Source organism: Triticum aestivum, chromosome 7A (assembly GCF_018294505.1).
Source record: "Triticum aestivum cultivar Chinese Spring chromosome 7A, IWGSC CS RefSeq v2.1, whole genome shotgun sequence".
NCBI lineage: Eukaryota > Viridiplantae > Streptophyta > Magnoliopsida > Poales > Poaceae > Triticum > Triticum aestivum.
The window spans coordinates 21,882,175-22,026,353 of record NC_057812.1 but is presented as its reverse complement, the minus strand read 5'-3'; the positions used below and the strand labels follow the sequence as shown (position 1 = coordinate 22,026,353).

Sequence of the window (144,179 nt, the reverse complement as noted above, 5' to 3'; positions counted from 1 at the left end):
TCCTGCCAGTTGCCGATAACTCGGTTACGAAACATGATCATCTCATACAATAAAATTCAACATCATGTCTTGACCATATCACATCACAACATGCCCTACAAAAACAAGTTAGACATCCTCTACTTTGTTGTTGCAAGTTTTACGTGGCTGCTACGGGCTTTAAGAAAGAACCAATCTCACCTACGCATCAAAACCACAACGATAGTTTGTCAAATAGACTCCGTTTAAACCTTCGCAAGGACCGGGCGTAGCCATACTTGGTTCAACTAAAGTTAGAGAGACAGTCGCCCGCAAGCCACCTATGTGCGAAGCACGTCGGGGGAACCGGTCTCGCGTAAGTGTACGCGTAATGTTGGTCCGGGTCGTCTCGTCCAACAATGCCGCCAAACCAAAGTATGACATGCTGGTAGGCAGTATGACTTATATCTCCCACAACTCATTTGTGTTCTACTCGTGCATATAAGATCAACATAAATAACCTAGGCTCGGATGCCACTGTTGGGTTTCGTAGTAATTTCAAAATTTTCCTGCGCACACGCAAGATCATGATGATGCATAGCAACGAGAGGGGAGAGTGATGTCTACATACCCACGCAGACCGACTGCGGAAGCATTGACACAACATAGAGGAAGTGGTCGTACGTCTTCGCGATCCAACCGATCAAGCACCGAAACTACGGCACCTCCGAGTTCGAGCACACGTTCAGCTCGATGACGATCCCCGGACTCCGATCCAGCAAAGTGTCGGGGAAGAATTCCGTCAGCATGACGGTGTGGTGACGATCTTGATGCACTATAGCAGCAGGGCTTCGCCTAAACTCCGCTACAGTATTATCGAGGAATATGGTGGCTGGGGGCACCGCACACGGCTAAGGAATAGATCACGTGGATCAACTTGTGTGTTTCTGGGGTGCATCTACCTCAGTATATAAAGGAGCCAAGGGGGAGGGGGGCGCCGGCCAGGAGGAGGGCGCAGGAGGAGTCCTTCTCCTTCCGGGAGTAGGACTCCCCCCCAATCCTAGTTGGACTAGGATTCCCCGAGGGGGAAAGAGAGAGAAGGGGGGCCGGCCACCTCTCCTAGTCCTAATAGGACTAGGGGGAGGGGGGAGGCGCGCGGCCACCTTGGGCTGCCCCTTTCTCCTTTCCACTAAAGCCCATCTAGGCCCATATGGCTCCCGAGGGGGTCCGGTAACCTCCCGGTAGTCCGGTAAAATCCCGATTTCACCCGGAACACTTCCGATGTCCAAATATAGGATTCCAATATATCAATCTTTATGTCTCGACCATTTCGAGACTCCTCGTCATGTCTGTGATCTCATCCGGGACTCCGAACAACCTTCGTCACATCAAAATGCATAAACTCATAATATATCTGTCATCGTAACTTTAAGCGTGCGGACCCTACGGGTTTGAGAACAATGTAGACATGACCGAGACACGTCTCCGTTCAATAACCAATAGCGGGACCTGGATGCCCATATTGGCTCCTACATATTCTACGAAGATCTTTATCGGTCAGACCGCATAACAACATACGTTGTTCCCTTTGTCATCGGTATGTTACTTGCCCGAGATTCGATCGTCGGTATCCAATACCTAGTTCAATCTCGTTACCGGCAAGTCTCTTTACTCGTTCTGTAATACATCATCTCGCAACTAACTCATTAGTTGCAATGCTTGCAAGGCTTATGTGATGTGCATTACCGAGAGGGCCCAGAGATACCTCTCCGACAATCGGAGTGACAAATCCTAATCTCGAAATACGCCAACCCAACATCTACCTTTGGAGACACCTGTAATGCTCCTTTATAATCACCCAGTTACGTTGTGACGTTTGGTAGCACCCAAAGTGTTCCTCCGGCAAACGGGAGTTGCATAATCTCATAGTTATAGGAACATGTATAAGTCATGAAGAAAGCAATAACAACATACTAAACGATCGGGTGCTAAGCTAATGGAATGGGTCATGTCAATTAGATCATTCAACTAATGATGTGACCTCGTTAATCAAATAACAACTCTTTGTTCATGGTTAGGAAACATAACCATCTTTGATTAACGAGCTAGTCAAGTAGAGGCATACTAGTGACACTTTGTTTGTCTATGTATTCACACATGTATTATGTTTCCGGTTAATACAATTCTAGCATGAATAATAAACATTTATCATGAAATAAGGAAATAAATAATAACTTTATTATTGCCTCTAGGGCATATTTCCTTCACTACTCTCCCTTGCTTGCAATAGAAACCTCCACTAGCACGCACTAGCGCTTCTCTTGTTTCCATTGTGTTGCAATGCAATGCAACAGAAACTTGCGAGATCTCGGAGGGTTGGTTGGTTGCTTGCTTACTTGCACCGTGCAGTTAACACTTGTCCCAGGTAGCAGCAAGGCCGGTACGGTGGATCCACTGAAACTCTTGCATACGCATGCGCTCTACGCTATATATATGCACTATCGGTAGTCTATCTCATACATCCTTCTTCGAACTAGCTAAGCTAGCTAGGAGACGATCCATCGAGATTGATCATGCACTACTACTTTACTTTATGCTACTCTACTCCCTCCTGTTGCTACAAGATGATGGTTTCCAGAAGATGCTAGTCTTCGATAGGCTAGGCTTTCCCCTTCTTTTCTGGCATTCTCGCAGTCCAGTCCACAGATACAACCCTTTTCATTGATACTGATGCATATGTAGTGTAGATCCTTGCTTGCGAGTACTTTGGATGAGTACTCACGGTTGCTTTGCTCCCCCTTTTCCCCCTTCTTTCTTCTTTCTGGTTGATGCAACCAGATGGTGGAGCCCAGGATCCAGACGACCCCACCGACGACTGCTACCACCCCGAGGGTGCCTACTACCACGTGGAGACCGCCGACGACCAGGAGTAGTTAGGAGGCTCCCAGGCAGGAGGCCTTGCCTTTTCGATCGATGTTGCTTTTGTGCTAGCCTTCTTAAGGCAAACTTGTCTAACCTATGTCTGTACTCAGATATTGTTGCTTCCGCTGACTCTTGTGTATTCGATCTTATATATTCGAGCCCTCGAGCCCCATGGCTTGTAATATAAAGCTTCTATTATTTTAATTTGTGTCTAGAGTTGTGTTGTGATATCTTCCCGTGAGTCCTTGATCTTGATCGTACACATTTGCGTGTATGATTAGTGTATGATTGAATCAAGGGCGTCACACTCTTCTCCTTCTATTTGGCTAGAGGAGCCTCCTTCATTTCTTGTTTCTATAATAGCAAATGATGCAAGTGTTTTACCATATGAATAAAATCTGCCATTAAGTCTTTGTTGGATTATAGATGGGCATTGGCCTATATAAGACAATAATACTTGGTTAATCTTCAAGGCCCATTTAAGTGCATGAAAGTGGTGGAAAATTTAGTACCATATTGTTTCAGTAGTAAGAGTGAGACCCCTTTATAAGGGGTACTCCACCACATGCCATTGGGAGCTTGGAAAGTGCAGTTGTACACGTGCTCTTCCTCCTCCGCCGCTGCCCATCTCGCCACGCCGAGCGGAGTCTTATTTTTATCGGTCAGGAATGGTTAATGGAAGTGCCACTGTCCGAGACGTTGCACCGTGGGCTTTGCTGACGCTGGCCTATGGATTTTCTACTGTTTCTCTGTCTGTGCTGCTTCCGGGGATCCCATCCAGACGACCGCGTGGACGGTTGGTCGGAAGAGCAGTTGCCTGCGAAACCTTGTCATTCGAGATCAATGCCCGGGAGAACGGTAATAAGGTTTTCGGGGAGCGTCTCGACGCGATTGCTCCCGGTCCGTTCCCATATCCGTCTTTCTCTGCTTTCACTACTTCCACAGCATTGACACCATGGCCGACACCGCCGCCATGAACAAGGCCACGGAAGATGCCGAGGCTGCTGCTGCCGCTGCCGTGTTGGCCTGGCCGACCGAAGGGTATGATTTGTTCATCCCTCATTTACTCGTTCATGTGCTAGCTGTATATCCTATGTTCAAAGATGTTTCGATTCAATGTATTGCACGTGCTAACATGCTTATGTATCGGTATGAGTTGCATACTGCAATTGTCATGGTTACTATTTACATGTCGATTAGTCCAATAAAAAAAGTACTGATATTTAACTCCCATACTACCTTTATTTTTTTATCTACAAACACGAGATCATTTCACCATATAGTATCTCTTCCTCCCCCATCGCCTTGCCAAAAGAAGCGGCCTCTATGTTTGTCCAACTTTACGATGAAAGTCTTAGGAGCAAGAACATAGACATGTAGTAATACACAATACTAGCCAATGGTGGACGGGTATCTTACCCTCTTCTCCTCTTAATATAAGCGTATTCTAGAAAAATCGAACACATGTACTCGTAAGTACGTGCATATGTCGTTGTGTATTTTTCTGTATTTTCGTCACGTTGGACCAGATGGGATGAAGGTTCCTGGGTGGTTTTGGTTGAATAATCAAATAAAGAGACGATGGGAGTTGGGCCACGCACGCTACAGATATATATATATATATATATATATATATATATATATATATATATATATATATATATATATATATATATATATATATATATATATATATATATATATATATATACGGTCACGCTAAACTAAGCCTGAGCGCAGATGCTAATTCTACGCTCCGGCCAAATCGCGTGGGTCGCTGGGCCGCCAAACCAGCAATTTTCTTTCCTCCTCTTCGTAAACCTTTTTGATAGATATGGTAATAGAGTTAAGACGGTTACCATGTGCACAAACCAGTCCCCGCTTCGCGAAATCAAGTCACTTTTTCCCACTTGTTAGTAAAACCTTTACTATGTGCATGCAGGAGTTCATCGATCCACCAAACCAGACCATCTTTTTGCTTATATAGAGGATGACCACTTCTAGTAATGGTGTTATGAGCGAATTGCATGTAGTTTTGTTTTTACGGGTGAATTGCATGTTGCTACTCTACGGCGCTTATATAGAGGATGACCACTTCTAGTAATGGTGTTATGAGCGAATTGCATGTAGTTTTGTTTTTTACGGGTGAATTGCATGTTGCTACTCTACGGCAACTGTATTACGAGTAAATAGATCAACTTCAGTTACCATCGGAAAAAAATCCACTTCAATTACCATGTGTAAATGGTTGTACTTAGAGAGGATGGTAAATTCCTAGTGAGAATGTAGTAATGTGTAGGTAGTTTTTACCACAATTAACAGCAATAGCAGAAACATGGTCGTGTGTCGTAATTTCCTAGAAGATTTTACTAGTCCATGATACATGTGGTTAGGATCACACTAATTAGTGTTTTTCATTACCATCATTACTATGGAATCGAAGTTGTTTTACGTCCAGTCCAGCATGCCCTGGTCAGCTACCAAATTACTAGAGCAAAGGCACGAATAGTAATCCATTTTTGTCTGTTATGGTGGTTCAATTTTTCCTTGTGATTAGACGAAACCCACCCACGCTGGTTTCTTGGGTGTTACGCGCGTACCTGACCGGCTAGTAGAATAAAAGTAATACGCTCAGGCTCACTTTAGCAAAGCTATATATATTCCTTATTCTGCGCTTCGGCCAGAACACGCGCTCGATGCTCCTCTAAACAACTCAACGCGCGCACGCTCGGTGCAGTTGCTTCCCAGTTGATCGTAAAGCATGAGTAACATGCAGTAAAACACACTAACCACGTTACAACGGTCACACTTCTATTTGTTTCTAATTTGGTGGTAACCGATGGTAACCTGCTTACTATGTCCACCTTTATGAGGGAATGAAATGTGGTAATCCAAAGTAGTAGTTCCAGTAATTTATTCATTTCTCTGGAATGGAGGGTGGCCACGTTGTGTTCACTTTTGCATGTATGGTAACTACAAGTGGTACATCTAGTAATTCATGGTAACGCCAAGTTGGGCTCAATTATAAATCTATGGTAACGCCACGTTGTACTTCTAGTAATGGGGAAAACTAAAATTTAATACTATTAGTAATGACGATGTGGTAATTAAACTACCACATACCCAAATCTAACAACAATTGGCATGTACAGAAGTCACTGACCCGGCTAGTTAGCGAGGCAAATCTAATGGGGTAATCATTTTACTGTATTTTGCAAATCGTTACGAGGGTCTAAAGCAAAAGAGAAAAGAGACGTGGTCAGCTAATTTGGCTGGCGTGCTGGTCTATGCAGCCAGGTAATCAATTATTGATTTTACGATGGTTTCCATCCTTTTTACGATCAAGCGGAGGGAGGTTTGTTGGTTGGCTAATTTGGTGCGCGCGGACATCGAGTCCGCCCACCTAGCCGGAGCGCACGATTAGCGATTCTACGCTCGGGTGTACTTTAGCGCTACCGTATATATATATATATATATATATATATATATATATATATATATATATATATATATATATATATATATATATATATGCATGATGCTGAATTATAGCGACGGTGGCCCCATGAAAAATGAATCATTTGAAAAAAAAAGGAAATGTATGTATGTATGTATGTGTGTGTTGACTTTTTTGGGGAGTAAGAAAATGGAAGGATACCAGGGGAAGGGGTAGATCGATCGAGATGCTCTTACGTAGTGGTGCATAATTAGAATGGGATACAAGCAAGTAGTACAACACAAGGAAGACCTACCCACTCTCTCCCTTGTTTGCAATATATAGATAGATACCTCCCCTAGCTAGTACTACGTTTCTTTCTTTGAAAGAGTATATATATTTTTCAAGGAGTATATTAATTAGTAGGATGGCTATACATACACATACTTAAGGAAATGCTTAGCTAGTAACGTAGAATGAAGCTGGGCGTAGGCAGATGCACCAGCACAAATGAAGAGGGAAAACTGTCCACCCACCTACTCTCCCTTGCTTGCAATAGAAACCTCCACTAGCACGCACTAGCGCTTCTCTTGTTTCCATTGTGTTGCAATGCAATGCAACAGAAACTTGCGAGATCTCGGAGGGTTGGTTGGTTGCTTTCTTACTTGCACCGTGCAGTTAACATTTGTCCCAGGTAGCAGCAAGGCCGGTACGGTGGATCCACTGAAACTCTTGCATACGCATGCGCTCTACGCTATATATATGCACTACACGATGGAGTAGCCTATCGCTAGCCTATCCCATACATCCTTCTTCGAACTAGCTAAGCTAGCTAGGAGACGATCCATCGAGATCGATCATGCACTACTACGCCGAGATGGCGTTGCTTTTCCTGCTGCTGGCCGTGCCCACCAGTCCCGGTGCAGCCTTCGACGTTGACCCGTTGAAGCCCGGGCAGTAAGTAGTAGCTCCTCCTCCTCCTACTCCTTGCTATTGATTGGGTTCTGTTCGCTTCTTCTAGTCTAGTACGTACGTGTTTTTCTTCTTCCTTGTCCGATCCATGTTGCTGATGGGTGCATATTTTTGTTGATTGGCAGGGCTTGGCAGTACCCGAAAGACCACAAGGTGGTCAACGTCAGAGAGGCCAACTCCATCTCAAGCTACAAGGCCATGATTTCGGAGGTGCACAGCTTCGGCGTCCGGACCAGCAAGTACAAGGAGAAGGGCTTGCCGATCCTCGCCAGGCAAACCAGCACCCCGAAGCCTGACCGGTGGCTGATGCTGGAGCTCCGCGGAGACGGCCAGGACGAGATCATGCTCGCCATACGAAATGACAACCTCTACATCGAGGCCTTCGCCAACAGCTCCGGGAAGTGGCACACCTTCGCCAACATCCGCAACCTCATCCCAGGGGCCACCATCCTCCCCTTCAAGGACAGCTACAGGGGGCTGGTGAACGGGCACGCCAACCTCGGCACGTTGGTGCTCGGCAAGGAGACCACGCTCCGGGCGCTCCACGAGTTGGCCGTGTACAAGCAGTCGGTTGGCGCCGACACCGGCTGCGTCTCCCGTGCCCTTGCCATAATGGCTGTCACCTTCTGCGAAGCAACGCGCCTCAAGCCAATCCAAGCCTCCATCCAGCCCAAATGGCTCTCCGGTGGCGCCACGATCGAGAAACCCTTGTATGTGGTGAGATGGTCCGACATGTCCTGCGCCGTGCTTGTTGCGCGCCAGAAAAAGGGACGCTACGACGGGCCTGAGGCTGACAAGCTCAAGAACGAGTTGGGCATGTCAAGCCTGAATGAGGTCGTCGGTGCCCTCTCTCTCATCCTCTGGCCCAAGGACAGCTCCTGCGACTCAGGCCCCATCACCTGGCCTAGGGCATGACACATCACAGTGCATGCAAGAACAATTAATAATTAAACTAGCTACTCATATGCATGCATGCATGCCCTGTCAATGCCTCCATGGTTATAGTATCAATTTATGTAAGAATAAATTGTTGAGTTGCCACTCAAACTCGCTCCATGTAATGTACGTACGTACGTGCGTGTTCCTCCATGATATGTATGCAGCACCTCATCATGTACTACATCTATCCCTGGATATATATGTATTATATTTCCAGTCTTGAATCTTTAGCTGCCCCCCTACCTCGCGTGTTTGTTTCTTTACTCTCACCATCCTTCCTACTTATGCATGCATGCATGTCCTGAAATGCATGCTACAGAGAAGTACACTAGCTAGCTAATCACGTCGTCAGTCCACATATCCATCCGCAGCACAACCACCCACTTCAAAGGTTCTTTTCCTTTTCCTTCTTTTGAAACTGAATCCAGCTGCATGCACACAAATTAATGAGAAGGCACCATAAGATTACTTGACAACCAGAAGGGATGCAGATGGTGAAACAGCAACGGAATTAGTGCAACTTCAGCCGCGCCCCCAACAGCCCCTCCCCCTGCAGGCCATTTTTTAGCGCCGGCGCCGAAAAATCGGCCCAGTCACACCCCAGGAGCCTGTTTTTCGCCAGTTTGGGCCGAAACTGGTGCCGGCGGACTCAGGCCAAACCCGGCGCGCCGAGGGGCGCCGGGGCAATCGATTTTGGCGCGAACGAACAGCGGGCCTGCCGAGTCAGCGACCCCGCCTCGTCGTCCTCACAACGCCACGGTTTTCCATGGGGATGGGCGAGAGGTTCCCCGGCAATGGGGCGGCGGCCAATGGCTTCGGCCGCCGCTCGCTACACGAGTGGGAAGCCCACCTCCTGCATGAAGCGAACATCCCGGTGCCTCCCGACATGCACACGCCAGGGCGGTGGAGGCTCAGCGCGGGGAGCGTCCCCGTCCCCCCACTGCCTGACATCATGCGCCCCGACTACTTCAACGGCGAGGTCGAGCGCATACGGGCGTCGCTGACGGAGGAGCAGCGGGCCCGCCCGGAGTACGCCGCCGGCAACCACCAGGCGTGTGCGGTGTACTTCAAACGCCGGCAGGCGGAGCGGCTGGCCTCCACCAACAACACGCAGGTCGTGCGGGGGACGAAGAACAGCGACGCCCGCCGCCTGTGGTGGGGTGCCCCTGGCCGCACGCTCCACGCCGTCCTCCAGTACCTCAAGGGCGGCAACAAGCCGCCGTTAGCATACCCTGTCGCCCCGGTCCCGCGCTGGAGCGGCGGCCAATGGATGCCGAGGTGGACCGGCTCCTCTTCTTCTTCCTCCCGCTCCTCCTCCCACTCCACCGGGTCGCCGGCGTTGTTCAACATCAAAGCCGAGCCCGCGGAGACACCGCTCGGCCGGCGCACCTGCAGCGCCGGCATCGTCATCAACGAGGGCGGGCGCGCCTCCTCCTCCTCGGCTTCTCTCCGCATCGTCAAGCCGAAGACGGAGCCGAGGCTCGCCGCCGTGAAGACGGAGCCAGGGCTCGCCGGCGTGAAGACGGAGTCGGGGCTCGAGGACGCGGCGGCCTTGAAGTGGGCGCGTGAACACTGGGCGCGGATGGAGCTGGAGCGCCAGTGCCGCGCCCTATAGCAGATCGCTGCTCGGCGCCGTGGACGCGACGAGGGAGGTGTCGTCGTTATCGACGACGACAGCAATGACAACGCACCGCCACCGAGGTCCGCCAGGGCGACCCCGGGCAGGGTTCCAGCAGGGGCGGCCGCGTGAAGGAGGAGAAGACGACGACAACGGCGGCGACGGCGGCGACTTCGCCACGCTCAGCGCGTTCTTCGGCCTGTAGTCACGGCCTTTATTTTTTTCCTAAGTATTTTAAGTGTTCTGTGTAAAAAACTATTTAAGTCGCCGAAGTTAATGTCCTGTTTTGCCGAATATTTGTCCCATTCACCGAATTTTAGCAGAATTTTATGTTCAATTTTTTTTAAGAAAAGCGTCTGGGGCGACCCTAGGGGCGGCGGCTGGGAACCCGATCGCCCCCTCACCGATTTTTTACGCCGGTTCACCCCCAACAGCGTTTTTCGAGCCCCCTGAGGGGCCAACGGCTGGAGATGCTCTAAGGAGTCCGGACTAGTGCAGAATCATGCTATTAAGTCCTCCTATCCACACATTCCGCAAAAACTTTGTGCGATGTATGGATCGCACACGGTTCAGAAAAGAGCTTGTGTGATATCAAATATCACACACGGTTAGAAAAAGCAACCGTGTGTGATGACTTACACATGACTTTTGCAAAAGAGAAAAGCTTGAGATGCGCATCGCACACAGTTATAAAAATACAACAGTGTGTGATGCCTTACACACAGGTTTATTTAAAAAAAGCGCAATGCAGCCTGCCAATGCACACATATTTTTAAAACATAATCCTACGCAATGCCTCTCACACCATCCAAACTATCCATCTCTTGACACCACGACGACAATGAGAAAGATTCTCCAGCAGCGAACTCTTCAGGAAGGGTATGACACTCAAGTGTCGCCATTGTTGGATCCAACCACCAAAATCCACATGAAATCCAAGCAACACCTTCATCGCTTGTGCGATGATGATTTGACGATGGAGAAAGTTCATCGGTACTGGCAAAATCCCAGTTTAGGACACTTCGCCAGTCCCATATTGTCTTCTTTCACCATCGTCTTTGCATGTTGTGGAAGAATCGAACGACAAAACATACGCATCATTTCCATCTAAACTGAAGACCTCCGGCCAATTATCGCCACTGCCTACAGCGCAAGACCACGGGGTCACCCGCTCGCGTTAGCGATGGACCGCCACATTCATTCATAGAAATCCATTGTTGCTGCCCATGTATCTTTGAACGGGGTTGTGGCTATCGTCACCTTGCCACCAGAGACTGTTGGACCGTCCACAAATGCCATCACCGTTGCTGCAAGGCCATACCATTTCTCTCAAGCCGCCCATAGATCATATCTCACCATTGAAGGCTACATGAGCATAAAAGAACTATCGCCGCCCCGGGTAGACCGATGATGGTGGCAAGGGAGTAGAGTGAGTGGAGGAGGCCCAAGACCAAGCGCCGCAATAGGGATCATCACCGGTCGTGTCATCGGACGAGCTGTGGGACGAGCACCATTCAGCGCCACCTGTCCAAGCTCCACCCCGTCACCCAAGATGAGGTCCACATGCACATCACCTCAAGGATGCGAGTGGAAGGCTGAGAGGCCGCATTGCTGGCAGCCGAGGAGAGAAACCATCGAATGACCATCTCCATGGCCTCATGCGTGTGAACCCACCCTCTGCCGCCGCAATGATCTGACGCCAACCATTTCACTGTCATCCACCATGCGGACTTCGCCCGACGACTTCCTCCAGTAACGACGAGGGGGGAGTGGCGAGGGAGAGGTGCTGACAGTTAGGGTTTGGGGATGCCTCCGGAATGTCCCAATGTGGACCACGCATGGCCTGCCTAATTATTTTCTTCTTAGTGCTAAAATTTTAATAAATGCGGGCATTTATTTCCTTCTTTGTTTATTTGTTGACAATGATGGGTTGCTCTTGTTTTTATTTTATGTCTTCATTTTACTGTCTGGTTTTTGTTTCCCTTTTAGATTTTCTTTGTTTGTTCAATTTGTTTTTTTTTCTTTTTCTTCCTTTTCGCTAGTGTTCTGTTTCTCTTCTAGTTTCGTCCCGTAGAAGCAGGACTCGAACTCATAATAATGCAACAAATCATTCTAAACACGGTGACCGGCTAAGCTAGCAAAGTCTTGATGAAAATACTGCAGTTTTGTTCTATTTATATAGACATTATCGTTCATTATACTTTTTTGTCGTACGGATGTGGGCTGAGCAAACTCGAACTAGCGCCCTTGAGGCAAAACTGGATCCAAAAAAAAAGCTAAGTGCAATACGTGAAAAACTACAAGTGCATTTTATTTATACGCTATTTTTTGCAGTTGGCACGTGAGGGCACCTCACCCCTGCCTGTGCGTTGCAACGGGAGAGATATTTTGTTTACGACAAGCAACAGAAAAGATAATCGATTGTGTCCAAAAGAACGGTCTCCGCAATGATAGGTGACAGAGTAAGGAGTTGCGATCTTCTCACTGGACATGTTTGAACCATGAAAATCTTGATAGTGGTGGGGTTGGTAGGCGTGGTGGCGAGCACCCAACTCATGCCTTTTTTTTTCGCGTCCGCCTCCATCTCGGGGTTGTGCATGCCTCCTCATTTGGTGGATATGTGACGACCATCGGAACACGGTTGCTTCGACCACTCTCCTACGACGGTGTAACTGGATGGATTACTAATTACAATGCATAAATCGTCTTTCACGAGCATAATCAGGCATGAATGTCCCTTAATTATAACAGGTTATTCCCTCTGATTATTTTAGTGCTCACGTTAATTTTTTTTGAAAGCCCGGACAGTTTTAGAAAATGTGGACATTTATTTTTCGAAAATTCTATAAAACTTTTGAGAAAACACAAACAAAATTGGAAACTGGAATAGTTATTGAAATTCAAAAACAATATGATGAAACCATCAACCTTCTATAAAAACACAACATTATTGATCTTTTCAAAAGGAGAACATTCAGAACAATTTTTAAAAATGTTTTCTTAGACACAAACATTATTTTGTTTTTGAGAACTTTTCACTAAAAAAGGAATATTTTCTCAATATGGAACTATTATTTTTATAAATAAATCTCGAAAAATTCTGAAATAGAATCTTTTTTAAACGGCAACATTTTTAAAATTTTGAAGAAATTCCGAAACCAGTTTTTTTAAGTTTCTATTTTTTCAAAAACAGGAATAAAATATTGTAATGCTAATTTTTTGAATATTCGAAAAAAATTAAATTCTGAATATATATATATATATAGTATATTTTTATTTCAAGTTAAATAAAAAATGGAAAAAGGAAAACGAAACACAGGCACACAAATTTAGTTGAAACGGGCCAGCCCAATCTTCGACGACCTGTGCGTTTTTTTAGAAAAGGAGGACGACCCCCGGTCTCTGCATCTGGACGATGCATACGGCCATTTTATTAATTATTGTCACAAGACCTTACAAAGTCATACAACAATAAGACTAAAGCCACCAACTAAGCAACATCTGTCGCTATCCCTATCCAGTTGATGAAGGGGCGCTGAAAGTCTGGGCCTAATACCAAATAGACCTCACAGCCAAACCTAACATCTAAAACTTGAGGTCCCAACCAGGACGCCTGCCGGATATGGGCACCCACCAGTCCGGCATGCTCCTCAACCAGGACGCCTGCCGGGTATGAGGCTGCCGCAGCCACCTGCCAACAATCCATCTTCAGAGCTGTACTGCTGCATCAACCTTGCCCGGTCTAGCTGCCGCCGACGCCACCACGACGCCAGGCAGCGCCACCCTCCTGCATGAGTCCATCTCCGCTCATCAGGCGCCGAGTCTCCACTTCGCCACGCCGCCGAGATCCGCTGTCATCAATGGACCAGATGAATCACCGCTCCTCCTCTTGTCCCCTCCAACCAGCACTTGCTCCAAAACGATGCCCCCAGGAGGGAGAACGATACCGAAGGCACCGTCATCGTCCGATCCGGTAGACCCAGATCTAGGGTTTCCCCCGGAGATTCCCGATCAGGTTGACATGACCTGCAACGACGATGCCTCCAGAAGGGAACGACGTCTGAGATGCCGCCATCGTCCGCCAGACCGCAGTCAGGCGCGATTTTCACCGGAAGCCACATCTTCCCGAACTCGCGGCTAGCTGGAACCGAGCGGAACCTTGCCACAAAGACGTATGTAGCCGTCGGTACTCCGGCATCTCCTCACCGGCCCCTCCACGCGCCGCCGATCAGCGGAAGGCCTCCCTGCGACGGATCCAAATGGGGCGTTGGATCCGTAGTGGCCGTCGTCACCATCACGACCAGAACAGCTAGGCCCGCTGGATGGGGCGCTGCCACCGCCGCCATCCATTCAGGGCCGCCGCTCCGCCGGCTATGGTGCTCCGGCCCCAGCCGCACAGCCTGGAGTCGCCGTCCCAGCCGCTGCCGTTAGATCGCAAGAGAGGAGCCGCCCCTGCCGCCTCAGATGGGATCCACTGCATCCGCCCGCCCAGATGCCTTCGGCACCGGGCCTGCCGCCACTGCGGCCCACGCCGGCAGTAGCGGCGGCAGGAGGCGGCGGCTAGAAGGTGCTGGCGGCGCTAGGGTTTCGGGGCCCCTAGCGCCGCCCAGGGGGAGGCGACGCGAGGGGGAGGGGGAGGGGGACGACATGTGCGTACCTTCAACTATTTGTCGCCGCGTGCGGCAAATAAGGTCTTTTTAACGCATGGGCAGGATAATTACTGGGTTGGCTTTGTTGGGCTGGAGTGCGCCCGACTCAATTGCGGAATTCTGGAGAGACTGTTTCTCTTTTCTAGTAGATGCACAAAAATTTAGTACCACCTTGGATACACAAAAAATATTTTCAACGGTGAACGGATCAAAATATTAGAGTAACACACCTTGCTTTATTAGTACGTATAGATTTTTTGAAGTTGGCACGTGAGGGCGCCTCACCCCTGCCTGGGCCTCAGCCCATCAAAGGCAAAATAAAAGAGGAGTTGACATCTTTCCCATGTGGGCAATGAGTGTTGGTGAACGTTGCAGAAAATAAAAAATTTCTAGTCTTCACCAAGATCAATCTATGGAGTCATCTAGCAACGAGAGAGAGGAGTGCATCTACATACCCTTGTAGATCGCGAGCGGAAGCGTTCAAGAGAACGGGGTTGATGGAGTCGTACTCGCCGTGATCCAAATCACCGATGACCAAGTGCCGAACGGACGACACCTCCGCGTTCAACACACGTACGGTTGGGGAAGACGTCTCCTCCTTCTTGATCCAGCAAGGGGGAAGGAGAGGTTGATGGAGATCCAGCAGCACTACGGCGTGTTGGTGGAAGTAGCGGGATCCCGGCAGGGCTTCGCCAAGCGCAAGCAGGGAGGAGAGGTGTTACGGAGGGAGAGGGAGGAGCCAGGAGAAAGGGTGCAGCTGCCCTCCCCCCTCTTTATATAGGGGCACTGGGGGGGGGGGGGCGCCGGCCCTAGGAGATCCAATCTCCAAGGGGGGCGGCGGCCAAGGGGTGGCTTCCCCCCTCCCCCCAAGCCAAGTGGGGCGCCCCCCACCCCTAGGGTTTCCAACCCTAGGCGCAGGGGGAGGCCCAAGCGGGGCGCACCAGCCCACCAGGGGCTGGTTCCCCTCCCACTTCAGCCCATGGGGCCCTTCAGGATAGGTGGCCCCACCCGGTGGACCCCCGGGACCCTTTCGGTGGTCCCGGTACAATACCGATTACCCCCGAAACTTTCCCGATGGCCGAAACTCGACTTCCTATATATAAATCTTTACCTCCGGACCATTCTGGAACTCCTCGTGACATCCGGGATCTCATCTGGGACTCCGAACAACTTTCGGGTTACCACATACTAATATCTCTACAACCCTAGCGTCATCGAACCTTAAGAGTGTAGACCCTATGGGTTCGGGAGACACGCAGACATGACCGAGACGACTCTCCGGTCAATAACCAACAGCGGGATCTGGATACCCATGTTGGCTCCCACATGCTCCTCGATGATCTCATCGGATGAACCACGATGTCGAGGATTCAATCAATCCCGTATACAATTCCCTTTGTCAATCGGTACGTTACTTGCCCGAGATTCGATCGTCGGTATCCCAATACCTTGTTCAATCTCATTTCCGGCAAGTCACTTTACTCGTTCCGTAATGCATGATCCCGTGACCAAACACTTGGTCACATTGAGCTCATTATGATGATGCATTACCGAGTGGGCCAAGAGATACCTCTCCGTCATACGGAGTGACAAATCCCAGTCTCGATTCGTGCCAACCCAACAGACACTTTCAGAGATACCCGTAGTGCACCTTTATAGCCACCCAGTTACGTTGTGACGTTTGGCACACCCAAAGCACTCCTATGGTAGCTGGGAGTTGCACAATCTCATGGTCTAAGGAAATGATACTTGACATTGGAAAAGCTCTAGCAAACGAACTACACGATCTTGTGCTATGCTTAGGATTGGGTCTTGTCCATCACATCATTCTCCTAATGATGTGATCCCGTTATCAATGACATCTAATGTCCATAGTCAGGAAACCATGAATATCTGTTGACCAACGAGCTAGTCAACTAGAGGCTCACTAGGGACATGTTGTGGTCTATGTATTCACACATGTATTACGATTTCCGGATAACACAATTATAGCATGAACAATAGACAATTATCATGAACAAGGAAATATAATAACAACCATTTTATTATTGCCTCTAGGGCATATTTCCAACAGTCTCCCACTTGCACTAGAGTCAATAATCTAGTTACATTGTGATGAATTGAACACCCATAGAGTTCTGGTGTTGATCATGTTTTGCTCGCGGAAGAGGTTTGGTCAACGGATCTGCGACATTCAGATCCGTATGTACTTTACAAATATCTATGTCTCCATCTTGTACATTTTCACGAATGGAGTTGAAGCGACGCTAGATGTGCCTGGTCTTCTTGTGAAACCTGGGCTCCTTGGCAAGGGCACTGGCTCTAGTGTTGTCACAGAAGAGAGTCATCGGCCCCGACGCATTGGGTATGACTCCTAGGTCGGCGATGAACTCCTTCATCCAGATCGCTTCATGCGCTGCCTCCGAGGCTGCCATGTACTCCGCTTCACATGTAGATCCCACCACGACTCTTTGATTGCAACTGCACCACCTTACTGCCCCACCATTCAAAATATACAAGTATCCGGTTTGTGACTTAGAGTCATCCAGATCTGTGTCGAAGCTAGCGTTGACGTAACCCCTTACGACGAGCTCCTCATCACCTCCATATACGAGAAACATATCGTTAGTCCTTTTTAGGTAATTCAGGATGTTCTTGACCGCTGTCCAGTGTTCCATGCCGGGATTACTTTGGTACCTTCCTACCAAACTTACGGCAAGGTTTACATCAGGTTTGGTACACAACATGGCATACATGATAGACCCTATGGCTGAGGCATAGGGGATGACACTCATCTTTTCTCTATCTTCTGCCGTGGTCGGACATTGAGCTGAGCTCAATTTCACACCTTGCAATACAGGCAAGAACCCCTTCTTGGACTGATCCATATTGAACTTCTTCAATATCTTATCAAGGTATGTGCTTTGTGAAAGACCTATGAGGCGTCTCGATCTATCTCTATAGATATTGATGCCTAATATGTAAGCAGCTTCTCCATGGTCCTTCATTGAAAAACACTTATTCAAGTAGGCCTTAATACTGTCCAAAAGTTCTATATCATTTCCCATTAAAAGTATGTCATCCACATATAATATGAGAAATGCTACAGAGCTCCCACTCACTTTCTTGTAAACGCAGGCTTCTCCATAAGTCTGCATAAACCCAAACGCTTTGATCATTTCATTAAAGCGAATGTTCCAACTCCGAGATGCTTGGACCAGCCCATAGATAGAGCGCTGGAGCTTGCATACCTTGTTAGCATTCTTAGGATCGACAAAACCTTCCGGCTGCATCATATACAATTCTTCCTTAAGAAAGCCGTTGAGGAATGCTGTTTTGACGTCCATTTGCCATATCTCATAATCATAGTATGCGGCAATTGCTAACATGATTCGGACGGACTTCAGCTTCTCTACGGGTGAGAAGGTCTCATCGTAGTCAACCCCTTGAACTTGTTGATAACCCTTAGCGACAAGTCGAGCCTTATAGATGGTAACATTACCATCCGCGTCCGTCTTCTTCTTAAAGATCCATTTATTCTCTATCGCTCGCCGATCATCGGGCAAGTCTGTCAAAGTCCATACTTTGTTTTCATACATGGATCCTATCTCGGATTGCATGGCTTCAAGCCATTTGTTGGAATCTGGGCCCGCCATTGCTTCTTCATAGTTCGAAGGTTCACCGTTGTCTAACAACATGATTTCCAGGATAGGGTTGCCGTACCACTCTGGTGCGGAACGTGTCCTTGTGGACCTATGAAGTTCAGTAGCAACTTGATCTGAAGTTTCATGATCATCATCATTAACCTCCTCTCTAGTCGGTGGAGGCACCACAGAAACATTTTCTTGGGCTGCGCTACTCTCCGGTTCAAGAGGCAATACTTCATCAAGTTCCACTTTCCTCCCACTTACTTCTTTCGAGAGAAACTCTTTTTCTAGAAAGGACCCGTTCTTGGCAACAAAGATCTTGCCTTAGGATCTGAGGTAGAAGGTATACCCAATGGTTTCCTTAGGGTATCCTATGAAGACACATTTTTACGACTTGGGTTCGAGCTTTTCAGGTTGAAGTTTCTTGACATAAGCATCGCATCCCCAAACTTTTAGAAACGACAGCTTAGGTTTCTTCCCAAACCATAATTCATACGGTGTCGTCTCAACGGATTTAGACGGTGCCCTATTTAAAGTGAATGTAGCTATGTCTAGAGCGTATCCCCAAAATGATAGCGGTAAATCAGTGAGTGACATCATAGATCGCACCATATCCAATAAAGTGCGATTATGACATTCGGACACACCGTTACGCTGAGGTGTTCCAGGCGGCATGAGTTGTGAAACGATTCCACATTTCCTTAAGTGCGTACCAAATTCGTGACTTAAATATTCTCCCCCACGATATGATCGTAAGAATTTTATCTTTCGGTCACGTTGATTCTCTACCTCATTCTGAAATTCCTTGAACTTTTCAAAGGTCTCAGACTTGTGTTTCATCAAATAGACATACCCATATCTAATTAAGTCATCAGTGAGAGTGAGAACATAACGATAGCCACCGCGAGCCTCAACGCTCATTGGACCGCACGCATCAGTATGTATAATTTCCAATAAGTTGGTTGCTCGCTCCATTGTTCCGGAGAACGGAGTCTTGGTCATTTTACCCATGAGGCATGGTTCGCACGTGTCAAATGATTCGAAATCAAGAGACTCCAAAAGTCCATCTGTACGGAGCTTTTTCATGCGTTTGACACCTATGTGACCAAGGCGGCAGTGCCACAAGTATGTGGGACTATCATTATCAACCTTACATCTTTTGGTATTCACACTATGAATATGTGTAACATCACATTCGAGATTCATTAAGAATAAACCATTCACCACCGGGGCATGACCATAAAACACATCTCTCATATAAATAGAACAACAATTATTCTTGGATTCAAATGAGTAGCCATCTCGCATTAAACGAGATCCAGATACAATGTTCATGCTCAAAGCTGTCACTAAATAACAATTATTGAGGTTTAAAACTAATCCCGTAGGTAAATATAGAGGTAGCGTGCCGACGGCGATCACATCGACCATGGAACCATTCCCAACGCGCATCGTCACCTCGTCCTTCGCCAGTCTTCGTTTATTCCGCAGCTCCTGTTTTGAGTTACAAATATGAGCAACCGCACCGGTATCAAATACCCAGGAGCTACTATGAGTACTGGTAATGTACACATCAATTACATGTATATCACATATACCTTTAGTGTTGCCGGCCTTCTTGTCCGCTAAGTATTTGGGGCAGTTCCGCTTCCAGTGTCCCTTTCCCTTGCAATAAAAGCACTCAGTCTCAGGCTTGGGTCCATTCTTTGGCTTCTTCCCGGCAACTGGCTTACCGGGCGCGGCAACTCCCTTGCCGTCCTTCTTCTTACCCTTGCCCTTTTTGAACTTAGTGGTTTTATTCACCATCAACGCTTGATGTTCCTTTTTTATCTCCACCTCCGCTGATTTCAGCATTGAATATACCTCAGGGATGGTCTTTTCCATCCCCTGCATATTGAAGTTCATCACAAAGCTCTTGTAGCTCGGTGGGAGCGACTGAAGGATTCTGTCAATGACCGCGTCATCTGGGAGATTAACTCCCAGCTGAGTCAAGCGGTTGTGCAACCCAGACATTTTGAGTATGTGATCACTGACAGAACTATTTTCCTCCATCTTACAAGTGTAACTTGTCGGAGACTTCATATCTCTCGACTCGGGCATGAGCTTGGAAAACCATTTTCAGCTCTTCGAACATCTCATATGCTCCGTGTTTCTCAAAACTCTTTTGGAGCCCCGGTTCTAAGGTGTAAAGCATGCCGCACTGAACGAGGGAGTAATCATCAGCACGTTGCTGCTAAGCGTTCATAACGTCTTGGTTCTCTGGGATGGGTGCTTCACCTAGCGGTGGTTCTAGGACATATTGTTTCCTGGCAGCTATGAGGATGATCCTCAGGTTCCGGACCCAGTCCCTATAGTTGCTGCCATCATCTTTCAGCTTGGTTTTGTCTAGGAACGCGTTGAAGTTGAGGTTGACATTAGCGTGGGCCATTTGATCTACAAGACATATTGCAAAGTTTTTTAGACTAAGTTCATGATAATTAAGTTCATCTAATCAAATTATTTAATGAACTCCCACTCAGATTAGACCTCCCTCTAGTCATCTAAGTGATACATGATCCGACTCAACTAGACCGTGTCCGATCATCACGTGAGACGGACTAGGTCATCATCGGTGAACATCTCCGTGTTAATCGTATCTTCCATACGACTCATGTTCAACCTTTCGGTCTCTTGTGTTTCGAGGCCATGTCTCTACATGCTAGGCTCGTCAAGTCAACCTAAGTGTTTTGCATGTGTAAATCTGGCTTACACCCGTTGTATGTGAACGTTAGAATCTATCACACCCGATCATCACATGGTGCTTCGAGACAACGATCTTTCGCAACGGTGCACAGTTAGGGGGAACATTTTCTTGAAATTATTATGAGGGATCATCTTATTTACTACCGTCGTACTAAGCAAATAAGAAGCAAAACACGATAAACATCACATGCAATCAAATAGTGACATGATATGGCCAATATCATATTGCTCCTTTGATCTCCATCTTCGGGGCGCCATGATCATCTTCGTCACCGGCATGACACCATGATCTCCATCATCGTGTCTTCATGAAGTTGTCTCATCATCTATTACTTCTACTACTATGGCTAACGGTTTAGCAATAAAGTAAAGTAATTACATGAAGTTTATGTTGACACGCAGGTCATAAATAAATTAAGACAACTCCTATGGCTCCTACCGGTTGTCATACTCATCGACATGCAAGTCGTGATTCCTATTACAAGAACATGATCAATCTCATACATCATATATATCATTCATCACATCTTTTGGCCATATCACATCACACGGCACATGCTGCAAAAACAAGTTAGATGTCCTCTAATTGTTGTTGCATGTTTTTACGTGGCTGTATTAGGGTTCTAGCAAGAACGTTTCTTACCTACGTCAAAACCACAACATGATATGCCAATTTCTATTTACCCTTCAAGGACCCTTTTCATCGAATCCGATCTGACTAAAGTGGGAGAGACAGACACCCGCTAGCCACCTTATGCAACTAGTGCATGTCAGTCGGTGGAACCTGTCTCACGTAAGCGTATGTTTAAGGTCGGTCTGGGCCGCTTCATCCCACAATGCCAACGAATCAAGAAAAGACTAGTAACGGCAAGTAAATTGGCAAAATCGACGCCCACAACATCTTGTGTTCTACTCGTGCATAGAAACTACACATAGACCTAGCTCATGATGCCACTGTTGGTGAACGTTGCAGAAAATAAAAAATTTCTACGCTTCACCAAGATCAATCTATGGAGTCATCTAGCAACGAGAGAGAGGAGTGCATCTACATACCCTTGTAGATAGCGAGCGGAAGCGTTCAAGAGAACGGGGTTGATGGAGTCGTACTCGCCATGATCCAAATCACCGATGACCAAGTGCCGAACGGACGGCACCTCCGCGTTCAACACACGTACGGTCGGGGAAGACGTCTCCTCCTTCTTGATCCATCAAGGGGGAAGGAGAGGTTGATGGAGATCCAACAGCTCGACAGCGTGGTGGTGGAAGTAGCAGGATCCCGGCAGGGCTTCCCCGAGCGCAAGCGGGGAGGAGAGGTGTTACGGAGGGAGAGGGAGGCGCCGGGAGCAAGGGTGGGGCTGCCCTCCTTCCCCCCTCTTTATATAGGGGCCCTGGGGGGGCGCCGGCCCTAGGAGATCCAATCTCCAAGGGGGGCGGCGGCCAAGGGGTGGCTTCCCCCCCAAGCCAAGTGGGGCGCCCCCCATCCCTAGGGTTTCCAACCCTAGGCGCAGGGGGAGGCCCAAGGGGGGCGCACCAGCCCACCAGGGGCTGGTTCCCCTCCCACTTCAGCCCATGTGGCCCTTCGGGATTGGTGGCCCCACCCAGTGGACCCCCGAGACCCTTCCGGTGGTCCCGGTACAATACCGATTACCCTCGAAACTTTCCCGATGGCCGAAACTCGACTTCCTATATATAAATCTTTACCTCCGGACCATTCCGGAACTCCTCGTGACGTCCAGGATCTCATCCGGGACTCCGAAGAACTTTCGGGTTACCGCATACTAATATCTCTACAACCCTAGCGTCATCGAACCTTAAGTGTCACTACTAGGGAAAACCTTATACACAGAATCTTAGCAGCAGCGCGGTCTAAAAACAGACACTACTTCTAATTAGCAGCAATGAGCTTTAGAAAAGAGCGCTGCTAATGACTGAGTAGCAGTAGCGCTCTAGGTGAAAAGAGCGCTACTACTATAATTGCCACGGTGTTGCCTCCAGGAAAGATATTGTAGTAGCGCCCTTCCCGTGGACGCACTACTGCTAAAGAACTTAGTAGCAGCAGTTTTGCTCAAAACTCGCTGCTGCTAAGTATGACCGCAACTAATTAAGTTTAGTCCTATACTGCTAAGCGAACAAGGTGTTTACCACCTTAAATATGTTGCTTCTCAACCTATCTCGAGCACTTGGTCTTCATTGAACTATATGTGTATGATTTGTGGTTGCAATATGAATCCTCGCCTGTACCTATACAGGTACAATGAGGATTCATGTTGACTATTTAGATTATACACAAAAATATCAATGATGACCAATGTATATTTTTGATGTTTTTACTAAACAAAAGAAATAACTGCTTCCATTAGCAGTAGCGGTTTTCCCCAAAACGCGCTGTAGATAAGTTAGCTATAGCGCGTCTTCTGTACGTGCGCTACTGCTAGTTCGAGTTAACCACCCCCGCATCAAAATTTCGCTAAGTCCTCCTTTCCCCCCCACCGGCCTGTTCCCCTACTCCCTATCGCCGCCGCCCGAGCCCGAGCGCGCCTGCGCCCTCACCGCCGCCGCCCGCCCTCAACCTCACCGCCGCCGCTCTCGACCACACTGTCACCGCCCTCGACCGAGCCTGCCGAGCCCGCCGCCCAGGAACGCCGCCCTCCCGATCCCGAGCCCGCCCTCGCCGCCCCTCTGTCGCCGAGCACCTCCCCGCCACCGTCTCTCCCTCTGTAAGCCCCCCACCCCTCCCCAACCCCCTCTCTCTTTGCTTAGTTAGTAGATGATTTTAGTAGTAGTAGATGTTAATTTAGGGTTCATAGATAATGATTTTTAGAAGTAGTGGATATTAATTACTAGTAGTGATGGTAAACTAGTTGTATAATTAGCAGTAGTACATGTTAATTAGTAGTAGATGTAGTAGTTAGATGTTAATTAGTAGTAGTAGATGTGCTAGTTTCTTTTTATTTATAGTAAGTTTATATTTAGTAAGAACTAGTTGAATTAATAGAACTAGTTTAGTTTTAGTTGAACTAGTTAAGTTTTGGTTGAACTAGTTAAGTTTTAGTTGAACTAGTATAGTAAGTAAATTAATAACTAGTTGAACTACTTCATTTTTAGAAAGAACTAGTATTTTTCTTTTTATACTAAGTTTATATTTAGTAAGAACTAGTTGAACATGCCATATTTGGTGTTATTTTTTAGTTTAAGAAATTATTTTATGTTTTGGTTACACCTCCGAGTGGCCTATGTTTTGCCGGAGTGTTGATTAATTTCCATTCCGGCAAATTTCAGGCGCTCGATGTGTCCTTTTTTAGCAAAGGTCATGCCGGATTTTTCCGTGAATTCTGGCATGACTTGTGCTAGAATATGTACAAGTTTAATCTTTGAATTATTAACGTAGGAAATGTCGTACTCGGACGACGACAGTCTCCCGTGGGAGTGCAATTGGTGCCACGATGATCGAGGTATGTGCGACAGGTTCGTTCAGCTGGATGAAGATCGGCGCTTCAACATTAAGCTCGAGGAGACCTTCGATGTTGAAACGGTACGCAACAACGACAAGTGTTTTTTTCGTAATTAAGCATGACTTCAACTATTTCAACGTCTAATTTTCATCTTTTACAATTCGACTAGCTTATCCCATGCCATGCAAGACACTATGTCTTGGAGAGGATGGGTTTTGAAGACCATGAAAATTTTCAAACAAAGAAAATACACCTAAGGACCCATCATGATATCGATTTTGAAGTAAATCTGTACAATTCTCAGAGCATAACACATTTTGGTTGCCAAAATTGGGAAGCACTTTGCAAAATGTATGGTTTTTATGAGGGTATGATTGTCAGCATGGATCTTGGTGATCCTGACATCGAGCAAGACAATATGGACATTTGGGTCCTTGTTGATACGCTTCCGATTCTACCGCAATGTGAGTTTCTCAAACATAGTTATTAACTAATTTATATTGTTTATTTCAAAATAGTTGACAGCTTTTTTCCATTGACAGCTTATTTTGAATCTTCAAAGAATGTGCAGAAGATGGTAGACAAAACCCACTACACTGATGGCTCCGAATTAACTTATAAGGAGAAAAATCATCTGATTGCTTATTATACTTTTTTTGAGAATTACAATACCTATTATCGAACTCCTCCAAATTATGGTGAATACGTGCCACTAGTGCACGTGTTGAACCACGATAACTTCTATGGAGATACCCTGGTAAGATATTTTACTATTACGACATCCGTGCATCTTTTGCATACTTCTAAAACTAGTACATCATTGCTAACTACGAAGTTATTACTATGTTTTTCAACAGAAAATCCCGATGGATTGTGTGCCTCATCTGATGTATTACAATGGTCCCCTTGAAGTTCTGAACCTACAGTCAGGTCATCCTACGGATCTCACCTGTGCATATCGAATTTCTGAAACCGGTGAACACATGCTAATCAAAGAGTGGAAAAAATGTTTGGACATTCGTAAGGAGGTTCTTGGAAGCAACATTAAGCGAAAGGCAAGAATTGGAGATAGGATAATCTGCATTCTCCATAATGGAGAGCGAGGGGCTATCTTGTTTTTTGCTATTTTACCTTAGAGAATATAGTAGGTCCTAAGAGAATGTAGTAGGTCCTATGAGGTACAATATGTTTATTATGTGATACAATGTGTTAGAGTTGAAGATGTGAGGAGTACTTGTGATTACGACTAGTGACCAATGATATGATGATGATGATGATAAGTTGTTAATGATATGATGATGATGATGATGATATTTATTATATCATTGGGTGAAAGAACCGCGGATTAGTTTCAAGTGGATGTCCGTCCACTTGAAACTAGTCCACACGGTTCTTTCACCCCGTTATGTAATAACTCATTATGATGTAAAAACAATTTGTAAATTCCTATTGTATGAAAATTTGTGTAAAGGTGTACGAATACAGCATGAAATAAAAAAGAAATAAAATACGAAATAATAGTAGCAGCGCGGGCAGAGAGAAGTGCTACTACTAATTACCAGCAGCGCTCCTCCTGGAACTCGCTGCTACTAAGTCGATTTAGCCGTAGCGTGGGTGGAGGCACACTACTACTATTCATTAGCTGTAGCGCCTTATCAGTAGCGCACCACCCCGCGCTACTGATAGGTCTAAAACCCGCGCTGCTGCTAGCCTATTCCCTAGTAGTGTGTGTAGACCCTACGGGTTCGGGAGACACGCAGACATGACCGAGATGACTCTCCGGCCAATAACCAACAGCGGGATCTGGATACCCATGTTGGCTCCCACATGCTCCTCGATGATCTCATCGGATGAACCACGATGTCGAGGATTCAATCAATCCCGTATACAATTCCCTTTGTCAATCGGTACGTTACTTGCCCGAGATTCGATCGTCGGTATCCCAATACCTTGTTCAGTCTCATTTCCGGCAAGTCACTTTACTCGTTCCGTAATGCATGATCCCGTGACCAAACACTTGGTCACATTGAGCTCATTATGATGATGCATTACCGAGTGGGCCAAGAGATGCCTCTCCGTCATATGGAGTGACAAATCCCAGACTCGATTCGTGCCAACCCAACAGACACTTTCAGAGATACCCGTCGTGCACCTTTATAGCCACCCAGTTACGTTGGGACATTTGGCACACCCAAAGCACTCCTATGGTATCCGGGAGTTGCACAATCTCATGGTCTAAGGAAATGATACTTGACATTGGAAAAGCTCTAGCAAACGAACTACACGATCTTGTGCTATGCTTAGGATTGGGTCTTGTCCATCACATCATTCTCCTAATGATGTGATCCCGTTATCAATGACATCTAATGTCCATAGTTAGGAAACCATGACTATCTGTTGACCAACGAGCTAGTCAACTAGAGGCTCACTAGGGACATGTTGTGGTCTATGTATTCACACATGTATTACGATTTCCGGATAACACAATTATAGCATGAACAATAGACAATTATCATAAACAAGGAAATATAATAACAACCATTTTATTATTGCCTTTAGGGCATATTTCCAACAATGAGTTCCATTTAACTAGGATAGTATTTCATTTATTCCCTCCGTGCATGACGTTTGCTCGCCGGGCATTGAAATTACTCCCTCCTTTCATCTATATAGGGCCTAATGCATTTTTTAAGACTGCCTTTTACTATTGACAAGATTAATAGTACATGACATGCACAATGTGAAAATTATATCATTGAAAGCTCCTTTCACACAGGAATTTAACGGTGTGATCTGTGTATGTTGCATGTCATATATTATTGCTCTAATATTTGGTTGAAGTTAGCCTGGAAAAATGCATTTGGCCCTATATAGATGGAAGGAGGGAGTATTACTACTTGAGCTGTGAAACATGCAAGGCTCCTATGAAAATAATTCTTGACCATTGCATCTAAGAAAGTTGTATCCATTGACAAATCATGACGCGTGGATGCATGCATGTGCCAAGGTACACCGCCCACTAGCTCTTATTCCCCATCTGATCTAGGTACAACATCTCTTAGAAAGAAGAAATCATCTAGGTACATCGAGGGCACGAGGACATTCTCGATCTGCTGCAAGAGTTCCCCGGCCTTCATCGCATGGGGCCTGAAAAGGCGGGGTCTCTTGATCACGAGACCTCTCTTGTTGGGCGGCGGGAATGTCGGATTTGAATTTTCCTGGAGGTTGTGGTTTGTAAGGGCGGAGAGGGGAACACTAGTAGAAAAGGGGCCATTTGTCCCGGTTCGTACGGGCCTTTTCTCGCGGTTGTTGAACCGGGACTAAAGGGTTGTTACTAATGCCCTGGTCCTTTATTCCCGGTTCTTACACGAACCAGGACAGATGGGCCTCAACCTGGCCGGTGCGGCGAGCCTAGGCAGGAGGGCCTTTGGTCCCGGTTGGTGGCACCAACTGGGACCAATAGGCGTCCACGCGTCAGCATTACAGGGGCTGAGGTTTTTGTTTTTTTGAAAGGGGGGGGGGTGTTGGGGGTTAATTTAGGTGTTTCATATATTGTATTAGCTAGCTAATTAATAGAGAGAAGTGTCCTCTCTTATGTCCGTGCTTGGTCGATGCTACGTACTATATACATATAGACACTACAAGAAATATGTCAACTTATGACCTTCTGTCAGTGACCCTCGAAGAATTGGTCATAAATTTATGACCATTTTAGACCAATTGGTCAAAAGCTGTTCAGGGGGCTCCAAACCCTAAACCATTGCGACCATTTTGGTTAGAAAGGTCGTAATTTCCTTACACGAAATGGTCACAAAGCAAACAGTGCTAGTCCGCTGCCTTATTTCTAGTTGTTAATGACCAATATAGATGGTCATAGCCTTGTAGATTGTGGTGGGTTGTGATGACTAGGCGCCATCTCATCAGTTTTGCCTATGTGTCATGTCCATGTGGCAGTTTTTGCCCTAGGTTGTGAAGCAACCTATATTTCTATCATTCCGAAAGTTCCCAAAAAAATCTCATAAATTCTTTGGGGCATATATTCATCAAATATGTAAAAATCCTTCCTTGCCTAGTTCAAAACTAATTCAAAAATATTCATTTTCCTATTATGTTCACAACAACACTTTATGAAGGAAGTGCTATTTATATATTCTTGATTGCCCTCGGAATTTTTGGGCACTCTTTCCTATCCAAATCATTACCGCATGACAAAATTCAGCTCCATTTTCCTAGCAAATCTTCCTCGGCAAATTTCCAAAGTTTTTTTCCACCTAGAAGCATTGTGAAGGAAGTACCTTTTTTATATCTCTAAATGACATGAAATTTATACAGTTCCTTCATATGCCCAAATTATCACCCTCCTCCAAATTGCAGCTCAGTCAAATCATCTATGTGAGCCCAGGTTCAATTTATATTTTATGGCCAAATTGGCACGTTGCAAAGCCAGTGTTATATAGACCCCTCCTATTACCCTCAAACTTTTCGGGCACTCTTCCATACCCAAATCATTGCCACATGATAATATTTAGCTCAATTTTCCTAGTAAATCTTTCTCAGGAAATTTCCAAAGTTTCTACCTCGAGAGAAGCTTTGTGAAGTAAGTACTAGCTAGGCTTACCCAAATGATAGGAAAATTTACCAGCGCATGACCATACCTATGGAACTTACCTACACCAATTTTTAGCTCATTTCATTCAACCAATCTCTCTCACTAGTTTTCCCAAGTTTTTGTCCATAGAAGAGCATTGTGAAGGAAGTACTACTTTGGCATGTCAAAATGATATCAATTTTCTACAATGCTTTCCTATGCCCAAATAACCATCCTCCACCAAATTTCAGCTCAATCCATTCATTATTTTGAGCCCAGCTTCAACATTCATATTTTTGTCCAGTGTGGTACTTTGCAAAGCAAGTACCACCTAGGATCCTCCTTTTGAGCTGAAAATTTGTGAATACATTCTCCTTAGTATATTATCATCCTCGGGCAAAACTCACGCCCATTGGCCATGTGCATTTCCCGTACCGCTAATCAAACACTTGGCTGCTTATTCATGTTTGAGCATCGATCGGTCTCCTCGTGAGAATCTTATGTTGTGTTTTTCTTCCTAGCACATACCTGCGGAGTGCCCAACCCACTAGACATGCCTAGGACGCCCAGAACACATGGCAACACCACGGCCACGCGGTGACCACGCGGCGGGCATGCGAGTTTACGCGCTCTAGAGTTGGGGGCCTCGGCCACCGCCCAAACCTCGACGTATCGCCACCAAACCATATATTTATGATTAAATAGGTACTTATGTAACTAGAAATGATTTTTGGAAAAAATAAATAGCAAACTATGAGACAGCTGCAGTTCAAATTTGACCCGCTTCCTGCTGAATCGGCGGGAATTTGTCTTTTTCACCAGAGGTGGATCAAAATTTTTGACACCCAACCATTTTGTCAATTGTGCATTAAATATGGCCTAGTATTTTATAAAATTGATTAGGTCTAGTTTTGCAACAAATATATGGTAGGTCCTTCACAAAAAAAACTCATTTCAGGCACTCGAAAAATGGAAAATGGTTTTTTCGTCCAAAGAAAATGAAAACTTCCTTAGTCAACATTGTTTGCCATTTCAATATGCACCCATGTGCACAATATGAGATCATTTGAACAAACTATGCCATGAATGTGGCCATAAGATTGATCATTTGGCTTGAAAGCCATGAATCTTCACACTTGATAGCTCATTTCTGAGAACACTTTTTTAAAATAATTACTGTATTACAATTTTATTATTTTTTCTGGAAACTTGTTCACATATAATGACACAAATGCGAAGGTTTTCCAATTTTTTGAATTTTTTTTTGAATTTTTTATGCCCGTTTCAAAATGCGGTCAAAACGGCGGGCTTGACCGTTCCTAACTAGTGGTTGAATATTGGAATTTTTTTGGTGTTTCTCTGATTAAATAGATACTTATGTACCTAGAAATGATTTTTTGTAAAAATAAATAGCAAACTATGAGGTAGCTGCAGTTCAAATTTGACCCGCTTCCAATTGAATCGGCAGGAATTTGTCTTTTTTACCAGAGGTGGATCAAAACTTTTGACACCCAACCATTTTGTCAATTGTGCATTAAATATGTCCTAGTATTTTATAAAAATGATTTGGTACAATTTTGCAACAAATATATGGTAGGTCCTTCACAAAAAAACCTCATTTCGGGCACTCGAAAAATGGAAAATGAATTTTCCGTGCAAAGAAAATGAAAACTCCCTTTGGCAACATTGTTTGGAATTCCAAGATGCACCCTTGTGCACAATATGAGATCATTTGAACAAACTATGCCATGTATGTGGCCATAAGATTGATCGTTTGGGTTGAAATACATGAATCTTCACACATGATAGCTCATTTGTGAGAACACTTTTTTAAAATAATTACCGCATTACAAGTTTATTATTTTTCCTGAAAACTTGGTCACATATAATGACACAATGCGAAGGTTTTCCAATTTTTTGATTTTTTTTGAATTTTTTATGCCCGTTTCAAAATGCGATCAAAATGGCAGGCTTGACCGTTCCTAGCTAGTGGTTGAATCTTGGAATTTTTTTGGTGTTTCTCTGATTAAATAGATACTTATGTACCTAGAAATGATTTTTGGAAAAAATAAATAGCAAACTATGAGGCAGCTCCAGTTCAAATCTGACCCGCTTCCAACTGAATCGGCAGGAATTTGTCTTTTTCACCAGAGGTGGATCAAAACTTTTGACACCCAATCATTTGGTCAATTGTGCATTAAATATGGCCTAGTATTTTAGAAAATTGATTTGGTATAATTTTGCAACAAATATATAGTTTGTCCTTCACAAAAAACTCATTTTAGACAATTTAAAAATGGAAAATGATTGAAAAAAACTAATTTCTCCTAACTCTTTTAAAAGATATTTGTCTTATTTTGATTTGTCATTATTCCTGAAAACTAAGGTCAAATTTGATGAAACATGAGAAGATATTTTATTTTTATTTTTATTTTTCAGATCATAAAATATCCAATATGATTTAGCACCTTACTTTTAGTCGATTACGAGCAATTTAGATGGTCAAAAAATGTAGTACTGGTATACTGCGTTCTGATTGGTCCAGGAGCATCTCACGCGGATCGTGCCTAATCACTGTCGGATGCTCCTGGATCCAACGGCCCGCCTGTCTCACCCACGTCGCCCAACCCACAACCCGCACTCCCTCCCATGCACCCAACCGCACCCAACCCCTCGTGCCCACTCGCCTCTCTATCTCTCTCGAACCCTAGCGCTCCACTCCTCCTTGGCCGCCGCCACCTCTGGTGCCCTCTGTCCGGCGAGATCCATATGGATCGATCCCCTCCAATCCGCACCACCTCCGGCGCCCTCTGTTGAAGGAAATATTCCCTAGAGGCAATAATAAAGTTATTATTTATTTCCTTATAATCATGATAAATGTTTATTATTCATGCTAGAATTGTATTAACCGGAAACATAATACATGTGTGAATACATAGACAAACAAAGTGTCACTAGTATGCCTCTACTTGACTAGCTCGTTAATCAAAGATGGTTATGTTTCCTAACCATGAACAATGAGTTGTTATTTGATTAACGGGATCACAACATTAAGAGAATGATCTGATTGACATGACCCATTCCATTAGCTTAGCACCCGATCGTTTAGTATGTTGCTATTGCTTTCTTCATGACTTATACATGTTCCTATAACTATGAGATTATGCAACTCCCGTTTACCAGAGGAACACTTTGGGTACTACCAAACGTCACAACATAACTGGGTGATTATAAAGGAGTACTACAGGTGTCTCCAATGGTACATGTTGGGTTGGCGTATTTCGAGATTAGGTTTTGTCACTCCGATTGTCGGAGAGGTATCTCTGGGCCCTCTCGGTAATGCGCATCACTTAAGCCTTGCAAGCATTGCAACTAAATGAGTTAGTTGCGGGATGATGTATTATAGAACGAGTAAAGAGACTTGCCGGCAACGAGATTGAACTAGGTATTGGAATATCGACGATCGAATCTCGGGCAAGTAACATACCGATGACAAAGGGAACGACGTATGTTGTTATGCGATCTGACCAATAAAGATCTTCGTAGAATATGTAGGAGCCAATATGGGCATCCAGGTCCCGCTATTGGTTATTGACTGGAGACATGTCTCAGTCATGTCTACATTGTTCTCGAACCCGTAGGGTCCGCACGCTTAAGGTTACGATGACAGTTATATTATGAGTTTATGCATTTTGATGTACCGAAGGTTGTTCGGAGTCCCAGATGTGATCAGGGACATGACGAGGAGTCTCGAAATGGTCGATACATAAAGATTGATATATTGGAAGCCTATGTTTGGATATCGAAAGTGTTCCGGGTGAAATCGGGATTTTACCGGAGTACCGGGAGGTTACCGGAACCCCCCGGGAGCTAAATGGGCCATGATGGGCCTTAGTGGAAAAGAGAAGAGGCAGCCCTACATGGGCCGCGCGCCCCTCCCCTCCCTTGGTCTGAATTGGACAAGGAGAGGGGGCCATCCCCTTTCTCTCTTTTCCCCCCTCCACAAATCCTATTCCAACTAGGATTGGGGGGGGGGAATCCTACTCCCAGAGGGAGTAGGACTCTCCTGGCGCGCCCTATGTGGCCGGCCAGCCACCCCCCCTTTGGTCCTTTATATACTGAGGCAGAGGCACCCTAGAACACACAAGTTGATGCACGTGATCTATTCCTTAGCCGTGTGCGGCGCCCCCAGCCACCATAGTCCTTGATAATACTGTAGCGGAGTTTAGGCGAAGCCCTGCTGCTGTAGTGCATCAAGATCGTCACCACGCCATCGTGCTGACGGAACTCTTCCCCGACACTTTGCTGGATCGGAGTCCGGGGATCGTCATCGAGCTGAACGTGTGCTAGAACTCGGAGGTGCCATAGTTTCGATGCTTGATCGGTCGGATCGTGAAGATGTACGACTACATCAACCAAACGCTTCCGTTGTTGATCTACTAGGTATGTAGATCACACTCCCCCCCCCTCGTTGCTATGCATCACATGATCTTGCGTGTGCGTAGGAATTTTTTTGAAATTACTACGAAACCCATCAGTGGCATCTGAGCCTAGGTTTTATATGTTGATGTTATATGCACGAGTAGAACACAAGTGAGTTGTGGGCGATATAAGTCATACTGCCTACCAGCATGTCATACTTTGGTTCGGCGGTATTGTTGGATGAAGCAGCCCAGACCGACATTATGCGTACGCTTACGCGAGACCGGTTCTCCCGACATGCTTTGCACAGAGGTGGCTTGTGGGTGACAGTTTCTCCAACTTTAGTTGAACCAAGTATGGCTACGCCCGGTCCTTGCGAAGGTTAAAACGGAGTCAAATTGACAAACTATCGTTGTGGTTTTGATGCGTAGGTGAGATTGGTTCTTACTTAAGGCCGTAGCAGCCACGTAAAACTTGCAACAACATAGTAGAGGACGTCTAACTTGTTTTTGCAGGGCATGTTGTGATGTGATATGGTCAAGACATGATGCTGAATTTTATTGTATGAGATGATCATGTTTTGTAACCAAGTTATCGGCAACCGGCAGGAGCCATATGGTTGTCGCTTTATTGTATGCAATGCAATCGCGATGTAATGCTTTACTTTATCACTAAGCGGTAGCGATAGTCGTAGAAGCACAAGTTTGGCGAGACGACAACGATGCTACGATGGAGATCAAGGTGTCACGCCGGTGACGACAGTGATCACGACGGTGCTTCGGAGATGGAGATCACAAGCACAAGATGATGATGGCCATATCATATCACTTATATTGATTGCATGTGATGTTTATCTTTTATGCATCTTATCTTGCTTTTATTGACGGTAGCATTATAATATGATCTCTCACTAAATTATCAAGAAGTGTTCTCCCTAAGTATGCACCGTTGCGAAACTTCTTCGTGCTGAGACACCACGTGATGATCGGGTGTGATAGGTTGTACGTTCAAATACAACGGGTGCAAAACAGTTGCACACGCGGAATACTCAGGTTATACTTGACGAGCCAAGCATATACAGATATGGCCTCGGAACACGGAGACCGAAAGGTCGAGCGTGAATCATATAGTAGATATGATCAACATAATGATGTTCACCAATGAAACTACTCCATCTCACGTGATGATCGGACATGGTTTAGTTGACTTGGATCACGTAATCACTTATAGGATTAGAGGGATGTCATCTAAGTGGGAGTTCTTTAAGTAAATTAACTGAACTTAAATTTATCATGGAACTTAGTACCTGATTAGTATCTTGCTTATGTTTGACTGTAGATAGATGGCTCGTGCTGTTGTTCCGTTGAATTTTAATGCGTTCCTTGAGAAAGCAAAGTTGAAAGATGATGGTAGCAATTACACGGACTGGGTCCGTAACTTGAGGATTATCCTCATTGCTGCATAGAAGAATTACGTCCTGGAAGCACCGCTAGGTGCCAGGCCTGCTGCAGGAGCAACGCCGGATGTTATGAACGTCTGGCAGAGCAAAGCTGATGACTACTCGATAGTTCAGTGTGCCATGTTTTACGGCTTAGAATCGGGACTTCAACGACATTTTGAATGTCATGGAGCATATGAGATGTTCCAAGAGTTGAAGTTAATATTTCAAGCAAATGCCCGGATTGAGAGATATGAAGTCTCCAATAAGTTCTATAGCTGCAAGATGGAGGAGAACAGTTATGTCAGTGAGCATATACTCAAAATGTCTGGGTATAATAACCACTTGATTCAATTGGGAGTTAATCTTCCAGATGGTTGCGTCATTGACAGAATTCTCCAATCACTGCCACCAAGCTACAAGAGCTTCGTGATGAACTATAATATGCAAGGGATGAACAAGACTATTCCCGAGCTCTTCGCGATGCTAAAAGCTGCGGAGGTAGAAATCAAGAAGGAGCATCAAGTGTTGATGGTCAACAAGACCACTAGTTTCAAGAAAAAGGGCAAAGGGAAGAAGAAGGGGAACTTCAAAAAGAACGGCAAGCAAGTTGCTACTCAAGAGAAGAAACCCAAACCTGGACCTAAGCCTGAAACTGAGTGCTTCTATTGCAAGCAGACTGGTCACTGGAAGCGGAACTGCCCCAAGTATTTGGCGGATAAGAAGGATGGCAAGGTGAACAAAGGTATATGTGATATACATGTTATTGATGTGTACCTTACCAATGCTCGCAGTAGCACCTGGGTATTTGATACTGGTTCTGTTGCTAATATTTGCAACTCGAAACAGGAACTACGGATTAAGCGAAGATTGGCTAAGGACGAGGTGACGATGCGCGTGGGAAACGGTTCCAAAGTCGATGTGATCGCGGTCGGCACGCTACCTCTACATCTACCTTCGGGATTAGTATTAGACCTAAATAATTGTTATTTGGTGCCAGCGTTAAGCATAAACATTATATCTGGATCTTGTTTAATGCGAGATGGTTATTCATTTAAATCTGAGAATAATGGTTGTTCTATTTATATGAGTAATATCTTTTATGGTCATGCACCCTTGAAGAGTGGTCTATTCTTATTGAATCTCGAGAGTAGTGATACACATATTCATAATGTTGAAGCCAAAAGATGCAGAGTTGATAATGATAGTGCAACTTATTTGTGGCACTACCGTTTAGGTCATATCGGTGTAAAGCGCATGAAGAAACTCCATACTGATGGGCTTTTGGAACCACTTGATTATGAATCGCTTGATACTTGCGAACCGTGCCTCATGGGCAAGATGACTAAAACGCCGTTCTCCGGTACTATGGAGAGAGCAACAGATTTGTTGGAAATCATACATACAGATGTATGTAGTCCGATGAATATTGAGGCTCGTGGCGGATATCGTTATTTTCTCACCTTCACAGATGATTTAAGCAGATATGGGTATATCTACTTAATGAAACATAAGTCTGGAACATTTGAAAAGTTCAAGGAATTTCAGAGTGAAGTTGAAAATCATCGTAACAAGAAAATAAAGTTTCTACGATCTCATCGTGGAGGAGAATATTTGAGTTACGAGTTTGGTGTACATTTGAAAAATTGTGGAATAGTTTCGCAACTCACGCCTCCCGGAACACCACAGCGTAATGGTGTGTCCGAACGTCGTAATCGTACTTTACTAGATATGGTGCGACCTATGATGTCTCTTACTGATTTACCACTATCGTTTTGGGGATACGCTCTAGAGACAGCTGCATTCACGTTAAATAGGGCACCATCAAAATCCGTTGAGACGACGCCTTATGAACTGTGGTTTGGCAAGAAACCAAAGTTGTCGTTTCTAAAAGTTTGGGGCTGCGATGCTTATGTGAAAAAGCTTCAACCAGATAAGCTCGAACCCAAATCGGAGAAATGTGTCTTCATAGGATATCCAAAGGAAACTATTGGATACACCTTCTATCACAGATCCGAAGGCAAGATTTTTGTTGCTAAATTCGGAAACTTTTTGGAGAAGGAGTTTCTCTCGGAAGAAGTGAGTGGGAGGAAAGTAGAACTTGACGAGGTAACTGTACCTACTCCCCTATTGGAAAGTAGTACAACACAGAAAACTGTTTCTGCGACACCTACACTAGTTAGCGAGGAAGCTAATGATGATGATCATGAAACTTCAGAACAAGATACTACTGAACCTCGTAGATTAACCAGAGTAAGATCCGCGCCAGAGTGGTATGGTAATCCTGTTCTGGAAGTCATGCTACTAGATCATGATGAACCTACGAACTATGAAGAAGCGATGGTGAGCCCAGATTCCGCAAAGTGGCTTGAAGCCATGAAATCTGAGATGGGATCCATGTATGAGAACAAAGTATGGACTTTGGTTGACTTGCCCGATGATCGGCAAGCAATTGAGAATAAATGGATCTTCAGGAAGAAGACTGACGCTGACGGTAATATTACTGTCTACAAAGCTCGACTTGTCGCAAAAGGTTTTCGGCAAGTTCAAGGGATTGACTACAATGAGACCTTCTCACCCGTAGCGATGCTTAAGTCTGTCCGAATCATGTTAGCAATTGCCGCATTTTATGATTATGAAATTTGGCAGATGGATGTCAAAACTGCATTCCTGAATGGATTTCTAGAAGAAGAGTTGTATATGATGCAACCAGAAGGTTTTGTCGATCCAAAGGGAGCTAACAAAGTGTGCAAGCTCCAGCGATCCATTTATGGACTGGTGCAAGCCTCTCGGAGTTGGAATAAACATTTTGATAGTGTGATCAAAGCATTTGGTTTTATACAGACTTTTGGAGAAGCCTGTATTTACAAGAAAGTGAGTGGGAGCTCTGTAGCATTTCTGATATTATATGTGGATGACATATTACTAATTGGAAATGATGTAAAATTTCTGGATAGCATAAAGGGATACTTGAATAAAAGTTTTTTTATGAAAGACCTCGGTGAAGCTGCTTACATATTAGTGTTGGGTTTCGTAGTAATTTCAAAAAAATTCCTACGCACACGCAAGATCATGTGATGCATAGCAACGAGGGGGAGAGTGTTGTCTACGTACCCCCGCAGACCGACTGCGGAAGTGATGACACAATGTAGAGGAAGTAGTCCTACGTCTTCACGATCCAACCGATCAAACACCGAAACTACGGCACCTCCGAGCTCGAGCACACGTTCAGCTCGATGACGATCCCCGGACTCCGATCCAGCAAAGTGTCGGGGAAGAGTTCCGTCAGCACGACGGCGTGGTGACGATCTTGATGCACTACAACAGCAGGGCTTCGCCTAAACTCCGCTACAGTATTATCGAGGAATATCGTGGCTAGGGGCACCGCACACGGTCAAGGAATAGATCACATGGATCAACTTTGTGTTCTAGGGTGCCTCTACCTCAGTATATAAAGGACCAAAAGGGGGGGAGGCTGGCCGGCCACAAGGTGTGCGCCAGGAGAGTCCTACTCCCTCTCGGAGTAGGATCCCCCCCCCCCCAATCCTAGTTGGAATAGGATTCGCGGAGGGGGAAGAGAGAGAGAGGGGGCCGGCCACCTCTCCTAGTCCTAATAGGACTAGGGGAAGGGGAAGGCGCACAGCCCATGTAGGGTTGCCTCTTCTCTTTTCCACTAAGGCCCATCATGGCCCATTTAGCTCCCGGGGGGTTCCGGTAACCTTCCTGGTACTCCGATAAAATCCCGATTTCACCCGGAACACTTCCGATATCCAAACATAGGCTTCCAATATATCAATCTTTACGTCTCGACCATTTCGAGACTCCTCGTCATGTCCGTGATCACATCCGGGACTCCGAACAACCTTCGGTACATCAAAATGCATAAACTCATAATATAACTGTCATCGTAACCTTAAGCGTGCGGACCCTACGGGTTCGAGAACAATGTAGACATGACCGAGACACGTCTCTGGTCAATAACCAATAGCGGGACCTGGATGCCCATATTGGATCCTACATATTCTACGAAGATCTTTATCGGTTAGACCGCATAACAACATATGTTGTTCCCTTTATCATCGGTATGTTACTTGCCCGAGATTCGATCGTCGGTATCCAATACCTAGTTCATTCTCATTACCGGCAAGTCTCTTTACTCGTTCCGTAATACATCATCTCACAACTGACATATTAGTTGTAATGCTTGCAAGGCTTATGTGATGTGCATTACCGAGAGGGCCCAGAGATACCTCTCCGACAATCGGAGTGACAAAACCTAATCTTGAAATACGCCAACCCAACATGTACCATTGGAGACACCTATAGTACTCCTTTATAATCACCCAGTTACATTGTGATGTTTGGTAGTACCCAAAGTGTTCCTCCGGTAAATGGGAGTTGTATAATCTCATAGTTATAGGAACATGTATAAGTCATGAAGAAAGCAATAGCAACATACTAAACGATCGGGTGCTAAGCTAATGGAATGGGTCATGTCAATCAGATCATTCAACTAATGATGTGACCTCGTTAATCAAATAACAACTCATTGTTCATGGTTAAGAAACATAACCATCTTTGATTAACGAGCTAGTTAAGTAGAGGCATACTAGTGAAACTTTGTTTGTCTATGTATTCACACATGTATTATGTTTCCGGTTAATACAATTCTAGCATGAATAATAATCATTTATCATGATTATAAGGAAATAAATAATAACTTTATTATTGCCTATAGGGCATATTTCCTTCAGTCTCCCACTTGCACTAGAGTCAATAATCTAGATTACACTGTAATGATTCTAATACCCATGGAGCCTTGGTTCTGATCATGTTTTGCTCGTGGAAGAGGCTTAGTCAACGGGTCTGCAACATTCAGATCCGTATGTATCTTGCAAATCTCTATGTCTCCCACCTGGACTAGTTCCCGGATGGAGTTGAAGCGTCTCTTGATGTGCTTGGTCCTTTTGTGAAATCTGGATTCCTTTGCCAAGGCAATTGCAGCAGTATTGTCACAAAAGATTTTCATTGGACCCGATGCACTAGGTATGACACCTAGATCGGATATGAACTCCTTCATCCAGACTCCTTCGTTCACTGCTTCCGAAGCAGCTATGTACTCCGCTTCACATGTAGATCCTGCTACGACGCTTTATTTAGAACTGCACCAACTGACAGCTCCACCGTTTAATGTAAACACGTATCCGGTTTGCGATTTACAATCGTCCGGATCAGTGTCAAAGCTTGCATCAACGTAACCTGTTACGGTGAGCTCTTTGTCACCTCCATATACGAGAAACATATCCTTAGTCCTTTTCAGGTATTTCAGGATGTTCTTGACCGCTGTCCAGTGATCCACTCCTGGATTACTTTGGTACCTCCCTGCTAAGCTTATAGCAAGGCACACATCAGGTCTGGTACACAGCATTGCATACATGATAGAGCCTATGGCTGAAGCATAGGGAACATCTTTCATTTTCTCTCTATCTTCTGCAGTGGTCGGGTATTGAGTCTTACTCAACTTCACACCTTGTAACACAGGCAAGAACCCTTTCTTTGCTTGATCCATTTTGAACTTTTTCAAAATTTTGTCAAGGTATGTGCTTTGTGAAAGTCCAATTAAACGTCTTGATCTATCTCTATAGATCTTAATGCCTAATATGTAAGTAGCTTCACCGAGGTCTTTTATTGAAAAACTCTTATTCAAGTATCCCTTTATGCTATCCAAAAATTCTATATCATTTCCAATTAGCAATATGTCATCCACATATAATATCAGAAATGCTACAGAGCTCCCACTCACTTTCTTGTAAATACAGGCTTCTCCGAAAGTCTGTATAAAACCAAATGCTTTGATCACACTATCAAAGCGTTTATTCCAACTCCGAGAGGCTTGCACCAGTCCATAAATGGATCGCTGGAGCTTGCACACTTTGTTAGCTCCCTTTGGATCGACAAAACCTTCTGGTTGCATCATATACAACTCTTCTTCCAGAAATCCATTCAGGAATTCAGTTTTGACATCCATTTGCCAAATTTCATAATCATAAAATGCGGCAATTGCTAACATGATTCAGACGGACTTAAGCATCGCTACGGGTGAGAAGGTCTCATCGTAGTCAATCCCTTGAACTTGCCGAAAACCTTTCGCGACAAGTCGAGCTTTGTAGACAGTAATATTACCATCAGCGTCAGTCTTCTTCTTAAAGATCCATTTATTCTCAATTGCTTGTCGATCATCGGGCAAGTCAACCAAAGTCCATACTTTGTTCTCATACATGGATCCCATCTCAGATTTCATGGCTTCAAGCCACTTTGCGGAATCTGGGCTCACCATCGCTTCTTCATAGTTCGTAGGTTCATCATGATCTAGTAGCATGATTTCCAGAACAGGATTACCGTACCACTCTGGCGCGGATCTTACTCTGGTTGATCTACAAGGTTCAGTAGTATCTTGATCTGAAGTTTCATGATCATTATCATTAGCTTCCTCACTAACTGGTGTAGGTGTCACTGAAACAGTTTTCTATGATGTACTACTTTCCAGTAAGGGAGCAGGTACAGTTACCTCGTCAAGTTCTACTTTCCTCCCACTCACTTCTTTCGAGAGAAACTCCTTCTCTAGAAAGGATCCATTCTTAGCAACGAATGTCTTGCCTTCGGATCTGTGATAGAAGGTGTACCCAATAGTGTCCTTTGGGTATCCTATGAAGACACATTTCTACGATTTGCGTTCGAGCTTATCAGGTTGAAGCTTTTTCACATAAGCATCGCAGCCCCAAACTTTAAGAAATGACAACTTTGGTTTCTTGCCAAACCATAGTTCATAAGGTGCCATCTCAACGGATTTTGATGGTGCCCTATTTAACGTGAATGCGGCCGTCTCTAAAGCATAACCCCAAAACGATAGCGGTAAATCTGTAAGAGACATTATAGATCGCACCATATCTAGTAAAGTACGATTACGACGTTCGGACACACCATTACGCTGTGGTGTTCCGGGTGGCGTGAGTTGCGAAACTATTCCACAATTTTTCAAATGTACACCAAACTCGTAACTCAAATATTCTCCTCGACGATCAGATCGTAGAAACTTCATTTTCTTGTTACGATGATTTTCAACTTCACTCTGAAATTCTTTGAACTTTTCAAATGTTTCAGACTTATGTTTCATTAAATAGATATACCCATATCTGCTTAAGTCATCTGTGAAGGTGAGAAAATAACGATATCCGCCACGAGCCTCAATTTTCATCGGACCACATACATCGGTATGTATGATTTCCAACAAATCTGTTGCTCTCTCCATAGTACCGGAGAACGGTGTTTTAGTCATCTTGCCCATGAGGCACGGTTCGCAAGTACCAAGTGATTCATAATCAAGTGGTTCCAAAAGTCCATCAGTATGGAGTTTCTTCATGCGCGTTACACCGATATGACCTAAACGACAGTGCCACAAATAAGTTGCACTTTCATTATCAACTCTGCATCTTTTGGCTTCAACATTATGAATATGTGTATTACTACTATCGAGATTCAATAAGAATAGACCACTCTTCAAGGGTGCATGACCATAAAAGATATTACTCATATAAATAGAACAACCATTATTCTCTGATTTAAATGAATAACCGTCTCGCATTAAACAAGATCCAGATATAATGTTCATGCTCAACGCTGGCACCAAATAACAATTATTTAGGTCTAATATTAATCCCGAAGGTAGATGTAGAGGTAGCGGGCCGACCGCGATCACATCGACTTTGGAACCGTTTCCCACGCGCATCGTCACCTCGTCCTTTGCCAGTGCCCGCTTATTCCGTAGTCCTTGTTTCGAGTTGCAAATATTAGCAACAGAACCAGTATCAAATACCCAGGTGCTAATGCGAGCTCTAGTAAGGTACACATCAATAACATGTATATCACATATACCTTTGTTCACCTTGCCATCCTTCTTATCCGCCAAATACTTGGGGCAGTTCCGCTTCCAGTGACCGGTCTGCTTGCTGTAGAAGAACTCAGTTTCAGGCTTAGGTCCAGACTTGGGTTTCTTCTCTTGAGCAGCAACTTATTTGTTGTTCTTCTTGAAGTTCCCCTTCTTCTTCCCTTTGCCCCTTTTCTTGAAACTAGTGGTCTTGTTAACCATCAACACTTGATGCTCCTTCTTGATTTCTACCTCCGCAGCTTTCAGCATCGCGAAGAGCTTGGGAATAGTCTTGTTCATCCCTTGCATATTATAGTTCATCACAAAGCTCTTGTAGCTTGGTGGCAGTGATTGGAGAATTCTGTCAATGACGCAATCATCCGAAAGATTAACTCCCAATTGAATCAAGTGATTATTATACCCAGACATTTTGAGTATATGCTCACTGACAGAACTATTCTCCTCCATCTTGCAGCTATAGAACTTATTGGAGACTTCATATCTCTCAATCCGGGCATTTGCTTGAAATATTAACTTCAACTCCTGGAACATCTCATATGCTCCATGACGTTCAAAACGTCGTTGAAGTCCCGATTCTAAGCCGTAAAGCATGGCACACTGAACTATCGAGTAGTCATCAGCTTTGCTCTGCCAGACGTTCATAACATCTGGTGTTGCTCCAGCAGCAGGCCTGGCACCTAGCGGTGCTTCCAGGACATAATTTTTCTGTGCAGCAATGAGGATAATCCTCAAGTTACGGACCCAGTCCGTGTAATTGCTACCATCATCTTTCAACTTTGCTTTCTCAAGGAACGCATTAAAATTCAACGGAACAACAGCACGAGCCATCTATCTACAATCAACATAAACAAGCAAGATACTATCAGGTACTAAGTTCATGATAAGTTTAAGTTCAATTAATCAAATTACTTAAGAACTCCCACTTAGATAGACATCCCTCTAATCTTCTAAGTGATTACGTGATCCAAATCAACTAAACCATGTCCGATCATCACGTGAGATGGAGTAGTTTTCAATGGTGAACATCGTTATGTTGATCATATCTACTATATGATTCACGCTCGACCTTTCGGTCTCCGTGTTCCGAGGCCATATCTGCATATGCTAGGCTCGTCAAGTTTAACCTGAGTATTCTGCGTGTGCAAAACTGGCTTGCACCCATTGTAGATGGACGTAGAGCTTATCACACCCGATCATCACGTGGTGTCTGGGCACGACGAACTTTGGCAACGGTGCATACTCAGGGAGAACACTTCTTGATAATTTAGTGAGAGATCATCTTATAATGCTACCGTCAATCAAAGCAAGATAAGATGCATAAAAAGATAAACATCACATGCAATCAATATAAGTGATATGATATGGCCATCATCATCTTGTGCTTGTGATCTCCATCTCCAAAGCACTGTCATGATCACCATCGTCACCGGCGCGACACCTTGATCTCCATCGTAGCATCGTTGTCGTCTCGCCAATCTTATGCTTCCATGACTATCACTACCGCTTAGTAATAAAGTAAAGCATTACATCGCTATTGCATTGCATACAATAAAGCGACAACCATATGGCTCCTACCAGTTGCTGATAACTTGGTTACAAAACATGATCATCTCATACAATAAAATTCAGCATCATGCCTTGACCATATCACATCACAACATGCCCTGCAAAAACAAGTTAGACGTCCTCTACTTTGTTGTTGCAAGTTTTACGTGGCTGCTACGGGCTTAAGCAAGAACCAATCTCACCTACGCATCAAAACTACAACGATAGTTTGTCAAATAGACTCCGTTTTAACCTTCGCAAGGACCGGGCGTAGCCACACTTGGTTCAACTAAAGTTGGAGAGACAGTCGCCCGCAAGCCACCTGTGTGCAAAGCACGTCGGGGGAACCGGTCTCGCGTAAGCGTACGCCTAATGTTGGTCCGGGTCGTCTCGTCCAACAATACCGCCGAACCAAAGTATGACATGCTGGTAGGCGGTATTACTATTATCGCCCACAACTCACTTGTGTTCTACTCGTGCATATAACATCAACATAAATAACCTGGCTCGGATGCCACTGTTGGGTTTCGTAGTAATTTCAAAAAAATTCCTACGCACACGCAAGATCATGTGATGCATAGCAACGAGGGGGAGAGTGTTGTCTATGTACCCACGCAGACCGACTGCGGAAGCGATGATACAACGTAGAGGAAGTAGTCGTACGTCTTCATGATCCAACCGATCAAGCACCAAAACTACGGCACCTCCGAGCTCGAGCACACGTTCAGCTCGATGACGATCCCCGGACTCCGATCCAGCAAAGTGTCGGGGAAGAGTTCCGTCAGCACGACGGCGTGGTGACGATCTTGACGCACTACAGCAGCAGGGCTTCGCCCAAACTCAGCTACAGTATTATCGAGGAATATGGTGGCTGGGGGCACCGCACACGGCTAAGGAATAGATCGCGTGGATCAACTTTGTGTTCTAGGGTGCCTCTACCTCAGTATATAAAGGACCAAAAGGGGGGAGGCTGGCCGGCCACAAGGGGTGCGCCAGGAGAGTCCTACTCCCTCTGGGAGTAGGATTCCCCCCCAATCCTAGTTGGAATAGGATTCGTGGAGGGGGAAGAGAGAGAGAGAGAGGGGGCCGGCCACCTCTCCTAGTCCTAATAATTAGGCATTAAGATCTATAGAGATAGATCAAGACGCTTAATTGGACTTTCACAAACCACATACCTTGACAAAATTTTGAAGAAGTTCAAAATGGATCAAGCAAAGAAAGGGTTCTTGCTTGTGTTACAAGGTGTGAAGTTGAGTAAGACTCAATGCCCGACCACTACAGAAGATAGAGAGAATATGAAAGATGTTCCCTATGCATCAGCCATAGGATCTATCATGTATGCAATGCTGTGTACCAGACCTGATGTGTGCCTTGCTATAAGTCTAGCAGGGAGGTACCAACGTAATCCAGGAGTGGATCACTGGACAGCGGTCAAGAACATCCTGAAATACCTGAAAAGGACTAAGGATATGTTTCTCATATATGGAGGTGACAAAGAACTCATCGTAAAAGGCTACGTTGATGCAAGCTTTGACACTGATCTGGACGATTCTAAATCGCAAACTGGATACGTGTTTACATTAAACGATGGGGCTGTAAGTTGGTGCAGTTCTAAACAAAGCGTTGTAGTGGGATCTACATGTTAAGCGGAGTACATAGCTGCTTCGGAAGCAGCAAATGAAGGAGTCTGGATGAAGGAGTTCATATCCGATCTAGGTGTCATACGTAGTGCATCGGGTCCAATGAAAATCTTTTGTGACAATACTGGTGCAATTGCCTTGGCAAATGAATCCAGATTTCACAAGAGAACCAAGCACATCAAGAGACGCTTCAATTCCATCTGGGATCTAGTCCAGGTGGGAGACATAGAGATTTGCAAAATGCATACGGATCTGAATATTGCAGACCCGTTGACTAAGCCTCTTCCACGAGCAAAACATGATCAGCACCAAGGCTCCATGGGTGTTAGAATCATTACTTTGTAATCTAGATTATCGACTCTAGTGCAAGTGGGAGACTGAAGGAAATATGCCCTAGAGGCAATAATAAAGTTATTATTTATTTCCTTATAATCATGATAAATGTTTATTATTCATGCTAGAATTGTATTAACCGGAAACATAATACATGTGTGAATACATAGACAAACAAAGTTTCACTAGTATGCCTCTACTTGACTAGCTCGTTAATCAAAGATGGTTATGTTTCCTAACCATGAACAATGAGTTGTTATTTGATTAACAGGATCACATCATTAAGAGAATGATTTGATTGACATGACCCATTCCATTAGCTTAGCAGCCGATCGTTTAGTATGTTGCTATTGCTTTCTTCATGACTTATACATGTTCCTATAACTATGAGATTATGCAACTCCCATTTACCGGAGGAACACTTTGGGTACTACCAAACATCACAACGTAACTGGGTGATTATAAAGGAGTACTACAGGTGTCTCCAATGGTACATGTTGGGTTGGCGTATTTCGAGATTAGGTTTTGTCACTCCGATTGTCGGAGAGGTATCTCTGGGCCCTCTCGGTAATGCACATCACTTAAGCCTTGCAAGCATTGCAACTAAATGAGTTAGTTGCGGGATGATGTATTACAGAACAAGTAAAGAGACTTGCGGCAACGAGATTGAACTAGGTATTGGAATATCGACGATCGAATCTCGGGCAAGTAACATACCGATGACAAAGGGAACAACGTATGTTGTTATGCGGTCTGACCAATAAAGATCTTCATAGAATATGTAGGAGCCAATATGGGCATCCAGGTCCCGCTATTGGTTATTGACTGGAGACATGTCTCGGTCATGTCTACATTGTTCTCGAACCCGTAGGGTCCGCACGCTTAAGGTTACGATGACAGTTATATTATGAGTTTATGCATTTTGATGTACCGAAGGTTGTTCGGAGTCCCAGATGTGATCACGGACATGACAAGGAGTCTCGAAAGGGTCGAGACATAAAGATTGATATATTGGAAGCCTATGTTTGGATATCGGAAGTGTTCCGGGTGAAATCGGGATTTTACCGGAGTACCGGGAGGTTACCGGAACCCCCCGGGAGCTAAATGGGCCATGCTGGGCCTTAGTGGAAAAGAGAAGAGGCAGCCCTACATGGGCCGCGCGCCCCTCCCCTCCCTTGGTCCGAATTGGACAAGGAGAGGGGGCCGACCCCTCTCTCTCTTTTCCCCCTCCACAAATCCTATTCCAACTAGGATTGGGGGGGGGGGGATCCTACCCCGAGAGGGAGTAGGACTCTCCTGGCGCGCCCTATGTGGCCGGCCAGCCTCCCCCCTTTGGTCCTTTATATACTGAGGCAGAGGCACCCTAGAACACACAAGTTGATCCACGTGATCTATTCCTTAGCCGTGTGCGGCGCCCCCAGCCACCATAGTCCTCGATAATACTGTAGCGGAGTTTAGGCGAAGCACTGCTGCTGTAGTGCATCAAGATCGTCACCACGCCGTCGTGCTGACGGAACTCTTCCCCGACACTTTGCTGGATCGGAGTCCGGGGATCATCATCGTGCTGAACGTGTGCTAGAACTCGGAGGTGTCGTAGTTTCGGTGCTTGATCGGTCGGATCGTGAAGATGTACGACTACATCAACCAAACGCTTCCGTTGTCGATCTACTAGGTATGTAGATCACACTCCCCCACCCCCCTCGTTGCTATGCATCACATGATCTTGTGTGTGCGTAGGAATTTTTTTGAAATTACTACGAAACCCATCATCTGTCCGGCGAGACTCATATGTATCGATCCCCTCCAACCCTCCAACCCATGACTCCTCCTCCTCTCTGGATCTCTGGATTGACCCAACCGCTTCTCCCCCAATCCCGGCCTCCTCCATGCCGAGCCGAGAGACACTCCCCACTTCCAGCCGAAACCCTAGCCTGAGACCCCTTCCTCCTCGATGGCCAACCCCTCCATGGCGGTCGGCGGCAGGGTGCCCTTGGCGGTGGGGGTCCATGCCGTCGGAGCCCAGATCCGCAACCGCATCCGCGTGGCGCTCGTCGACCGTGTGGCTGCGGCCCTGGCGACACGATGGTAGCGTCGACCCTGGCGGCATTGGAGGCAGCGAGCCAGTCCCTGAGAAACCGCGAGATCCTCAGCGCCGTGGGCACCACCGCGGCGGCGCTAAGCACCACCGATGCCGATGGGGTCCAACGAGGCGGACAAGCCGTTGCGGCGGATCGGTGCGTCGTTCGAGCAACTCGCGACCGTCGCCAAGCCACAGCAGCAGCCCGCGATGGCGGCGGGGGACATCTCGTGTGCCTGCTCCAACGTCTCCGTCCTCTTTGGCTGCCTCGGCATCGCCTTCAAATTTGCCTTCATGGACTACGTCGCCAAGGCAAGCGGCCGCTCCTCAGCCCCCCTCTCCTCCCCCGCTACCTGCTCTGCTGTTCGGTATGCTACTTCATTGTGCTTGTACTGTATGTGGTAAAATTTCTGGTGATTCCTTCCCGGGACATTGATTTAGTTGTGTGAAGCTGAGAGGTTTGGGATGAAATGACCATTGCTTGTTCAATCAGTAAATTCTTCAGTGTTCTTGGCTTCTTAGTACATGCACATTGAGTACATGCACATTCACATTTGTTGTATCTGAATTGTATCAACTTGCCAGTTAGCTAATTACTAAAATCATGTGCACATAACTATGTGAAGTTGATGTTCAACGATTACATGTGATAACTAGGAAGCATATTTTTATCAGTGGACTGCTATTTCTTTTCTTGCTTCTGTTTGCAAAATTAGGTGATCATGGTAGCCTTGTTTTCTTTAGTGTTAAAAAAAGTACTAGGCTGCAGTTTTTTAGTGTGTCATCTTTATATGTGTCTTTCGAGTGAACAAACTATGCTAAAGGTAGATCAGGACTTTCATCTGAAGTGGAATTCTATCTTGGGTCTGATCTTTTGAATGAAAAGTTTTAGTTAGAAATACACTGCTTTCTATCTGAAGGGGTGTATAGCTGTGTTGTATGACGTTGTTAGTTTTTAATGTACAAAAATTTGGTAGGTATTCTAGGCTGATGGTTGTTGGGACTCTATAGTTATTGAATGGATTTGCTAGCAACAAGGTGCCAGGCACAATTTACTGGTTATGAGAAGACTATAGTTGTGTTATTGTGATATTCAATTTATAGAATTGACTATGTTCTGTTTTTGCTTCAGGTAAACCAAGGTTTTGCTCATGGCTCGTACTAAGCAGACTGCTCGTAAGTCCACTGGAGGAAAGGCTCCTAGGAAGCAGCTAGCCACCAAGGTTTGTGACTGCAATATTGATAGTTTACCTATGCCATGTCTTTATTTATGGTTTAGGTAAATTGAACTGGGTATAATTTGAACCTCAACCTTCATTGCCAGCTTATGACCAGATATCCTACTGATGTATATGGACTATCATGGTATTATTGTTAATTTGACCATGTGCTCTACTTTGCTTTTTGACAGGCTGCCCGTAAGTCTGCTCCCACAACTGGAGGAGTGAAGAAGCCTCACCGTTACCGCCCTGGAACTGTTGCTCTTCGGTGTGTAAAATCTTCCAACCTATTCTAGCATGTGTTATAGTTTTGTTTTGAAGTATTCTTAAATGAGTAAATTTTGTGCTTGACTTTGCAGTGAGATCCGCAAGTACTAGAAGAGCATGGAGCTGCTCATCAGGAAGCTTCCATTCCAGAGGCTTGTTAGGGAGATTGCCCAGGACTTCAAGGCGATCAATCAACTTGTGCACTACATTGTGATGCTCCCGTTGTGTCAACTCTTATAGTATGATGAATCAAGTAAACTAAAATCACCATCCTGTTCTGTCTGTGCAGACTGACCTCCGCTTCCAGAGCCATGCGGTGCTGGCCCTTCAGGAGGCTGCAGAGGCCTACCTGGTGGGTCTCTTCGAGGATCCGTGGCGAGAGGGCTTAAGGTGCTTGCTTTGCCTGTGGGAATGTCTCTGGCGGGCATCTGTGTCTGCTTTTGCTGCTGTTTTTAGTGATTGTTTGGAACTGCTAGCTCTAATTTAACTTACTTCTCGTTCCCCTGTTTCTGCTGTCAGTATTCCTATGGAAATTTAGGTAACTATAGTAATACTGTACAAGAAACATCATTGCATTACAAGTTGGGTTTAAATCTACTTGTGAGCAACTGGGTGCGCCCATTCTAGAAATATGATATGTAGATTTGCTTCACAGAACTGATGATGATGCACGTATTTGGAACAGTCCAGTCCATTCTCACAACCAATTAAGTCCAGAGCTCACACCTCTCTATTGATGATGCACGTACATTCCAGTTAAAGAATAACACACGATTAATTAATTCTTGGGCTCTTCTAGCCATGCTTCTTACTCTAGGTTCCAAGTAGAGATTCCTATATACGTATACTTGCTTTGCTGCCGATTCCTGACTCTGTCTGTCTGTTTTGGAACTGTAAAATGCAGTGATGCCAAACATCGCCTCTGCTTCAACTGATTAATTTTTTGCGTGCCAAACAGAGCCTGTGATGTTATCAAAATATTTGCTACTCTTAATGGGTTTATCCCACTTGATGATCTTAACCACCAAGATCTTTGAGGCTCTTATTTCTAGTCTAATGTTATCAGTATAGTACATCCGCTGTTTGCATGATAGATACATATATGTGACATCAATTTGTCGTTGGATATTGCTGGAAACTAGCTATGTCACATCAATTTCTTGGTTGTCTAGTTTGTTATGTCACATCAATTATATGCTTTTTCTGAGATTGTGTTTTAGCTACTGCCACTTTGAGCTGTTGTAGATTTTAGTTATCAATTACAACAAATCATTCTTACATTCCAGACTTGATCTTACTACTAAATAGCACCCCCTGTTGTTGTTGTTGTTGTTGTTGTTGTTGTTATTCACCCTATCCTTCCTGTTCTGTTTTCTTGTTGGCAGATATTTTGAGTAAATTCAAGACGAAAGATGTTCAAAGAAGCTCCAAGACATTCTTATATAGCAAGTTATGTAATAATAGATGGGCTATCTGGGAATTTAATGTATCTTCTCTCTGTTTGTGAATGAAATAGTAATTATGTATGTGATTTAATGTATCTTCTCTCTGTGAATTTCATGTATGTTTCAGAATTACAATTCCTGTTTCATATGAAATAGTAATTATGTATGTGATTTGAAAATGTGTGCAATGAAAACATGACTCATGCGACCCACTTATCAAAATAATTTGAGCACATTTGAAATTTCTGACGTGTGGGACCAGTGTATGATATTATGATATTTGGGACAAATGTAAAACAGTGGAAAATAAAATAGCAAAAAGTAAAAGATCATAGGATGTAAAAGGCCGCATCTAGAAATAAAAAGGCCAAATTGTTGGGCCAGGCCCATGTAGATAGAGAAAATTAATAAAGAAAATATACAGCAAAAAGGCCGAATTGTTGGGCTAGGCCCATGTAGAAAACGGAATTGGACCGGGCTGAATCTTGTGCCACATCAGCTTGCCACGCTGGATGCCTACGTGGCCTGGGGAGGTTGCTAGTGACCAAAACGCCACAGTAGACGTATTTTGGTCATAAACGTCTTCGACCATTCCATAAGAAAGGTCGCTAATGTCAGTTTATGACGGCCAACTTTTGACCTTATGTTTTTGGTCACAAAAAGGTCACAAATGAAAATTTGTGACCATTCAGTGACCAATAGTGGTGGTCACAAGTTGACATATTTCTTGTAGGGAGAGAGGACTAGACACGCTAGCTAGCTAGTAAGCAAACGAAGGAAACAAAAGATCGTCATGAACATATGTATACAGAGAGAAGTGATATCGACCACCTCTCCTTCTCCGAGAGATTGGTCGAACAACAAGTTTTCATATATCTATCCGACACTACCGGCTACATATATAAAATAATTATCTCTTATAATATAATCTCCTAATTATATATGAACACAGGATCCACATAGTATTCTCCGTCTTCAGCGATCACGTGGTCAAGGAAGAATGCCGCCAATTCCTCTTGAATTGCTCGCATACGATCTGGTGGTAGGAGTTCATCCCGCATATGAAAGATCTAATTTTAAGAAGGGGGTCAATACATATATCTATGAATAAATGAAACTCAACACAAATGATGGTAATAAAATAAAATTGTGAATATTATTGCTTACGCACTTCATATTGTTCGTCAGAGTACCCCCGTTCACAGGTAGTGTGGCGGATGGACTCGCAAACATAGTATCCACATAAATCATTCCCTTGATCCCGCCACAACCACTTTACAAGAAATAGAGGTCAATCAAACTGATAAGCAAGCATGCCAAATGGTATTGACGAAACTAGCGCTTGAATCACTAGGAGACGCGCGGAACATGCTACTATAGTACTTACTTTCGGATGTCTAAATTGCAGCTTCTTCGGCAGTCCCGGAGCTTTTTTGGTGAATTTTCTCCCAACCCTGCCAGACAAAGAAAACAATTACTTGATATCATTAAATGAACAAAGTTGCTGATATGGTGGATAATGATCGATTTAACTTACTTCTCGAGCATTTGAGTCATGTCCGCATACTCCTAGGGATCTTTTCGTCTCGAGTCTAATACGGTTACTAGTCCCTGCTCAAGCTTAATCTCTAGGAGAATATAGTGGAAACTGGGCACGCATGCATAACTCATCAATTACATTACTATAACCTGGACTAATATATAAGGGAAACCGAATATGCACAAGACAGTAACACTCACTTGAAGTTGTAAGGAAAGAGTATTATATATTTGTTTTCATTTATTACCAACGATCGTAGCAAGTTGGCCTCGGTATCTTCGGCATGATATTCAACCTCAGTTGCATCTATGAGATTTGTGTTAATGAACCCAATATCACCGACTTGTCTTTTCTTCAATTCGGCGATCTTCAATCTGCATAATATAGTGAGGATAATTATAAATACATGCAATGAAAGAGCTGGCCTATATAGAGAGACTTAATGACAGAAGTAGTAGTACTTACAGACAGTAGCAAGTGACCGTTGTTTTATCGAGGGCCCTTTGATTGAAAAAAATGGAAGAACTCCTCAAATGGAACATTCAACAGTTCAATTCCAACGAGGTCATGCTCCTCTCTAACTCAGCGTCAAAGTATTCCTCCCCCCAGACTCTCTGCAGGTTTTCATGTACCAATCATGCAATCTTTGCATCATCTTTGTTAGAGATCTTTCATCTTTGACGAGAGGCTTCCCGTACTCGTATCTGTGTACCACCTCCAAGATATCATAATGTACATCGTCGGGCAGGTAATCTCCAAGATTGCTATAACCGGGCACCATTCTCGGATCATTAGCGACGATGTCGCTAGTCACCTTGAGCGGGGGGCGCGATTGGTTCGCTTGTTCGCCGAGTTGGGCAATTTTTTTCCCAGCTCTTCGTTCTTTTATCCTTTGATCACTGACAGTACTTCCCGACCGCTCCGCTTCGACAAATGTCTTTCCAATAATGCGCTCATAGTTGCCTTTTGGCGGAGACTTTGGTGGTTTTGTCAAGGCAGCAAGAGTGCGCTTCGCTTTCAGCGGATCTACCTTCTCCTCCGGAGGTGGATGTTTCTTTGCTTTCACCCCTTGAAAGAAGTTCGTCACTTCGTCTCGTGCGATCTTCGCGTTCTCCTCCGGGGTCATCTCGTATGGTAACTTCTCTGGAGTCTTCAGAGAAGGACCGAATCTGTATTGCCTCCCATCTCTGGCTGTACTGCTAGACGCCGGTAGAGCAGACGGAGCGGCTGCGGCTGTCTTCTTTCCTTGCTTACGAGGCGGAGGAGAAGGACTACGACGCGCCAGAGCAGTCGGAGCAGCGGTGGGTCTCTTCCGCCCTTGCTGACGGGGCGAAGAAGGAGGAGGCTGGCTGCTCGGGCGCGCCGGCGCAGGCGGAGAAGGAGGCGGAGTGCCGCCACGCGCCGGAGAATGAGGCCGAGTGCCCTGATCGTCACTTGCCGGAGGAGGAGGAGGAGGCGGAGGCGTCCAGTTCGAAAGGTTGATGAGCTCCTTCTGCCATAGGCATGGAGTCTTCAGAGTAGAACCCAGCCTAGTCTCCCCTTCACCGGTTGGGTGGTCAAGCTGGAGGTCCTCAAATCCCTCCGTTATTTCGTCCATCGTCACCCTAGCATATCCTTCTGGAATCGGACGACAGTGAAAAGTTGCACCGGGTTCCGGAGGTTGAACAGAGCCGACAGCCGCCTTAATTTTGAAGTTCTGCCATTCCGTCATAAGGTGGCAAGGTTGAGACTCCGTGATAGCATCCACGGGGTAGCTAGCAGGAGACGGCAAGACATGCTCCGGCTGAAGCAGCTCGGCGGAAGCCACGCTGCTTCTCCGCTGAGATGGCGGGGTAGTTTTGGCAGGTCGCTTGCTGCGAGCTACTTCTCGTTCCTCTAGTGCTTGAACTGTTTCGTGCAGCATCTGAATTTGGGTCTGCTCCACTTTTTTCCTCCTCTCCTGGCATTTGTAACCGCCTGCGTCCGGAAAACCAGCCTTCCACGGAACGGAGCCTGGCATGCCTCGTGTCCGTCCAGGGTGCTCAGGATTCCCGAGGGCCATTGTGAGCTCGTCGTTCTCTCTGTCTGGAACGAACGTCCCTTGCCGCGCTGCATCGATATAGTGTTGAAGCCTCTTGACTGGTATTTTCATTTGCTCGTTCGTCCAAAGGCACTTCCCTGATACAGGGTCCAAGGTTCCGCCAGCCCCGAAGAACCAAGTCCGGCATCGGTCTGGCCAGTTCACTGTCTCTGGTTCGATCCCTTTATCAAGCAGATCATTCTCAGCCTTGGCCCACTTAGGCCGGGCTTTGAGGTAGCCACCTGACCCTGTGCAGCATTTTGCTTGTTTGTCGCCGACATCTTCTTACTCTTTTCCGATGTCTTGTGGGCCACAAATGCGGGCCAGTGATCTCTGATCTTCTCATATTTGCCGATGAATTATGGTGTCTGTTCTTTGTCGACAAACCTTTTCAGCTCATTCTTCCACCTCCCGAATAGGTCTGTCATCTTCTAAAGAGCAAAAGACTTGATAAATTGCTCTTTAACTGGCTTCTCCGGATCCTCCTCTGGCGGTAGGGTGAAATTTGACTTCAGCTCAGTCCAAAGATCATCTTTCTGCATATCATTGACATAAGACACCTCAGGGTCTTCGTTCTTAGGCTTATACCATTGGTGGATGTTGATTGGGATCTTGTCCCTAACAAGAACCCCGCTGAGGGAGTCCTGGATTAGGGGGTATCCGGACAGCCGGACTATACCCTTTGGCCAGACTGTTGGACTATGAAGATACATGATTAAAGACTTCGTCTTGTGTCCGGATAGGACTCTCCTTGGCGTGGAAGGCAAGCTTGGCAATACGGATATGTAGATCTCCTCCCATTGTAACCGACTCTGTGTAACCCTAGCCCCCTCCGGTGTCTATATAAACCGGAGGGTTTAGTCCGTAGGACAACAACAATCATACCATAGGCTAGCTTCTAGGGTTTAGCCTCTATGATCTCATGGTAGATCAACTCTTGTACTACTCATATCATCAAGATCAATCAAGTAGGAAGTAGGGTATTACCTCCATAGAGAGGGCCCGAACCTGGGTAAACATCGTGTCCCCTGCCTCCTATTACCATCCGCATTAGACGCACAGTTCGGGACCCCCTACCTGAGATCCACCGGTTTTGACACCGACATTGGTGCTTTCATTGAGAGTTCCATTGTGCCGTCGCCATAAGGCCTGATGGCTCCTTCGATCATCGATGGTGATGCGGTCCAGGGTGGGGTTTTCCTCCCCGGACAGATCTTCATATTCGGCGGCTTCGCACTGCGGGCCAACTCGCTTGGCCATCTGGAGCAGATCGAAAGCTACCCCCTGGCCACCAGGTCAGGTTCGGAAACTTGAACTACATGGCCGACATCCACGGGGACTTGATCTTCGACGGATACGAGCCCATGCCAGGTGCGACGCACGATCACGACGAGCATGATTTAGCTCTGCCGTCGGACGGCGTTCAGGAGATCGCACCAGCAACAACTCCGGCCTTCAATCCGGAACAGATTGCGCCATCCAAGGACGGGCGGATAGACCCCGCCATGGAGGCCGCACTCTTAGTGGCGATAGAGCCGGATACTGGCCCTCCCCCTCACGAGAGTCGTGATGCCAGACCTATAGACTCGTCTCCGGCCATAGACTCTGAACCGCTTGCGCCCGTGCTTGTCGAATCTGACTGGGCGCCGGTCATGGAATTCACCTTCGCGGATATCTTTCAGCATTCGCCCTTCGGCGATGTACTAAACTCGTTAAGGTCTCTCTCTTTGTTAGGAGAACCTTGGCCGAACTATATCCGGCTAGAATGGGATGCGGACGATGAAGAAATTCAAGCCCCACCCACCACCACTACTAGGGAAAAGCCTATACACCGAATTTTACCAGTAGCACTATACTAAATCAAGCGCTGCTGCTACTTAGTAGCAGTGCGCGTAAATAAACCGCGCTACTGCTATGACTTTAGCAGTAGCGCGTACTAGCGAAAAGCGCTGCTGCTATGTTTGAACTGGGCGCACATGGCTAGCCCAACCTAGCAGTAGCGCGTATAATGGCCCAACGCTACTGCTAATCTCCTTAGCTGCAGCGTGTATTCCAGAACGCGCTGTAGCTAACGTAGCAGTAGCGCCCTTTCTAGAACGCGCTACTGGTACTTCTGACTTAACCACGCGGCTCGTCCTTCCCCACGGCCACTTCATCCCCCAAATCAACTCCACTCTCGCCGCCGCCGTCGCCCCTCGGCCGCCGCGCGCTCTCCCCATGCCGCCCCCGACCCCAGATTCAACGCCGACCCCGCCCCTGACCTCAACGCCCCCCGGGACGCCGCCCCCGACCCCGACCTCAACGCCGCCCCGGACGCCGCCCCCGCCCCCCGACCTCAACGCCGCCCCGGAGCCCCGACCACGACCTCGACGCCGCTGGCCCCTCCCTCGTCGCAGGCACCCAAGGTGAGCACGCCTGCTCCTCCCTCTCCGCTACCTCTGCCTAGGGTTTCTACCTCCATCAAATTAGTTAGGGTTTCTACCACTTTCCACCCCTATAGGTTCATCAAATTAGATGGTAATTAGGGCAGTAGTTCTTAGGTACTAATTAGTTAGTAAGAACTAGGTACTAATTAGGTACTAGAATATTTTTATTTATAGTAAGTTTATTTTTAGTAAGAACTAGTTGAATTAATAGAACTAGTTAGTAAGAACTTGTTGCTATTTTTTTAGTTAAAGCAATTTTCCCGCATCGATGTGGATGATGCCTATCCCGCATCCTCATCATTGAGTCGGTGGAGGACGACACCTGCTTGACCAGATGGGCCATGTTCGGGACTGGGCTCCGCCGGGGTGGTACTGGGAGGCGCTACCTACCGGGGGCGCAGGTTGGTGAGGAGCCAGCCTGTCGTTGACCCGAACCTTCTTTGGTGGTGGTCGCGTGGGCTAGTGACGGTCCAGAGGCTTGAGGACTCCGCGGAGGTGGTGCGTCACCGTGTCAGTGAGGAGGACGCGCACGTCCGTCGCTACTTGTTTGCGTTGGAGCACAGGTTCTCCAATACCTGGCAGGTTCTCCAGGGATCTCACTGGAGCTATGATCCCGTGATGGTTCCTTCTCTGTGGGTGTCCATCACCCGCGCCGATACCCGTCGTGTGCTAGTGATGTTATATGTATAACACTATTCGGGATGTATTAGTGATAATATTCGACGATGTACGGACGCATGAGATGATTTACTTTTGCTTATTGAATGCCTGCTAATTTGAGTCTTATAAGATATTTTGAAATGTATATCTTGTGTTGCTCAATATCCAAGTGGTCGGTCATGTTTGCAGGTTACACCTCCGAGTGGCCTATGTTTTGCCGGAGTGTTGATTCATTTCCGTTCCGGCAAATTTCAGGCGCTCGATATATCCTATTTTAGCAAACGTCATGCCGAATTTTTTCGTGAATTTTGGCATGACTTTTGCCAGAATATGTAGGAAATATCGAGTGCCCCGGATTTTTGTGTTGAGTATCCTAGTAGTTGTCTTTTATCGATTTTCAATTAATGTTTTAACTATGAACATAGGAAATGTCTGACGACAAAAAGGATTTCGGTATTTGCAAATACTGCGAAGACGAGCGTGGCCTATGCGACGGAATCTTCCTAGATGATGATAGGCGCTTCAACATCAAGTTGGACGAGAACTTCGAAGTGGATACAGTAAGTCACAATGACATGTCTTTTTTCATAATTAAGCATGACATCTGCTTCATTTGCTTCAATTTTTTTTTACTATTCTACTAGCGTATCCCCTGCCATGCAAGAGTTTTTGTATTGGATAAGATAGGTTTCAGTCATACTATGGAGGTAAAGAAATTTTATTTGAAGACCGAGCATGGTTATATTTTCCACGCAAAATTATACAATTCAGACGACTACACCTATTTTGGATGCAAAACATGGCGAGCACTATGCAAGACTTATGCATTTGAGCCTGATATGGTTATCACCTTTGATATTTGTCCGGAAGATGATATTGAAGGTAATACCGACATCTGGGTCGATGTGCAGGCGCCTCCAGTTACACCAAAATGTAAGTTTCTCAACCATATTTATGTATTTGATATTGTTTATTCAAAAATAGTTGACAACTAATTTGTATTGTTAGCTTATTTCGGTGCAAGCAAACATATCCAGTGCTTGGTCGACAGGACCTACTACTGTCCCGGGGCTGAACTAAACTGCGAGGAGCTAAGTCATTATGTTTCATGGCTTGAGGATCTTGATACCATCAAGACAAATTTTCTTCCTGGACTTAGAAATCTTAGTACTGAAAACGTGCGACCAAGAGTGTTCGTCATGAACTACGGTCACATCTATTTAGGAAGGATGGTAAGATTTTTACTATTTTTCCTCGGTGCATCTTTTCCATACATTATTTGTGAAGCTAAACTTCATTGCTAAGTATGTGACCATACGATGTTCTTCAACAGGGACTCCCGATGAATGTTGTGCCTTATGGGATCGAGACTAAAGGTACCATGAGTATTATTAGCTTACGGCCAAGATATCCTACATGTTACTTTAGTGCATTCAAGATCAGCGATGAATGCTTAATAGTGCAAGACTGGACCAGATATGTGATTGGGGAAAGCAGACAAGTACTAGGGTGCAGCAAACAGATGTGCTACCCAAAATTAGGAGACAGGTTCATCTGCATGCTCCAACTTGATCAAGGAGGAGAGCTACACATGTTTTATGTTGTTTTACCTAAGAGAGAGCAATAGGAGTGATTAGCTAGAAATGAGTTTGAGGATGATGATGTGCTACACTATTACTATGATGATAAAATAGCTAGTGTTGGTGGTAATGACTGATGATTATTATTAGCTAGTGTTAGTGGTGATTAAATAAATATTGTTGGTGCTAATGATTATGATGATGATTAAATAGCTTGTGCTGGCGGATTAGATTCAAGTAGAGGCAACATGTGGTGCACATCGAAAGTACTACTAGTCCAAACTAGATCAAGTTTGGATTAGTAGTATACTTTTGACATGCACCACATATTGCCTCCACTTGAACCTAATCCACCTTCATTTGACACACTGTTATGGACATAATGATGTAAACCTCATAACTGGTATTGTACCAATATTTGTACGATGGCGCATAAATACACTAAAAATAAAAAATTAAAAAAAATAAAAAAACAATACTAGTAGCGATGGAAAGAAAACACGCTGCCAGTAGTTACATTAGCAGCAGCGTGGGAGTGAACAAGCGCTGCAGCTATTTGTCCTAGCAGTAGCGCGTGCGGCACGCGTTACTGCTAAGCAATAGCTGTAGCGCCTTATTAGTAGTGCGCCTACCCACGCTACTAGTGAGCACAAAACCAGCGCTACTGCTAGGGTTTTCCCTAGTAGTGCACCCACTTAGTAGCCACTGTCGATGATCGAACCGACATGCTTGACTTCGACTCCGAATACATCGATGGTATGGACAACGATGAAGGAGACGAACAAGAACCACTGCCAACGGGGCATTGGACCGCCACCTCATCATACGATATATACATGGTGGATACACCCAAAGAAGGCAATGGCGACAAAACAGCGGAGGATGACCCCTCCAAGAAGCAACCTAAGCGCTGACATCAGCGGCGCCGCTCTAAGTCTCGCCACAGCAAAAGTGGTGATACATGCACAGGAGACAACAGCACTCCGGACAGTGCCGAAGACGATGACAATCCCCTCCAGCAGGACCGGGAGCTGGAGGATGAACAAGCCAGCCCTCTGGAGCGAGCGGTAGAGGGAGAGGAGGACAATTACATGCCCCCCTCCGAAGACGAAGAATTTGTCGTACCTGAGGATCCCGTCGAGCAGGAGCGCTTCAAGCGCCGGCTTATAGCCACAGCGAATAGCCTGAAGAAAAAACAGCAACAGCTTCGAGCTAATCAGGACTTGCTAGCAGATAGATGGACTGAAGTCCTTGCGGTCGAGGAATACGAACTCGAACGCCCCTCCGAGGCTCACCCAAAGCATAGGTTGCTACCCCTACTTGAGGAGGAAGCATTAAAACCTACATCACCAGCATACGATGCAGCTGACGGCCACCTCGTGGCCGAGACAGAGAGGCATTTCAGCCAGAAGTTCACCCCACACACTGCCGCCACTCAAACAAACATACCAAGGCACCGGGAAACACGCGAGACCTGCGAGATGTATTGGAAGACATGGCAAAACACGCAAGATCGATCTATGGATCACGGGGGCGCGCCCCTACGCAGGGTGGTGACCGTCACGCCGGATACAGTAAAAGTAAATCCGGCCGGGCCGACTGCAGGCAAGACTCATACGAGCTGCGCCGCGATATAGCCCAGCACAGAGGCGCCGCACACCCCCTATGCTTCACTGACGAAGTAATGGATCATGAATTCCCAGAGGGTTTTAAACCCGTAAATATCGAATCATATGATGGTACAACAGATCCCGCGGTATGGATCGAGGACTTCCTCCTCCACATCCACATGGCTCGCGGCGACGATCTACATGCCATCAAGTACCTCCCATTAAAACTTAAAGGACCAACTCGGCATTGGCTGAATAGCATGCCAGCAGACTTCGTCGGTTGTTGGGAGGATCTGGAAGACGCATTCCTCGACAACTTCCAGGGCACTTATGTGCGACCACCAGATGCCGATGACCTGAGCGACATAATTCAGCAGCCAGGGGAATCGGCCAGGCAATTCTGGACTTGGTTCTTAACCAAGAAGAATCAAATTGTCGACTGTCCGGATGCAGAGGCCTTAGCGGCATTTAAGCACAACATCCATGACGAGTGGCTCGCCCGGCACCTCGGCCAAGAAAAGCCAAAATCAATGGTAGCCCTCACGACACTCATGACCCGCTTTTGCGCGGGAGAGGTTAGCTGGCTGGCTCGCAGCAACAACATATCAAGGAACCTTGGCACCTCAGATACCAAGGATAGTAACGGCAGGCCACGTCGCAACAAACATAAACGCCGCAATAACGGCGATAACACCGAGGATACGGCAGTTAATGATGGATTCAGAGGCTCTAAACCTGGTCAGCGGAAAAGGCCATTCAAAAGAAGCACTCTGGGCCCGTCCAGTCTGGACCGCATACTCGATCGCTCGTGCCAAATACACGGCACCCCCGACAAACCAGCCAATCACACCAATAGAGAATGCTAGGTATTCAAGCAGGCCGGCAAGTTAAATGCCGAGAATAAGGACAAGGGGCTGCACAGCGATGACGAGGAGGAGCCCCGGCAGCCGAACACGGGAGGACAGAAGAGGTTCCTGTTGGGTTTCGTAGTAATTTCAAAAAAATTCCTACGCACACGCAAGATCATGGTGATGCATAGCAACGAGAGGGGAGAGTGTTGTCTACGTACCCACGCAGACCGACTGCAGAAGCGTTGACACAACGTAGAGGAAGTAGTCGTACGTCTTCACGATCCAACCGATCAAGCACCGAAACTACGGCGCCTCCGAGTTCGAGCACACGTTCAGCTCGATGACGATCCACGGACTCTGATCCAGCAAAGTGTCGGGGAAGAGTTCCGTCAGCACGACGGCGTGGTGACGATCTTGATGCACTACAGCAGCAGGGCTTCGCCTAAACTCCGCTACAGTATTATCGAGGAATATGGTGGCTGGGGGCACCGCACACGGCTAAGGAATAGATCACGTGGATCAACTTGTGTGTTTCTGGGGTGCCTCTACCTCAGTATATAAAGGAGCCAAGGGGGAGGGGGGCGCTGGCCAGGAGGAGGGCGCAGGAGGAGTCCTTCTCCTTCCGGGAGTAGGACTCCCCCCCCCCCAATCCTAGTTGGACTAGGATTCCCCGAGGGGGAAAGAGAGAGAAGGGGGGTCGGCCACCTCTCCTAGTCCTAATAGGACTAGGGGGAGGGGGGAGGCGTGCAGCCACCTTGGGCTGCCCCTTTCTCCTTTCCACTAAAGCCCATCTAGGCCCATATGGCTCCCGGGGGGTTCCGGTAACCTCCCGGTACTCCGGTAAAATCCCGATTTCACCCGGAACACTTCGATGTCCAAATATAGGCTTCCAATATATCAATCTTTATGTCTCGACCATTTCGAGACTCCTCGTCATGTCCGTGATCTCATCCGGGACTCTGAACAACCTTCGGCACATCAAAATGCATAAACTCATAATATATCTGTCATCGTAACCTTAAGCGTGCGGACCCTATGGGTTCGAGAACAATGTAGACATGACCGAGACACGTCTCCGGTCAATAACCAATAGCGGGACCTGGATGCCCATATTGGCTCCTACATATTCTACGAAGATCTTTATCGGTCAGACCGCATAACAACATACGTTGTTCCCTTTGTCATCGGTATGTTACTTGCCCGAGATTCGATCGTCGGTATCGAATACCTAGTTCAATCTCGTTACCGGCAAGTCTATTTGCTCGTTCTGTAATACATCATCTCGCAACTAACTCATTAGTTGCAATGCTTGCAAGGCTTATGTGATGTGCATTACCGAGAGGGCCCAGAGATACCTCTCCGACAATCGGAGTGACAAATCCTAATCTCGAAATACGCCAACCCAACATCTACCTTTGGAGACACCTATAATGCTCCTTTACAATCACCCAGTTATGTTGTGACGTTTGGTAGCACCCAAAGTGTTCCTCCGGCAAACGGGAGTTGCATAATCTCATAGTTATAGGAACATGTATAAGTCATGAAGAAAGCAATAGCAACATACTAAACGATCGGGTGCTAAGCTAATGGAATGGGTCATGTCAATCAGATCATTCAACTAATGATGTGACCTCGTTAATCAAATAACAACTCTTTGTTCATGGTTAGGAAACATAACCATCTTTGATTAACGAGCTAGTCAAGTAGAGGCATACTAGTGACACTTTGTTTGTCTATGTATTCACACATGTATTATGTTTCCGGTTAATACAATTCTAGCTTGAATAATAAACATTTATCATGAAATAAGGAAATAAATAATAACTTTATTATTGCCTCTAGGGCATATTTCCTTCAGTTCCCCCCACAAGTAAGGACGGTGAACATGATATACGCAACCCACATCCCCAAGAGGGAGCGGAAGCGTGCACTAAGGGACGTATATGCGATGGACCCCGTCGCCCCAAAGTTCAACCCGTGGTCCTCTTGTTCAATCACCTTTGACCGCAGGGACCACCCGACGAGTATCTGTCAGGGCGGATTTGCCGCATTGGTCTTAGACCCAATCATTGATGGATTTCACCACACTCGAGTCCTTATGGATGGCGGCAGCAGCCTGAACCTGCTTTATCATGATACAGTGCGCAAAATGGGCATAGACCCCTCGAGGATCAAACCGACTGAAACGACCTTTAAAGGCATCATCCTAGGTGTAGAGGCCCATTGTACGGGCTCAATCACACTGGAAGTGGTCTTCGGATCTCCGGACAACTTCTGAAGTGAGGAGCTAATCTTTGATATCGTCCCGTTCCGCAGCGGCTATCACGCACTGCTCGGGTGCACCACATTTGCAAGATTCAATGCGGTACCGCATTACGCATACCTCAAGCTCAAGATGCCAGGACATAGGGGGGTCATCACAGTCAATGGAAACACAGAGCGCTCACTCCGTACGGAGGAGCACACTGCGGCCCTCGCAGCAGAAGCACAAAGCAGCCTTTTGAGGCAATCCACCAGTTCGGGAATCAAGCCCCCGGACACCGTCAAGCGCGTCTGGAGTAACCTGCAATAGGATCGCCTGGCACGCTCAGAGCTCGCCTAGCAATTCGGCCCCCGCCCTAGTCTAAGTACAACGGCAAAATCCGTCCCACGCGTACATAATTACGCATTGAAAATACCATGGGTGTTGGCGGGGGCACGATTATGGCACGTCCCACAATGCGGCTCAACCGCACTAGGGGCTTACCACCTTTATCATTCTCTCCCTTTCAGGACTTTACTCTCTGGAAGCCCTATCCGGTAGTACGATAGTTGGACACATGACACAAAATCCAAGGAGGCAGGAAGCTACGTCGTGCAATGGAATCCCCAGGTGGTCTCTGATAACAAGTGAAATACCTGCTTTAAATACCAGCTCGCAGCTTGCCCTTGGACGTGACATGTCAAATATTCCCATTTTTTGCTTATCGCAGCTTGCCCTTGCCCTGCTTGTATCAGTATGCATCAACGCATTTCTTAAATAAACAATGCATAGCATTAGTCTCTTATTGCATTTTATATTATTTTATATATATGTTCATCTATGGCAATCAGCACCTGTACACTCTGGTGCGGCCAATACGCCAGGGAATTCCGTATACCCCATAATTCGGCATGAGAAGTCCGAACACTTCGATAGTGCGGCACCCCGAACTTATAGCATTATACGCATTAGCTCCGAATCATGTCTTGGGTCAATAGTTGGGTTTGCTCAGCTCCCATGTTTTGGTACCTTACGTTCCACTATATCGGCTAAGGTAGCACTGGGAGAACTACTGCGATTGTGCCCCGGTTCTTCCAGCCGAGCACCTCGGTAGAGAAAGCTAAAACTAACTATCATGATGAGGCGAGAGCTGGTCGCTGTTCAAGAGGTCTCAAGTCCCTAAAGACTTTTTCCGCGTCGGGCGATGAGTCGGCCTTGTCCAGCTTAGGCGTGTATAGTGCCCCAACTTCGGCTTTCCAAATACTAGGGGCTTCGCCAAAATTTAAAATTGTAGACTTCTATGGCTAAGTGAGAGCGATAAAGCATTATAGTCCGATTGCCTGGTTCGCTGCGCTGAGCACCTCCCTCGAAGGACCCAGAAATGGGAAAAAGAGTGCCTGGATTTATCCCGAACACCCCAGCACTAGTTGCATGGGGGCTGAAGCCGACGACTAGCAACTCTCAGATTTTATAAATGGCCGCACAGAAGGTAATATTTTAAATTCGAAAAGCGTTGCATAGCGCAAATGGACTAGTTTTCATAAAGACAGGATCACATGAGCAAGTTCATTCAAAGATTACATCTTTGGTACACTTGTCCGCCACGAGACGGGCACCCTTCAGGACACCCTCATAATACATTTCAGGGTGGCGATGCTCCTTGCCCTGTGGCGGCCCCTCCTTCACCAGCTTCTTGACGTCCATCTTGGCTCAGTGCACCTTCGCACGGGCAAAAGCCCTGCGTGCACCTTCGATGCAGACGGACTGCTTGATGACTTCCAGCCGTGGGCAGGCATCCACAAGCCGCCTCACCAGGCCGAAGTAGTTCTTGGGAAAGGAATCGCCAGGCCACACCCGGACTATAAGGCCCCTCATGGCCTGTTCGGCCGCCTTGTGGAGCTCGATCAGTTGCTTCAGCTGGTCGCTCACGGGCATCGGGTGTTTGGTACCCAGTATACTGAGATCAGAACAACTTCTCTGTCGAGCTTCCCTCCTCGGCCTGGTAGAACTCCGCGGCATCAGACACACTGCCGGGCAGATCTGCGAATGCTCCTGGAGAGCCCTGAACTCGGGTAAGTAAAAGGAAATTTTCTTTCGCATGCCTACTTTGCATAATGAATGCCTTACCCGCCGCTATCTTCTTCACCGCCTCAATTTCCTGGAGGGCCTTTTGGGCTTCGGCCTTGGCATTTTTTGCGCTTTCGAGGGCCTTGGCAAGCTCGGAATCTTGCGTCCTCGAGTCAAACTCCAAGGACTCATGCTTCTTGACGAGCGCCTGGAGCTCTTGCTGCACCTCGCCTACCCGGGCTTCGTGTCTTTCCCACTTGGTGCGCTCCTTGGCCGCTTTGTTTTCGGCCTCGGTGAGCAACTGCTTCAGGGTCGCCACTTCGGTCGTAGACCCTGGTACATCCATGATGATCCTATTATCTTGCAACCAAAACCTATTTATACATAGACAAGGTATTGCTTACCTTTATTCTCCTCGAGCTGCTTTCTGGCAAGGCCGAGTTCTTCCTCGGACCGCTCGAGGTTCAGCTTCAGTGCGGAAATCTCCCCAGTATGTGCGGTAGCGGCCAACAATGAAGCCTGCCTAAGCATATAGACATATTTGGATTGGACTCCTGCAACTATCATTTGATCCTCTATTCGGCTTTTCCTCGCGAACGCATAATAGAGCATCAGGGGCTACTGTCTATGCGGTAGTATTTTTATATATTTCCACTACTTGCCTCAAAACCTTTTAGGAGGCTGGCGCAAGCTTCGGTTAGTCCGCTTTTGGCGGACCTAACCTGCTCGATCACCGCACTCATTATAGTGCGGTGCTCCTCGTCGATGGAACTAAGCACTTCCAGCAAGTTGTCCAGTGCCTCCGACTGGACGGAGGTCACCGGCACGGGCGGCTTGCCCCTCTTAGCAGGAGGCCGCCTGCCGGAGTCTGGGACCACTGGTGGTCCCGGTGCGGTGTTCGGCTTGGAACCGAACTTGGTGCCCGTGGGGGTCTTGATCCCTTTGCGCCCAGGGTCCGGAAGGTCGCCTTGAGGTGCCCCCAGGACTACCTTCCCTCGTGGTGCCCTTTGGGACAACACCTCGACGTTGTCCGTAGGGCGAGGGGAGGAGGCGGTCGGAAGCGATCCGCTACTCATAGCCAACGGGTCCAAAGAACCATCCGACGAAGATACGTCAATGCGGACTCGAGGTGGACTGCACAATTGTATTCGGCGTAAGGAGAAGCAGTGCAATAAAAGCGTACCATGAATTACTCTGGTATCCGAATACTTACGACTTCGCCAGGGGCTTGACCCTGGTCAACCACTCATCGTCACTGTGAGTGGCGGTCGTGGAGCAGTCCGGAAGGAGAGTCCTTCCCTTCTTGGACCTTCCGCCCTCCCCGATTGGGCGGCCTTCCTTTTCCTGTCTCCCCCGACTGGAGGGGGAGAATCTTCATCTTCCTCCACCTCGTCTTCGCGAGAGGAGTGCGTCTCGGAGTTATCGGACGATGAGTCCGATATCACCTGACGACGGGAGCTCTTTCGAGTCCCCGCGGCCTTCTTCTGGGCCTTCTTCTCCGGCACCTCATAAGGCACCAGAATCAGCATCTTCGTAAGAAGGGCGTCGGCTGGATCTTCGGGCAGCAGCGCTGGGCAGTCAATTTGCTCCGCTCTCTCCTCCCAGTCCTGTCAAAGGCATGGGAGCTCAGATCCCGCACTTGATCAAGCCGGGTAAAATAAAAACCTTATAACGTGTAAGAAAACTTACCGGATTCGCGGGGCGCTTCGCGCTAAGTCCGCGGTCCTCGGTAAGGGAAGGGGGACCTCGGCGCCCTTGAATAGCACCCTCCAGACGTCCTTGTGCGTCATGTCAAAAAGCTCGCGCAGGTCTGGTGCTGGGCCGGGTCGAACCCCCATAAATTGAACGCTCGTTGTTGACATGGGAGGATTCAGCGGAAGAGCATGACCTGGACCACGTTAACAAGCTTAAGTTTCTTGCTTATCATGTTCCGGATATATTTCTGGAGTCCGGACAGCTCTATCGGGGAGCCCCAGGACAGGCCCTTCTCTTTCCAGGAGGTGAGCCGCATGGGGATTCCGGATCGAAACTCGAGGGCCGCCACCCAGTTGGTGCCTCGCGGCTCGGTGATGTAGAACCACCCCGATTGCCACCCCTTTATGGTCTCCACATAGGATCCCTCGAGCCATGTAACGTTGGGCATTTTGCCCACCATGGCACCTCCGCATTCCGCTTGCTGGCCGCCTACAACCTTCGGCTTAACATTGAAAGTCTTCAGCCACAGGCCAAAGTGGGGCTGGATGCAGAGGAAGGCCTCACACACGATGATAAACGCCGAGATGTTGAGGATGAAGTTCGGGGCCAGATCGTGGAAGTCCAGCCCGTAGTAGAACATGAGGCCGCGGACGAACGGGAGGAGGGGGAACCCTAGTCCGCGGATGAAGTGGGTGAGAAAGACTACCCTCTCGTAGGCAGCCCCTCGTCGGGCAGCCGGTGCATGTTATTTGCGGCCAAGTATCCGCCCCCCCGCAGCTTCTTGATGTCCTCCTCCGTGACAGAGGATTTCATCCACTTTCCTCCCGCTCCGGACATGGTTGGGGCGGTATGAGGAGAAAGGTGCGAACTTGGGCGTTGGAGCTCGAGTGCGCGAGAATGGATAGGCAAGGAGGAAGAAGGCGTGGGTGAAAAAAGGTGAGCTCTCATCCCTTTATAAGGGCGGATGAAACTATACGCCCCCACTAGCCTGGTTAACTCGCTTATTCCCCAAGCGCCGCGATTGATGGCGCGGTTGGGTTTCCCACGCCCGTATTGATGAGAATCCTGTGATAAGGGGACACGATCTCTGCTTCGACAAGACGTGCCAAGGAAACCGCCTCGCGATATGCGCCAAGGCTGGTTGAGAAAAACGGTTCGATAATAACCGGGCCATGGCATGATGTCATGATATCAAATACGTCAGCAGTCGGAAATGTTATTCTCTCTACGGTGGTATGTGGAACTTGTTTTACAGAGACGGACACTATCCTTGTGTTCAAAATCTTCTATGGATATTCGGAGAAGGAACCCGCCTTGCAATGCCGAAGACAATTCGGAGACGGACAGCTGGACTGTTGGACTATGAAGATTAGAAGAACACCCGTGCGTTGCAACGGGGCCACATTAACTTTAAGAGTTCAATATTACGACATTGGCGACCTTTTTTACCATCAAATCCTCACACACACACTCTCCCTCCCTCTTCCTCACTCTCTCTCCCCCTCTCCCTCTCTCTAACACACACACATATCCATCTTATTGGGTACGGGACCATAATCCATCTATTTCACACACACACGCTAGTGCATAACAATATGGATTATGTGTATTATTATTGCCACCAGAACTGAGGGGATTAATTTCATATAAATCGGCCAGCCACAGCTTCAAGAATACGCGGAGGAGGTGGCCCGGGTCAGCGTCGGCGCCGTCCGGCGCGGGCCACGGGCCCGCTTCCAAGTGCACGTGCAATGCACATCTTCACAAATATTATAACCAGATGTGAGAAATCACATACTAACACGATGTTGCAATCAATTTGTAATTAAAGAAGCCAAAAGTCTTTTTTCTTAAACCAGGATTCCTTATGCTTGAGTTTAAACAAACCCCACAATAACATGATCAATTTTTTTTGCTCTACTTATCACCTAATTAAGTAAATGCATGAGTTATGAAGCGGATAAGAAATCATGTTAACTTGGAACTAAAATTCCAACAAAAGAGTGAGGAACAAACCTTTTTATCATTGCTCTGAAGTCTGAACCTCCCCCTATTTGTTAGTGAAATGTTAGTATGCTTGGAAGATAATAATTTCTTATGCAACATATGCTTTTACATCTGAAAGAGCTATAAAATATGTTGACCTACCTATGTGCACTTCCTATATCAAGCGGATAAAATTATTTCTATCGGCAATATAAAATACTAAACATTAGAAAGAAAGGGACAATGTCCACTAACCACGCAAATATTCTGACCATGGGATATTTAGGCTAGCGTATATGGGAAATCAAAGCTAAAAATGACTCGATGAGTTAGGGATACATCAATAAATATTGTAAAAAGTGATAAAAACAAATCTGCAGCAACTCGCGACCCCACGAACTCGTATTCACAATGAGCAAGTTAGTGAGGCTGCCACGGTAGGCTAGCACCAAGGGACAAGGGCAACTACCGCCTTCCCATCCAACCTACTGATTCTGTTGGCGCTACTTTCATCCTAAGCGCATGAGTACCGCTAGTGTGTTGCCACGTACGGAGAAACTACGAACTGAAATTTTCATCCAAATGATGAAAAATGTTAATGTTCCTCTCCTCTCCCATCCCTCGTGTGAACATACCCAATTCGTGGTTGGCTCGCTACATTCAGCGTAGCTCTGATGTGCATTGCCCTTGCTCTTGATTAGTTGCCGCAGTGCCACGCATATACGCCAACAAGCTGGGGAAACAAATGCAAATGTTACACCGAGTCAAAATCAACCATCCCACAATCGTAACAATAGAAAAGATAATAACCAAAATTTAACAGAAGAACTACTGCTTGGCTCCCAGATCCATCTCGATAGCCCTTGATCTGGCTGCTGAGCTTCTCCTAGCCGCCTCAACATCACGTCATTACCAAACATGTAGTGGATGCCTAGTGGGACAAGGATTAAGAAATAACATGAGGTGAAACATATGATGGTTGTCAATTCCATAAGACGATCCAAGTACTTTGACAAAACAGATCGGGAGCATCTTGTATAATCTCAAAAAAGCAACTAAAAATATGAGAAATGAATTGATGAAAATCAGCCCCTGCTCTCATTCATGCTCACTTTTGTAATGGGAAGCAAGAAATGGGGATACCGGGAGAAGAAAGGATCACATGGACGGCAAGCCTCCACCACCGGCAAGTGGGGTTGCTTCACATCCAATCTCCACGGCTGCCGCCTTCATGGGGACGAACTCCCATGTTCACAACTGGGCTCCCAATCGGTCGCTGCCTCGCCGACCTTGACGACGAAGTAGTCCCTCCCTTCGATCCCATTCGCAACGGAGGCAACACCCATCCCAGCGGACGGGTCCGCGGTGAGATCCCTACTGGATTGTGGTCGCGCCTCGCCAAACCTCACCGCGGGACACATGAGAGGGCACCATTGCTATGGTCAGACTTGGATGGGGAAAGGAGGCGACATAGCAGCAACGGCGCCTTCGCCGGGATTGGTGGCGACGGCGGCGGCGAGCGAGCGGGAGGACGGCGGCGGCGAGAGAGTAGGAGGGTGGTGGCGGCAGTCCATCAGCCGCCGTGACGTGAGAGGAGGATGGGGATGGGGCCGTGATCTGGACGTATGGAGTGGTCGAGAGGAGGGGAAGCAGGTGGCTGGGTTTTTTCATCGTGCGGGGTTTGGGGGAGGTCAAACGAGAGGGTTTTTTTCGTGCGGGAGGCAGAGCAACGAGGGCGGATATAGGGAGACGGGACGCGGTCGGTTGGCAGGAAAAGGAAAGCTACGCATTTTTTTAGGCAGTAGAGATGATTAATGATAAGAAAGGGAAAATCACATCAATATAAGGAAATATCCCATCAATACTTGATTGATTGCGATTTATTTTTTATATGGTAACTAATCTGATCATCAATACTTGATTGATTGCGATTTATTTTTTATGAATGAGAGCAGGGGCTGATTTGTTTCCTTAAAGTATGATGTGTCTTTAAAATCTTTTATTTGTTTCCTTAAAATCTATTATTTGTTTCCTAAAGAAATTTGCAATAATGGGAGGTATCAGTTGATTTGGATAAGTTAGTAAAGTTAGATCCGTGATTGCGTGTACATTTGGAAAAGTGCTGATTTGCAAGGAAAGTGCTGAGGGGTAAATAACCCGGTGAATAAGAAACCGGCATCGAAAAAAATCTACGACGGTTAACCTATAAAAAAAATGGACAAAAGTGGTGGGACGAAAATTGACCGGCGAAGACTACCAACTGCTCCATTAGGAGTAGAGATGCATAGATCGAGGGGAGCCTCGCTGGCTGTTTTTTTGCTACGTGCGGGGAAGGGACGAGAAAACCGTCGAAAAAAACCAGCGAAAAAAACCGGACGAAAATGGTGGGACGAAAATAAAACACGGAACGCGACCTACCAACTGAGACATTAGGAGTAGAGATACAAGATTGAAGACTTCGTCTCGTGTCCGGATGGGACTCTCCTTGGCGTGGAAGGCAAGCTTGGCGATACGGATATGTAGATCTCCTCCCATTGTAACCGACTCTGTGTAACCCTAGCCCCCTCCGGTGTCTATATAAACCGGAGGGTTTAGTCCATAGGGCAACAACAATCATACCATAGGCTAGCTTCTAGGGTTTAGCCTCTACGATCTCGTGGTAGATCAACTCTTGTACTACTCATATCATCAAGATCAATCAAGTAGGAAGTAGGTTATTACCTCCATAGAGAGGGCCAGAACCTGGGTAAACATCGTGTCCCCTGCCTCCTGTTACCATCCGCCTTAGACACACAGTTCGGGACCCCCTACCCGAGATCCGCCGGTTTTGACACCGACACCCGCACTGAGCAGCAAATGCATCTTTTGTCCGGATGGGTTCAATTGGTTGGCCGTCGCGTGCGATTGCTGGGATCTCAAACCTTTCCTCTGAGCGCAACTTTTTCTTTGGGCCTCGTCTCTTTACCGAAGTTATGCTCGATCCGGAGGGCTAGAAAAAAGAAGAAAGACAAGAGTTAATTAATATGTGTACATACCAAAACAATGAATGCATCAATTAGCTAGTCAGCACAGACTTAACTAATATATATACCTGGCCGGACTCGGTTCGGTCACCGGGTCCGTCATCACGGTCTCCTTCTTGCACCGTCATTGGGTCACCGGAGCCGTCCTCACGGTCTCCTTCTTGCACCCGCATTGGGTCAAAGGAGCCATCATGATCATAGCCTGCTTCTTCACCTTGTCCTTCCAGACCATCGGTGTCGTTGAGATACGAGAAGATGGCATCACTTCCTTATGCGATTATGTCCCCCAACACCGCTTTTGTTGCTTCTTCTCGGGGGGTGTCCATAGTTTCTACAAATATTTACAACATGGCAATTATTATTCAAACATGACAGATGGATATATTAGTGGCAAACGTAGAACTAGCTAGCTAATAAAAGTAAGGAATCATATTAATTAGTGGCCTCGACGCTACTTTTCTAGGGTTTGGGGTGGCCTCAACAACGCTTCAAGGGTTTGGGGTGGCCTCGAGAGAGTTTGTCGGGTAGGGGCGCGGCGGGAGGGGGTAGGAGACCGACATCATTTTTTCCTAGGGTTTGGGTGTCCTCGAGAGTTTTGGTTGAGCGAGAGGGTCGGGGGGGTGCTCCCGCGGTATAACTTATCACATTCGAGAGGGGGTATATATATCGACCGCCCCTCATGTTGAAAATATCCGGGAGGGGGTAATATCGACAATGACGACATACATACACGGGTAAATAATGTTATCGGGGAGGGGGTATATCGACCCCCACCCCCACGTGTTGAAGTTATCGGGACGGGGTTATATCGACAACGACGACATACGTACATGGGAAAATAATATTATCGGGGAGGGGGTATATCGACCCCCCCTCGTGTTGAAATTATCGGGAGGGGTATATCGACGACGACAGACCCGATAAAACATAAGAAAACGAAGAAGAAATAAAAAGAGGAGAAGAAGAAAGGAATGGAGGAGAAGATTGAAGAAAAAAAAGAAGAAAAAGAAGAGGAGAAGAAGAAATGAATAGAGGAGAAGAAGAGAAAATAGAATATTTCTTCTTATTATTTATTTCTCCTCTACTTCCTCTCCTCTTCTTCTCCTTTCTTCCTCTTCTTATTTTCCTTTTTCCTCTCATTCTTTTTCTTCTTCTTCCTTCTTAAAAATACATGAAGCAGTATTGCTTGTTTTTAAAAAAAATGTTCAAATAGAAAATTTAGAAAAAAAGTAAAGGTTTTGCCTAATGCATTGTTCATATGAATATACAAACATTTGCATATTCTACAATAATTAATATCACCAAAAAAATCTATGAACAGAAAAAATCCTAACTTTTCTAAAAATCTATCTTTTGCATATATACATGAACATATATATACACAGAGAACATATATACATTTTTATAAAAATGTAAAAAAACAAAAAATCTAAAAAAAGGACATATAAACAGATATACACACATATACATATACATATAATCAGGAAAAAACATCATATATATGTGCAAAAAATACAGGGAGGAAGGGGTGGTGCCGGCCCTGACCAAAGGATGAGAGGTGCGGCGTGGTCGGGGTAGGGGCAGAGGCACGGCGCGCGTCGTGGTAGACGCAACGGCGGCGTGGTCAGGGCAGGGGTAGAGGAGAGGACGGCGTAGTCGGGGCAGGGCGAGGCAGAGCCGACGGCGGCGTGGTCGGGGCAGCTAGGGCAACGATGACGTGGTCGGGGCAGGGGCGCGCGGCGTGGTTGGGGCGGGCCGCCGACGGCGTACTCGGGGCAGGGGCGGCTGCACGTCGACGAGGCAGCAGAAGGCATCGACGGCGTCGCCGCGGCGAGCTCGGGCAGCCTGGCGGCGGCGGCGGGGCGGGGGAACTGATGCAGAGATGAATCTAAAAAACGCTAAGTGCTTTCTTATATACTGAGAGCATTGGTCCCGGTTCATGGCACCAACCGGGACCAATGCCACCCTTTAGTCCCGGTTGGTGCCACCAACCGGGACCAAAGGTCTCTTCTCAGCAGCCCAAAGGGCGGGATGCAAAGGCCTTTGGTCCTGGTTGGTGGCACCAACCGGGACTAAAGGGGGGCATTGGTCCCGGTTGGTGCCACGAACCGATACCAATGCGCCCCTTTAGTCCCGGTTGGTGGCATCAACCGAGACCAAATGCCTTGTGCTGCCCCACGTCAAAAGTTTAGTATCACCTCGCTAGTTGAGAGAGCTCGAGAGTGGTTTATAAGCGCTGATGCGCCCACCCTCTCGAGCTCCTCTCAATTATAGGCTTTCGGGCCTAACCATGCGCTGTGTGCCTGTGGGCCTACTGGGCCTCCTATGGGCCTGAATTCTGGCCCATGGTAGGGTTTCTAGTCGTATTCAGGCCATGGGGGCCTAGTAGGTGGCACTTTTTTTGTTTTTTTGTTTTTTTGTTGCTTTATTTATTTTATTTTATTTCTACTTACAACAAAATACTTATTGTTGCTATTTTTATTTATTTTATTAAAGTTTATTTTTAATTATTTTTCTTTTAGGTCACAAAAATTTTAAACGTTCTGTTAGTGCCATTAGTTTCAAATTTGAATAGTTAAAATTACTGTGTTTAATATTACAGTGTTTAAAATTCAAAGTTTTTTTCTAGTTTTTTTTGTTTTGTTTTTTGCATTATTTATTTTCTTTTGTTTTTTGCTTTAATTTTTAATTCTTTTTGCTTTTAGGTCAATTTTTAATTCTTTTTGCTTTTAGGTCAGCAAAATTATAAACTTTCTATTAGTGCCATTAGTTTTAGAAAAATTATAAACTTTCTATTAGTGCCATTAGTTTTCAAATTTGAATAGTTAAAATTTGAATTCTTTGAAATTTGTGTGAATCACAAGTTTGTGATTAACTTTACTAAAAAAATGAGCATAGATGCGCCTATATAGAGAATTCAACCTAAAATGATAATAAATTTCTATCAATTTCAGAGAAATTCACTATGAATTTAGGTCAAATTCCCTGTATAAGGGCATCTATTTTCACTTTGAGAGGAGCTCAACAAGGCAGAGAGGGACGGGCTTATAAACCGGTGTGAGCGCCCTTCGGTTGGCGAGGTGGGACTAAACTCTGACCGCAACGAGGACCAACCCTTTAGTCCCGGTTTGTGGCACAAACCGGGACTAATGGTCATGGGCCAGGGGCGAGGCGCATTGGTCCCGGTTCGTGCGTGGAACCAGGACCAAAAGGTCCAGACGAACCGGGACCAATGGCCCACGTGGCTGCCCTCTTGAGTGTTCTTGGTGAGAACATAGTTGACAAGGAGCGAACCGGGATTAATGGTATTACGAGGGCCGAACCATAAGACATTAAAGCATTTCAAATGAACTCTGAAAAAGTTGAAAGTTGGCATGGTATCATAATTTCACCCACATAGCATGTGCATGTACAAAACGGGCAATGGTATCATACTCGTCTATTAAAAGTTGGCATGGTATCATCATAATAGTTGCGGGAGAAAGTCTTCACTTTTTCTTCGCTTGTGTCATTTGCTTATTGCGCCGTAACCATGGATAATCTTCATCGTTTATCCGGATGCTTGGGTCAGCCTTGACTTTGAAGGAAGGAATTTCATGAAACTTTTCATAATCTTCAGACATGTCTGTCTTGCCCTCCACTCCCACGATGTCCCATTTTCCTGAAAGAACTATGTGGCGCTTTGGCTCATCTTATGATGTATTCGCTTCCTTATCTTTTCTTTTTCTCGGTTTGGTAGACATGTCCTTCACATTGATAACCTGTGCCACATCATTGGCTAGGACGAACGGTTCGTTAGTGTACCCAAGATTTTTTAGATCCACTGTTGTCATTCCGTACTGTGGGTCTATCAGTACCCCGCCTCCTGAAAGATTGACCCATTTGCACTTAAACAAAGGGACCTTAAAATCATTGTCCGTAGTCAAGTTCCCATATGTCCACTATGTAACCATAATATGTGTCCTTTCCCCTCTCGATTGTTGCATCAAAGCGGACACCGCTGTTTTGGTTGGTGCACTACAAGAAATATGTCAACTTATGACCTTCTGTCAGTGACCCTCAAAGAATTGGTCATAAATTTATGACCATTTTAGACCAATTGGTCAAAAGCTGTTCAGGGGGCTCCAAACCCTAAACCATTGCGACCATTTTGGTCAGAAAGGTCGTAATTTCCTTACACGAAATGGTCACAAAGCAAACAGTGCTAGTCCGCTACCTTATTTCTAGTTGTTAATGACCAATATAGATGGTCATAGCCTTGTAGATTGTGGTGGGTTGTGATGACTAGGCGCCATCTCATCAGTTTTGCCTATGTGTCATGTCCATGTGGCAGTTTTTGCCCTAGGTTGTGAAGCAACCTATATTTCTATCATTCCCAAAATTCCCAAAAAAATCTCATAAATTCTTTGGGGCATATCTTCATCAAATATGTAAAAATCCTTCCTTGCCTAGTTCAAAACTAATTCAACAATATTCATTTTCCTATTCTGTTCACAACAACACTTTATGAAGGAAGTGCTATTTATATATTCTTGATTGCCCTCGGAATTTTTGGGCACTCTTTCCTATCCAAATCATTACCGCATGACAAAATTCAGCTCCATTTGCCTAGCAAATCTTCCTCGGCTAATTTCCAAAGTTTTTGTCCACCTAGAAGCATTGTGAAGGAAGTACCTTTTTTATATCTCTAAATGACATGAAATTTATACAGTTCCTTCATATGCCCAAATTATCACCCTCCTCCAAATTGCAGCTCAGTCAAACCATCTATGTGATCCCCTCCTATTACCCTAAAACTTTTCGGGCACTCTTCCATACCCAAATCATTGCCACATGATAATATTCAGCTTAATTTTCCTAGTAAATCTTTCTCGGGAAATTTCCAAAGTTTCTACCTCGAGAGAAGCTTTGTGAAGTAAGTACTAGCTAGGCTTACCCAAATGATCTGAAAATTTACCAGCGCATGACCATACCTAAGTAACTTACCTACACCAATTTTGAGCTCATTTCATTCATCCAATCTCTCTCACTAGTTCTCCCAAGTTTTCGTCCATAGAAGAGCATTGTGAAGGAAGTACTACTTTGGCATGTCCAAATGGTATCAATTTTCTACAATGCTTTCCTATGCCCAAATAACCATCCTCCACAAAATTTCAGCTCACTCCATTCATTATTTTGAGCCCAGCTTCAACATTCATATTTTGTCCAGTGTGGTACTTTGCAAAGCAAGTACCACCTAGGATCCTCCTTTTGAGCTAAAAATTTGTGAAGACATTCTCCTTAGTAGATGATCACCCTCAGCCAAAACTCACGCCCATTGGCCATGTGCATTTCCCGTATCGCTAATCAAACACTTGGCTGCTAATTCATGTTTGAGCATCGATCGGTCTCCTCGTGAGAATCTTATGTTGTAATTTTCTTCCTAGCACCAACCTAGGGAGTGCCCAATCCACTAGACATGCCTAGGCCGCCCAGAACACATGGCAACACCACGGTCACGCGGTGACCATGCGGCGGGCATGCAAGTTTACGCGCTCTAGAGTTGGGGCCCTTGGCCACCACCCAAACCTCGACGTATCGCCACCAAACCATGTATTTATGATTAAATAGGTCCTTATGTAACTAGAAATGATTTTTGGAAAAAATAAATAGCAAACTATGTGGCAGCTGCAGTTCAAATTTGTCCCGCTTCCAGCTGAATCGGCGGAAATTTGTCTTTTTCATGAGAGGTGGATAAAAACATTTTACACCCAATAATCTTGTCAATTGTAAATTAAATATGTCCTAGTTTTTGAGAAAATTGATTTGGTAAAATTTTGCAACAATTATTTGGTAGGTCCTTCACAAAAAAAAACCTCCTTTTGGGCACTCAAAAATGGAAAATGGTTTTTTCGTCCAAAGAAAATGAAAATTTACTTAGGCAACATTGTTTGCCATTCCAATATGCACCCTTGTGCACAATATGAGATCATTTGAACAAACTATGACATGGATGTGGCCATAATATTGATCATTTGGCTTGAAAGCCATGGATCTCCACACGTGATAGCTCGTTTCTGAGAACACTTTTTTAAAATAATTGCCGTATTACAAGTTTGTTATTTTTCCTAGGAACTTGGCCACATATAATGACACAATGCGAAGGTTTCCCAATTTTTTGATTTTTTTTGAATTTTTTATGCCCGTTTCAAAATGCGGTCAAAACGGCGGGAATGATCGTTCCTAGCTAGTGGTTGAATCTTGGAACTTTTTTAGTGTTTCTATGATTAAATAGATACTTATGTACCTAGAAATGATTTTTGAAAAAAATAAAGAGCAAACTACAAGGTAGCTACAGTTCAAATTTGACCCGCTTCCAACTGAATCAGCGGAAATTTGTCTTTTTCACGAGAGGTGGATCAAAACTTTTTACACCCAACCATTCGGTCAATTGTGCATTAAATATGTCCTAGTATTTTAGAAAAATAATTCGGTCCGCTTTTGCAACAAATATATGGTAGGTCCTTCACAAAAAACTCATTTTGGGCACTCAAAAAATGGAAAATGAAATTTTCGTCCAAAAAATGTAATTTTTTTAGGCAACATTGTTTGCCATTCCAAGATGCACCTTTGTGAAAAGTATGATATAATTTGAACAAATTATGCCATTCCAAAATGCACCCTTGTGCAAAAAATATAATAGAAACACATAGAAAAACACAATTACGTATGCTTTGTTCTCATTGGTTGAAATGTTTGTGCCAAGGATTGATGACATGGCATCCATCCATCCACCCATCCCATTTATCTAAAGAAAAAAAGAGAGAGAAAGAAAAAGAACCCTATCCCCTCCCACCCCCGGGCAGCCCAACCACCCAAACCCTATAGCCTCCCACTCCATCGCCGCCGCCCTCTTCTCCCTAGATCCGTCGCCGCCGCCCCCTTCTCTCCCACCACCGGTGCTGTCCCCCCCTCACCCCTACCCACCCACCGGCAAACCTCGCTCCCGGGCTCCGCCGGTGCTCTCACCCACCCATCGGCGATCTCAAAATCCGCTCCGCACTTCTCCCCGATCCAGATCTAACCCAAGCGTCCCGTCCTCCGCCGCCGCCCCATCCTATGTTGCCGGAGTTCCCTCCCCCGCCGCAGCCACGACGTCACGGTTGTGCGCCACCCGCCTCCGGATCCCTCCGCCCGCTCGCGCCCCTGCTCCCTCTCCGCCTACGGGGCCGCGCCCCTCGCGCTGCTCCCCGACGACGTGGGCGGGCGCGCGGGCCTCGACCCGCGGGGCTTGGCCAAGTGGCGGGCAAGCGATGGCGTCGCGAGGGGGGCGGAGGAGGCCAGGGCGTTCCCCTGCATGTCGCGGCACCGCCGTCTCCGCCCCCGCCTCCTCCCCCGACGCCCGTCACCATGGTAAGCATCCCCAGCCGAGTCTGCTCTCCCCGTTGGTTGCCCCGGTCGTAGAACCGCCTAATCTGACCACCCTTGTCTTCCTCCACAGATCATCTCCAAGAAGAACCGCCGCGAGATCTGCAAGTACCTCTTCCAGGGTGAGCTCCTCCCCCCTCCCCCGCCCATTTTACGCACCACGCCGGCCGTGGCCAGGATTCAGATGCCATCTCGTTAGTCTTCTTCTGTAGGGTTCGATCCATGTGTTGCATAGGGTTTTAACCATGTTGCCCCATCAGTGTTCTTGGCACCCATTGACCGCAGCGAGTTCGCTCTTATGCGCGGTTGCTGCAAGGTTCGAGCATAGACAGTTTGGACACCACTAACTTCCTAACTGTAGAATCTTATTCATGTCAAGCTGCAATCTGGAAGAATTCTACTAACTATTATAGTAGTCTGAGCATCTTAACTGAATTCCTAGGTGCTAATTTCAACTTTTTATGTGTGCAAGAATGCCACTCCTTTGGACGGACTGAATGATTTTACTGATGAATCTATTGTGATGCGTGTGCAGAGGGAGTCTTGTACGCCAAGAAGGACTACAACCTGGCCAAGCACCCACAGGTCGATGCCTTGAACCTCGAGGTCATCAAGCTCATGCAGAGCTTCAAGTCCAAGGAGTACGTCAGGGAGACCTTCTCGTGGCAGCACTACTACTGGTACCTGGCCAACGACGACATTGAGTTCCTCCGCACCTTCCTCAACCTGTCATCTGAGATCGTGCCCAACACCCTCAAGAAGTCCGCCAAGCCCCCGTCCCGCCCCTTCGGCTCTAGCCCACCGGATGACCGCCCCAGGTGAGATAAATATGTCCATCATTCTGTCTGTCTGTTTTGGGCATAGGGGTTGCTGTTGCTGTTGAGAATATAACCTCATTGATCATCTAGCTATGCTCTAGATTTCTAGTTTGACAAGTACCAAACCAACAACCTGACCGCCGGCTTCGCTTAGTAGGATCTGTAGGTAACCGCGGCACACACACACCCACCCACACTGACGCTGTATTGCTATTGCATAATGTGCTTTTGCAACTGTGTGCAATGAGTTTACGGGTCTCCTTTGACTGCAGAAGCTGAATATCACTCCCTCTGTTAATAAATAAGTGATGTGGTTTTAGTTCACTTATTTATGACTGGAGGTAATACTTTGTAGAATCATTGTTCAGCCTGTTTGTTTATGTGGGGTTCTTATTCATTTGATTTCGTCTTCCTAGCAGGCATCTTTCGTATGTTGAACAGCAATACGGCAATTGTGCACATCTTGTCTGGTTGTCTGAAGGAATGGGGCAGTGTTGCGTGCAGGCCCGGGAGAATAAGCCATGGTGAGGAAGACTAAGCAGGAGCAGAGGGAGATGGTCGAGTCCTTCGTCGACACTTACTGCCCCCATATCTTTCCGCTCTCGCCTTAGTTATAGTTTTGAATTTTGTGTGTGTAGGCACATACAGTCTAACTAACATGCTCATTCTTCTGATTGTTGGTGGTTTGTTTTGCAACCATTTGCAGAAAGTTTGCATTGCAAGCCTACTTCTCTAGCGCAATGTTTCTTAAAGTCATGATGGAACCTATATGTTCTATGATTTTGATGTTTCTTTGCGGCGTGATCTAGACTATGATTTTATCCACTGTTCTTATTTTTGCAATTTGGTCTATATGATTGGAATGCAATGTTGAGAAAGTGTGTCTTCCTCTTGAGCATCATTTTGAGCAAATGTTTTATATAGAAGTTGTTGCCACGGGTTCAATTTGTTCCGATTTGGATGGGTATGAGTCCCCTTGTTGCAAGGCGAAGACTTGTCTCGCCCTTTGTTTGTTACGCTCTGGCCACTGTCAAGTGTTTAATTGGAGAATACACGAGGAGAATATGTCATGTATTTCATTAGACAAATAATATTGCCTGTATTTGCATGCTTCCAGGAATGTGTCAAATACTTGTTATGTACATGTAGTGGCATGAGAGTCAAGATTTACTAGTGCTTGCCTCCTTGTGTTATCTGGATGCATTGCTTAATCTACTTTTCTTGTTATATACGTAAGCTCCAAGCCTGATGTGCTAACATGGATAACAATGAACCATCATGTGAAGGGCTAAAATCATCTCAATGCATTAACAGTGAATATTTTCTATTTGATAGTAAACATTGGGTGACATGGCAAACAAAATTTCCTGCAGCATACTGATTGTTAAATAACTAAACATCTTATATGAAGCAACACTTATCTTGCAGACATCTAATATGCAATTCTAATAATATGTGAAATACTGATTTTATTTTTTTAGGTGTGTATGTCATTCGTGCATTGATTCCTTTTCTGATGTACTAGCTCCCTAATCATGTTTTTGTCTTTCGAGTTGGTATGTTAGGAGAACCTAGGCGTGCTATGTGGGGGAGCAAAGAAGCAGCTCACAACTCCGGCCTGCAACTCCAGATGAAGGCACCGCGATGACGCATCATGCTACTCCCTTGGAAGGTCGGCTCCTGGACCGTAACTTTATCTCAACTTGTGCTCTGCTTGATACCAATTCCTTGTATTCTCCCAACTTGTGCAAATTGTAATATGCAGGGCTTCCTAGTCCGTGGCCTGCCTTCTGGATGGAGCAAGGAGGGGGCATCATCCACACCGCGGAGCTGGTTGAGCCTTAGTGCGAACTGGAGAAGCAGGGCATCGTCGGGGACATCTCTCGCTTGTGCCATGGTAAGAACATAGCGCCACTCTCTGTCGTGCATGTATTGAAATCCTGAAATGCCAAATACATGTTCGCTCTCAGCTGGGATATTGGATTGTACTTAGTTATGTGACTCATTCATGTTTGCGCTGCTTGTTAAGTGATTACCTTTATGTACTTGCTACCAGTAGGATGGCCAATACATGCTTGTTTTGTATCTATTCCAGAATAGTTTGCTTGGTCACCTGATGCTTGATGCATGTATAATATGACACACACATCAGGAAATCTGAATAACTTTGACATATTTGTTGTGTTATCTTGCACTGGGTTGATACTTGTCATTTTCCCTTCCCAAATATATCTCAGTCTTGCTGTTGCGAGAATGCTATATGCATGGTTTCTTATTAGATCTCAAATTCTGCAGCTATTTTTCATTGTTAGAAGAATGTTATATGCATGGCTTCACTTGATTATATTCCTAACTTTTCTGATTTATAACTCGCAGATTTTGGCCTTAATTCGTCAAAAGTTGCTGTACAAGGAACTACAGGAGTAGAATCCTAAAGAGAACTCGCACCCGACAATGTGTTTTAGCTCTCTGGAGCTGGACATGTTAATATTTAGCTGTATTCTATATTTCAATACCTGATTTGTACTGCCATGATTGTAAACTACCTGCCATTATTTGGTTGTTGTTTGAAAATTTATGTGTTATTGGCACTGTTTGAATCAAGTTATTGGTTGTTGCACAAATAGAGAACTGACGTGTGGCACCTAAACAACATACCTGGTCCCATTTCACTAGTGGAAAGAAACAAAAGAAAACTGACAAGTGGGACCTAATTGGATGAGCAGAAGAAAACAAAAGAAAACACACCTGGTCCAAAATGGATTGTAAAAAGGCCCAAATAAGAAATGGAAGCAAAAAGGCCGAAGGCCTAGAAAATAAAAAGGCTACGATGTTGGGCTTGGCCCATGAAGCCGATCAAAAATTTACAGAAAGAATACATTAAAAAGGCCGAATTGTTGGGCTAGGCCCATGTAGAAAACTGAATTGGACCGGGCTGAATCTTGTGCCACATCAGCTTGCCACGCTGGATGCCTACGTGGACTGGGGAGGTTGCTAGTGACCAAAACAGAACAATAGGATTATTTTGGTCATAAACGTTTGCGACCATTCCAGAAGAAAGGTCGCTATAGTCAGTTTACGACGGCCAGCTTTTGACCTTATGTTTTTGGTCACAAAAAGGTCACAAATGGAAATTTGTGACCATTCAGTGACCAATAGTGGTGGTCACAAGTTGACATATTTCTTGTAGTGGTGCTCTTTTGATCTTGGGCGATCGTGTAAAATGTATTCCCATTTATCTCGTATCCTTTGTAAGTCAATACAGTCGAAGATGGTCCCCTGGACAACAAGTACAACTCATCACAAATAGTGTTGTCACCTCTGAGACGTGTTTCCAACCAACTGTTGAAAGTCATGATGTGTTCACATGTAATCCAGTCGTCGCACTGCTTTGGGTGTTTGGAGCGCAGACTGTTCTTGTGTTCATCGACATACGGGGTCACCAAGGTAGAGTTCTGTAGAACTGTGTAGTGTGCTTGAGACAAAGAATATCTGTCCCTACATATTATTGAGTCCCCTCCAAGCGTGCCTTTTCCAGTCAGTCTCCCCTCATACTGCGATTTAGGGAAACCTATCTTCTTAAGGCCAGGAATGAAGTCAACACAAAACCCAATGACATCCTCTGTTTGATGGCCCATGGAGATGCTTCCTTCTGGCCTAGTGCGGTTACAGACATATTTCTTTAGGACTCCCATGAACCTCTCAAAGGGGAACATATTGTGTAGAAATACGGGCCCCAGAATGACAATCTCGTCGACTAGATGAACTAGGACATGTGTCATGATATTGAAGAAGGATGGTGGAAACACCAGCTCGAAACTGACAAGACATTGCGCCACATCACTCCTTAGCCTTGGTATGATTTCTGGATCGATCACCTTCTGAGAGATTGCATTGAGGAATGCACATAGCTTCACAATGGCTAATCGGACATTTTCCGGTAGAAGCCCCCTCAATGCAACCGGAAGCAGTTGCGTCATAATCACATGGCAGTCATGAGACTTTAGGTTCTGGAACTTTTTATCTGGCATATTTATTATTCCCTTTATATTCGACGAGAAGACAGTCGGGACCTTCATACTGAGCAGGCATTCAAAGAAGATTTCTTTCTCTTCTTTCATAAGAGCGTAGCTGGCAGGACCTTCATACTGCTTTGGAGGCATGCCGTCTTTTTCGTGCAAACGTTGCAGGTCCTCCCGTGCCTCAGGTGTACCTTTTGTCTTCCCATACACGCCCAAGAAGCCTAGCAGGTTCACGCAAAGGTTCTTCGTCATGTGCATCACGTCGATTGAAGAGCGGACCTCTAGGTCTTTCCAGTAGGGTAGGTCCCAAAATATAGATTTCTTCTTCCACATGGATGCGTGTCCCTCAGCGTCATTTGGAACAGCTAGTCCGCCGGGACCCTTTCCAAAAATTACGTGTAAATCATTGACCATAGCAAGTATGTGATCACCGGTACGCATGGCGGGCTTCTTCTGGTGATCTTCCTCGCCTTTGAAATGCTTGCCTTTCTTTCGACATTGATGGTTGGTCAGAAGAAATCGACGATGGCCCAGGTACACATTCTTCCTGCATTTGTCTAGGTATATACTTTCAGTTTCATCTAAACAGTGCGTGCATGCGTGGTATCCCTTGTTTGTCTGTCCTGAAAGGTTACCGAGAGTGGGCCAATCGTTGATGGTCACAAACAGCAACGCGTGCAGGTTAAATTCCTCCTGTTTGTGCTCATCCCACGTACGTACACCGTTTCCATTCCACAGCTGTAAAATTTCTTCAACTAATGGCCTTAGGTACACATCAATGTCGTTGCCGGGTTGCTTAGGGCCTTGGATGAGAACTAGCATCATAATGAACTTCCGCTTCATGCACATCCAAGGAGGAAGGTTATACATACATAGAGTCACGGGCCAGGTGTTGTGATTGTTGCTCTGCTGCCCGAAAGGATTAATGCCATCCGCGCTTAAACCAAACCATATGTTTCTTGGGTCACTTGCAAACTCAGCCTGGTACTTTCTCTCGATTTTTCTCCATTGCGACCCGTCAGCGGGTGCTCTCAACTTCCTGTCTTTATTACGGTCCTCACTGTGCCATCGCATCAACTTGGCATGCTCTTCATTTCTGAACAGACGTTTCAACCGTGGTATTATAGGAGCATACCACATCACCTTCGCAGGAACCCTCTTCCTAGGGGGCTCGCCGTCAACATCACCAGGGTCATCTCGTCTGATCTTATACCGCAATGCACCGCATACCGGGCATGCGTTCAGATCCTTGTACGCATCACGGTAGAGGATGCAGTCATTAGGGCATGCATGTATCTTCTGCACCTCCAATCCTAGAGGGCATACGACCTTCTTTGCTGGGTATATACTGTTGGGCAATTCGTAATCCTTTGGAAGCTTCTTCTTCAATATTTTCAGTAGCTTCTCAAAATCTTTGTCAGGCACAGCATTTTCTACCTTCCACTGCAGCAATTCTAGTACGGTACCAAGCTTTGTGTTGCCATCTTCGCAATTGGGGTACAACCCTTTTTGTGACCCTCTAACATGTGATCGAACTTCAGCTTCTTCTTTTGACTTTCGCATGGCATCCTTGCATCGACAATGACCCGGCGGAGATCATCATCAACGGGCACATCATCTGGTTCCTCTTGATCTTCAGCAGCTTCCCGCGTTGTAGCATCATTCGGCACATCGTCTGGTTCCTCTTGATCTTCAGCAGCTTCCCCCGTTGCAGCATCACCGTATTCAGGGGGCACATAGTTGTCATCGTCCTCTTCTTCTTCGTCGTCTTCCATCATAACCCCTATTTCTCCGTGTCTCGTCCAAACATTATAGTGTGGCATGAAACCCTTGTAAAGAAGGTGGGTGTGAAGGATTTTCCGGTCAGAGTAAGACTTCGTATTCCCACATTTAGGGCATGGACAACACATAAAACCATTCTGCTTGTTTGCCTCAGCCACTTCGAGAAAATCATGCACGCCCTTAATGTACTCGGAGGTGTGTCTGTCACCGTACATCCATTGCCGGTTCATCTGCGTGCATTATATATAATTAAGTGTGTCAAAAACCATTACAGAACATCATGAATAGATAATTAAGTGACCAAATTAATAGAAGTTCATCATCACATTAAAACCAAAGTACAAACATAGTTCTCATCTAACAACATATAGCTCTCCAGAGCATCTAATTAATTAAACCATACATTGAAACTATGTAAAACATTTCAATGCGAAAACAAATGCGATCATAATCGCAACCAAGGTAACAATTGATCCAACATCATAATGATACCAAGCCTCAGTATGAATGGCATATTTTCTAATCTTTCTAATCTTCAAGCGCATTGCATCCATCTTGATCTTGTGATCATAGACGACATCCGCAACATGCAACTCCAATATCATCTTCTCCTCCTCAATTTTTTTTATTTTTTCCTTCAAGAAATTATTTTCTTCTTCAACTAAATTTAACCTCTCGACAATAGGGTCAGTTGAAATTTCCGGTTCACATACCTCCTACATAAATAAAATCTATGTCACGTTGGTCGGCATAATTTTCATAAACAATAAATTAACCAATAGTTATAAAGATAATATATATACCACATCTGAATCATAGACAGGACGAGGGCCGACGGGGGCGGATACCAAAACCATCAGACCATATAATAACAAGCAATAAAATAGTAAGAAAATTAGACAAGTATCTATCTAAAGCAAGAATTTTTTTTCTTTTAGAAAGAAGATAAGAACAACAGGCTCAGCACGGTGGTGCCGGCGACGAGACCGGTGCGGGCGATCAACGGTGGTGAAGACGGGAATGGGACGTGACGGGCCGCTAAACCTAGACAAATCTCGAGGAAAATGGAGCTTTGAGGTCGAGCTTCGAGAGGAGAAAAGCTTAACTAGTGTGGCTCGGGCATTTCATCAAACACCTCATGTGCATAGGAGGTGAGCTAGAGCACCATAAAGCCCTCCCCTCACTGGCCAGAGAAAAACAGAGCACTCTGGAGTGCTCTGCTCGCGGGCGAGGGGTATATATAGGCACCTCATTGGTCCCGGTTCGTGGCATGAACCGGGACTAAAGGGCAGCCTGTGGTCCCGGTTCAAGCCACCAACCGGGACCAATGGTGGTGGGCCAGGAGCCAGGCCCATTGGTCCCGGTTCGTCCCACCAACTGGGACCAAAAGGTCCAGACAAACCGGGACCGGTGCCTCCATTGGTCCCGGTTCTGGACTGAACCGGGACTAATGGGCTGACCCGGCCTGAACCAAAGCCCTCCTTTCTACTAGTGGACGAGCAGCAGTGGTAGATTGAAGCATGAAGCACATCCCGTGAGGAATCTCTGGAACGCCCGGCTGGCCGGCACCCATCATATCCAGTCGGGCTCCTCAAATGCTGACTGGCCACAAAATCGTGGTCCAGCCGACCTTCTCAAACCAGGCATGTACGACTGGGTTGGCCGGCACCCATCATATCTAGGCAATATCTGAGTGGATATGAGAAAGGCCGGGGCGCGTGCTGCACCGGTGCGCCGCCCGAGGCTCCAAATCTGGTTATTGTTAAGCCAGACGCCAGCGCCCAATCCTAGCCAGTCCCACTCTCGCCATCACCATCCAATCCTCTTGAGGTTGCCGCCCGCAGGTAGTGGCGGATCACCAGGATGTACGTCATGCTCATCGTACCGCGGAGCGGTGGTTGGAGCTCCATCCGCTCGGAGACGGGGGTGGAGGCATGTGTGGAGCTGTCTCCTTTGTTCCTCGGAGCTATCGATGGTCGTGGAGGTAGAGGCGGCGTCGGCGTCCCAACCTTGTTTCTCGGCTGCCTGAGGCTGGCCATAGTGGTGGTATCTTAGCCGGTATTATGCACTCGGGAATAGCAAATATGCTGATGTGTCAGAGAATTAAAGAAAAGAGAGGGGGTTATAGTAACATAGGTAGATATTGTATCATATTAAATGCTATGCTACTTTGTGTCATGCATGACAATAAATATGATCATCTATGCTACTTTTTTTGCATGGTAATATGTGTCTCATTCATATCATAAATATTAAAGTACAAGTCACATAAAGACCGACATGAAAAAACTGAAAAGACAATAGAACGTCTCTGAGCTTGACACCAACACCCATCACCTGCCTCCGGCACCACCATAGCAGCCATCGAAAGAAAAAATGATGGATCACCTTCTCACCCGAGCAGAACGTCTATGATACTACTCCCTCCATCTTGTGAAAAGTGTATGTCTATAAAAGTGCTGCACCGACGCGCCGCCCAAGGCTCCGAAATGAGGGGGTTAGAGTAGGCACTATGAAGGCAGTATTATACACTACTATTATGTGAACTAGCAAAGTGGCCCGCTCCATGCGCGGGCTAGTATTTGTTAACTCTAAAGAACAAAACAAACCAAATCTGATGGCATTTATGGATTTAAGACTTCTACATAAAAATAGTGGTTGAGGGATGAAAATAGAAATAGATGTATGAGAGTTGGAAAACTAAAACTACTATGCTGCATAGAGAGTAAGGGTCCACAACAAAATTATGGATATAGGTATTTATAGATCTAAATTTTGTGCTTCATTTATTGAAAAAAGGTTCACCAAATTACCGTTCTTGCTATAGTTAGCTTCTCACATACTTTTAATATTGATGAATTTCGTATCGCATTAGATATTTGTTAACAATTTAAGTTTTTGATCTTATGGGTTGTTTGGTTATTTTCCTATTTTGTTTTTGCGATATAAATTTAAAATCTAGAGGAAGATGTAGACAAAACAAATCTTGATTAGTTTTTTGTTAATATTCCTCATATATTAGTAATGTATTACTTATGCTAGTTTTTTGTTAATATTCCTCATATATTAGGGGTCGCGCTATTCATTACCCTGGGTGAGGAATAGTTATTCTTCAACCCCTCTCTATTTTGACATCAATGCATCGTATTTTTACGTCTTCTAAATTTTGTCTTATTTCATACATAAAAAGAGAACGTAAGAAAATATGTACTCGTCGTAAAAAATATTTTATCTTACATAAAATTATGAATGTAAAAACATAGTGTAAAATATACATAAAATATGATTTTTCTGATCTTATAACCTATATTTTTGTTTTTTATACCAAATTTTACATATTGAATCAATATGCATATAACTATTTATATTCTAAGCATAATTTATTTAGGAAGGGATCGTAAGATTACCTCGGTGAATAATAACTTATTCTGCACCCTGGATGCTGAATAGTAACATTACATATATTAGTACTGTATTACTTATATGCTGCACATATTTAAAACAATTCCACGGGTAACGCCGCCACTAACCACCATGCCCACGAAGAGAGACATCTCGCCGCCCGCAAGCACCTCTCGGATCGAATCCAACTGCTCCTACCCGGAGCAACAACATTGCATGCCTCTAGTCCACCTGAGCACGAGCCTAAGTCAAACCGAGGAGAGGAAGGATGGCCACCACTACCTAACGCCGCCTATCGGAGCACAGCCACCGGCGCCGCCCTCGCACATGCCCGCACCACCCTGCGATCCTACCATGGATCCATCGATCCCAAACTGGGCAAAGCCCCATCCAGGCGCCGCCAACACAGACCAGAGCGCACGACGAACCCCAGCTAGCCTTCCACGCCACCAACAGCCCACCCCGCCTCCACCTCGAATGCCGCCACAACACGCCGCTCCTGCAGCTCCCGTCGGGCGACTACGCCGTCACGCACATCCTGTACGCCATGGGCCATAGGAGTCCCGGTAAGAGACAACGGGGCCGATAGCCAGGACACCGTTGAATTGTCTCAAACTTTGACCTCCATTAGAAGAAGATATCTGCATCGCATGTCTCGACCACTAGATTGGTAGGATTAGTAGCGTACATGCCTTTGCAAGTTGCAAGGATTAATCAACTCTGAAACTGACATGTGCTAGTTCTTAGCCAGCTTCGTTTCAGTTCAGTCATTGTCATGCATACTTTTACTCGTTCCTGTCTCTGAATAGATGCTCGAAACTTCCTCGTGCGTCAACTTCAATTGGCATTTCTCTGGATTTTGGATAATCGATCCTCCTTACGTAGGTTTTGGTACTGCTCGAAATTTCAAGATTTACGACGGTTACCGTGTATTTCAGAATACATAAGTACAAAACGTGAAAAATTGACAACCCAGCGGTCGCCACTGAGCTAGAAGCTCTTTTATGACAAATATAAGTTCAAGTGCTATCTGTATTTATTTTGAAAGAATTTGAATTCAAAAATCAATTATAAACAGTTTTATATAGAGAGAAGGGAAAAGTATATTTTTTCGTTCCTGGACTCTCTCAAAAGTATAGAAATGATCCTTCAACTTCAATTAGTCCCTCAACATTTTAAACCAGATTATTTTAGTCCCTTGACTGAACAAAAGCTGTTTTTATGTTGAATTGGGCATTTCGTCAAGCAGTTGGAGGTAGGCATGCAGCTTGCGTGGCTGTCAGGGGCGTACGCAGAGGCCAGGGAGCTGCGATACGGTGAGCTTTGTGGGACGAGCGGGGTTGTCCCGGCTAACAGCACGGAGGCACACGGCGGTTTGGCCTTCACGGCGAACTCGTAACACAGACACAGCTAACTGCTGCTCATGTTGCCGTCTCGTGCTCATGGTATGCCTGTGCCATCGCAGGCGACCGCGCCGTTGATGTTCCCGCGTCATCCAATTCTTGTTCAAATCCATCATTTGTGTGCTGCGGGTCGTGGACAGCGGCACGTCGGCGGGGCGCACACTTGTCGCCGAGCGCAGCTGCTCCCGCGCCGTCAGCCACACCCGCTTCGGCGGCTCGCCTGGTCTGCCATTTGTGCTCGGCTGCGGCTGCTGGCGGAGGAAGGAGGGAAAAAGGAGGGGAGGGAAAAAGATGAACCGGGAGCTTACTTTGGCTGGTGGCAGCCATCTTCTTCTCACCTGCTCGGGCACTGCATTTTGTGCTCTAGGCAAGAAGAGATAGAATTTGTGAGGCCATTCCGCAGGGGGGCACTGCTTTACAACAGACAGCTTGTTTGGGGACGGTGCTGCATATGGGCGCATGAGGTGCTGGTCGGACAACTCAAAGCGGCCATGTCACTGCCGGCGTTGAGTGCTTTATGTCGCGCGCTTAGATGCCGGCGCCGTACACCGCTGTGTCGTGCTCTCCCCCGTCTTCACCTTGGAGTACTTTGGGCGCTGCACGTCGGGGTGATTGTGTCACTGGTCAGCGCGTGCCAACTAGTCAACAAAATGCTTAGCCCACTTAGGCCCTGTACATGGCAGATGCTTACGTAGGTGCTTGAGAGAAAAAACCCGGTTTTTTTTCCTAAAAATGGATTACACAGGTGCTTAGGACGGGTGGCAGAAGCAAAGTTTTGCATCCGGTGCCAGCCGGTGCTTATAAGAAATAACCGCACACGGGCGACGACTGGTCAAACCATGCCAAGTCAGCATGAGAACCACTTTTATTAAATCAAAGGACTAAGTTATCCAGTTTGAGAAATTGAGGGACTAAATTTTGCTGGTTTGGAAGTTAAAGGACCATTTCTATACTTTCGATAGAGTTTAGGAACGAAAAATGTACTTTTCCCTAGACAAAACTACACAACAATATATATGGCCGGGGTCTTCAATCAGCTGGTAAACTGTTGAGACTTTTGTCACGTAACAGGCCCAGTAAAGTAAGTTTGTTCATCTGCCGCTGCTGGCCCAAGACACATCGCTGCAAACATTGGCCGACGAGGACGACGCATTGTGGCCATGTGATCCGTGCAAAGTATAGAACGACGGCCCTGGCCGTGACAGGGTCGGCAGTGTGACTTCCTTCGACTGCAGGACGTTCATGAACTGCACGACGGAGGGCCGCGCGCTCGGGTCGGGATGCGTGCACGGAGCCCGACGACCAGCGCGCGGTGCACCTGCCACATACCATCATGGCCGTCGCCGAGCTGCTCGTCTCCGTTTAGCCTTTCGTCCACTGCCTCGACCATGACGCTCTTCTCGTACAGGTACCAAACCCACTAGAGCAACGGGATGGACACTCTGTCAGCTGCTGCGGCTGGTTGCTCCGCGTCCATGTCCATGTCCGGCCGCCGGCCGGACACAATCTCCAGCAGAACCATGCCGAAGCTGTAGATGTCGGATTGGGTGGTTGGCCGGCGTGTGCGGATGAACTCCGGGTCTATGCATGTACCCTGCAGTGCCCATGACGATCTGTGTGGTCCGCGGCCCGGCTCCATGCTCCACAAGCCTTGCCAGCCCGAAATCCCCTAACTTGGTGCTGCGCGATGAGTCCAGGAGGATGTTGCTGGGTCTGATGTCGCCATGCAACACACACTGATCACACTCCGTGTGGGGATAGCATAGTGCAGATCCCAGGCCAAGGATTATTCTATATCTGTTATAATTTAACCAGATTAATGACCATATATAAAAATCTTGTATTGGCTAGTGACGGTTTGGGAATGAAACTGAGAACTTAATTTCAGCTGGTGTGTATATGTTGGTCAAGGCTGCCTTCCGGCACGAGTTGGTAGACGAGCGACAGCCCTCTAGGGCTATCCGACCATCCTAACAAGTGCACAAGGTTTCGGTGCCTCAGCCGGCTTATGATCTTCACTTCCGACTCAAACTCTTTCCTCCCCTGTGAAAGATATGAAGCGTTCCTACTCCATCGAGGGAGCCGCGTGGTAGTTTATATTGATGCGTGGCCGAAGCCTGGCTTGACGTACAAGGTTATGACAGAAAGAGTTTGGGTAGAATACAAGAGAAGGAAGGAGGTTGAGATTACAACTCTATATTCTAACACCCTCCCTTAATCTCAACTAACCTAAGTTAAGATTACTCTTGAATTCTTCAAATGGTCTTGCTGGTAGTGCTTTTGTAAAACCGTCAGCCACTTGATCCTTAGAAGGAATAAATCAAATCTCAAGTTTCCTTGCCGCAACCCATTCTCGTACAAAGTGAAAATCAATTTCTATGTGCTTTGTCCTGGCATGGAACACTGGATTTGCAGACAGATATGTTGCTCCCAAATTATCACACCATAAACATGAGATACGATTCTTCTTGATTCCCAATTCCTCAAGAAGTGATTCAACCCAAATGATCTCAGCAGTTGCATTAGCCAAAGACTTGTATTCAGCTTCTGTACTTGAGCGTGACACAGTAGCTTGCTTTCTAGCACTCCAGGAGATAAGATTAGATCCAAAGAACGCTGCAAAACCTCCAGTTGATCTTCTGTCATCACTACATCCTGCCCAGTCAGCATCAGAGAATGCACTCACAAGAGAAGAATTAGACCGTTTGAAATGAAGTCCTATTCCCATAGTATGTTTCACATATCTCACAATCCTCTTGACAGCTGACCAATGTGCAGAAGTAGGTGCATGAAGATATTGACAAACATTGTTGACATCAAATGAGATATCTGGACGTGTGAGAGTTAAATATTATAGTGCTCCCACAGTACTCCTATACCTTGTACTCTCCTCCTCTTGAAGTGGCTCACCCTCATATGCTGAGAGACTTTCTGAGGAGGATAAAGGTGTAGACATTGGCTTGCAATTTTTCATCCCCATGCGAGACAGAAGCTCAAGAATATATTTTTCCTGATTTAACACAATACCATCTTGAGTTTTCTTGACTTCAATACCCAAGAAGAAATGCAAATCACCTAGGTCCTTCAAGGCAAACTCTGAGCTCAAATCATGCAAAAGAGCATTAGTACCATTTTGTGAAGAACTTGCAACTATGATATCATCAACATATATAAGCACAAAAATGACTACTCCTGCCTTGTTATAAATAAACAAGGATGTGTCAGCCTTGGAAGCAACAAAGCCAAGATATTTTAACTGTGAGCTCAATCTGGAATACCATGCTCTGGGTGCTTGCTTTAGACCATAGAGTGCTTTATCAAGCTTGCAGACATACTATGGCAATTTCTTACTCTCATACCCAGGTGGTTGTCTCATAAACACTTCCTCTTCCAGAACACCGTGCAGAAACGCATTCTGTACATCTAGCTGCCTTAAACTCCATCCTCTGGATACAGCAATGGCTAACACAAGTCTGATAGTTGCAGCTTTCACAACGGGACTAAAGGTGTCCTCATAGTCAATGCCATAACGTTGCTTAAAGCCCTTTGCAACTAGACGTGCCTTATATCTGTCAATGGAGCCATCTGCCTTCTTCTTAATTCTATACACCCATTTGCAATCAATAATATTTTTACCTCTCTGATTTGGTACAAGATGCCAAGTCTTATTCCTCATGAGCGCAGAATACTCCTCATCCATTGCCTTTTTCCATTTAGGATCATCAAGTGCGTTCTTCAACGATGTTGGTTCTCCTGAAATACACAACATTCCATATGGTATAGTTCCATCTTTCCTAATTTTAGGATTCCGTATACCTTTCTGTAGCCGGGTCATAACACGTGAAGAAACCTCTCGCTGCACCGCTGGTATACTTGCCACAGAAGATCCAGGAGAATCTGCTGATGCAGTGGACTGATTTGTCGTCATATGCGCAGGGGATCCTGTGGCTTCTGGTGTGGCTGCCCCTCCTGCAGGCACTGGCGCAGAGGATCCGCCACCCGACCGCGACTGGAGGCGTGCGTGATGCGGAGAGGATCTGGTCCCGCCGCTGGTCCCGTCTGACGCTGGCGCGCGGGGCGAGGGGGATTCGGCCCCGCTGCTGGTCCCGCCTGAAGCTGACGCGACAGCACGGGAGTGGCCCGCCCTGGATCCAGGACTGGAGCCATCAGGGGCTTGATCCGAGGCGGATGCGATCGCGTGATCCGAGATCTGCGCGCGTGCAGGGGTGGCAGGCGCCGCCAGATCTTCTTCGTCATCTGTGCCAGCTTCGTCTCCTTCCTCAGCATGAAATATAGGATCAAAACCAGCCATATTTTCGAGATCTTGGTCATTTTGAGCACCGTTTTCTCCAGGGACCTGCACAGGCATAAGAGAAAGACTAGTACCAGCAGGAATATCATCACATTGGTTAGTACAATTGTTGTCGCCCCCATGATCAAAAGACCGAAGATGTGAAGGAAGAAGAAGAATTTCTTTGCGGAGAAGTGCACCAGCATTAGGATGAAGGGATGCAAAGGGAAACACGGACTCATCAAATACAACATCTCTGGATATATACACCCGACCAGTAGGAACATCAAGGCACTTAACCCCTTTATGCATGGGGCTATAGCCTAAAAAAACACACCGTTTTGAGCGGAAAGCGAGTTTGCGTGTGTTGTAAGGCCTAAGATTGGGCCAACAGGCACAACCAAAAATACGAAGAGATGTATAGTTGGGTGTGACACCAAGAAGTCGTGTAATGGGTGTTTCAAATTTGATAACTTTACTTGGAAGCAAGTTGATGAGATATGTAGCAGTTAAGAATGCTTCATCCCAAAATTTAAGCGGCATGGAAGCATTTGCTAACAAGGCAAGCCCCATATCAACTATGTGACGGTGCTTTCTTTCAGCGGATCCATTTTGTTGGTGAGCATGAGGACAAGATACATGGTGTGATATGCCAAGCTTTTGAAAGAAAGAATTTAGTTTTTCATACTCACCACCCCAGTCACTTTGCATAGCAATGATTTTAGAGTTCAGTTTGCGTTCAACAAGATTTTGGAAATTGAGGAAAACTTGGAATACATCAGATCGCTTTTTCAACAGATAAATCCAAGTAAATTTACTATAGTCATCAATAAAACTTACATAATAGGAAAATCTACCAACTGAAATAGGAGCTGGCCCCCATACATCTGAAAAGATAAGTTGTAAAGGGGAAGTAGACACACTAGTAGAAATTGGGTAAGGTAATTGATGACTTTTTGCTTGTTGACACGGATCACAAACTAACTCACTACTAGGCTCATAAGAGAGTTTATTTTTGCTAAGAACATATCTAACTATGACTGAAGATGGATGACCTAAACGACTATGCCACCTTGATGTAGATAGCTTGGTGACAATATTTGCTTGTTTATTGGACCATGAAGATGATGATGATGATGATGATGATATGAGTGGGTAGAGTCCTCCCACGCACCGTCCTCTAAGAATGACTCTTCTTGTTTTCAAGTCCTTAACCAAGAAAAAATAAGGATAGAACTCAATAAGAACATTGTTATCAAGAGTGAATCGATGAACGGAAACAAGATTTTTAGAGGTTTGAGGAACATGCAAGACATTGGTCAAGTGTAAATTTTTCACGGGGGTTTTAACAATTGAACTGCCAATGTGTGTGATATCCATACCAGAACCGCTTGCCGTGCGAATTTGGTCGCCTCCATTGTACTTCTCCCACATCGTCAACTTGTCAAGTTCACCTGTGATGTGGTTTGTTGCTGCACTGTCGGCGTACCAGTTGGTGTCCACGCCATAGCAGGCTGCATGTGCTTGCTTTTCTTCCTGGCCGTTTTCTTCATAACGCCACCAGCAAACTCGTGCACCTCCTGGATGGTGTCTGTAGCATATCTGACATTCTGGATAGTCATGCTGTTGCTCACGAGCCTGCTGTTGCTGTTGCTGTCGAGGACGGCCTCTGAATCCGCCGCCTCCATTGGAGGAAGACGACTGTCGGTCACCGCGGTCACCACGATCACCACGGCCACGGCCTCTTCCTCCACGCCCGCGAGATCTGCCACGGGACTGGCCACGGCCTCTGTAGACCGCATTAGCGGATGAATAGAACCCGCCTGAAGATGAGTCGCCTAGCATCTCCATCCTTTGATCAAAGGCAGCAATCTGGGCAAAAAGATCGTCGGCTGTGATGATGTTTTTGACAGCGCCGATTGCCGCCACCACGGGGTCGTAGTCGCGGTCCAGTCCGGCCAGAATATAGTCCACCATCTCCGGATCAGATACGGGACGACCTGCAGCAGCTAGTTCATCCCCAAGACTTTTCATCTTCGCCATATACGCCGAGCTTGACATCGAGCCCTTCTTGGTATTGGTGATGGCGATTCTCAGATTAGTAATCCGAGACTGAGATTGTGAGGCGAAGAGATTTGTCACCGTCGTCCAGAGCTCAAAGGTGGAATCTTTCCCAACAACTTGTGCAAGAATTTCTGGAGACATGGAATTGAGAAGGTATGATAGAACCTGCTGATCTTTGGCGATCCAGGGTCCGTATAGGGGATTCGGCTGTAGGGCCGTGGTCTTGTCTGCCTTCGTGATCTCCACAATCTTGGGTGGAGCGGCATCGGTGTTGTCCAGGAGCCCCGTCACCTGCGCGCCTCGCAGGGCTGGGAGGACCTGCGTCTTCCAGAGGATGAAATTACCTCTTGCGAGCTTCTTAGACGGCGGCGATCCAAGGTTGAGGGAGACGCCGGCGGAGGAAGCCATGGAGACGATGATGTGTGGTTTCTAGGGTTTTGGATTGTGGCTAGATGTATGAGAAGAGGTGGCTCTGATTACCATGAAAGATATGAAGCGTTCCTACTCCATCGAAGGAGCCGCGTGGTAGTTTATATTGATGCGTGGCCGAAGCCTGGCTTGACGTACAAGGTTATGACAGAAAGAGTTTGGGTAGAATATAAGAGAAGGAAGAAGGTTGAGATTACAACTCTATATTCTAACACCCTGCGCTGATGATTCTGCGGAGAATATCTTTATGGCCACCGGGCCGTCTTGGTCGGCCAGGCTGCCCCGATAGACATTGCCGAAGCCCCCTCGCCCGAGTTTCTCCTCCTCTGCAAAGCCCTTGGTGGCAGCGGCGAGCTCACGGTAGCGGTACCGCCTAGGGCCCGCTCCCCTCTCAAACTCAGCTTGCTCATGTTCTCTGTCATCATTATCATCAGAATCCCATATGCGTCGCCGACATACTAGGATGCCGATGGCCCAGACCAACGCAAGAAAAGCTACTGCTATGGAAGGCACCAGCACAGGCACTAGCTACCGTGGCGGCCGCGAATTGGTAGCTAGTACAGCGGCTTCTTCTAGAGTGGAGCTAAACGACCAAGACAATACTTGATGCAGCTCGATGCAGATACCGCTTGCTCCAGAGAAGCCAACCGCAACCTGCTGGGGCAACTCCTTCTTCATGTCCACGGACATGCTCACCGTGTACCACCGCTCGTCGCCGCTGATCTGGAGGTGGGCGACCAGAACACGCGTACGGTTGTCGTAGCTGACCTCGACAGTCATGACGGCATCGTCGGAGCCCAGGCGCTTGGTCACGTTTGTGTAGGCCTTGGAGTTGATGGAGTTGACATCTATGCCAACGTGGTTGTTGCTGTGGTCCATGGGGCTGAAGTAGGTGTTGAATTCCACCGCGACTACGCGGTCATCGCCGGTGGCGTTGAAGTTGTTGCTGCCGTTGAAGAGGGCGAGGTTCATGCCGTAGCTGTTGGGAGGGATCCTGGACGGGTAGCGCACTAGGAAGAAAGCCATACCGTCACCCATGCCGTCGCTGCTGTTGAAGTCACACTTTTCTCCAGGGAACTTCTCATCCGTCTCATTTTGGGGCCTGATCTGGAACGTGAAGTTGGAGGAGAAGCTGGCCACCTCGCCGGTGGCATTGTCCCAGAGCGGCACCGGGCAACCATACGATGCCCGGCCGGCGCTGTACAAGTTGGCTTTGACCTCATTCTTTGTTAGGTCGATGGCGCCAGAGCCCATGCGCGCGTCACGTTCGCACCTAAGCTCTGTGTCGCAGAGGTCGCCGGAGTTGCTGCTGGAGAAGTTGAAGTTGAAGGAGAGCGCGGTGGCCAGACCCGGAGGTGCACTGGTCAACGACAGCAAGTAGCAGAGACAAATGATGTACACGGAGACGGAGAGGAGGTGGTGAATTGCTGCCATTGTTGCTCGCTAGATGTTTGGCTTCGGTTTTAGTGGCATCACCACCACGCAAGATGTGATATATATATACATGTTTTCTCCACGATAGCTAGATAGCTTTGAATTCTCTTTTGCTTCTATATGGGTTTGCTGGTCTATTTCCTACTAGTTGAACGGGCGAGTCAACTGACGTGTTTGGTTCGACAATTTTCCGCGTTATCCGATTATTACGCTGCAAACTGGTCCCGTTAATCGTGTTTGTTAGCTTGGCCATGCAAAAGTAAAATAAAATTCGTGTTTGTTTGGCTCGGCCGTAAAAGACTACTCCACGTAAACAGATTACACCACAGGTCCCTGATGATTCTGCCCGCCCGTCACCATAAACAGATAACGTAACCGCTTATAGTCCTCCAGTCCAGCGGATGTTTCATCGAGATCGATCCATCCGCCGCCGATCTCTCCGCCCGATTTACCAGCAGCACTGGTGGCGAGCCAACTGTGTCAATCTTTTCTCCACAGATAAATTCATGGGAGGTCACTGAACTTGTTCCCGAATTTCAGTTCGGTCATTCGACTTGGAAATACATGAAATACAGTCACAAAAGTCACATCACTGAATACCGACGAACATCGCGCTACGTTTTGGCTTTGTATTCTGCCTACGTGGCGTACTGTTTGACCGATTGACCATTCACATATATGCCAGCAGCAGAGCAAAATTCACTGACGGTCATTGCGGCAAAATCGCCATGTAGTACATGATTTCATTATACCCTCCCCCCCCCCCCCCCCCCCCCCACACACACACACAATCCATAGCCCTTTCCCCATCGTTCATCGACCACCTCCCAAATAGCACGAGTGTGCCATGTTTGCTTGATCTTGCTCTCTTCTGACAATGTAGTTCGAGTTGCTAGTATCCATGTTGTTTATCATGGCAACCCAACAGTTTTTTTCTCTCTAACAAGCATGCAAGGTTTTTCTCTATTTGCTTTAGCTTGAAAGCTATCTAGTTCAAAGTGTTAGAAGGGAGAGGGGGATTGGCGGAATATGATGGATGTATTATTGAGCCTCGAGGGCGAGTATATATTGAGTACAAGACTTGGAGGGCAAGAAGCCTCTCCTGAAGATAAGGTAGGAGACGGATTACAAATCCTAGACTACCAAATACAAGTATCCCAAATATATCTTCAACATCCCCCCGCAGTCGTAGCGGTAGCGTTGCGAACAACAGGAGCGTCGCGGACGGTCAGACTGGAGAGAATAGCAGCCGACGGACTGACGTCCCCCCGCAGTCCTAGCGGGAGCGTCGTGGACGGTGTCGCATCGCGGACGCGTTGACTGTAGAGGAAGCCGACGAGTTGCTCAAGCGGATGATAGCCCTTTGTGCCGATGTCGAAGTAGCTGAGAGCGTAGGGTGGTGTAGCCGTGGTCGAGGTAGCCGTGCGAAGAACGCCGTGGTCGATGTCGAGTCGGGTTGCCGGTGTCGAGGGAGTTGCCGTGGAGCCGCGGGCGCAAGGAGGCGCCGAGTTAGTCATGGGCGCAGTGGTGTCGAAGAAGTGATGCGCCAGGAAGGAGAATGGTGTTGACGACGCGTCGCGCCGGGGTTGCCAACCCCGGGGACACATTGTAGACGAAGGCACGCGCCGGTGTTGCCAGCACCGGGCATGCGTAGACGGACGAAGACGAAGTTGACGAAGCGCCGACCAGGCTTGCCAGGACCGGGGACACGTCGTGGACGAAGGCACGCGGCGGTGTTGCCAGCACCGGGCATGCGTAGACTGGGACCTGCACGAGCTGTACGCCATGTCGAAGAAGTCGGAGAGGCCAGCAGAGAAGAACTCGACGACGATTGCGGCGTCCATCGGCGCGGGGCCGATGTCACCAACGGTGATCGGAGTAGATGAAATGGTCGGGGTAGATGACGGCGACGCTGACGATGGGCTCGTGCTGGACGAAGACGAACGGGGTGGACGGGCGGCGGCGACAGCTACGGAGGTAGCAGTGGCGGCGGCCAAAGAAGAGCGGCGGCGGCGGCCTGACGGCGGCGGCGGCGGCTAGGTTAGGAGTGCGGCGGTGGTGCTCGAAGTAGGCGAAGAACCCGACAGCGTGACGAAGACCGGCGCGGACGGTGGCGTTCCCGCGCCAAAGAGAGACGGCGCGGCGCATGCCACGAGAGGTCGACGCGCGGTGACGGCAGAGTGGACCGCGGGCCGCGGCGCTACGGCCCGAAGGGGCGACGCAGCGGCGGTAGGAGGTTCGTGGCGACGGCAGGAAGACCTCGGAGTGGCGGCGGTGACCACGGGCCGCGGCGCTACGGCCCGAAGGGGCGGTGCAGCGGCGGAGTGCGGGTCGGTGCAACCGCGGGGACGGCGTCGGGGCGGCGGCTGGGACCGCGTATCATGGCACTACGGCCCGTAGGGGCGATGCAGCGGCGACGCACGAGTCGATGCAGCCGCGAGGAGAACCACGGGGCGGCGGCGCTGCGGCCCGACGGGGCGACGCAGCGGCAGCCTGCTGCTCGATCGGTGGAGGGGCGCGCTGAACTCGGGGACGATCTTCACGGGACCTGCGGAGGCGCGCGTAACCCACGGGCCAGGTCGGTCACGCGGCGTAGATGAGACGGATCGCGGCGGCGAGCGGGTGATCAAGCCGATCGCGCGCGAGGTCGGGGACGCCGCTCGGTGGAGGCGGGGTGGCGGCGGAGTCCGTGGATGAGGCCGACGACGACGGACGGCGGGGGACGTCAGCACCGGCACCCGGGCTGCCAAAGCAGCGCCGACGCCCGGGCAACGAGGCCCGAGCGACCAACGGAGCAGTGGCGCCCGAGTTGAGGCGGCCGACGAGCCTGATGCAGTCGAGGACGAGGCCGGCGAGGTAGACCGCCGAGCCGCCGTGCAGACGCGGCGGAGGCGGGTGACGTGGATCGATGGGCGGGCCGGCGCGCGAGCGTCGGCTATGATTGGCCGACACATGGCGCGAGGCCGCCGAGTCATGACGATGCAGGTGTCCCGGTCGGAGCAGGGCGGTGACGACCGGCGCAGGGCGACGGGCGAACCGACGCGCGGACGGCGGCTGGCCTGGACGGGCCGCCGCGGCGCGCGTGGCCGCCAGGTTGAAGGAGAGGCCGGCTGATCGCGCCGAGGTCGGAGTAGAGGCGCACGAGGTTCGACGGCGGCGGCGGGCCACGCAAACCGATCAAGATTAGATCGAAAAACCAAAAAGAAAAACACCGATCAAAACGACCGGCGAGAGAGCGAAAAAACCCGGAGCAAGGGCTCGGGAAAAAGACTCTCTAGGGCAGCCGGCCAACACGGCCGGCGGACGAACCCTAGGTACGGGCGGCGCGGCCCCCGGCGACGGTCATGGAGGCCGACCGCCCCAGAGGCGGCGCGCGGGTGCGGAAGCGGCGGCGGCTAGGGTTTGGATCGTGATTAGGCTGATACCATGTTAGAAGGGAGAGAAGGATCGGCGGAATATGATGGATATATTACTGAGCCTCGAGGGCGAGTATATATTGAGTACAAGACTTGGAGGACAAGAAGCCTCTTCTAAAGATAAGGTAGGAGACGGATTATAAATCCTAAACTACCAAATACAAGTATCCCAAATATATCTCCAACACAAAGAAAGCAGAGACTTTGTTTTCAGAAGCCTTTCTACAGGTAAAAGCAACACACGTATCATGCTCTCGACCTACTAGATACTAGTACTTATCCACCATGTCATCCTTATTATGTGCTACCTTTCGTACCCTCTCCAACTACTCATATACTGCATTGTTGTGGTTTCGTATACCCATTGGACAAAGCACATCATGCATTACACTAAGCCCCCTCACAAGACGATCCATGCTGGCTTGTAGCTCTATTAGTTGTGTCCCGTATTTCGTAAAGTGTGTGCTTGCCAGGTCTGCAGCTCCATTTGCCAAGGCAATGCCAATCTTTTAAATGGCTAGTAGACTCACAATCTCCTCCATTATTTTATGAGAATTCCTAATTTCTCACTGTTGGGTGGTCGCCTAGTTGTATATTTTAGTCAATATCAATAGAATGACCACTACAAGATGAAGTTAGTGATATATAAGTTAATCTGTTAGTGCAGTCTGCTAGGACCAAGCACTTGTCAAAACACTTCAACATTATCAACACAACTAAAATGCTCAATAAGCAGAATATGTCTGATAAATCCTCTGAGACTCTTATTAGTTCTTGTTTACAGATCTAGCTCTCTAACCCACACAATCAAACAAACAAGTATTTACAACAGGCCGATCCATGAGAAATATAAAACACTCGAGACTGTGCAATAGTCCCCTGCGACAAACTTAGTGTTATTTGCTAACAAGCACGAGTGACCTTATACCAAATGACTGATTGTGCAGACCCTCTTCCGTATAGGGGCATCTCAGCTTAAAATGGCCCAATTGTTGAAATTTCAACCAACTAAGGTAAAAGAGGGAAGCAATCTGATATACATGCTAGCTCGCCGATATGAATATTGTACTTCCATTGGCTAGTGTGACCTTTTCAAATAACTTAGTTCCATATCTCAACATCTATTGAATAATATCTCCACATTAACCGAAAGAAAAATGGCTAGAGTTGTGTCATTAAGCTGCAAGAAATATGTTTGGCAATCAAGAAAATAAATAACGAAGCAAAGCAATAATGTCATAGGATCATATTTTCCTATGACAAATGTGACAGTTCTAGGTAACTTAGTTCCATATTTTTTCTTCAATATCCATGTAATTATATCTTGATATATGTATACAAACAAATTGATAGAATTGACAACATGCGAGGTTTTTGTTAGAACTATAGGAGGTTCTTCTAAGTACAACCTAGGATAGCCGAAAAAACTATCTAGGGAAGGACCATGCATCGGCCTCATAATAATTTGACACAATCTATCTTGATTAACCTCCTTGTGCAATTTGAATTTGGATTCATCAGAACAGCCTTCTAAAAGAAATCTCATGTCTTGGCTGGTATTGTTGCATTGAAACTTGCTCATTGAGATCATGAACTCTCATGGAGCCATGGGTATCATTCAGATCGACTTTTAGAGTGTGCAAGATGGTTATTGATGATAAATAGAGGGATATAACAACCGCATTGGCATTTTTCGGCTACGAGCTGGCTCGGTGGGTGTCGTTTTGAGATGATGTGCAGATGAGGTGGTGTCGGGAGCTTGGGTGAAAACCCTGTCCCTGTCGTGGTCATGGCGGTGACCAGTGATAGCGGCGGCCGTACCTTCTTGGAGGCATATTTGTATTGTTGCCGCACCCCTCCGGGCCCACTCGAACCATTGTAGCTCTGATGAAAACCCTTGATCCTACTTGATCAGATGATGGCGGCGCCTTGGTGATGTATTCCCATCTAGGGCCTTTGCCTTTGCGTGGGTTGGGTCGGCGATCGCCTATGGCGAAGTCGGCGTCGTTTGCTCGGAGTTTAGGGGACACATCTAGGGGTGGAGTGATGACGATTACCCATGTGTGTTGTCTCGACGTGGCCCTTTTTGGAGTGGTGTGCATGGGGTAACTTATGTGTGCCGATCGGCGGTTCTGATAGTTTTCGGCCGGTTCTCCATAATTAACTTGGCAATCTGGCTTTTGCTCGGTTTTCCCCAATTAACAGAGCAACTCTTTTCTTCTTAGTGAATGCAGGAATGCTGCCATTTCGAAAGAAAAACAAGTAGCTGGATATTTGATCCTCAACTTGAGGAGCCCTCCTTCCTTTTACCCATCAAAGCCAGAGAACCACCACTTGTAATGGCAAGGAAAATTGCTCATTCTTTTTTGCGTCGACCCTACTAGGATATTTACACGAGAACTATCTAGGAACGCACCTGGCTTGTAATCCTTCCAGATCCAGATCATATTAGGTGAAAGTGAAAGCCTCTTCCTTGTGCGCTTCAGATCCAAAATCACCAAAACGGTGTCATGGTTTTCTTGAGAGTATGGAATACTAGTCTTGTTGAATCCGTCTCAAGAGGCAGAGCTGATGTCAAAGTCAATGCTAGCTAGTCTTTCTTGTGTGGCTGGAATTACTTCTAGAACAACCACAGTAGCCAACTATTTAGAAGCAGAATATTCATACCCATCAAAACCAGGTGAGAGCGGGGGCACGCCAGTCTTCTTGAAGCCAGTGCGAACCAGTCAGAGAACAAGTCAATGCTAGTCTTCATGTGGTCGTGGTTGTGCTCGAAGTTCCGATTATTTTCCAAGCAATGTGCATGTGTGAATATTCAATCGCTTCAACGTTCAAGACCCCACGTTGAACCACTTCCACAATCAGTCGTTGTGCACAGTATTCAGTATCCTACTCGAAGCATAACCATACGCTGTTTGACGTTTCCCTTGGGGATCTGCGACTCTGCATTCAGAAATTCTGAAGCATTGGAAATGACTATGGATGGCAATTTGTATTTCAGTTTATAAGCAAATGTTGGTGAAAAGCTTACATGGGTTTTTGGAACACTCCATACAGTGGTGTGCTGTGTCAGAAGCCTGGAAGCCTACAAGGATTTTCCAAACACCCACCGTTAATAAGTAACAATAAAGTTGTATTCAGATAAGCCTGAGCAGTACAGTAGCTAACCCGTCAGCAGCAATTTAAGCTACTATTATGGATACTGAGAGGAAAAGGAAGTTATTTTGACAGAGCATCCATCAACCCGGTGGAACTAACTATACTACCAGCATGTTTTCTTGTTCATTTACTTTCGATAATTCCGGCTACAAAGCACCTGTGATACTCACATGTATGGTGGAAATCTCAGTTTAGAACGTACTCAAACTTTTCTGGCCCGACTTCAGTTAATTTGGAGCGACTGAAATTCAGTGTTGATTTTCCATAGGAGAAACATGATGTCCACTTACTTCAGAATTCCAATTGGACAGCTAGTTCATGCTGACACAAGATATGTTTGCTGGCAACTTGGGAACAAATTATGTACAGACGCATGGAAAGTATAAATACTAACAAAACGGAAAGAGAAATGAAGAAGAAGTAAGCAGAGGTTAAGATCCTAATGCTGTAGCGCTGCTCTGTATGAGAAGCCTTTCGGTCTGCTATACACGAGTTTTGTGCTTGCTGGCTGTGGAGCAGCCTGGGAATGTTCAGAGATATTCGGTAGTATGTCCATTCCTTTATTTCTCTTCACGTTCATTTTGTTGGCTTCGGCTAACTCTTCTGTAAAAACTCTTGATTTCATCAATGAAATTGGAGGAATACCCTTTGCTAAAAAAGAAAGCAGAGGCTAAGCTACAATGATGCATAATGTGGGCTCCGAAACTTTTCTATCAATCAATGTATTGCAAATAAAGGACGTAATCCCGAAAGGAAACAGCAGCAACAAAGAAGTTGCAACAGCAGCAACCAAAGACAGCAACCGTATGACAATGAGAATGAATACCTGAGCATTATTGATTTTTCTTTTACGAAATGTAGCAGCGCTACGTTTCATTCATTTTGAGGAGGAACTGGCAAAGCCAGGAAATTACAAGGGAATGCAAGGTAGAGAATAAACATATCACATCACCTAACACAATGAAAGAGAAAAGAGAAAATTGCGCTGAAGCGACAACAGGGCAAGGGCCAAAAAGAAAGAAGAAACGGAGAACCATCATTTTCCACCGGCCTCGACACTGGGGGGCTGCACGAGAAACATCACCACCGTAGACAAAGAGCTCCAATCAGCCGAGACCAAACCCAAGCTATTGGCGCAGTCGAAGGGCAAGGAGCACCGAGTCCACACCAAGAAGAAGGGCCACACGCAGCAGAGGCTACAACACAACAACGACATCATCGGTCAAAGTGCAGCAAGGAGCCGATTCCACACCCACCACCGTGATAGCATAAGGGAAACTCCGGTACCTACAGACCACACCAGGAGACAACAGCAACAGAGAAGAAGCAGGGCATCCACACCACCACATACAAACCACTCGTCCCTAGACGCTGCATTATTGAATCACAAGCCAATTCTCTGAAGATGAATATCTGAGCTGAGGATTATAAATCACAAGCCAATACTTTTGTTTAACAGACACAACTGAAATATGCGAGATCATACATAGTTCCCAACTAGCACACGCGAAAAAGTCTGAAAATGGAAACACGACTCAAGTCTGTCTTACAATATGCGCACACAAATAGCAGTACATACGTAAAGTAGTTTGAATGTGGAAACACAAATCGCTCGCAGTCAGTCTCACGATAAGTGCCATCTTATTATCACACGGAGCTGATAAGCACACGATGACACGAACATAGTAGCAGCAGAAGTGAAGCACTGTGGTGGAGACGTGAGATAGTACATTTGAAGCACTATATAGAAGATTAGCAGCAGCACTGTGTTGTGCACATTGAGTGTGATGCATCAGCGCCTTAACTCGTGGTGAAGCCTCTTCCTTCCTTCCTACCTTCCGGCATGTGACCTGCATATAACCAACACCAAATCATTTCAACATGTCAAGGTAGTACGATTAGAGATGGGGAAGGAAGCAAGTAATGCATGCATGGTACACCTAGTTGGCAGGTGATTGGGAGTAGAGTAGCAGGTCAATCTCGGAGGGAATACTTCGCCCGTGACAGTATCCCTTGGATTGTAGAACACTGGCGCAGGGATGTCAAGAAGTCTCTGCTGATCTCGTGAAAGCCTAGATACTTGATGGATGTGAGGAACTCAATGCCAGCCGGCACCTCCGTCATGCTGCCGAGGTTGACTAAGTATAGTTCCTCCAGGCTCGCCATGGCACCTTGCTGTATCTCTAGCCGACTCAGACTAAGCAAGTCTCCTAGAGAGAGAACCTTCAGCTTGGGAAACCACCCCGTGAGAAATGCCAGCTGCTCTCCATTGTATGCTCTGGTGAAGTGTAGATACGTCAAGTTTGACAACCGAGAAAGGGATGGTAGGGGGTCTTCTCTCAGCTGTGACCAAGATAGATACAATACATACAAGTTCTGTCCCTCTACAGCTTGGAATAGAGGAGACTCGTCCAACGCCCCTTCTGCTAGTCGTCCTCTCAAACATAGCCTTTGCAGGCTTGGCAGAAGGACATTCAACAAGAGAACCTCATTCTCATTACTTGCATTCACTTCTAGGTAGGACAAATACTGCATCTTAACTAGAGACTCACTGATACTTCTACAGTAGATTCCTTTCACATTCAATAACCTCAAGCTTCTCACTTGCCTCAGCTCCCCTAAATGTCTAACAGACTCATCCTGTAATTCCAATGCTTGTAGCGTCTGAAGGTTTATTATATTTCCAAGTCCATTGGGGATACGCACACCACTGCAACTTGCAAGCTCTCTCCAGTCTGAATCAATTGTTTTCTGAGCAAATAGGTGCCTAAGCTTCTTCAGTTTCACAATCCCACTAGGCAACTCTTGTATGTCAGATTCATAAAGGTCGAGTGTCAACAGATTTGAAAGATTCTCAATTGTCTTCGGGAGCATCTTCACCTTTGAACCCCGCAAACCCAAATGAGATTAAAAAGATCCCCAATAGCATCTGGAATCTTCTCAATGGGCAGACCACTTAATTCTAGCACTGTCATATATCTTGACTCATTACACAGAAGAGGTAGCAGAGTGAATGATGACTTGCTATCACCGAGCGTAATGATAGTTCGAAGGTGGTGCATATTGGAAACTGGTAGTTGAATATCATCTTTTTGTTTGTGCAGTACTAATCGACGTCCATCCTTCTGATGAGACCGTCCACATTTATTCTCATATGCAACACCAAAACAGTTCTTCTAGCACAAATCAACTGCCAATTCACGTAAGATATCATGCATTCTGAATTCCTTCATCCTACCGAAGTGGTTCCTTGTAACAAGTTGTAGCATGTTTCTGTCAATCAACTCCTTCAGATAGCCTTCTGCCACATCTTCTAGTGTGCTTTCACCCCTCTCCTCGATGAACCCCTCGGCTACCAATAACCGTACAAGTTGTTTCCTTTTGAAAAGATAGTCTTCCGAAAATAAGCTGCAGTATAAGAAACAACATTTCAAGCGTGTTGGAAGGTATATGAAGCTCAGATGCAAAACATTCCTTATATCACTGAGACTTGAATTATTAATTAGCTCCCAACTCAATTGGGCATTTATTCTTCTCCATTCTTCCACAGTTTTCTCACGCACACGCAAGAGGCTACCAACTAACACAATAACAAGAGGCAAGCCTTTGCACTTGCTAACTATTTCCTCCGACAAATGCTTCAACTCCGTAGGACATTCATGACTTGTATCTCTTGGAAAGGCTTTCTTACAGAAGAGATCCCATGCCTTGTCTTCAGGTAAAGCTGGCAGTGTTAAGATATGTCCTTGAGAGGCAAGTGCAGCAACACGGCTTTCCCTTGTTGTGATTACCAGTCGACTACCCATATCATTATGAATAAGCACGCTAGACAAATCATTAAATGCTTCAGGAGTCCAAACATCATCCAGAATGATCAAATACTTTTGTTGTTCCAGAAATGTCTTAATTGTCTCTTCAAGACGTGGGATGTCCATGTCCGTAGTGTTAGATAGAACACTGACTTTACCTCTTGAAAGTTCCTTGATTATATTCCTCAAGACAGCTTCTCTAGAATAAGTTTGAGAGATGGAGACCCACGCATGGCATTGGAATTTCTCCCTCTCCTTCCTGTAGACATTTGCAGCTAAAGCTGTTTTACCAAGCCCTCCCATTCCAAGCAGCGCTATCACAGAGCGTTCCAAATGATCACCTGCCAACCACTTCTGAAGTGTTTCACTGTTCTCATCGACCCCCACTAGATCTTCAGCAAGGGAACGTGAAATGTTCGCTAGATCTTGGGACCTCTTAACAATGTAGTCTGAGCTACTAGTATCCCCATTGTTCACGGGAACCCAACGGTTTTTTGTCTCTGACAGGTGTGTAAGGTCTTCCTCTATCTGCTTCACCTTGATAGCTATCCGGTTCAAAGAAAGTAGAGATCTTGGTTTTCGGAACCCTTTCTTCAGGTAAAAGCAACACCCTATATCATTCTCCTGACCAACTAGATACAAGTACTCATCCACCATGTCCTCCGTATTATATGCTACCTTCCGTACCCCCTCCAGCCAGCTCTCATAGACTGTGTTGTTGAGGTTTCGTATGTCCATTTGACAGAGAACATCATGCATTACACTAAGCTCCCTCACAAGACGATCCATGCTGGCTTGTAGCTCTAGTAGTTGTGTCCCATACTTCGCAAATTGTGTGCTTGCCTGGTCTGCTACTCCATTTGCCAAGGCAGTGCCAATCTTTTTAATGGCTAGTAGAATCACAATCTCCGCCATTACTTTCTGAGAATTTCTAATGTCTCACTGTTGATTGGTCGCCTAGTTGTATATTTTCCTCAATGTAATTCGAACGAACACTGCAAAATGAAGTGAATGATGTATTAGTTAAACCATGAGCGTATCCTACTAGTACCAAGCACTTGCCAAAACACTTCAAAACTCTCCAGCCACAATGATGAAATTAAATAAGAAGAAAATTTTCACGAAATCCTCCTAAACTCTTATTAGTTATTGATAACCTATCCAACTCCACCCAAACAATCAAACAAAACAGTACTTAAAATAGGCAGGTAAATGAGAAATTTAAAACACTTAAGATTGTGCAATAGTCCACTGCGGCAAACTTAATGATATTATCTTACTAGCACGGGTGACATTGTACTGAATGACCCACCATGCATGATCCGCTTCCATATAGGAACATCTGAGCTTGAAATGACCCAAATGTTGAAATTTGAACCAAGTAAGACAAGAAGGAAGCAAATCTGATATACATGCTAGCTCGCCAATATGAATATTCTACTATCAGATAGTTGGCTAATGTGACAGTTTCAGGTAACTTAGTTCCACGCTTCAATATCCATCTAATAATATCTCCAGATGTATGGAGTAAAAAATAGCCAGAGTTGTTTAATTAAGCCTATCATGTCATAAGAATCATGAGGAGAAATCAATATATTATATTCTTATTAAAATACTTCAACTAATAGGAGCCATCATGTTCACTTTAGGAGATCCTCACCCAACAAGATTTCGACTTTGGGAGGCTAGTATACAACCACTAACGAGCGTTATCAACAACTATGATTCTGTGATACAGAGTAATTAAGGTTATTTGTGAATCCAAGGGAAACAATGAGTGGCAACTAAAATAAAGTGTCCCCACAAATTAAGAAGCCCGTCCTTCTTCTAGAAGAAATTTTTATTGTGCTTAACGTGCTAGAAGAAATCGCCATGCAATATTCACAAAGTATACTAGGCTAGCCAACTTGAAAAGATACCGCAGAAGTGGATTTTGTTTGCACCCAGGAACATTGTTCTGAGTGCAACCTAACATTGCCAGAAAACTAGTGAAGGACGACGCACCTGCCTCGTAATAGCTTAGATCTGATCGATCTTGGTAACCTCCTTGTACACTTTTGAATCTGAAACCACCAGAACAGTCTTCTCCCAAAAGAAGAGACCTAGTGGCTTGCCTGGTCTTGTTGTCACTGAATCTTAATCATGGAGATCCTGAACTCTCATGAAGCCATGGGTATGACTGAGAGTGTGCTTGCTTCTTGTTGCTGACAAGTAGCTGGGTTCCATCTTCAAATTGAGGTGTCCTCTTTGTTCCTTTTACACATCAAAACCAAAGAACCACCATACCTGGCTTATAATGGCAAAGGAAAACTGCTTATTATTGCATCGACCTAGCTACCTAGGATATTGACAAGAGAAGCAGGAACACAACCAAACTAAAGGAAACACACCTGGATTGTAATCGGTGTAGATCCGGACAGCTTTCGACCTGTGGTGCGCTTCAGGATCTGAATCACAAAAACAGCGCCATGGCTTGGTGAGACACCAGCCTTGTTGAATAAGCAATCTCAAGAGGCAGCCAGTGAATCTAAGTCAAGTCAATGCTAGTCTTCTCATGGTTGAAGCTCAATTATTTTCCGACATGCTGCATTTTCTGAAACCACTGTGCATGTGTGCACATCCAATGCATTGAAGGTGTTTTAGCACTGTGATGGTACTGTTATTACCATAGAACTACCTAGGAAGAAAACCAAATTAAGGGGAACGCACCTGGCTTGTAATCGATGTAAATCCGGCCCGACTTGGACCTGTGGTGACCTCCTCGTTGTGCGCTTCAGATCTGAAAACACCAAAGCAGAGTCATGGCCTGGTGAGAGCAGAGAACGCAAGCTAGTCCTGTTGAAGTTGAAGCCATCCCAAAAAGAAGCCAGCTGAAGCTCCAAGTCAAGTCAGATGCTAGTCTTCTCGTGATGGATGAAGCTCAATTAATTTCCGACATGCTACATTATTTGTAATCATTGTGCCTGTGTTTACATCCAATTACTTCAACGTTTCATGGACCCCATGCATGAAAGGTGCTTCATGGCACGGTCTCTGTGCTCAGCAGTTCGTACCGTGGAATTCACAGTGATACTGAGACACAAAGCAATGCCTTCAAGACATCAACAGCCTACTCATGTGCAACTACTGCTCTTTAATGTGGCTCTCTCTATCTCAAACCGTTAGTGCATTGTGCTAGTAGCAAGCACTTGCCAAAACACTCCAACCACAATAGAAAAATAAATTTAGAAGAACCTTTCAAAGTAATCCTCCTACAATATTATTTCATACTGTTACCTATCTAACTCTAACCCACATAATCAAACAAAACCGTTCTTGCAACATGCACGTCTGTCAGAATTTTAAAACACTTAGCACTGTGCTATAGTCAACGGGAGCAAACTTCATGTTATTAGCTGATAAGAACGAGAGAACTTGACCAAATAAGTGACAATGCATACTCTGCTTCCCTAAGGGGCATAGAAGTTAAAATGCAAAAAGAAAAAAAATGTTGAAATTTTAACCAACTAAGACAGTGTGAACCAATCTACTTGCCAGGAAAGCTCGCCAATATGAATAATTCAAATTTCAGAGAGTTGGCTAATGTACAGCTCCATACTTTCCTCAACATATGGAGAAACAAATAGCTAGAGTTGTTGATTAAGTTGCAAGAAAGAAAGATGCATAGAATCAAGAAAATGAATAAAGAAAGAAATGTTATAATGTCATAAGAGTCATGAGGAGAAATCAATAAACCATAACCAAAGCAACTTTAGTTAAAAGGTATTTTAGGAGATCCTTAAACAACAAGAATGTATCTGGAACCTGCTGTAGACATGCTGTTAAGCCTGACAAAATGCTCATTGTTTTGGGGAAATAAATGTTCGGAAGCTGATGGAGCAGCTTCGAAGAAAAGTATCTTGGACTTCCAGTTCAGGAGGGTCGTGTTAAGGATGGAAAATTCCGGTTGGTAAAGGAGAGAAGCTGTAAATGTTTTTAAGATTAGTCTGACAAGTGATTATATAGGTGGGAAAGAGGTGTTGATAAGTCTGTAGTCCAGGCCATATCGACTTACGCCATGAGCGTATTAAAATTTTCAGCTGGATTGTTCTAGTGAGGCGAGGAAGGAGATAAGCGCCGTACTCACTGGCTCAGGTGAGAGAAGCGGATCAGGTGAGAGTAAGAATCACAGTGGAACTGCGTTCAGCAAACTATGCCTTTTTAACCAGGGTTTACTTGCGAGAGTAACCCTGTCTGCATGGAATTCAGTTAACTGGTGCATAAGTGCAGAGGAAGCCAAGGCTCTGACTTGTCTAAAAGAGGTGCATAAGGTGTAATCTACAATACCCCTGTGGTTATGTGCAGAGCAACTGCAGCCCAGTAGTCAACGTGTTGGTGTACCAAGAGAAATCTTTCTGTGATCGGCTGCATTATAAAGGAAACAGGCTGTTACTCCAGGAGTTGCCCCAAGAAAACGGAGTAGCGCGCGAGCTAGAACAGTATGGTATTGGTAGGAAGGTGTTGTTTGGTGGTGTATTGCAGGGCTCGGTTCCAACCTGTGTGATTGTAATATCCAAAACTATACTTCCTAAATAACACACAACATCAGGTTCAAAGAAAAACAAGAATGTTGACTTTGCAAGGCTAGAAATCCCAACATTATGGTAACTACAATGCAAGAGCATATAATGTGCTAACTGCCAAGTATGTCACCAGTAATGAGCACTATGAACAACTATGCTACAGCTTAATTCCAGATTCTTTGTGAATCCAAGGGAAATGATGGACGGTAACTAAAACCTGAACATACCTTCCTGCTCGCCAGACCTTGGCGTCGTCACAAATTAAGAAGCTCTTCCTTGCAGGAGAAATCTTTATTGTGCTTACAAAGCTGGAAGAAATGACAATGCATTAGTCACAAAGTATTTTGTTTGCGCCAAGGGAGATATATTGTTCCTAATACAACCTAAGATAGCGAGAAAATTCCGAATGATGACAGACCTGCCTCGAAATGGCTTAGATATGATCCATGTAGGCGACCTCCTTGTGCATTTGCGAATCTGAAACCATCAGAATAATCTCATGGATCCTCACAAAAAAACTAGACCTAATGACTTGGGGCTGTTGAGGTTGTCATTGAAGCTTAACCATCATGGAGATCCTGAACCATCATGGAGTCATGGGTGTGGCTGATCTTCAACTTGAGGTACCCATCAGATCTAAAGAACAGCCACCATACCTGGCTTGTGATGGTAAGGAAAACTGCTCATTTCTGCATCGACATAGCTACCCAGGAGCAAAACCAAATTAAGGGCAACGAACCTGACCTGTAATCGATGTAGATCTGGAACTCCTCCTTGTGCGCTTGCTTCAGGATCTGAAATCACCAGAGCAGAGTCATGGCTTGGTGAGAGCAGAGAATGCAAGCCAGTCTTTGTTGTTGAAGAGGCAGCCAGCTGAAGCTCCAAGTCAAGTCAATGCAAGCTAGCAAGCTCAATTATTTTCCGGCTCTGCGCCCGTGTGTGCCCGTGGCCCCAAGCATTAAGGCCCTGTTTGGTTCGGCTGTGGATTTCTAAAAGTAGCTGTGAAAAATCTGCTGTGAAAAAACAACTGTGGAAAATCTGATGTGAAAAAGATGTAGGTCATTTGGCAAACCAGCTGATACAACTTTTTCAGATTTTGGCCCGCAGCGGAATAAGATTTTGGAAAGCACGTCCTGGGCTGCTTCTGCTTTTAGTTCAGATTTTGGCAGCGGATTTCTGGAATAGGATTCTGCTAGGTTCGCCCTTTGGTTCAGATTCTGCTGCGCGGCAGCGGAATCCATTGATAAAAGCTGAACCAAACAGGGCCTAAAGGTGCTGCTTCATAGCACTGTGATGATAAAGGTCTCCATACTGTGGCACGGCATGCACACAGTGATACAGAGGCGAGGCACAGAGCCAATGCCTTCAACAGCCTACTGCCTACCCATGTGCAACCAAGCAGAGTTTTGCCCGGGAGCAGAGCCATAAAGCCGTTGGACATACCAATGTTCTGCCTGCTTCCTTCAGAGTCCATAATGTGTCTCTACTTTTTTGTTTTGTTTTGTTTTTAACAAGGTATTCTCTAGGAGAAGGTTTGGAAATACATGGATGGCAGCATGTTTAGAATTTTAAGCACATCACATGCACATACAGTTTGTGAAACACCCACTGTTAAGTAATAACAATCATAAGGATATATTCAGATATGCCTGAGCAGTACAGTAGCTTACCCGCTGGCAGCAAACTAGCGGCATGGTTCCAGTTGCCTAGAGCAGCTTGAGGCAAGCAACAGCCACAATCCAAGCTCTTTCTTCAGCAAACGGAGCCACATCATTTGTGTCGGTGATGATGGGCGTCAGACCCTGCCATATCTGTGCAGGTTCAGGCTCAACATCAGCCTTCCTATTATGCAACCAATAATGAGAAACTATTCCCAGGCTATTGGTTATAATTAGTCAAAGATATATCTATGAGCCCAACATGAGTTGACTGATCAAACATAAAACTCGAAAACAGAACATCAGAGAAATTAAAAGACAGGGCCGCAGGGGTCTGCGCGTGTTGAAATTATCCTTTGTCGTCACAGATCAGTTATTGACAAGGAGCGGCAGAAAAACATGTATTCAGGTATTCCAAATGTGTCACAGGTAAATCTGGAATCTGTCACAGGTAGCTACCATCAGTAATACTAGTAACAAGATGCAGGGATCATTAATAATCTGTCAAAGGGCAACAATCATATATGTCAGGAGCCTCTGAGTGATGTTCCGAGTTCCTAACCCCAAAAGCAATGTCACAAGCATCTGAGCAATGTCACTTGTTCCTAACCCCAAAAGCAATGACGCACATTTCGTCAGTGGAAGCAGCATCAAATCAGAACAAACAATTTCCCTTGGCTGACGCTGGCAATTGTTTGGGGATGCTTAATCAAGGTAGAGCTCATGGGTAAAGAAACTCGGTTCAGATTTGCTCATGGATTACAAGGATAAATCATGGCTGGCTCACCTCGTCGTCGCATCCGGGCGCCGGGCCTGAGGATCCACTTCCTGGTGGCCGCGGCAAGCGAGTGGGGGCTTGGCCGGGCAGGGCGGTCCAGTCGCTTTACAGCCGGTGGGTGGTCGGCCGGAGGCGAAGCATCGTCCTACCCCTAACCCTCGCCGGCGGCAAAGTCGTCTGCCTCGCCCCTCCGTCGACCCGCTCTCTCCGGCCAAGCCAGTCGGTGTGCCTCAGTGCCTGGCCCAAGCCTAGTTGGTCAGATCGTTAACCCTGGCCCAGATGGTTACCCCTTGCGTGTTGGGCTTTTTTATGATTTTAGTTTTTTTATTTTTGTGTACGTATTTTATGGGTTTTAGATTATTTTTTTGTTTTTTTCAGTTTTTTTCTAGTTATAACTAGATATTGGAGTATTTTCCCCCAAAGCACCGCCGCGCTTTTCGGAAAGGAGAAACTTATGTGCTTCCGCGAGAAGTACATATTTGCTTTTCGAAAAAAAAAATATATGCATCCCTGAGAAAGCACATATTTAATTCTCGTGGAACCATAGATTTCTTTCTGCATTATGCTTCTCGAAAAAAAATGTTTCTTCCAGCAGAAGCACATATTTGCTTCCATGAGAATGCAAAAAAGTGCTTCTCGAGAAAAAGAAAAAGAAAGTAAAAAAATGCATGTTGCGGGCTTTGGTTTTTCTTCTTATTTTTGTATTACTCATTTTTTTGTTGCTAGTACTTTCAGTTCCATTTTTTTACCGGAAATATTTTAAATGTATTTTTTGTTTTTGGTTTGTTGTGAATAAAGATCTTCGTCGAAACCTACTAACATGGGATCTAGTTTTGAAGATCTCGACATGGAAAATCTAATGATGAAGACAGTTCGTGATTTAGATGCTTGTTTTAAGAAATAAAACATTTTGAATAAGTGAATCTATAAAAAAGTACACCCAGGTTGCCACAAATGGCGCACATGCAATGCGCCAATGCCAAAGAGGTTGGGTTGACTTTTGCAAAGGGTACCCCTTAACTAGTGATTTCGCCCAACGCTAAGCTACAGAGTTTATTTAAACTAAAAGAAAACATTTTTGTGAGGAAAAGACAACTTCATTGTTTAACTGTGGGAATTGCACTGGTTCTGGCATGAACCCAACCACACATCGGTTCTCATGTTAGGGTGTCCTATCAAAGTAAGGTAATGAGCCACATTGCTGCACACATGACGCACCACCGTGGTAAAATGTTGATCTAATTGGAGGAGTCGCTTGATCTCACCAACAATAGAAGGATTCGGCGATCCAAACTTCAGTTTGCATGATTGCTTTGGCAGCCAGAATCATTCGCGGCGATGAAAGGTTTTGGAGCTTCATGCATATATGGTAGTGTGACATATGGTGGTGTAATGCTCTCCATACAGGCAACAAAGCTCAGCTTCGAGGAGGGCTATTACGTGTGTGCAGGTATCAGCAAGAAGAGACACATGAGAATGAGATGGCCCTTTTCGTCACGTAGAACCATGCCAGCTCCCCCAGTTCCAGCCTTCTCATCGAATGGAGCATCGACGTTTAACTTGTTGGCGGTGTTACTCATTGAACCAAAGGTCGCCCACTGGTCAAGCTTGACTCTCCTGCATCTTCTTCCGAGCATTAAAATTGTGTTGTTCTGCGTCATAGAGCACGACTCTATGTCGCTTAACGCGGTAGCTAAAGTTGTGTCACTCATGATTCCGCTCCCGCACAAGTGAGCGCTCGCGTAGATGGGCTTGGCCCAACAAGCAATAAGAGAGCAAGCGTCCCCCAACGGGCGATAAGCAGGAATTGTTTCCTTTTCATTTTTTTCACTACGTTTTTTATTTCAATCAAATTTTAATTTAATTTAAGATTTCCATGATTTTTTTATTTTTTTTTCAATATCATTATAAAAATGTTTCAGTGTGTATTTGCAAAAGAAATGTGTATTCAAACACATGTATTGGAAGATGCTAAATGTGCATAAAAATAATTTTTGGATACAAAAAATGAACAATGTGTATGAAAAAGTACAAATCAAAAAAATTTATTTAAAAAACCATGTATTTGAAAAATGATAAAGTGTAAAGAAATAAAATTTTAAATGTATATGAAAAATGTAGAATCTCTATTAAAAAACTAGACATCAAAAAGTGTATTTCCAAAAAATATTAGTCATATTTATGAAAAATGTTAAACATGAAGAAAAATAATGTTCCATATGTATGTAAGACATATACAAAATGTATTTGGAAAAATATTAATTATATAATTGAAAAATGTCTACCATGCGTCAAAATAATGTTTCTGGTGTATACGAAAAATGTACAATGTGTATGGAAAAACTACTCAGATAAAATAGTTATTTGAGAAACAAAACATGTATTTGCTACATGTTAAATGTGTATAAAGTTAATGCTTCAGATGTATATGAAAAAAATATACATTGTCTATTGAAAAAGTAGATATCAAATAATGTATTTGAAAAAAAGTGAATCATGTATTTGAAAAATGTTAAACTTTTAGAGAAAAAAAGATTCAGATTTATACGAAAAATATACAGTGTGTGTCAAAAGAAGTGGACAACAAAACATGCATTAAAGAAAAACAATGTACAACATGTAGTTGAAAAATGTCTAACATGCATTAAAATAATGTCTCAAATGTATACAAAAAATGTACAATGTGTATGAAAATATACACATAAAAATTAGTTATTCGAAAAAATCTTGTATTTAAAAAAAATGTTAAATGTGTTTATCAATAACGTTTCAGATGTATATGAAACATTTACAATGTCTATTGAAAACGTAGATATCAAAAATATATTTGAAAAACATGTTAATCATGTATCTAAAAAATGCTAAACATGTATAAAAATAATGTTTTAGATGTATATGTAAAATATATTGTGTGTATGAAAAAAAAGTAGACATCAAAATATGTATTTAAGAAAAAGAAGAGTACATCATTGAGTTGAAAAATGTCTAGCGTGCATGAAAATTAATGTCTCAGATGTATACGACAAATGTACAATATATATGAGAAAAGCAAACATCAAAAAAAATATTTCAAAAAAAATCATGTATTTGAAATAATTGTTAATGTTTTAGATGTATGTGAACAAGTATCATGTCTATTAAAAAAGTAGACATGAATAATGATTTTGGAAAAAAATGTTAACCATGTGTTTGAAAATGTTAAACATTTATAACAATAATGTTTTAGATGTGTACGAAAAATATCTGACTCGCCCGGTTGACAAAAGCCCCATAAAGTGTTGTCGAGGCATTGATCAAACTGGTTGGTGCTTCGCAGTTCCTTTCTTATCTTACTCTGAAGTTGGAACTAATAATTTCTGTAAGCATAGTTAGGCCTGGATCCGTCTTGAACAATGGATGGAAGGGTAAGACTTCACAACGTGACCCAACATACAAGCTCAGTCTTTATGTGCCTGTGTAAGATTTTGAACTTTTAAAAGTCATGTTCCGTCTTTCTCTTACCCGGCCCAGGGACATGTCTCTTAGATTCACCTTATTTTAGATGTTCAATTTACACCTTGGTTAATATAGCTTGTGAAATTAGCACACTTTTAATTTGGAAAAGGATAAGCAACGCTTCTCGCAGCCTGTAGCAAAAACTCACAAGTTGTTAATCTACCGCTTGAAAATGCTATGGTGGACATGGTTCCTAATGCACCTGAATGGGACAGCAAAATTTTGAAGAAGGCACAAATATTTTAAAAATCCTGAATTTATTTTTGTAAAATCCACTTTAGGAGGCCAATGTGGCAGCTGACATTGGTTGCCATGCCACAAAATAATGGAAGAAATAAATCCCATATATAAAAATAGAAGTTTTGTTAAATCCTTGAAACTAAAATCCTACCAATATAATCACGAATATTATTCTGTAGATTTTATGGAGGAGACACAATTCGAATTCATCTAGAATCCAAATCCAGGCCAGACACGAAAATATTGCACCAATATAAAAATAGTGTTAAGTGACAGTAATGTCTTGAAGTCGAGTCCGAAGATAAAGGAAAACTGCAAAATATGGTCAATCGAGATGCGCCTTGCAAGTCGATCTCCCCAAATTCTTGACGGAGCACATCAGAGCTCCATGCCAACCAAGTCTTTTTTCCCGGCAAACACCATTCCAATCTTAACACCATAGAAAAATTGTGGAGGTGGGGCCTCACAGCTGATTTTGCATTTCCTTCACTTTACATGGAAGATACTGTACCGGTCCAGTGAAAGGCACAGCGAAGGTTGTCGATAAAATCTTAACACCATGGCCGTCCTTCCTAAGAAGTGGTCTTTAGCAACTGAAGCATTGAGACAGCAAATGGCATATAATAGACAGCAACTAATAAGATTCTAAGCAGCACTGGTTCCTGGGAAAACTGCATCTTAATTGAACCCGTCGATTGCCTCCTCTTTCATGGAAATTAATGACATAAGTACACTGGCTTTTGCCTTAGCATGTACAGCATTGGCATGATGATCCATGAGTAAACATGTAAGTATGCATCGCTCAAGAAAACGCGGGACGTAATCCAGAAAGGAAGTAGTTTGCCCACGTGTCCAAAATAAGAACCAAGGAACAGAGCAAGGCTAGCTGCAGAGCAGACAGGCATGTGTACACTGGTACAACATTTTTCAAGGATTCCCCCAGCCAGCAAGTAAGTTAAAACAGCATCAGCTAGAGGCAATACGTTACCACAGGACGATGAAAATGAATACCCCAGCAATAATTATGAAATCACAAAACAAATGGTTTTATTTAACAGCCGCAGCTGAAATGAGTTCACAGCAAGCACACTCGCAAATATATAGATGAAACAAATCATGCGTTCATCAGTTTCTGAAATAAACATAGGGGGCAGAGAGCTCCTTAATTCGAGAAACAAACAACACAAAAACAAGTCTGAATATGGAAATACAGCTCGCTCACAGTCGTACAGTAAGCATTGTTTTTATTAAATAGAAGCACACGGCCGCAGCAGTAGCAGTAGCACGCCTCATAAAAGCACAGCAGCAACACGAATATAATGCACCTTCGGATGCATTGACCCCCTTCACTCACTGAATTGAATACGCATGCGGCCCAAACAATGAAGCATCCCCCTTCCGGCCGGCGACCTGCGTAATCAACATCTTAAAACTATTAAGATTAGAGATGGGGGAGGAAGTAGTGGTACTGGCTAGTTGGTAGATTAGTGCCTAGCTTACATACCTACACACTTCCTGGCCAGTGTGGCAGGTCAGTCTCGGAGAGAATAGTGCGACCGCTGCCCTTCAAGTACAGAAGATTGGTACAGCACCGTCAAGAAGTCATTGGTGATTTCCAGGAAGCTTAGATATTGGAGGGGCAAGAGGAACTCGATGCCAGCTGGGACCTCCGTCATGCTTCTGAGGTTGACTAAGGTTAATTGCTTCAGGCTCACCATGGCACCTTGCTGTATATCTAGCCGATTCAGATTAGGCAAGTCTCTTAGTTCGAGAACCTTTAGCTTGGGAAACCACCCTGTAAGAAACGTCAGCTGCTCTCCATTGTATGCTCTGCTGAATTGAAGATCCGTCAAGTTTGACAACCGAGAAAGCGGTGGCAGGGGGTCTTTACTCAGTTGTGACCAACGGAGAGACAACATATGCAAGTTATGCCCCCCAACAGCTTGGAAGAGAGGGGACTCGTCCAATGCCCCTTCCGCTAGTCGGCCTCTCAAACTTAACTTTTTTAGGTTTGGCAAGGAGACATTCAACAGGAGAACCTCGTTCTCATCACTTGCACTCACATGTAGGTATGACAAATACTGCATCTCAACTAGTGACTCATTGATCCGTCCACAGTAGATTCCCTTCACATTCAATAACCTCAAGCTTCTTAGTTGCCTCAGCTCCCCTAAATGTTTAATAGACTCATCTTGTGCTTCTAATGCTTGTAACGTCTGCAGGCTTGTCAGATTTCCAAGACCACTGGGGATGCGCATACCACTGCGACATTTAAATTCTTTCCCTTGTGGATTAGTTACTCTCTCAGCAAATAAGTGCCTGAGCTTCTTCAGTTTCACAATCCCACTAGGCAAGTCATGTATGTCAGAACCACCAAGGTCCAAGGTCAACAAATTTGAAAGCTTCTCAATAGACTTCGGGAGCATCTTCACCTTCGAACCACGCAAACCCAAATGGCGGAGATTAAAAAGACCTCCAATAGCATCTGGAATCTTCTCGATGGGTAAACCACTTAATTCTAGCACTGTCATATATCTTGACTCATTACACAAAAGAGCTAGTAGAGTGAATGATGACTTGCTATCACCCAGTGTAATGATAGTTCGAAGTTGGTGTATATTGGAAAATGGTTGTTGAATATGATCTTTTAGTTTGTGCAGTACCAATCGACGTCCATCCTTCTGATGAGGCCCTTCACATTTATTCTCATATGTAACACCAAAACAGTTCTTCTTGCACAAATCAACTGCCAATTCACGTAAGATATCGTGCATTCGAATTCCTTCATCCTACCAAATGTGTTCCTCTCAACAAGTTGTAGCATGTTTCTGTCAATCAACTCCTTTAGATAACCTTCTGCCACTTCTTCTAATGTGCTTTCACCCCTCTCCTCGACGAACCCCTCTGCTGTCCATAACTGTACAAGTTGTTTCCTTTTAAAATGATAGTCTTCTGGAAATAAGCTGCAGTACATGAAACAACTTTTTAAGTACGTTGGGAGGTAGATGAAGCTCAGATGCAAAACATTCCTTATGTGGTCCAAACTTGAATTGTTAATTATCTCCCAGCTCAGTTGGTCATTTATTCTTCTCCATTCTTCCACGGTTTTCTCACGCACACGCAAGAGGCTACCAACTGACACAATAGCAAGAGGCAAACCTTTGCACTTGGTAACTATTTCCTTGGACGATGGCTTCAATTCTCTGGGACATTCATGATTTGTATCTCTTGGAAAGGCTTTCTTACAAAAGAGATCTCATGCCTTGTCTTCTTGTAAAGCTTCCAGTGTTAAGATACGTCCTCGAGAGGCAAGTGCAGCAACCCGGGCTTCTCTTGTTGTGAGCATCACTCTACTGCCCTTATCATTATGAATAAACATCCTTGACAAATCATCAAATGCTTCCGGATCCCAAACATCATCCAATATGATAAAGTACTTCCTTTGCTCCAGATATTTCTTTAGTGTCTCTTCAAGGCTCATGATGTCCATAGCTAGAGTACTAGATAGAACACTGGCAGTATCTTTAAAAAGTTGTTTGATCATATTTCTCAAGACATCTTCTCTAGAATAAGTTTGAGAAATGGAGACCCAGGCATAGCACTGGAATTTCTCCCTCTCCTTTTTGTAGACACTTGCAGCTAAAGCAGTTTTACCAAGACCTCCCATCCCGAGCAGAGCTACCACAGAGCATTCCTGATCATCACCCCCCAACCACTGCTCAAGTTTTTCTCTGTTTTTATCCACCCCCACTAGATCTTCTTCATCAAGTGAGCGTGAAATGTTTGCTAGCTCTTGGGATCTCTTGACAATGTAACTGAGGTTGCTAGAATCCCCGTTATTTATCATGGGAACCCAACGGTTTTTTGTCTCTGACAGGTGTGAAAGGTCTTTCTCCATTTCCTTCACTCTGAGAGCTATCTGATTCAAACAGAGCAGTGATCTTGGCTTTTTGAACCCTTTCTTCAGGAAAAAATAAAAACCTATTTCATGTTCTCGACCAACTAGATACAAGTACTCATCCACCATGTCCTCCATCACATGTGCTACTTTGCGTACCTCCTCTAACCAGCCCTCATATATTTGATTGCTGCGGTTCCGAATGTCCATTTGACAAAGAACATCATGCATTACTCGAAGCTCCCTGGCAACACGACCCATGCTATCCTGTAGCTCCAGTAGTTGTGCCCCATACTTCGCAAACTGCACACTGGCCTGGTCTGCCGCTCCTTTTGCCAAGGCAATTCCAATCTTTTTAATGGCTAGAAGGATCACAATCTCCGCCATTACTTTCTGAGGTTTGCTAATGCCTCGTTGGTTGGTGGCGTCCTAGTTGTATACTTTCCTTAGTATCATCAGAAAGTTCACTGCAAAATGAAGTGATGTATTAATTAATCCACTAGTGCAATCTGGTAGTAGTAAGCACTTGCCACAACACTTCAAAAATCTCCAACCATAATGGAAAAGTGTAAGTAGAAGCCTTTAAACTAATCTTCCTAAAATCTTATTTCATGCTGTTAACCTATCTAATTCTAACCCACTGATCCAACAAAACAGTCGGGTCCATGAGAATTTAAGAACACTTGGGACTTGCTAGTCAACTGCGGCAAATTTGATGTTATTACCTGACAAGAGAGACACTCTACCAAATAACTAGCCATGCTTCGATATAGGAACATCTCAGGTTAAAATCAAGGAAAAAAAATAGCGTGTAGCAAAATAGCGCCGGCCTTAAAATATGCTATTAGCGAGACATTATACACTGATTTATTTAGCGAGACAATTCTCAGGATGCTTTAGCGTGCTATTAGCGGCTATTTATTACAGTGGTTGAAAGTGCCCCAAATGTTGAAATTTGAACCAAGACAAAGACGGAACCAATCTGGCATACATGCCAGATTGCCGAAATAAATATTTGACTTTCAGAGAGTTAGCTAATGTGAAAGTTATGGGTAACTTAGTTCCATACTTTCCTCAATATTATCAATCTAATAGTATTTCCAAATGTATGGACAAACAAATAAATAGCTATAGTTGTTGATTGAGACTTGAGTTGCAAGGAAGATGTATTGCAGATTTGCAGTCAAGAAAATGAATAAGTAAACAAACTATGTTGCATTAGGAATCATTAGGAGAAATCAATATATCATTATGAACAACTATGCTACAGACACTACCAGAAACTCGAATATTTCTGTGGGCCGGATTGTTTTCCTGTCGGGCCCGCAACCAACACTCAGGAGAATGCAACATTTTCCTGTGGGCTGGCTAGATACCGACGGAAATAAACATTTTGGCACGAGGCCCATTACCAAGAAGCACTATCGCGCCAAATATTTCAGCCCGCCCGCCCGCCTATTTAAGCGCCCATGCCCACTCGAGATATAAAATTCCCCAATCCAATCCTAACCTCTCGCCCTGCCGCCTGCGCCGCCAAATCCATCGCCGCCTCCTACTTCGCGATGCCGCCGACCACCGTCCCCAACTCGTGCGTTGCGAAGCTTCCCGACCACCATCCCAATCCCGTCCGGGCGCCGGCCCTACTACAGCCTCCACCTCCCACCCCATCATGCCCGCAAGATCTGCTGCAGGCTCCTTCACATCGACACCAAGCTGCGCCATCCATTGCCTGCTCCGACCACTGCACCACCACTCCTCCACCATGTCATTCTTGGCAACCATCGCCCCATCCATCTCCGGGACCTTACCCAGATCTCTGCACGGTGCTGTCTCCTCCAAACCGATTTCTCATACAAGTGTGCTCTCCTAACTCCAGTGTATTGGGATGCTAATCTATTGTTGCTCTTGATTTCTACTTCATATATGAAATTTCTTGTTTGATTTTTTGCCAGACACAAGTCTGCAGTAGATCTTGGTTTCTACTTCATATAAGAACACGGTTACAAGTTCCATCTTGATAAAGACATCACTACTTTACTAGGAATCTAATTTCTCTTCATTTTCCAGGCTCTGCACTGAAACTATTTTTTTTGTCTATGTTGGAAAATTGGTGCAAATGGAATTAGATCTAATTTTCTCTCAGTCATTAGACTTGATGCCGCTTTGGTACTAGTATCTCTGAAACTCTTTGTAATGTCAATTTGGGAAACTTTGGTAGTAGTATCTCTTCACATTTGTTTGAGCCTTTTCCATTTCCTTTTCTATCATGCATAACTCCTGCCATTTTTACTAAAGCATCAAGTATATTTGGCTAGGAAAAATGGATATGCTGAAAAGCAAAGTTTTATCATGAATAATGTGCGCTCAAGTTTTCTCATATATACTCCCTCCGTCCGGAAATACTTGTCTTAAAAATGGTTGAAAATGAATGTATCTATAACTAAAATAAGTCTAGATACAACCATTCCTAAGACAAGTATTTCCGGACGGAGGGAGTACTAGAGTACATTGTTTTAAATAGCCCGCTATAGCGTTTACAAAAGGTCTTGCACTAAGAGACTTTGGTCCAAACAAATGAGCAAACATTTTAAATAGCGCATTATAGCTCCGCTATAGCACGCTATAGCATTTGGAAGAGGTCCGCCGCTAAGATGCTTAGCGCGCTATTTAAAACTATGCTAGAGTACCATGTTATGCCTGGTATTCTCTAGATCATCTGATCTGTGTTGAGCCAGTAGCCGTATGTTGGTTCAGTCTAAATCTTACTTCATTGGTTATTTGCTGATTGAATCAGCCAAATAAAGAAAACTAATGAGCTTTTTTTGTGTTCTTCCATTGCAGAGCCATCTTGCGTGAAAGTATTGTTGCTACATCAAAATTATGTTAAAACTTATCTGTTTCAGCTCACACATCCTCTTGAGGTTTGGTACTACTATTTTCATGAAGGTAAATTTACCCTACACTTAGCATATAATTTTCTGGTTATGCGTCATTGAGAAGCTATACTTAGCAGTATTGACATGTATAATGTAGTTTGAGCAACTTGCAATGAGCCTCTACTATCTTGTCTAGTCAGGTTGATTTTAATTGTTCTGTCAAACTAATCCAGAACCATATGCGTAGGTTGTTAGTTGAAAGGTTTTTGTGAGTTGGATGATGTATCAAATCTGAGACAGGGTCCTGGAAAAAATCACTCAATTATTTTGCCTCAGTAGCTGTAGAATTGGATAACTTTGCTTCGACAAAAACAAGTTAGGTGCAATGAAGAAACTAAGATGCCAAATATATTTTGTTGATTATATGATTTATATATTGTGATATTGTTCCAGCTTCATGCATCTGTATAACTTCAATATAAATTACCAGTGACAAATTGGCTCAACCCATTTCACTGTTTATTACCACTTCTCTGTTATTACCTTATACTCCCTCCGTCTCAAAATTCTTGTCTTAGATTTGTCTAAATTTGGATGTATCTAGTTACGTTTTAGTATTAGATACATCCATATGTAGACAAATTTAAGACAAGAATTTTGGGACGGGGGGGGGGGGGTAATATATTCTGAAAATACTGATTTATTATAGGTCTACACTGATTCTAAGACTTTGTTTAAGTTGAAGGGTACATTCAATAGAACTTCTCGTACTGGGCCCAAGGTATGCCTCAGTTTTCATGGCTTACGTTGTCTTTTCACTTTGCCCGAGAAAGGCTTGTGGAATGGGTCAAGTGGCCTTTCAAATGCAATGTTACTATACATTGGTATCAATCTTTCACATAGTTCAGCACCTCCTAGCCATTTTAGGGATGTTGTTGCGATAATTCTGTATTTTGTGGGATACTTAGTTTATCTTGTACAGAAATCTGATTGTAAATAATGATGATGAGAAATACACATAAACCCCACTGAAGGAATTGAGACAATGAACGCCATCTAACTTAGCTCTATTTTCCGTTAAGTCACGACATGCCAACCTCTGAATATAACTAGTGACCGTTAAACCTGCAGAACCTAAATAGCACTTTCTGAATTCTTTGATGCTACTGGCATGTCCTGGAAATCTTGGGCACTTGATTTTTTTCTCTTGATTACTAAGAGCATCTCCACTCTCCCCCCACCCCCAACAGGCCCCCCAAGGCCTTTTTCTATCGCCGGCGCTAAAAAGGCTCAGTCGCGCTCCCAGAAGCCCAATTTTTGCCGGTTAAGCCCGAATTTGGTGCCGGTGGACCCAGGCATGCCGGGGGGTGCTGGGGAAACGTTTTTGGTGCGGAAGCCTGGTGGACCCGCCGAGTTAGCAACCAGCCGCGTTTCGTCTACCTCATCGCCTCATTTTCCCGCGGGGAATCAATGCCTAGGCTGCCGCCGGTCAGCCTTCCCACTAGTGCAAAATCGGGCTATAGTCCCGGTTTGTAAGAACCTTTAGTCCCCCCCTCCTTTTAGTCCCCCCCTCCTTTTAGTCCCGGTTCAACACGAACCGGGACCAAAGGCCCACCACGTGGCACGAGCCCGTGCCGGGGGCTGGGGGACCTTTAGTAACACCAACCAGGACTAAAGGATTTTTTTGATTTTTTTGAAAAAAATGATTTTTTTCAATTTTCAAATATCTAAATTATTTGACAATTTAATCTCTAATCACCCACACTGCTAGGAGCACTCATTATTCCAAATCGTCTAACTTCCCGGCCGGTCCCTCTCACTACTCCAGCCTGACCACGCTTAACTTTCGAGTTCTATTCCCCCTAGTTTCCAACTCTGCACTTGCTGTTTTCCTGACAATAGTAAACTGTCAATCCTATTAACCCTTAGGAGTTTAGTTTGAGCATGAAGTCACACGTTTCACCGTTTGAGTTTGAAACTATTATTGTAAAAACAATAATTATTTATTAACACTAATATTTCTTGAATAAGTAGTTTGACCATAGTTTGACCAAAATTCAAAAAACTAAAATTTGAGCATAACTTTTTTTCTTTCAGAATTTGAGGATTCTAAGAATTTGCCAAATGGCCTACGGCCGTCGAAATCGGGACCGGCTTTTCGTTCTGAACATTTTGATATATTATACGTTTTTTTCGACATCGTATGCAAAAGTTATGGTTGTTTTACTTTTTCATAACACTTTTTTGCAAAACATGTCGAAATTTATGTTTTTAAATTTCCCTAACTAGTACATGTAGTAACATAACTACATCTCGGAGGATTTTAATTTTTGAAGTTTTTATCATTTTCTTTTGTTTTTCTTTTAACTGAAAAGGCGAAAGGGGGGGGGGGGGTAGAGTTTGAACCCCTTTAGTCCGGGTTGGAGCCACCAATCGGGACTAAAGGGGTAACCTGGAGCCACCAACCGGGACTAAAGGGGTCTACCCTTTTAATCCCGGTTGGTGGCTCCAACCCGGACTAAAGGTCTAACCTATAGTCCCGGTTTGTGTCACAAACCGGGACTAAAGGGTGGTGGCAGGCCGGCGTCAGGCCGAGGCCCCACGAGCCCCTTTAGTCCCGGTTTGTGACACAAACCGGGACTATAGGTCACAAATGAACCGGGACTAATGCTTAGCCGTTTGAATCGGGACTAATGGTACCATTAGTACCGGGCTGTAATTGAATCGAGACTAATGTGCTGAACATTAGGTTGTTTTTCTACTAGTGTCCATTGATTCCTCACGGGCGGCGCAGTGGAGCGGCGATACGCGCCAAGCGTACACATGTCTGTCGCTGCTATAAAAACCGGGAGCATGCACCCCGCCGCCGCTATAAAAGCCGCACCCTCCCTCGCGGTGGACACACTCTCCTTCGCCCGCAGTCCCTCTCTCACCGCCGACGCCCGCATCTCGTCTATTTCTCTCCCCATCTACAGCCACCGCCACTACAAGAAACCTGTTAATTCATGACAGATTTCTGATGACAATTTTGAAAACCGTCATGGACGGTCTAGTACAGCCCTGCAGCCCGCCCGCAGCCCACTTGAGCCCGCCCAAACCATTCATGTATAAAACCGACCTAACCCTAGCGCACTCCCTTCCACAATCTCTTCTACCTCCGCCGCCGCCCCCAGAATCTTATCCCTCTTCCTCAATCCCCTCCACTACCCCTCCTCTGCAGCCCCACCGTTCCGGCGGTCTCTCCTTCCTCCATCTCCCCACCTGCGCCCTCCCTCTTACCGAGACTCTCCCGTACATCCTCCAGTACCACTCCCATTGGTAACCCGTCCCTCCCTCCCCCATCCCACTTGTGGTTCTGATCTAGGGAGTTCGACGGCGACGGCGACCATAGGAGCAATGGCAGCTGCAACTTGGGCACGCGCAGATCTGGCACAGAGCTCAAGCCCGACGCCGGCCTTGTCGGAGCTGAGCGGCCGTGCGGTGGCCGGTGTACTGTGACGGCTCGCTGGAGGCAGCAGCGAACCCTAGTCGCCACTGGTCACCAGCGCCTGGCCCACCTCTCCTGTTGGCTTCCTCGACGCCGTGGCCTAGTGCTACTGCGTGACTGCAGTGGCGGCCTTCACCATTGTCAAGCCCTGAGGTTCATGCTCGTCTCTTTGTCCGGTATTAAATAATACAGTAAGACACACAGGGCAACTCTATTATATATGTAGTACTATTTATAGGTACATGCTTTTGATGGTATACATTGTTAATTGGTGCATCTAGCACAACTGTCAGGCTCTGTCGTACATGTAGTTTCTTAGCAAATTGTGGTGGTAGGCTCGATATGGGCTGGAATTAGGCAACGTATACCACCCAGTATGCAGTCTTCAAGTAATCATTGTTACTGTGTGAAAGAATTCAGTCACTGGGATCTATGTAGTTTCTGTCATCTATGTATAGGTTCTCACAGAACAGGAGATAAGAATGTCTAAATACAACATTTGCCTAATTAAAGGCATCCTCTCTTCTGCTGTTAACCGAAATGCATGAATCTCTGCACTTAGCTATGGTGGTCTTGCATGGGTAGTTGTAGCTAGAGCAGCGGAGAGTGCCAAAGACGTCCGTATGCCTCTGTTTTTCTTGTGTTTTTCTACATATATGTGCTTCTTCAAACATTCTCTGCTTGCTTGCTGAAATAGTACAACTTCAGTAGTGGATAACATAGTGTGTTGACTCTAGAGAGAAGTCGAGGAATTCTTGTGTGATGAAGTTGTGGTATAAAATACTTCAAAAAACAATGTATACAGTGAAGTTTGTATACCCTTATTGATTCATTCCGGTGCTAATCTTACTTACACGAATAAACAGTACTATTGCTTTATTTTGATGAGTTGTTTACATAGTTGAAGTTCTGCAAACTGGTGAGTATATTTGTTTCGCCTCTGCTCGTGGTTGTTGGCGATGGGCATGGCTCCTTTCTGCAACTCTGAAGGTAGGCGCACAAAATCGTCCTTCCCGTGGAAATTTTACTCAATCAAGTATATAATAATTAGTCCTATGCCAGCTCCTTGAAAATGATCTATTGTGGAGCAGTCAAAGCATGTTAATTGCAATATCGACTTGTTTGCTTTATATGATTATATGTTGCAATATCCGTTCTGTTTAATCTATTGTGAGCAGTCAAAGCATGTTACTGCAATATCGACTTGTTCACTTTATATGATTATATATTGCAATATCGTTCTGTTAGTCCTTGAAAATGATCTATTCTGAGTAGTCAAAGCATGTTAACTGCAATATCGACTTGTTCGCTTTATATAATTATATATTCTAATATCCATTCTGTTAAAATAGGCTTTGGAGACATGATTTCTGTTACGGTATTAACTGGCCGTCATGTTCTGTTTAGAGTTTTGATATTAAAGTAGTTTATTATCTCATTCGATCGAGTGACTAAGAGTAAGATTGTTTGTTAACTAGGCCTGCAATTACATTGCTTCTCTGTTCTATATTATGTGTAAAATTTCTATGTGTTATGTGGTGAAAGTAGCCATCATACGTATTATTGTGATATTGATTGATCAATACCTGAATACCGAGCTGTATTCATTGATAAACCAGATTTAGAGTTTGATGATATAAATTTTGCACACTTCCGAGTGGAAATGGTGTTATTGCTGCCCGACATCCTTACAGCTATTCATATACAAAAGATTGATCTGCACCTTCCTATTGCCAAACTTCCAATGTTGCATTTGTTTTTCCTCATGTTGTTTTGATCTTTCATTGCGACTTAAGTAAACGGAAGTACAACAGCTTGTGCTTTCAAAATTAGATATCTGTATTGCTCGAATATTTGTCATCTTAGTCCTCTTAAAATAGTTTAGCCATTCTTTGTATCTATGCCTTGCCCCGAGCATCCATATTTGCCTAGCTAATAATTCTTTGCACTTATATAAATTTGTCCTCATGGTGATTAACTTTGTTTTTTTTGTGATTGTATAGTGCAGGTCACTGGTATATAAGGTTTTTGCAAGTGAATAAAGTACACATAAATCCGAGGCTCCTGTTTCAGAACAGTTACAAGAAAACGCAAAGTGTTGTACTAATGATGTTTGTAAATCCTCCGTGAGCCATCTATGTAAATATGTAATTGTTGGGTCATCTAAACAGTAGTGTGATGCTAATAAGCTTCAGCTGCTATGTAAATATCTTTTGTTGGGTCATCTGAGGAGTAATGTGATTGTAATAAGCTTTGGCTGCTATGTGAAAATTCTTTTTGGTTTATGGCCATGATTGAATACTAAGCTTGAAAATTAGATAGAAAATACCTTACTTTGATTTCCACCTGATGTGGGTAAAAAGGAAAAACACAAAACTATTGGCCAAAAGTGACAAACTTCTAATTGGCTTAATGTAAAAATGAGATATTTGGTTGAAAATCTATAGAACCAAAACTGATGGGCCTTTGGCTGCCACGTCAAAGCCACATAAGTTGCCACGTCATCCAGTTCCATGACGGCTTGTTCTGTCACCAAAGCTTGGGCTTAGTTCGGGCTGGGCGGGCCTAGGGCAGAGCTGTGACGGCACAAAACCGTCATGGAAGGTAAATTATGACGCGATATACATGACGGATTTCGAATCCGTCATGCAAGCGCATCTGTGATGGTTTTGTACTAGTCTGTGATGGACTGGATCCGTCATGTATTAACAGATTTCTTGTAGTGACCACCGCGTCCACAACCGCCGATGTGAGAGCGATTTCCCGGCGACGGAGCGGCGGCCAACGGCTTCGGCCGCCGCCACCTGCACGAGTGGGAGGCCTACCTCCACAAGCCGAACTACCCGGCGCCGCCTGACATGCGCGTGCAGGGGCGGTGGAGGCTCAGCGTCGGAGGCGTCCCCGTCCCCCCGTAGCCAGACGCCGACCGCTTCCACGCCGAGATCGCGCGCTTTCGGGCCTCCCTGCCTGAGGAGGTGCGGGGCCGTCCGGAGTACGCCGCCAACAACCACGTGCACTGGACGGCGTACTTCCAACGCTGCCACGAGGAGCGCCAGTGAGGGGGCACCACAATACCGACGACCAGCGTCTGTGGTGGGGCGTCCCCGGGCGCACGCTCCACTTCGTCCTCGAGCACCTCGAGGGTGGAAACGAGCCGCCGCTCGAGTACCCGGCCCTTGGCTGCCGAGGTGCATGGCGGGCGGGTCCTCTTCCTCCTCCTCCCGCTCCTTCGGTTCGCCGGCGCTCGCCAGTGTCAAGGCCCAGCCCGTGGAGACGCCGCTCGGGCGTCACACCCACGGCGGCGCCCTCGTCATCAACGAGGGCGGCTGTGGCTCCTCTACTCCCCCCCCGTCCCCGTCAAGCCGAAGACGGAGTCGGGGCTCGTTGTCGTGAAGAACGAGTACGAGGACATGGCCACCGACGACGAGGCCGCCATCAAGTGGGCACGCGAGGACTACGTCCGACTAGAGATGGAGCGCCAATGCCACACCCTCAAGGAGATCGCCGCTCGGCGCCGCGGCTACGACGAAGGCAGCGTCATCGTCCTCGAGTACAGCAACAACGAGGCACTGCCGCCGACCAAACCGGTCCGCCAAGGTGACCCAGGGCAGGGGTGTAGCAAGGACGGGGGCGGCGTGAAGGAGGAGGAGAATGACGGCGGCGGCGACTACAGCACCTTCAGTAAGCTCTTCGGCTTGTAGGCGCGGCTGACGGACGGCGCGGCGGGGCGGGCGGCGGCGCAATAGTAGTAGTAGTTGTTGTTGTTTACTTTGTTTTTAAATTATGTTTTCAACAATATGTAAAAAACAATGGAAACGCCTCGCCAAATATGTGTCGTGTTTGGCCAAATTTTGGCCGAGTATTGTTTTAAAAAAATGGCGTCTGGGGCGACCGTGGGGTGGCGGCTGGAAAATCTACCGCCCCCACGCCGAATTTATCGCCGGTTCGCCCTCAGGCGGCGCTATTTCAAACCCCTGGAGGGCTGAACGTCTGGAGATGCTAAGTAGCATAGCTCCCGTGGAGTCAAATATGTTCGTTCTTTATCATTTGGTCATCGCTCATGAGTTTTCCTGTACAAAATTGAAAATTATAAACTATCTTTGTTCATTGATTCATTATGATCTCCTGGAGTTTGTTCTAATTTTCTAGCAACTACCTATAAATCTGTCATGTGGGTTTGGTTCTTGGCAGTGATATTGTTGAGATGGAGGTATGCATATCACTCTTTGTAAATGATAACTATCAAATGTTTGTATCGATAGCTCTATCTTTTTCTAGTTCATGAGTTCTTAGTTGCTATCGCCTTCAACTCCTGGAAACAGTACAGAACTACTGGTTACTGGATGTAGAAGTTTTTCTTGGAATCAAGTGTTTCTGTTGACCTTCGATTCATTTACAGAGATTAAGTGTGGTTGTATGAGAAGAGATGTGATTAGTAACTGTATTGATGTCACAAGTGATTCATTTTGATGTGTAGTTCTAAATATGCAAGTATTGGAATGATTTGTGGACTGCTTTTACTATTAACCATTTTTTTGGTTTATTCAATACCCGTTTTTCCTGTCGGCCCAAAACCGTCTGGGGAATATAGTGCACCGACAGGGATAAGTTCTCTGTCGGTCAGCCGACAGGCATTTTCTGATTTCCCTGTCAAGCTATGGCTGACGGCTGACCCTGACGGTTGCCCGACAGGAAAATGTTTCCATATCGGTTTCCCCTATTTTCCTGTCGGTATTCGACTCACAGGAAAATTTTGGTTTCTGGTAGTGAGATTAATTCCAGATTATTTGTGAATCCAAGGGAAAGAATGGGCGGAAACTAAAACCTGAACATACCTTCCTGCTCGGCAGACCTTGTCGTCGTCACAAATTAAGAAGCTTGTCCTTCCAGGAGATAATTTTATTGTACTTACAGTGCTGGAAGAAACGACAATCCATTAGTCACAAAGTATACCTTTTTTTTTGCTATCTTCAAAAGATACAGCAGGAGTAGTTTTTGTTTGCACCAAGGGAAATTGTTGTGAGGACAGCCTAAGACAGCTAGAAAATGAAGGATGACACACCTGCCTCGTAATGGCTTAGATCCAATCAACGCCGGTTACCTCCTGGTGCATTTCAGAATCTGAAACAATCGGAATAACCTCATGGATCCTCACTAAAAAACAAGACCTCATGACTTGGCCGTTGAGGTTGTCAACTTGTCATCAAAGCTTTTTAACCATGGAGATCCTGAACCCTCATGGAGCCATGGGTACGACTGAGAGCGTGCTAGCTTTTTGTTGATGAAACGTAGCTGGATTTGATCTTGAACTTGAAGAATCCTCCTTCCTGTTACACATCAAAACCAGAGAACCACCAGCATACCTGGCTTCTGATGGGTGGTCGCCTAGTTGTATACTTACTCAAATATCAGTAGAATGGCCACTGCAAAACAAAGTGAGTGTTGTATTAGTTAAACCATGAGTGCATTCTGCTAGTACCAAGCACTTGACGAAACACTTTAAAACTCTCCAACCACAATGAAAAAGTTAAATAAACAGAACATTTCCAAGAAATCGTCACAAACTCTTATTAATTGTTGTTAACGTAGCTAACTCTAACCCACACAATCAAGCAAAGATGTACTTAGAACAGGCAGGTCAATGAGAAATTTAAAACACTTGGGACTGTGCAATAGTCCACTGCAGCAAACTTAATGTTATTTACTGACCACCACAAGTGACATTGTATAAAATGACAGATCGTACATGCTCTTCCGTACAAGGGCAGCTCTGCTTAAAATGGCCCAAATGTTTAAATTTAAACCGAGCAAGTCAAAGAGGAAATAAATCTGATATACTCCCTCTCCGTCCCATAATATAAGAGCGTATTAAAAAATGCTCTTATATTATGAGACGGAGGGAGCACATGCTAGCTTGCCCGATATGAATATTCTACTTTATGATAGCTAGTTAATTTGACTCTAACATGTAACTTTCCGATAATTCAACCTAGAGCCCGGGTTCAAATGAGCCCGGTGAACAGTACCTTGATTTAAAATAGAAAAAAAGCTCAAAAAGTTTCATTTTTTTTGTGGTGCAAGATGCTCCTGTGAGTGAACTCTATGCAAAATTTTGTGAGGTTTGGACATTCGAGGAGCTCGCGGCAAAAAAAAGACAAAATTAGGCATGAACAGTGCGATTTTCAAAAGTTTCTCAGACATCCGAAATTTGTCTTTTTTGCCACGAGCTCCTCGAATGTCCAAACTTCACAAAATTTTGCACGGAGTTCACATACAGGAGCATCTAGCACCACAAAAAATTGGAATTTTTTAACATTCTTTCTATTTCAAATGGTGGTACTGTTCATGCCCGGGCTCATCTGAGCCCGGGCACCAAATCGCCGCTCTCGTAACTTTCTCAATATCTATCTAATAATATGTCCAGATGTATGGAGCAAATAGCTACAGCAGTTTAATTAAATAAACTATTAGTTCATTGTGCTAGTAGCAAGCACTTACCAAAACTCTCCAACCACAAGAGAAAAGTGAATCAGAAGAATCTTTCAAAGTAATCCTCCTACAATATTATTTCATACTGTTAATTTATCTAACTCTAACCCACATAAACAAACAAAACCGTTCTTACAACATGCACGTTGTTAGAATTTTAAAACACTTGGCATTCTGCTATAGTCAATGGAAGAAAATTCATGTTATTAGCTGACAAGAACAAGTGAACTTGACCAAATAACTGACAATGCATGCTCTGCTTCCCTGTGGGGCATAGCAAGTTAAAACAGAATATTAAAATTTTAACCAACTAAGAAAGTGCAAACCAATCTACTTGCCAGGCCAGCTCACTAAAAAATATTGAATATTCTAATTTCAGAGTGTTGGGTAATGTGACAGCAGGCCAGCTCACCAATGAATATTGAATACTCTAGTTTCATAGAGTTGGCTAATTTGACAGTTCCATAGTTTACTCTACATATACCTAATAGCTAGAGTTGTTTATTGAGTTGCAAGAAAGAAAGATGTATCAAATCAAGGAAATGAATAAGAAAGAAAAGCTATAATGTCATAGGAGTCATTAGGAGAAATCAATAAACTGTAACGAAAGCGATTTTAGTTACAAGGTAATTTACGAGATCCTCACACAACTAGAATGTATCCAGAATCTGCTGGAGATGTGCTGTCAAGCCTGATAAAATGTTCATTGTTCAGGAATTCAGTTAACTGGTGCATAAGTGCAGAGGAAGCCAAGGCTCTGACTTGTCTAGAAGAGGTGCATAAGGTGTAATCTACAATACCCCTGTGGTTGTGCAGAGCAACTGCAGCCCAGTAGTCAATGCGTTGGTGTACCAAGAGAAACCTTTCGGCGATCGGCTGCATTATAAAGGAAACAAACGGAGCAGCGCGCAAGCTAGAACAGTATGGTATTGGTAGGAAGGTGTTGTTTGGTGGTATATTGCAGGGCTCTGTTCCAACCTGTGTGATTGTAATATCCAAAACTGTAATTCCTAATTTTTTTTTTGAACACTGTAATTCCTAATTAACACACAGCAACAGGTTAACAGAAAAACAAGAATGTTGACTTTGCAAGGCTAGAAATCCCAACATTATGGTAACTACAATGCAAGAGCATATGCCCATCATGTGCTAACTGCTAAGTATGTCACCAGTAATGAGCACTATGAACAACTATGCTACAGATTAATGCCAGATTATTTGTCAATCCAGGGGAAATGATGGACCGTAACTAAAACCTGAACATACCTTCCCTCTCACCGCTCGCCAGACCTTGGGGTCGTCACAAATTAAGAAGCTCGTCCTTCCAAGAGAAATCTTTATCGCGCTTACTGGTGCTGGAATAAATGACAATGCATTAGTCACAAAGTAGACTAGGCTTGCTAACTACTCCCTCCGTTCCTAAATATAAGTATTTCTAGAGATTTCAATATGAACTACATATATATGTATATAGACGTAGCTTAAGATTGTAGATTCACTCATTTTGCTCAGTATGTATATTAAAATCTCTAAAAAGACTTATATTTAGGAACAGAGGAAGTATAAAATTTACAGCAAGAGTGTTTTCTGTTTGCACCAAGGGAGATATTGTTCTTAAGATAGTGAGAAAATTACGAAGGATGACAGACCTGCCTCGAAATGGCCTAGATCTGATCTATGTTGGCGACCTCCTTGTGCATTTGCGAATCTAGACCTAATGACTTGGGACTGTTGAGGTTGTCATTGAAGCTTAACCATCATGGAGATCCTGAACCCTCATGGAGTCATGGGTGTGGCTGAGAGTGCTAGGCTTGTTGTTGATGACAAGTAGAGTAGCTGGCTTCGATCTTCAACTTGAGATACCCATCAGATCTAAGGAACAGCCACCATACCTGGCTTGTAATGGCAAAGGAAAACTGATGATTATTGCATCGACCTAGCTACCCCAGAGCAAAACCGAATTAAGGGCAAAGAACATGACCTTGTAATCGATGTAGATCTGGACTGTGGTGGCCTCCTCCTTGTGGGATTCAGGATCTGAAATCACCAAAGCAGAGTCATGGCTTGGTGAGAACAGAGAATGAAAGCTAGTCTTGTTGAAGCCATCTGAAGCTCCAAGTCAAGTCAATGCAAGTCTTCTCCTGGTGGCTGAAGCTCAATTATTTTGCGGCCCCACGCATTAAAGGTGCTGCTCCATAGCACTGTGATGATATAGGTCTCCATACTGTGGCACGGCATGCACATAGTGATACAGAGGCACAGAGCAATGCCTTCAACAGCCTACTGCCTACCCATGTGCAACCAAGCAGAGTTCTGCCCGGAGCAGAGCCATAAAGCCGTTGGACATACCAAGGTTCTGCCTGCTTCCTTCAGAGGCCATAATGCGTCTGGGAGAAGATTTAGTAATTCTGAAGGTTTGGAAATGACATAGATGGCAGCATGTTTAGAATTTTAAGAACATGCACATACAGTTTGTGAAACACCCACTGTTAAGTAATAACAATAATAAGGATATATTCAGATATGCCTGAGCAGTACAGTAGCTAACACACTAGCAGCAAAGTAAGCTATATATGCTCACAGAGATTAAAAGGAATGTTTTGACAGAGCAAGCATTAATCCAAAGGAACAGCTATATTCTTGTCCACCTCTATGTACTTAAACTCTTTCGTCTATTGCTCCCTGTCTTTTCGATCATTCCAGGAGCCAAGCACCTGCGATAGCAAGAGTATGTTGGAAATCTAAGTTTAGTATGGGCTATGGACTCACACTTTTGTGCACTTCAGGATATGAGATGATCAAAATAGTTTAATGTCTTGGAGAGAGATAGAGAGCAGGGAATGCAAGCCATCTCACGTCAACGCCAGTCTTCTCGTGGTGGCTGAAGCTCAATTATTTTTCCACCAATCACTTCGTTAAAAGTGATGCTTTAAAGGTGCAATCCGTGCTGTGGCATGCACACAGTGATAGCTTGAAGCCTTGGACAGCTTACCCATGTGCAATTCCGGGCAACCAACTTCTCTTGCTTCAGTTTTCTGCTTCAATGTGGCTCTCCTTTGGTTTTGTTTTCTAGGAGAAGATTTGGATATTCTGAAGGTTGGCAACGAGTATGCACAAATAGTGGATAATTAAGCTATATTGATCATGACGAGCAGTAACAATGGAGACTTACAAGGATTTCTGAAACACACACTGTTAAGTAAATAAGGCTATATTCAGAAAAGTATGCATGAGCAACAAACTAAGCTATATACATACAGAATCCAAAAGCAAATTACTTTGATAAGAAATGGCGGAAATCTGAGACCCAAATTTGATTAATTTTGAGAGACCGGAATTAGGCGTCGATTTGCCATAACACAAACACAATGTTGGCTTGCTTCAGAATCTTGACTGGACAGCTAGCTGACCCGAGATACAATTGCTGTAACTTGAGAGCAATAATTGGTAAGGGTTTAAAGCTTTCTACGCACTTTATTTTCGGAATGACATGAATGCATCTCTAAATTAATCCATCATCCAATATGATATATATACTAATTATAATTAATGGATGAACAGAAAAAATAAGCACACCAGCAAGCTCTGATTTCCATTGAGGACAACGAGGGGCAGGCATTGTTCCAGGTTGGTAGCACTGATACGGCAACAACTGTTGGCGCTAATCTACTTAACACAAGGTCAAGGGTGACACCAGTGATACGATCTCCAGTTGCTTGGCAGCGGCATGGTTCCAGTTGCCTAGAGCAGCTTGAGGCGAGAAACAGCCATAAATCCAAGCTTTTTCTTCAGCAAATGGAGCCACATCATTTGTTCAGGCTCAACATCAGGATTCCTGTTATGCAACCAATAATGAGAAACCATTTCCATACTATCAGCTATAATTAAGTCAAAGATGTATCTGTGAGCCCAACATGAGTTGACTGGCCAAAAGGAAAACTAGAAAAACGAAACATCAAAGAAAATAAAAGACAGGGATTCCAAATGTGTCAAAGAAACATTTGGAATCAGTCGCAGGTTGCTACCATCAGTAATACCAGCAACAAGATGCAGGGACCATCAATAATGTGTCAAAATGTACATTTGGAATCTGTCACAGGTAGCTACCATAAGTAATATTGTAATACTACTAAGAAGATGCAGGGATTATTAATCTGTCAAAGGTAGGTGCTACTAAGTCACAACAACAGCCATCATATATGTCATGAACCTCTTAGCGATGTCACGAGGTCCTAAGTCCTAACCCCAAAACCAATCAGTAAGCACGCACATTTCGTCAGTGGGAGCAGCATCAAATCAGAACAAATAATTTCCCTTGGCTGACGCTGACAATTGGTGCGAGCGGCTCGGGATGGCAATTATCTGAGGATGCTTAATCAAGGTGGAGCTCATGGGTGAAGAAGGTCTCATTCTCGATCGGGTTAGTCGTAGCCCATGGATTACAAGGATAAATCATGGCTGGTGCGAGCGGCTCGGGTTAATCGCGGGAAGGGCGGTCCAGTAGCTGTGCAGCCGGTGGGAGCGGGTGGGGGCTCGGCCGGAGGCGAAAGCATCCTCCTATCCCTAACCCTCGCCGGCGGCAACGTCGATCCGCTCTCCGGCCCAGTTATTAGTGTGCCTCAGTACCTGGCCCAAGCCCAGCTGTACCATTTTTTAGTCAGATCGTTAACCCTTTTTGTTTTCGACAAATCTATCCACCAGTCGACTGTTGGATTGCTACAAATCCGCACGACTCGTTGCCCATTCGATCCGCATCCAACGGCCCGCGTCGTCCCTGGTGCGCGCAGCGCGGGTGGCAATAGCCGTTACGATCGATGTCTGACGCTGACTAGTGGGTCCACTCGAAACCGCCCATATCACCCAATGCCACGATCCCCACTCGCCCCCTCTCCCTGTTCGCCCGCACTACTTCTTTCTCCTCTGTTCGTGCGTTTCCATTCGAATCTCCTCTCGCTCCCCTCCCCCTCGTGCGCGACGGTTGCTGGTGGTGGCGTGGTCCGGTTCGCGGCGGACGGCGTCTGAATCCGCGGTGAGGAACGCATTCCCCACCCCTGTTTCCTTCCTCTCTTTACTCCGCCGCCGGTCCGCCATTGATTTAGGTTGGAGCCTTCGAATCTGGTAGTTTGTTGTTCCCATTAGGTTAGATTAAGGCCGATTTCTAGTTTCTGAGTCGACGTTGAGCAGCGCCTCCCCCATTCCCCCACCCATCCACCCGCCCCGCTGTGTATTTCCTGTCGCTCCGCCTCCATGATTCGCCGTTGATTTTAGGTGCTCGGACTCTTTGATTCTGGCCGTTGTTGTTGCTATTAGGTTAGGTTATGTCGCCTTCTAAGTTCAGTTGAATATGGTTCGGACATCTGGTTTAATTTTGTGGTAATCGTGGTGGTAAGTGTGGTCAGTTCTAATAGGGATTTTGTTATGGTGTTACTGTTGTGGATGTGGTTGTTTAGGACATCCAATAATGTTTGGTGTTTAGGGATTTCAATTTGTGCATTAGTGGCTGAGTATTTAAAAAGCAACCCTAAGTTTATTCACATAATGTTGTTTTATGTTGGTTTTGTTTGATGCGGTGTGTCTATTGATTAGGCTTTTGTGGTGCTCCAATTAGCTTGTTTACAATGCTTGATTTGCTTGTTATGACTTGTTCTGTTCAATTATCATGATGTGTATATTGAACTTACCAACGATATTGCACTCAAATTACCAGATGCTAAAACTCTGTTATTTATCAGTGTTGTCTAGTTATGGTTGAATTATCATGATGATGGTTATACAATTACCACTGTCATCTTACCGTAGTTACCAGAAGTTTTTCTAGACTAACTATATGCAGCACAACGCTGATTTCTCGTTCATTTGTTTTGGTTGGTTTATTAATGAGCATGTGTGAATGCTATTTCTTATCACTGGTAATTTGGTTGTAACTTACCAATTGCATTGTGCCTCAATTATCAGTCACACATGCTTTTTATATACCTCTGCTATATGTTTTACTTTTTTTTAGCATGTGCGATGGACCAATTGCAGTTTGCTTGTTTCCTTTTATCAGCTGTATTATTGCTTTGTCAAACACCGGTTTTATAAATGTTACGGTTTATTGTGATATCAGTTTTTCAAAGTCATCTAATGGTTTCATTCACTTTGCTTTTTTTTTCCTACGTGTCAGGGAGACAATGCCGAGGAAGCGTAAAGGAGATGGTGATGGAATCGATGATGTTCCTTCGAAAAAGGCGAGACGTCCTCCTCCGCGGAACAGAGCCTCACCC

General features: G+C 45.4%; 2 protein-coding genes, 1 long non-coding RNA gene, 1 other non-coding gene and 3 pseudogenes across 4 annotated transcripts; 4 read left to right on the top strand and 3 right to left on the bottom strand.

The window, feature by feature from the left end:
- Positions 1-7,114: 7,114 nt before the first annotated feature.
- On the top strand, positions 7,115-8,433 carry LOC123148186 (protein synthesis inhibitor II-like). The gene is made up of 2 exons (XM_044567552.1): positions 7,115-7,273; positions 7,414-8,433. Exons 1-2 carry the CDS (start codon positions 7,176-7,178, stop codon positions 8,201-8,203), a joined length of 888 nt encoding a protein of 295 aa, XP_044423487.1. The 5' UTR covers positions 7,115-7,175; the 3' UTR covers positions 8,204-8,433.
- Positions 8,434-49,410: 40,977 nt separating this feature from the next.
- On the top strand, positions 49,411-49,995 carry LOC123148253 (uncharacterized). The gene is made up of 3 exons (XR_006473710.1): positions 49,411-49,546; positions 49,735-49,811; positions 49,903-49,995. It is a non-coding gene; the product is annotated as an uncharacterized lncRNA (long non-coding RNA).
- Positions 49,996-50,768: 773 nt separating this feature from the next.
- LOC123155112 (small nucleolar RNA SNORD24) lies at positions 50,769-50,851 on the top strand. The gene has a single exon (XR_006477228.1). It is a non-coding gene; the product is annotated as a small nucleolar RNA SNORD24 (small nucleolar RNA).
- A 29,480-nt stretch (positions 50,852-80,331) lies between these two features.
- On the top strand, positions 80,332-81,223 carry LOC123152716 (40S ribosomal protein S10-1-like). Its single transcript, XM_044572201.1, has 3 exons — positions 80,332-80,386; positions 80,475-80,523; positions 80,937-81,223. The coding sequence occupies exons 1-3, from the start codon at positions 80,384-80,386 to the stop codon at positions 81,221-81,223; spliced, it is 339 nt and encodes a 112-aa protein (XP_044428136.1). The 5' UTR covers positions 80,332-80,383.
- Positions 81,224-92,919: 11,696 nt separating this feature from the next.
- LOC123150821 (L-type lectin-domain containing receptor kinase IX.1-like) lies at positions 92,920-99,866 on the bottom strand (annotated as a pseudogene).
- An 8,155-nt stretch (positions 99,867-108,021) lies between these two features.
- LOC123147752 (disease resistance protein RPM1-like) lies at positions 108,022-115,969 on the bottom strand (annotated as a pseudogene).
- A 6,213-nt stretch (positions 115,970-122,182) lies between these two features.
- Positions 122,183-140,068, bottom strand: LOC123147751 (disease resistance protein RPM1-like; annotated as a pseudogene).
- Between the last annotated feature and the right edge of the window lie 4,111 nt (positions 140,069-144,179).

Excerpts from the sequence above, each read along its gene's own strand:
- LOC123148186 (XM_044567552.1), top strand. The coding sequence starts at position 7,176 with ATGCACTACTACGCCGAGATGGCGTTGCTTTTCCTGCTGCTGGCCGTG. Across the intron at positions 7,274-7,413 it reads GACCCGTTGAAGCCCGGGCA|GGCTTGGCAGTACCCGAAAG; the intron begins GTAAGTAGTAGC and ends GTTGATTGGCAG.
- LOC123152716 (XM_044572201.1), top strand. Across the intron at positions 80,524-80,936 it reads CTGCAAGTACCTCTTCCAGG|AGGGAGTCTTGTACGCCAAG; the intron begins GTGAGCTCCTCC and ends ATGCGTGTGCAG.